At 42.1% G+C, this 144,179-nt stretch overlaps 3 protein-coding genes across 4 annotated transcripts; 2 read left to right on the forward strand and 1 right to left on the reverse strand.

Annotated features, from left to right (window-relative positions):
• Nucleotides 1-18,347: 18,347 nt before the first annotated feature.
• Nucleotides 18,348-111,925, forward strand: LOC126251783 (peritrophin-1-like). Of its 2 annotated transcripts, XM_049952411.1 has the most exons (3): nucleotides 18,348-18,487; nucleotides 22,172-22,367; nucleotides 111,769-111,925. In XM_049952411.1, exons 1-3 carry the CDS (start codon nucleotides 18,481-18,483, stop codon nucleotides 111,794-111,796), a joined length of 231 nt encoding a protein of 76 aa, XP_049808368.1. In that variant the 5' UTR covers nucleotides 18,348-18,480; the 3' UTR covers nucleotides 111,797-111,925. The 2 variants fall into 2 exon arrangements, with proteins under 2 accessions (XP_049808368.1, XP_049808367.1); XM_049952410.1 differs by lacking the exon at nucleotides 111,769-111,925 and having other exon boundaries at nucleotides 22,172-22,525.
• LOC126251784 (peritrophin-1-like) lies at nucleotides 32,221-34,501 on the reverse strand. The gene is made up of 2 exons (XM_049952412.1): nucleotides 34,429-34,501; nucleotides 32,221-32,574 (listed from the first exon to the last, which is right to left on the reverse strand). The coding sequence occupies exons 1-2, from the start codon at nucleotides 34,433-34,435 to the stop codon at nucleotides 32,351-32,353; spliced, it is 231 nt and encodes a 76-aa protein (XP_049808369.1). The 5' UTR covers nucleotides 34,436-34,501; the 3' UTR covers nucleotides 32,221-32,350.
• A 27,979-nt stretch (nucleotides 111,926-139,904) lies between the features above and the next one.
• Nucleotides 139,905-142,056, forward strand: LOC126251786 (peritrophin-1-like). Its single transcript, XM_049952413.1, has 2 exons — nucleotides 139,905-139,970; nucleotides 141,701-142,056. Exons 1-2 carry the CDS (start codon nucleotides 139,964-139,966, stop codon nucleotides 141,922-141,924), a joined length of 231 nt encoding a protein of 76 aa, XP_049808370.1. The 5' UTR covers nucleotides 139,905-139,963; the 3' UTR covers nucleotides 141,925-142,056.
• The last annotated feature ends 2,123 nt before the right edge of the window (nucleotides 142,057-144,179 follow it).

Consider the following 144,179-nt stretch of genomic DNA (forward strand, 5'->3'; position numbering starts at 1 on the left):
AGCCACCCGCACGTCACAGATACACCCTCACCACCTCATACTACGCCGGAGGAAGGCACCAGCGTATCACCTCTACTCGGGCGTTGCCATGAGCGGCGGTGCACGATTCCTGCTGTGTCCCTACACTCATATCCTGGGCACGTACCTGTTTATTAATAAGGCGATGAACGTGACGTGGGACACGGGTAGTAGTCAGATTAATAGTGCAGTATAATCTGATGAAGCCTCTATTTTCATTGTTATTCACAAGGAACTCCGGGGTAACAGAAGAGGACTGCATGAAAACTAGGAGGCATACACAAAAATTACTGATATCAGTGGACAGAATGTGTCGCCAAGTTTAGATTCTCAATATTCTCTGTTGTACAGTTTCACTAGGAGTCAGGCGTGTCAGAAAACATGTACACATACAGGACAAAAATATGGGAACACCGCCTGAAATCCTTGATTGAAAATGAAAGCAGATGCTAGGCTAGCCTGCAGGGCTAACGGTCTGCTGTCAGGCCTTAGCGGGCGATTGGTGTCGGTGACGGAGGTGTATCAATTCTCCTTACCGTGTGCCTACCCCTGTTTCCGCTGCAGCCATTAAAGTAGCTGAGCCTGCTGGGTACTGTAGCACAGGTTTAAAGCAGATCAGCTTGGGTTTCCGCAGGCCTGCCTAGCTTCACGGGGCCCCTTTTAGAGTGATGCACCTGTTAACAGGTTGCGCCATCAATCCAGCGTTGCTAGCCCGGTAAATGTTCGCTTAGGTAGTTTCACTGCAGCTCATTCATCGTAACGGTGGAAGCAGCAAAATGAACTAACCAAACTTAAATGAGATTGAGGAGAAATTAAGAATTGAGGAATATGTGAAACGTCCCCCTTTTGAACAATTATACATGACTGTGCTTATCCTGACACACAATATTTTTTTTAGCGCAACGTAATCTGACTTTCAAAAATCTCTACAAAAGAATGGCCCTGACTAACATTAACCTATACGTTTCACAAATCACTTACCTCACAAAAATCTTGGTTACTCGAACTACTGCAATACAGCAAGCGCCACTACTGCCAGCTAAATAAAAGATTCAAACTACGGAAGGCACTAACTACTGATAGGCATAGTTAGCAAATGAAAGATTTTAATAGAGAACAAACAATGTATTTACCTTAATAGTCATAATATATATAGCAGTTCATGACATCCAGTCTTACAAAATTTCAAAACTCCGCCACCTCTCTCCCCACATCCACCACTGCTGGCGGCTCACCTCCAACTGCGCAACGCTACGCGCTGTCAACATCCAGCTGCCCAACACTACAATGGCAGACAACAATGCAAACTAGCCACAGACTGCACACAGCACAGCCAGTGATTTTCATACAGAAAAACCTAAACAGCCTACTTACATAGCCCCCATGCTCCCCACAAAAAATTTTACAAATTGTTTTGGGCAGTGGCCAATACAAATTTGAAAAAATTTTTCATAATTACAATAACAAAGAAATCATATACACACACTTATTGATACAATGTTGGTCAAAAGCTAAAATTTCCTCACAGTCCATAAAGACAGTCCTGATCATTCATCACAGTAAAATTGCTGTGTTTTTCTCAAAGTCTGAGCAGTAAAAGAAATTGCACACAGAAGTAGTGGATTTCCATGCACTCTTGAAGAAGTAGTGTTGTCCTTCCAACGGAAAGACAGTGCTGACTCTTGACATGCAGACAGGTAATAGGCCACAACAGAGCAAACCCACAGCAGAGTCAGTCGAAGTTTTGAAGAATATTGGTAGGTAGGTCATCACAGAGCAGACCCACTGTAGTCCTGGTAGAGAATATGGTATTGTTGGGCCACCAGAGGTGCAGACCCACTGCAGTCCTTGTAGAAATAATGGTATTGGTGGGCCATCAAAGATGCAGACCCACTGTAGTCCTTGTAGAGACGGCCAGCAGCCATCTGTTGCAACTGTGCAGGTGCACAATCACCATCGAAGAGTCTTGCAGACAATATAGCAAGTCCACAAACCACCACTTGTGCACTCACAAAGGTTTTGGAATTGTCCTTAGAACCAGCAATGCTGTTATCCAGTCCCTTGCTGAATTATTAACACACGTACAAACACTAACAGTCCCTACTTCTCACATATTGTCCATATACTATGACCAACAGAAACGTGTGCAGTGAAATGTAACTTACAAGTTAATAAAATGATGAACTAGTGTCAATTATAATTTTATAACATAAGAATACAATTACAAAGGTACAAAATACATCATTAAAGAACATAATAGTACAGATAACATTTGTAGTAATACGGGCTTTATAAAAGAATCGAAATAACATATACAACAGTGTTACAGGAATTATGACATAAGTAAATACATAAAAGATCAGAATAACTTTTGAAACATCAACTTTACACATGAGCATTAAAACAAAACAAAATAAATAATGTCTAAGAATATTTACAAGGTAAATAACATATTATTAATGCCAATTATATTTGAGGATAACAGTATTCCTCATCATAGTGAATGTATAGCAGTTCATGACATCCAGTCTTACAAATTTCAAAACTCCGCCATCTCTCTCCCCAGATCCACCACTGCTGGCGGCTCACCTCCAACTGCGCAACGCTACGCGCTGTCAACATCCAGCTGCCCAACACTACAATGGCAGACAACAATGCAAACTAGCCACAGACTGCACACAGCACAGCCAGTGATTTTCATACAGAAAAACCTAAACAGCTTACTTACATATGTTACAGTCACGAAACAGAACCCAACACGGGAAATGTTGAAGCAGCTTCAAATAAATCTATGGATGTCTCGCAATGCAAATTGCATAAAATGTTACTAAACACTCATTCAGGAACCGCGAGTTTATTACTTGTTTGTAAATCAGACCACCAGTTTCCGCACTCCATAAATACTTTTAAAGAGGACAAATACTCAGCGACTGACAAGTGCGTCGAAATGTGTTGTCTGGTGGGAAAACAAAGATGGCTGTTGCCATACCGTGAGGCAAAAGAAAACTTTCAAAAAGAGCTACAAAAGACTAGGACGAAAAGCTGGGAAACGCTCGTAACGAATCAGCTGGCCCTTGACCCTTGGGGAGTGCCCTATAAATTAGTAAGGGAGAAGATCCGTTCCCCACAGATGTTATCAACGATCAGGCACGGCTGGGATGACGGAATCCTGGCAGGAAACTGCTGAGGTCCTCCTCCGGTCCCTGCTGCCTGATGATGATAAGAATGATGATACTGAAGGACAGCAACAGCTACGAAACGAAGACCTTGCCAGATACGATAATGATGGAGCGGCCCTCTCCTTCTCTGAGGAGGAGGTTGCCGCTCTCATCAAGTCACTAAAGAGAGGGAAAGCCCCTGGGCCAGGCGGCATTGTGGCGGAGGTGGTGCAGTTCTTAGCCCCACAGCTAGTTGCGCCACTTACACACCTTTTCAATGAATGCCTCAGGAAGGGCAGATTTCCGAAGATCTGGAAAGTTGATAATGTAGTGATTATTAAGAAAAGCCCTGCGAAAGACCCTGCCGAGGCCAAATCCTACAGACCCATCTGTCTGTCGGATGGCTTTGACAAACTTCTGGAGAAACTACTAGCTGACAGCCTGACCGCTCACCACATGCTGCATGGGATGAGCAACAGGCAATTCGATTTCAGGCCTGGGCGATCGGCATCTGATGCAATCGCCTTGGCGGCCGAGGTCTGCGGCTCAGCCCCGTGTAAGTATGTTGTTGGCATCATGGTGGACATCAGTGGCGCCTTCGACAACCTGTGGTGGCCTTCGCTTTTCTCCTGTCTCCGGGAGAAAGAGTGTCCAGGGCTGCTATATGGCTGTCTGAGGAGCTATTGTGAGGATTGGGAGGTATGGCTATTATCCCCTAGCGGGAAAGTCGGAAAAACTTTCACCAAGGGATTTCTCCAGGGTTCCGCGTTGGGTCCCCTTTTCTGGGACATCCACATGGAGCCTCTCCTGGACAGATTACAACATATCGAAGAGGTGCTAGAGGTGATAGCCTACGCTGATGACCTCCTCCTGTTGGTCGGCGGCCAAAGTCGCGAGGATATAGAACCTAAGATAGAGAGAGCAATAGAAAAATTACAACTATGGTGCCGAAATACTAAGATGACCATTTCACCTACTAAATCGACTTACCTCTTACTTAAAGGACAGCTGGTTAGAAACCCAACCGTGAGAAGCGAGGGCACGCCAGTTCTTCGGAGACGGGAGACACGCTACTTGGGAATCATCATCGACGAAAGGTGGAACTTCGCAAAGCACATTGAAACTGTAACTCAGAAAGCATTACAACTATTAAATAACCTCATTTCCATTGGACATAAAAGATTTCATCTTCCGCCTCATCTGATAAAATCATATCACAATAGTATATTAACGTCAATAGTGTGTTACGGCTCGGGAGTCTGGGCTCACAGGACCACTAGTGTGGTGCCCGCCATGACAGTGAGAAGAGTGCAAAGGAGCATGCTGCTAAGATCTGTGGGGGCTTATAGAACATCCCCAGGGGGAGCCCTGTTAGTCATAATGGGGCTCTGTCCTCTGGACAACATTACAAAAGTAGAAGAAATTATGGGAGACCTGTTAGGGATAAGGGTGAGATAAGGAGGAGGGGTGAAGATTTATGGGAGGAGTTATGGGAGACAGATGAAACTGGTAGAAGGACTTTTCAGTTCCTACGAAATGTAAGGGAAAGAATGGGAATGAAATATTTTGAGCCGACTCGGGGATGTTCCACTTCCTCGCTGGCCATGGCCCCTATCCGACATATCTATGTCGGTTTGGGAAAAGGGCGACGCCCGCGTGTGACTGTGGCGCATCAGAGGGTACTCCTGACCATGTGGTTTATGAGTGCCCCCTTTTCGATGATTTAGCCGCCGCTCTACAACTGCCGAGTAGCAATACATACGACCTACTCAGACAAGAAGAGACCTTTCAAACACTGAACACTCTAGCCAACGAGGTATCACGAAAAGTACTAACAATATTCTTGAGAGACTTTCGTGACTAGTTGCTAATCACCAATCGCGTCCAGCATTCTGATCCCGTACCGCCTGTTCGTGGATAGGTCGACTAAACAGTTGGAATCCGCCACGGGCAGGACTTGGGGGACTGGGGCGATCTATTTCACGGACTTGATAAATGCACCGATTATGACGTAGATTAGGTAGAAGTTTTAGTAAAATAGAATAGGATAGTAGACTAGGAACCTGCAGCGACAGTTAACTCCTTGCCTGCCCTGTGCCAGGGGCATGCTCATAGGGTTTAGCTCTATGAGCCAGGCACCCAGGTAGGTTTATATTAAACTGGCACACATGTAACGCTGCAGGCAGTTAACACAAATCACCTGCAGTTATTAGAAAGTATGCTAACACTAGAAGTAGCCTGCCCATTAACCCATGTAGTACTGTCTGTAGTAACGCAAATTAATATGTAGCAGCTGCTTTATAATAATATTATAGAATAAATGGCTCTGAGCACTATGGGACTCAACTGCTGAGGTCATTAGTCCCCTAGAACTTAGAACTAGTTAAACCTAACTAACCTAAGGACATCACAAACATCCATGCCCGAGGCAGGATTCGAACCTGCGACCGTAGCGGTCTTGCGGTTCCAGACTGCAGCGCCTTTAACCGCACGGCCACTTCGGCCGGCTATTATAGAATATTAAGAGCCACTAATCACTAAGGTGGTGGGTTATTCTTGTATAATTATTGTTGTTGTTGTTGTGGTCTTCAGTCCTGAGACTGGTTTGATGCAGCTCTCCATGCTACTCTATCCTGTGCAAGCTTCTTCATCTCCCAGTACCTACTGCAACCTACATCCTTCTGAATCTGCTTAGTGTATTGATCTATTGGTCTCCCTCCACGATTTTTACCCTCCACGCTGCCCTCCAATGCTAAATTTGTGATCCCTTGATGCCTCAAAACATGTCCTACCAAACGATCCCTTCTTCTAGTCAAGTTGTGCCACAAACTTCTCTTCTCCCTAATCCTATTCAATACCTCCTCATTAGTTACGTGATCTACCCACGTTATCTTCAGCATTCTTCTGTAGCACCACATTTCGAAAGCTTCTATTCTCTTCTTGTCCAAACTGGTTATCGTCCATGTTTCACTTCCATACATGGCTACACTCCATACAAATACTTTCAGAAACGACTTCCTGACACTTAAATCTATACTCGATGTTAACAAATTTCTCTTCTTCAGAAACGATTTCCTTGCCATTGCCAGTCTACATTTTATATCCTCTCTACTTCGACCATCATCAGTTATTTTACTCCCTAAATAGCAAAACTACTTTACTACTTTAAGTGTCTCATTTCCTAATCTAATCCCCTCAGCATCACCCGATTTAATTTGACTACATTCCATTATCCTCGTTTTGCTTTTGTTGATGTTCATCTTATATCCTCCTTTCAAGACACTGTTCATTCCGTTCAACTGCTCTTCCAAGTCCTTTGCTGTCTCTGACAGAATTACAATGTCATCAGCGAACCTCAAAGTTTTTACTTCTTCTCCATGAATTTTAATACCTACTCCGATTTTTTCTTTTGTTTCCTTTACTGCTTGCTCAATATACAGATTGAATAACATCGGGGAGAGGCTACAACCCTGTTTCACTCCTTTCCCAACCACTGCTTCCCTTTCATGCCCCTCGACTCTTATAACTGCCATCTGGTTTCTGTACAAATTGTAAATAGCCTTTCGCTCCCTGTATTTTACCCCTGCCACCTTCAGAATTTGAAAGAGAGTATTCCAGTTAACGTTGTCAAAAGCTTTCTCTAAGTCTACAAATGCTAGAAACGTAGGTTTGCCTTTTCTTAATCTTTCTTCTAAGATAAGTCGTAAGGTTAGTATTGCCTCACGTGTTCCAACATTTCTACGGAATCCAAACTGATCTTCCCCGAGGTCCGCTTCTACCAGTTTTTCCATTCGTCTGTAAAGAATTCGCGTTAGTATTTTGCAGCTGTGACTTATTAAACTGATAGTTCGGTAATTTTCACATCTGTCATCACCTGCTTTCTTTGGTATTGGAATTATTATATTCTTCTTGAAGTCTGTGGGTATTTCGCCTGTCTCATACATCTTGCTCACCAGATGGTAGAGTTTTGTAATGACTGGCTCTCCCAAGGCCATCAGTAGTTCTAATGGAATGTTGTCTACTCCAGGGGCCTTGTTTCGACTCAAGTCTTTCAGTGCTCTGTCAAACTCTTCACACAGTATCTTATCTCCCATTTCATCTTCATCTACATCCTCTTCCATTTCCATAATATTGTCCTCAAGTACATCGCCCTTGTATAAACCCTCTATATACTCCTTCCACCTTTCTGCCTTCCCTTCTTTGCTTAGAACTGGGTTGCCATCTGAGCTCTTGATATTCATACAAGTGGTTCTCTTCTCTCCAAAGGTCTCTTTAATTTTCCTGTAGGCAGTATCTATCTTACCCCTGGTGAGACAAGCCTCTACATCCTTCCATTTGTCCTCTAGCCATCCCTGCTTAGCCATTTTGCACTTTCTGTCGATCTCATTTTTGAGACGTTTGTATTCCCTTTTGCCTGCTTCATTTACTGCATTTTTATATTTTCTCCTTTCATCAGTTAAATTCAATATTTCTTCTGTTACCCAAGGATTTCTATTAGCCCTCGTCTTCTTACCTACTTGATCCTCTGCTGCCTTCACTACTTCATCCCTCAGAGCTACCCATTCTTCTTCTAATGTATTTCTTTCCCCCATTCCTGTCAATTGTTCCCTTATGCTCTCCCTGAAACTCTCTACAACCTCTGGTTCTTTCAGTTTATCCAGGTCCCATCTCCTTAAATTCCCACCTTTTTGCAGTTTCTTCAGTTTCAATCTGCAGTTCATAACCAATAGATTGTGGTCAGAATCCACATCTGCCCCTGGAAATATCTTACAATTTAAAACCTGGTTCCTAAATCTCTGTCTTACCATTATATAATCTATCTGATACCTATTAGTATCTCCAGGATTCTTCCAGGTATACAACCTTCTTTTATGATTCTTGAACCAAGTGTTAGCTATGATTAAGTTATGCTCTGTGCAAAATTCTACAAGGCGGCTTCCTCTTTCATTTCTTCCCCCCAATCCATATTCACCTACTATGTTTCCTTCTCTCCCTTTTCCTACTGACGAATTCCAGTCACCCATGACTATTAAATTTTCGTCTCCCTTCACTACCTGAATAATTTCTTTTATCTCGTCATACATTTCATCAATTTCTTCATCATCTGCAGAGCTAGTTGGCATATAAACTTGTACTACTGTAGTAGGCATTGGCTTTGTGTCTCTCTTGGCCACAATAATGCGTTCACTATGCTGTTTGTAGTAGCTAACCCGCACTCCTATTTTTTTTATTCATTATTAAACCTACTCCTGCATTACCCCTATATGATTTTGTATTTATAACCCTGTAATCACCTGACCAAAAGTCTTGTTCCTCCTGCCAATGAACTTCTCTAATTCCCACTATATCTAACTTTAACCTATCCATTTCCCTTTTTAAATTTTCTAACCTACCTGCCCGATTAAGGGATCTGACATTCCACGCTCCGATCCGTAGAATGCCAGTTTTCTTTCTCCTGATAACGACGTCCTCTTGAGTAGTCCCCGCCCGGAGATCCAAATGGGGGACTATTTTACCTCCGGAATATTTTACCCAAGAGGACGCCATCATCATTTAATCATACAGTAAAGCTGCCATGTCCTCGGGAAAAATTACGGCTGTTGTTTCCCCTTGCTTTCAGCCGTTCGCAGTACCAGTACAGCAAGGCCGTTTTGGTTAGTGTTACAAGGCCAGATCAGTCAATCATCCAGACTGTTGCCCCTGCAACTACTGAAAAGGCTGCTGCCCCTCTTCAGGAATCACATGTTTGTCTGGCCTCTCAACAGATACCCCTCCGTTGTGGTTGCACCTACGGTACGGCCATCTGTATCGCTGAGGCACGCAAGCCTCCCCACCAACGGCAAGGTCCATGGTTCATGGGGGAAGGTATAATTATTATAAATGGGAATAAAGAATTAAAAAAAAAAGTGCGTCAAAATGAGTGCTAAGGCCTTGAAGCCGTTCAGCAATGCACAGGTTTTGTCAATATAGGGCAAACATTGATTGAAATGGGGAAATAAGGCGTAGCTGAATGTTAATAAACACATTCTGGCGCTATGCAACGTACTGCGAAGGAAGCATAGTGTGAAAGAAGAGTTTCTTCTTTCAGACAACTACTTTTTAGATTAACTTTATAAGAAAAACGAACTTTGCTAAAATGCATTTGGGGAATTTAGAATGAACTATTTTAGCCATTTAGAATGAATTCAGTGAACCGACAATACACACGCCAGAAATAATAATTAAACTGGTAAAACTGGGGTCATATTTGGCTGGAACACTCTTAACGTTACAGAAACAAGACTTTCAAAACCCTGCTTTAGTTGGCGTTGCAATATAGTATACATCTTGACGTTCTTTTGTACAAAGGACCTCGACTTTCAGAGATTATTCTTCTTACTGTCGAATACATGTATTAGAGGCGACCTGATGATTATATGAGAATAGCCAGTGCTTGTTGAAAGACAGTGAAGTTTCAGATAAGACCGTTCATTTCGAAATTAGGCTGAAATATGTCGAAAAGGGGACAAATAAAAGTCACCATTTTCTGACCTGCAATGAACCATAACGAATATATATTTCACTGAGCCTTGTCTTGTGACACTTGGCTAAAAGAAGACTTTTCAGTAATTACCGAACCGTTTTCATCAAACTACGATGAAAGCGTAGTACAGCGAGAAGACGGGCAGGCAAGCAAGACTCCTTTAGCCTGCTTGGGTTGCGTATAGATTGGCTTGGATGAGAGTAAAGAAGCCTGCCCATTCTGCTGATAATATGTGGCTAACAGGCAAGAGTGGGCAGGTTTAAAGCGCGATGTGTACATCTGGTCAGTGACTGCAATGAAGTGCACTCACGGATTGACGTTTCCCATGTCTGAAACGGTGCTCACATTCAGTAGCTATAACGTGAGTTACAACTCTGCTGATATGTCTTTATTTCCTAAGTGTGTTTGAATTTTTCTTGGAGTCGTATTCTGAAACTCCTGAAGTACTTGTGAACAACCATTTATATTTCATATGTACGTTACATCCAACTCTACATTAAACGCAGAGTTCAAGCCTACTTAAAAGTACAGGATGATGATGATATTTAGGTTGTGGGACGCACAAAGGTCCACTTTCGTCACTTTCCGCGAATTATGATGCAATGTTGAGGACCACAAACATCCAGTTCCCGGGCGAATAAAATCTTCGAGCCGAGTGGGAATCGAACCCAGCACTCCGTGATCCACAGGCTGCAATGCTAGCCACTAGTCCACGAGCCGTGGACAAAATTAAAGTATGAAACATACTCCTACTACATGTGTCACAAATGTCGAAAACATAGCACATTTTTTATTAGTTAGGTACAGGATAGTCAGCGTTGTGCACAGCATTGTACACAATGGTAAGGAGAGGTGGGCTACAGAGTGGTGTAGTACTGTCGTTGTAGCGAAGCTGGACAGGAGCAGATATGATCACCGAACAAGCAAAATATAGCAAACAAAAGATGTACTTACATTTTTTCTCCAAGGGTACAAATACTTATTGCAAATAATGCAGCAAGATATAGAGTCCAGCTCTCAGTGTCAACAAGGATGAAGCTACCTGAACTGAAGCATGAGCGGTGGTGTCGTAGCTGTGACTAGCCGGTGACTGCGTGGCGTCACAAAGCGATTTGGCTCTGAATGAGAGTGGGCCGTCTGGTTGCCGCCAGCTGTCCTATACTGTGGCTGCTGAGAGCTCTTGTAGTCCAAAGCCGCTGGAACTGTGGGTCAGTGGGCGCGTACCATTGGCTCCGTTAGATCCTATACGACCACTATCTGCGTCTGCCAACATTGATGCCTACGTGGTGGTATCGATACGTGGTACCACAGTCAGAAGCAGCCCGAGAACGCCTTTTGAGGGTGCAGAAGGGTAGACTGTGCCGAGAAATAATTGTTAAGAAAAAAATTTAATACGTTGCGCCGTTTGCAAGTCAATTAGCATCGGAGTTAGGCAGTTAGGCCATTGCTTGCGCAAATTCAAGCGGCCTGCCAAATACAATTGTGTCAGTGTTCTCATAGCGTATACGACAGCACAAGAGAGTGCTCAGCCTTTGGCTCGAGTTCGATCCTTACTACCACCCCATGTCCAGTTTCTTTATCTCTTTCTTGTTCGGTTTTAGGAAACCCAGCGAAGAACGTATTTGCCGACACTGTCATGGCGGACCACCTGAATTTGTGACTGACTAACTTCAATGCTACTGAAATAGGAAACGGCGAAATGCGTCGAATTTTATTCTTAGCAATTATTTCTCAGCACAACCCACTCTGCAACACCGTTACAAGCTTCTCAGACTGTTTGTGACCACCCTGTATATGTCTTCCTACAGTGATATAACTGTGTTGATTGTAGACTCGTATCATGATCACACATATGATGGTAGCTAATAACGTCTGGAGACTAGCTGCGAACTGATGACAAGTCTCCGAAAATTACTTTCATTAATTTTCAACTGCTTTTGCAGTTCTATGCTACATGTTACATTGAGCTGTTAACTTTGTATCCATGTCGGCGCTGGTGGAACAAGATAATGAACTGATTCCCAACTGTTTTGCCGTATCAAATGAGCTACGCCGCGCGGGATCAGCCGAGCGGTCTGGGCGCTGCAGTCATGGACTGTGCGGCTGGCCCCGGCGTAGGTTCAAGTCCTCCTTCGGGCATGGGTGTGTGTGTTTGGCCTTAGGGTAATTTAGGTTAACTAGTGTGTAAGCTTAGAGACTGATGACCTTAGCAGTTAAGTCCAATAAGATTTCACACACATTTGAACATTTTTGAAATGAGCTACAATTGCTGGTCACACACGACTATAGCTAAAATTAAGACCAATTACGTAAACAAAATGTTACTTAGAACAGTCAACTAGAAGCAGTAGCTAGAAGTTAAAGTTGTGCTGACGGGAAGCAGTAGCTACAAGTCAAAGTTGTACAGACGAGCGAGACACGTACGACAGTGGCACAAAAATGGAGGGTGGAAATCACCATTGCGTAACAGTTCATCATACTTTAAAGGCACATTTGCAGGATGGGCGTTGATATACTTCAAAACGTAGATATAAGTTGAAAATATAAATAAAGAATTACTTAAGATATTAATAGTATAAGCGGTTGTTTCGATTCTGGCTTGTAACCGCTGAAACATTAGATTAATTACGCAATTCAGTAGTCTTGCCTAGAAGAAGGCATTTTTTTTTTTTGTTCTTGTAGCGGTCCAGATCAGACGCATATCTGCCATCAGATAATTCGTTTGTTTGTGTGGCCATCTTGCGCAGCAGCTGTTAACAACTGTTAGTATAGGTTATCTGTCTTGAGCTGACTGCAATGTAAGTAAAAAGAATTACACTAGATGCGTTTCGCTTTTATTTATAAAGCATATTCTATGGCATTCTGTAAATTGGATACATACGTTTGTACATTTATTTTTTGATTCTTTTAGGTCAAAAACAGCGTTTTCTTTATGTGTCTAACCTAAAAGAATAAAAAAATAAATGTACAAACGTATGTATCCAATTTACTGAATGGCACAAAATGGTTTAAATGGCTCTGAGCACTATGGGACTGAACTTCTGAGGTCATCAGTCCCCTAGAACTTAGAACTACTTAAACCTTACTAACCTAAGGACATCACACACATCCATACCCGAGGCAGGATTCGAACCTGCGACCGTAGCGGACGCTCAGTTCCCGACTGTAGCGCCTAGAACCGTTCGGCCACTCCGGCCGGCTGAATGCCACAGAAGATATATAAATAAAAGCGAAACGCGTCTGGTGTAATTCTTTTAAACTACATTGCAGTCAGCTCAAGACAGATAACCTATAATAACAGTCATCAGATAATTATTTGGCTCACCGCCAATATTACTATTACTATTTTACTGAGACGCAATCTCACTCGGTGTACTCATAGTTACACACAGCAACAAGATTAATGCAAGTGGCTATGTAATTTAATTTAATGTAATATTTTGTTAATACAGTGATATTATTTAATTTTGTGTTTCATTTATGTTGCAAGCTATTGGTCCAGTTAAACGGCGTCTTGGCATGGCTAAAGGTTCCGTGTTACAAATCTTATGAATGACGCAGCACCAGCCAATGCTTTGGAATTATTCAATCTACGAAGTCCGATAAAGAAATATTTTCAGAAGAGTCGTGCCCAAAGTTTGTACCAAGCACCATTAGAATTTATGCTCTGATCACATACTGATATCATTATCTATTATTATTTGTCTGTTGTCTGATATTCTCAGATCAGACCGGAAAAGACGATAAATTAAAATACCAATCTTGGGCGTGTACTGAAGGATTCAAGGGGTTGTGATGTAATAACATATCGCTGTCAAATTTTTCGTTTATAATAATAAGGCAAAAATGAAGACGACAACGGAACGACACCTACAAAAATTTAAAATATGCCACTGGGATATACGAGGCCGCAAACAGAAGCAATTGCTACTTGGGGTTTGACCATTGCATTAATCTTATTGAACATCAGCATCGAATTACTGGTTTCATTAGCTTGAAACATCGAGTAATAAAAGAGCAAAGATTATTTTTACAAAGCTTTCATGTCTTTTCCAAAAAGAAATTGTATCTTTATTTGTTTTTACAGCAGCATTAGTCGTCAGAAAATCGGTTATACGCAGTCTTACTTCACTGAAAGCGCACAGTAAGGCGTCTGTTTCTGCAGGTTCAGAATGGTTCAAATGGCTCTGAGCACTGTGGGACTCAACTGCTGAGGTCATTAGTCCCCTAGAACTTAGAACTAGTTAAACCTAACTAACCTAAGGACATCACAAACATCCATGCCCGAGGCAGGATTCGAACCTGCGACCGTAGCGGTCTTGCGGTTCCAGACTGCAGCGCCTTTAACCGCACGGCCACTTCGGCCGGCGTTTCTGCAGGAACAACGCATAAGGTTCATAGACGAGTTCGCTCTCCTGGTTCAGTGTTTATGTCAAAGAGATTTTACGGTATACAAATGTCCTTAAGACAATGGTTGCCTGTGGTTTACGAAGACGATAAGCGAAATGATCGTCTTGGCAGGAAGAATTAACTAGCTAAGAGGGAAAGCCGAGGTCAAAAGTGTACTGAATAAAAGAAGTCACTTATCTATGTTAGCTGCTGCAGAGAACATTTATCTCCATGTTACTATGCTGTAGTTTTGTGTAGTTAGTGGCATACAGATAAGATGTTACAAGCAAGTAATTGTCAAAGGTTGGCTTCACTTGAGCGCAACGGAATTGAAAGTGCATTATTACACAAGGATCCATTGGGGTTCCACTAATTTCCTTTTTAGCTAGTAGGTAAATATAACAAACAGAAGGAAATATATTTTTGTAATAAAATTTGAACTAAATCTCTGTTTTTATTCCCTATTTCGAAGCTTGTCTGGGACAGACAATCTTCCACTCGCGTGCAGTTATGACGTTACGTTTCAAGAGATTTGGTTATCTATGTACAACTGGAGCTCATTTTCTTTCGTATTCCCTAATAATATAATATTTAAAATCATTTTTGCCTGTTTGCTTCGTCACTTTACTCATGAAAACAAATGAAAATGGTTTCGAGGTGAAAGTGGCTAGCTGGCGATACACAAATTATACTTACTGCGCAAACACTGCGTTAGAAGTCACACACACAAATCACAGAGAGTATGACGTAAGTGGGACTCGGTATCTAACAGTACCACTTTCCTAAGGCACATTTGTGTGGGCATTGTAAGGCAAAAATCATATGGATATCGACCAACTGCACCTGCTATTACGGCCCGTAATTCAGTTCGGAAAACTAATGAAGTAATAGCCCAGGGCAGTGCACTTTTCAAATGTCAGAGGCGGCCAATGCAATTTCCTCTCGTGTAATGGGAGAGTAGAGAGCCGGAAATTTGCAGCATGCAGCAGCTGGGCTAATGACTTTTCCGTATTTCTTGATTTTCAACTTTTTCTCTCTATAGCAAAACTCATCTTTCATCAGTTTCGGTGCTTCCCACAAGAAATACCAGGAGAAGTGTTACTATATAATTCGGGGGTCGTCTCGATTATTGACGTACCACAACTTGGCTTTAAGGTTCGATTTTCTGCTCGAACTGGACAATATCAGCGGGCCTAATGTAGTAAAATTATTATCAGTTTTACCTCCATGTGCGCATCTACACAATGTGGACTATTTAAATGCCAATTCAGTCTTCGGTCAAATTTCTAGTCTTCATTTAGATCGTAGACCGTCGTGGGAAAGACACACAGAGAACTTTACATCTTATAAATTTATTAAACTTTGTTCAGAAGTTTGATTCTTTCGAGTCTCGATTCTGACTACATGGCGTTCACAATCAGTCGTCAATACGTTCTCAGAAGGCCTCACATATTACAATTTAGGGCAATAAGGTGAAACGTGGTACCTGTGCTAACTCTCTCCTAACCAAACAGAAGAAGTAACACTCAGTATTCGAGGAGAATTGCTAACAAACAAGGTCCTAACATAACGAGCCACAGCAACTACACATTAAGTTTTTTGATTAAGACATAACGCTTAGTGCAGCTGTTGTTGTTGTTGTTGTGGTCTTCAGTCCTGAGACTGGTTTGATGCAGCTCCCCATGCTACTCTATCCTGTGCAAGCTTCTTCATCTCCCAGTATCTACTGCAACCTACATCCTTCTGAATCTGCTTAGTGTATTCATCTCTTGGTCTCCCTCTACGATTTTTACCATCCACGCTGCCCTCCAATACTACATTTGTGATCCCTTGATGTCTCAGAATATGCCCTACCAACCGATCCCTTCTTCTAGTCAAGTTGTGCCACAAATTTCTCTTCTCTCCAATTCTGTTCAATACCTCCTCGTTAGTTATGTGATCTACCCATCTAATCTTCAGCATTCTTCTGTAGCATTACATTTCGAAAGCTTCTATTCTCTTCTTGTCTAAACTATTTATCGTCCATGTTTCACTTCCATGGCTAAACTCCATGCAAATACTTTCAGAAACGACTTCCTAACACTTAAATATATACTCGATGTTAACAAATTTCTCTACTTGAGAAACGCTTTCTTTGCCATTGCCAGTCTACGTTTTATATCCTCTCTACTTCGACCATCGTCAGTTATTTTGCTCCCAAAATAGCAAAACTCGTTTACTACTTTAAGCGTCTCATTTCCTAATCTAATTCCCGCAGCATCACCCGATTTAATTCGACTACATTCAATTATCCTCGTTTTTCTTTTGTTGATGTTCATCTTATATCTTCCTTTCAAGACACTGTCCATTCCGTTCAGCTGCTCTTCCAGGTCCTTTGCTGTCTCTGGCAGAATTAAAATGTCATCGGCGAACCTCAAATTTTTTATTTCTTCTCCATGGATTTTAATTCCAACTCCGAATTTTTCTTTTGTTTCCATTACTGCTTGCTCAATATACAGATTGAATAACATCGAGGATAGGCTACAACCCTGTCTTACTTCCTTTCCCAACCACTGCTTCCCTTACATGCTCGTGGACTATTATAACTGCCATCTGATTTCTGTACAATTTGTAAATAGCCTTTCGCTCCCTGTACTTTACCCCCGCCACCTTCAGAATTTGAAAGAGAGTATTGCAGTCAACATTGTCAAAAACTTTCTCTGAGTCTACAAATGGTAGAAACCTAGGTTTGCCTTTCCTTAATCTACTTTCTAAGACAAGTCGTAAGGTCAGTATTGCCTCACGTGTTCCAACATTTCTACGGAATCCAAACTGATCTTCCCCCAGGTCAGCTTCTACCAGTTTTTCTATTCGTCTGTAAAGAATTCGTGTTAGTATTTTGTAGCCGTGGCTTATTAAACTGATAATTCGATAATTTTCATAACTGTCAACACATGCTTTCTTTGGGATTGGAATTATTATATTCTTCTTGAAGTCTGAGGGTATTTCGCCGGTCTCATACAGCCTGCTCACCAGATGGTAGAGTTTTGTTAGGCCTGGCTCTCCCAAGGCTGTCAGTAGTCCTAATGGAATGTTGTCTTCTCACGGGGCCTTGTTTCGACTTTGGTCTTTCAGTGCTCTGTCAAACTCTTCACGCAGTATCGTACGTCCTATTTCATCTTCAGCTACATTCTCTTCCATTTCTGTAATATTATCCTCAAGACCCTTTATATACACCTTCCACCTTTCTCCTTTCCCTTCTTTGCAGATAGCACAGGAAATTTATGGCAAGAGAATACCGCTGCTAGTCAAAGGATGCTTAAAGCATACCGTTCCTCTAATACTACTACAATACGACACCAATGTACAGAAGAGAAGATCTATGACTTTTTATTTCTGTCCTGTTGCTGTGCATTACATTATTGTAATACTGAATATATAAGAAGATTTTGGGTCTTTCTGGTAAACTGCCTAAAAATTACTGCTAGACTTTGAAAGAGGTTTCTCTTTCTTGGATAATTACTCCCAGTTTACTGCATGACTCAGTGACATGCGGCTCAGTATTGTCATTACCAACCAAGAAGCTTATTTTTTTGAATTCCATAGCGATGCGGTTGCTCCCAAAGAAAGCATTTAGTGGCACAGTTACTTTATGAAAGTTAACTGTATCCTATTACTCGGAAAACATTAACACATAAAGAGTATCAAGAATGTTTTGACTCACAGTGAACTGCAATGAAACATGAGCGATAACTGAAATACAGCATGACATGTGGAACTTTAATCAACGGCAAAATAATGTATTTCAGGAAAGAACGGGGTTAATACGTTAGGATTTATTCGGGGGAAAGGAAAGGGGACGGAAATATTTTGAGACACCGCGAACCGGGACGTATATTTAACGACGAATTGTAACAGTATAACTCATTATATTGGTGGTATCATGATTTCAATATCACCATTGTATGACGACTGAGATTCATGAGAGGTCCTGTTTAAGTAGTTTTTCTTTTCAACTTCCGTTTCAGAACTGCTAAGAGAAATCAGTATGTGTTAATTACAACTTAATAAATGAGAATAATTTTTTGAATCATGTACTCAAGTGATTAACAAAATCTACGAATAGTTGCTGTCAAACAACTGTTTCAGAAGCACTTCAGAACAAAAACCGGCATTTGCAAAAATCATGGCGTCATACTAATTGTTACCTTTGTCGGCTCTTAAAAAGCAAAATCTTATAAAAGGGAACGCCCTTAACATACTTTATCGTGGCAGTCTTGTTTGACGTTGACATTGATATGACGCACATTATCCGCGCCAATGTGTATATATAAAGCCTTGGTGGTAGACTGTTTTGCATCTTCTACCTATCTGAATCAAACGGACTGACCTCGTCGGTGTAATCCATTCGTCATGAAGGGTGAGTCAAAAATTCTCTTGTAAAATAAATTGGAAAGGCGTGGTTTTCTTGACGATTAAATCACGTAATTTACGAATTATGCAAATCTGGGATTCTCGATGGCAACAGCTTGCTGTCGTCTTTGGTTTCTTGTTTGACTGGAAGTTACATTAACCCACTCAGTGCTTTGCAGAGATGTTGTTCATGTATGTTTAAAGGAAGAGAAACCACTGTTCAGTTTATAGCTTCACAGTAACAAGCAGTGGCCACATTGCTTTGAACAGAACACTGTCCACACGTATGTGACCACAAGGTAGAACGCACTCTACTACCCACGATGTTTTTTCTACCTACGAAGGACAGAGAAGTTTTATTGATTGGACACCATGTTAATAGAAATGTAATACAAGGGGTTTCACAACGAAGAGTTAATGCTGATAGATGTGAAGCTGTAAGATAACGGAACTAGTTACAGAAAACGTTTGCCACATAATTTCAAACATGCGGTTACAAGTCCCGACGACTACACTATGATATAGCTACGGTGTTATATAGAGTGAAGTGACAAAAGTCGTGGGATAGCGATATGCTCATACAGAATGCGGCAGAATCGCGCACACAGGCTCTAAATGTGGAGTGCATTGGCTGAGCAGTAATTCTACTAAGGTGACTCATGTGAAAAGGTTTTCGACGTGGTTACGGGGGAACGAGGGGAGTTAACAGGCTTTGAATGCGGAATAGTATTTGGAGCTAGACGCAGGAGACATTCTATTTAGGAATCAAATATTCCGAGATCCACAGTGTGAAGAGTGTGCCGACAACACCACATTTCAGGCAATACCTCTCACCACGGGCAACGCAGTGGCCGACGGCTTTCATTTAATGACCGAGGGAAGCGGCGTTTGCGTAGTGTTGTTGTCAGTGCTAACACACAAGAAACACTGCGTCAAATAACCGCATAAATCAATGTGGAATATATGACGAACGTATCCTTCAGGATAAAGCGCCGAAATTTGGTTACTGGTCTATGGAAGCAGACGATCGACGAGAGTGCCTACGCTAGCAGTACGACATCGCCCGCAGCGCCTGTCCAGCGCTCGCGGCCATATCGTTTGGAGCCTACACGCCTGGAAAACTGTGTCCTGGCCAGATAAATCCAGATTTCAGTTGGTATAAGCTGTCGTTACGGTTAGAGTGTGACGCATACCATACGAAGCCGTGGACCCAAGTTGTCAACAAGGCACTGTAAAAGCTGTGGGTGGCTCTGTAACGAGGTGGTCTGTGTTTCCATGGAATGGACTGAGTCCTCTGGTCGAACTGAACCGATGATTAACGGCAATTGGTTGTTTTTGGCTGCTTGGAGACAATTTGTTCCTTACCTTATTTAATTTTTATGGGTGACAATGCGTCATGTCAATTGGCAGCAATTGTTCGCGACTGGTTTCAAGCATATTGTGAACAATTGAAGCGAATGATTTGGTCACCCACATCGCACGATATGAATCCCACCGATTATTTATGGGACTCAACAAGTCGTTGTAAGTCCCCTGCAGACAGTCTGAGCTGTGCTGCTCCTGTAGCTGTCCGTAACTGTGAAAGTGTTGGCAGTGAAGGATTTTGTGCACGAACTAAACTCTCGATTAAGTCCCATAATCGAGAGTTTAGTTCGTGCCCAAAATCCTTCACCGCCAACACTTTCACAGTTACGGACAGCTATAGGAGCAGCATAGCTCTGACTTCCTGCAGCGGACTTACAACGACTTGTTGAGTCCAAAAAATGGCTCTGAGCACTAAGGGACTCAACTTCTGAGGTAATTAGTCCCCTAGAACTTAGAACTACTTAAACCTAACTAACGTAAGGACATCACACAAATCCATGCCCGAGGCAGGATTCGAACCTGCGACCGTAGCAGTCGCGCGGTTCCGGACTGAGCGCCTAGAACCGCTAGACCACCGCGGCCGGCACTTGTTGAGTCCATGTTACTTCCAGATGCTGCACTACGCCGGGCAAAAGGAGGCGCGACAAGATACTAGGAGGTGTTACATTACTTTCGTCACCTCAGCGTCTTGTCTTTCTTATCAACAAAGAGCCGGCCGCGGTGGTCTCGCGGTTCTAGGCGCGCAGTCCGGAACCGTGCGACTGCTACGGTCGCAGGTTCGAATCCTGCCTCGGGCATGGATGTGTGTGATGTCCTTAGGTTAGTTAGGTTTAAGTAGTTCTAAGTTCTAGGGGACTGATGACCACAGCAGTTGAGTCCCATAGTGCTCAGAGCCATTTGAACCATTTTATCAACAAAGAATGTGAAAAGTAAACTTTGCGTTTAAGTGCCCATCTAATTCGACTTACTTTTGACCCGTGACCGTCCTCAACGAGAGAAACAATACTATTTGTTCAAGTTAGACGCTGAAATAAACTGTTACGCACTAGTTAAAACAGGTGTACCCAGTTTTGGATGCTATACTTAACCGTCTCTAGGAGTAAGTTACGATTTCTCTCAAACACCTCCGGAACATCTCGTAAAGCTTCGCAAGACGGTACAAATCGCTGCACCAATTCTTCAACCATATAAAAGGGAGTGCTGTACACTTCTGATGCGACCCCAGACAGAAGAGTCTAGAGGATTCGGGTCGGAAGATCTCGGACACATGAGTTCAGGTGTTGCTCGCCCTACGCATCTAGGCCGCACTAGGGCGTTACACGTCGGCTTACATAGCAGCAAAATGTGCCAGTGCTTCATAATGCACCTAAAACATTCCCCAACGGTGCACACGGGGCATGAGTGACATTTGTGCCCATTTAGATGGGGATTTCATCGAAAAGCCTCCGTTTCAAATACATTTATAGTGTGATGTATCATATGGTAGCCTGTTGCTACTTGCATTCATTTGCAATTATGATACTGATGGCATGTCTGCTGAAACGTCATGTTTACTGGAGCAATTTTGCTTCTATTATACTTCCACCTGTGTCAGTTTTTGGTGTTAACTGTGATACAAACAGTATACACTAGTCGAAATAGCAATACACATGGCACAAGTTTAAACGGTTAGTGAACAGACAGTACATAGAACTTCCCGTATATAGGGTAATCAACGTTGGTTGTGACAGGAAAATCATTGGGGAGCATGTAAAAACAATGATGTTGGCAGCGAGAAAAACCAAACAAAAGGGAAAAGACTGAGTATCCTACTGGAAGTCATGGAAGCTGAAAAGGTATAGTCAGCAGTTCTGATGCAAATGGGAGCGTGTAAGTTTATGTATATGAATGTGGTTTCAAACTTTACATGATCATCGTTGCATTTAATGTTCCTTCATTAAAGGAACGTGCTTCTTCGACAAATTTCACAACGAAAATATTTCACTCGTTTTTTATTTAAAAAAACACAAATCACAAATGACCAATATCAAAGGTAATTTTCGAGAACATATCTCGAGGAGACACAGCGTTCCTTCTAAAAGTGCTTTCTAAAAGGATTAAAAACAAATCTCGACCACAATAATCGGTCTACCGTCTTGGTGTAAGTGGTTGGAAGATGCTCGCATTCTGTGCGAAACTAGTAACCGCTGTAAATTAATGCTCTATTGCAGTCGAGACCGTTTTAATGCGTTTGTAAAATATTCTTAAACGTATTTGCTTTGCGTGTTAATCTTTGCTGACTGACTGTCATTCCGATTACGAGTACCCTTACTCTTTAATGTTCCAGTGCTGGCTTCTCTCCTGGCTGTGTGCGTGCTGGTAGCCGTGGTGTCGGCGGCCCCCAACTGCCCGCAGTACGACGGCTCCACGCCCGTCTTCTTCCCTGACGAGAACGACAGCAGCAGCTTCTACGAGTGCAGCAACGGCAGGTCCGTCCACATGGCCTGCCCCACTGGCACCGTCTGGAACTCCAACATCAACACCTGCGACTGGCCCCAGTCCAGGAAGTAGAAGGCACTTGACGATCGGCTGTCTCTCATTCGACATTACTTGGCATGATGATAAAAATGTGTTCCAATAAGTTTCACAATGTTCTATAATGTAACATTTGATTTTAAATAAACAGCAACGACAAAATTAATCTTTAACAGCATTAAAGAAGGATTTTGCAAAAGCCTATACAACATGATAAAAACTTAATGATATTGTACTGGCGGCAGGCAAAGGGCCGACTGTGTTGCTGTATTCGTAATATTCGTTACTTCGCTATATACATATTACTAAAGCTCTGTCTCGGAACCCGGAGTTCGATACCAGCTGCGGCGTACCGGCAACAAACATATTTCGCATAACTACTGAACGAATTTAAAAATTGAAATGATGCTATAATCTACTCACTGAGAAGCATGATTTTAGGTTAAAGGTTTAATACCATAAGAAAAAAATTGCCATAAGAAACTGTATGTTTCTCTCAAGGCCCGTAACTGACGGCTCGCAAATACCAATGCTTGATTCATCCAGTATTTGAGCGAGTTCCAACAAATTTGCCGCATAATTTCGAATCGTTAACGAACTTTTTTTCTTTGACACTACCCTCTCCCTCCCTCCCAACAAAATGATGAAACGAAAGAAGTTTGGCAGGCCGTGTGGCCGAGCGGTTGTAGGCGCTACAGTCTGGAACTGCGCGACCGCTACGGTCGCAGGTTCGAATCCCGCCTCGGGCATGGATGTGTGTGATGTCCTTAGGTTAGTTAGGTTTAAGTAGTTCTAAGTTCTAGGGGACTGATGACCTCAGTAGTTAAGTCCCATAGTGCTCAGAGCCATTTGAAGCATTGAAACGAAAGAAGTTTATCGCTTACTATATTTCAGCTGTTGATGCAGTCAACCTTCAACATCAGGCATGACGTATAAATTTATTATTTCTTCATTACCAACTCTATATGCGGCACAGTTTTCAGACCATATCCACATATATCACTGCGTCTACCTGCTACCTTAAACCATAGTTTAGGAGATATGACATCAGAAACATTTAGATGCTTGAAAAATTATATTTGCTGAAAATGGCATGTAGATAAACTTCAACATTACACATTACGTTTTAATTTATTGCTTCTTTACTATTTATTCTATTCGCAACACATTTTGCTTACAGTGTCTAGATATACCACTAAATGCACGTGCAAAGTTTTATCATCGTACGACATATAGTTTAGGACAATTGATATCATAAACATTGAGGTGCGTGAAAAAGTAGATATTGCTTAGAATGGAGAGCAAATTCCGAGACTATATTTATTCAGTGTTTCATAACGACATCACTTAGCTACTTCCAACAAACTTCAAACATAATTTTAAATCTTTCCTACACTTTTTTCCGCTCAAACGCTTAAAAGCAAATATTTAAGACATTTGTAAAGTGATCAGACATTTGAAGCTATTTTATACATAGGTGGTCGATTTTTTAAGTATTCGGGTATCTGTAGTGGTCAATCCAAGGATTGGTTTGCAACAGCTACAATGGCAGCTTGTCTCCATTCTGTGCGTCTTTCAGCTTTTCTCTTCATTTCTTTATAGGTGTTACATCCCACATCTTTCACGATTTGATCCATGTACCTCAGCCGTGGTCTCCCTCTTGGTCTTTTTCCTTCGACATATCCCTCTATGATTGTGTTCAGGAGTCCTCTATGTCTTAATAGATGGCCTATAAATTGCACTCTTCTTTTAACAAGGAAACTCCAGAAACTTCTCTTCTCACCTGCTCTTTCCAGAACCACTTCGTTTGTGACCCTGTCGATACATTTTATTTTGAGCATGCGTCTATAGCACCACATTTGAAAAGAATTTAGCTTCTGGACTTCCTCTGTCCCGAGAGTCCATGTTTCACACCCATAGCATGCCACACTCCACACATATGATTTCAAAAATTTTTTCCTGATTTCATGGCTGATGCTCTTAGATGTTAAGATGTTTTTCTTCTTGTTAAAAGCAGCCTTTGGTTGAGCAATTCTACTTCTCACTTCTGCTTTACTCCTTCCATCTCTGGTAATATTACTGCCCATACAAGTAAATTTATCAACTTGTTCAAGCAGTTCATTGCCTACATGAACTTGAACTTTCACTTGATCTTTTTTGTCGCATACCATTACTTTTGTTTTTGCTTTATTAAGTCTCATATTATATTCTTCCCCCATAACTTTATCTATTCTGTCCAGTAGAACTACAAGATCTTCACTTTCAGCTAGGACTGCTATATCATCGGCATATCTTATCATATCTATTCGTTGGCCATGAATTACTACAACTGTCTGTGAATTTTCCCTTACTTGTTTCAGCGCCTCTTCAATGGATAGGTTAAAGATAACAGGAGATAGTGCGCAACCTTGTCAGACACCTTTCCGTATCTGCACCTCTTCTTGTTTTGTCCGTCCACGGATAACTTCTGTCTCGGTTTCGTACAGGTTCCATATCATTTTTCTGTCTTTATAGTCTATTCCTCCTTTTTTGAGTACCTCAAACATCTTATCCCATTTAACATTATCAAAGGCTTTCTCTGCATCTACGAAAGCTATGTATGTTGTCAGGTTCTTATCTAGTCGTTTCTCTATTATTAGTTTTAGAGAAAATATTGCTTCTCTGGTTCCTCTATCTTTCCGGAATCCAAACTGGTCTTCGGAGAGTGTAGCTTCGACTTTTTGTTCTATGCGTTTTAGGATAATTGAGGTTATTATTTTAGAGGCGTGAGTAGGCTGAGCGTCCCATAATTTTCACATCTTGTAGCATTTTCCTTCTTTGGAATAGGGATCATAATGTTTTTCTCAAAGTCTGTAGGAATTTTACCCTGATCGTACATGTTGAGAACAAGATTATACAACTCCTGATTCAGTTTTGCTCCTACAGATTTCAGAAGTCAGCTGGAATATTGTCTATACCAGGCGATTCGTTGTTTTTCAGTTTTTTCAGAGCTAGTTCAAACTCTTCCTTTAATATAGGTTCACCTATGTTGTGTGCATATACTTCTGTTTCTTCTTCCATGATGTTTTCAGACAGTTCTGGTCCGCTGTACAGTTTTCCTATATATTGTTTCCATCTTCTTGCAACTTCTTCATCGTCATCCAACATATTGCCATTTTCATCCATCACAGCCCTAAACTTGTTTCTTCTGTCTCCAAAAAAATGTCTCACAAATTTATAGGCCTTGTCAATATTTCCCTTTATCATGTTGTCCTCAACTGAAATGCAGAGATCATCAAGGTATTTATCGCTTGCTTGTTTTGCCTCTCTGTTGATTCTGTTTTTCAGACTCTTGTATTTCTCTTGGTCTTCCCTCTTTACAGAATTTTTTAATTTCCTTCTTTCTTCCATCATATTTAGTAGGTCATTAGCGATCCATTCCTTCCTTTTCTCTGTCCTTTCTTTTCCTATTACTTCCTCTGCTGCTTCTAAAATACCAGTTTTTACTTTTTCCCAGCTTCTTTTAATGTCATTGCAGCCCTCTGTATTTGTTTTCTTGTCTGTTTCTAGTTGATAGTGCTTCAGTGTATGTTCATTTTTCAGGTTTGTCAAATCCCATTTACATGTACTTCTTGTTTTAATGTTCTTGAATTTTAGTTCAGTCGTCATCATAACGAGTATGTGGTCACTTTCCACATCAAAGCCTGGATATGATCTACTGTCCTTAAATTGGTTTTTAAACCTTTGCTTCACTAATAGGCCGGCCGCGGTGGCCGTGCGGTTCTAGGCGCTCCAGTCCGGAACCGCGCTGCTGCTACGGTCGCAGGTTCGAATCCTGCCTCGGGCATGGGTGTGTGTGATGTCCTTAGGTTAGTTAGGTTTAAGTAGTTCTAAGTTCTAGGGGACTGAGGCCACAGCAGTTGAGTCCCATAGTGCTCAGAGCCATTTGAACCATTTTGAACTTCACTAATATGAAGTCAGTTTGATATCTGTTAATGTCACCAGGCATTTTCCAAATATATCTTCTTCTTGGATAATGATTAAAGAAGGTATTCGTAATGCAAAGTTTATTTCTATGGCAGAAGTCTACAAGTTTATCTCCTCTTTCATTTCTTGGTCCTAATCCAAAATTCCCTGCCACACCCTCTTCTTTACCTTCCCCAACAAAGGCATTCATATCTCCCATGATGACAAGGTTTTCAGTTCCTTTAATTCTGTCAATTACTTCTTCAAGGTGGTCATACATCATGTCGATTTCATCATCCTCGTGCCTCGTAGTTGGCATGTATACTTGGATTATGATTGTGTCTCTTGGTTTAGTTTCCAATCTGACATAAATTATCCTCTCACTATGTTGAACAAATCCTTTTACTCTTAACCCCATCTCTTTATTGAGGATAATTCCCACTCCTGCAATCCAAGGATTGTCTTGTTCTGTTTCAGTATGTATGATTCTGTAATCCCCTGACCAAAAGGAACCAGTGTTTTGCCATCTCATTTCTGAGGCTCCCAGTACATCAATATCCATTCGTTTCATTTCCATTTTCAAGTTTTCCAGTTAACCACATTTAAGAAGTGAGTTAACGTTCCATGTTGCTATCCTTCTTACATTAATGCTGATGGATTTCGGTATCTCTTTAGTTGTCCCCGCCCTGAGACCCGAATGGGGGACTATTTTACCTCCGGGGAATTTAACCAAAGAGGTTTCCATCATAAGCTGTTGATACTTGGGATACCCACCCGGGTCTTTAATGGAGTGGTTTCCTGTTGCCTTCTCCATTCTATGCCGTTGGCCACCTTGTGGCTCCTCCGCCTTTAGGAGCAGTTTCCCACCCTAAGGGCAAGAGAGTTCCCTTCGTTCTAGCCGCTCATCCGCCCTCCTAGAAGGCCGTTGGCACTTGATAGAAAGTAAGCTCCTGATCCCGGGAGATATTCGCTTCAGTGGAAGTATTGGTTGGAAATGAAAAACCCCTAGTCCTCGAAACCTAATAGCGTCAGGGTCGGAAAAGAACAAGAGTTGGCCGCGGGTGGCCAAATAGGAAAGATAAAAGTGAGGAGCCTGGCGTAAGTAAGTGGAAGCAATGCCGGGACTCAGATCGGGACCACGTGGTCGCCAGCCACGTACTCACTAGGTGTGAGTCCCTGGGGACTATTAGGGGATATACCTGTGTAAATGAGGTGTAATGAGTCGAATTTCTCCTCCAATATACTGGTTCTCAGTTACACATAGTATAAATTAAAGTTCCTCGCCGCTCTTTTAATTAACATGTGAAGGTTAATTTCAGGAGCTACTGTAGGTTTTTTGAAACAGTTTTCACTAATAGGCTGACTGATTCTCTGGGAAGGTTTGTGTACATAATTTATTACCTTTGTGCCAGACAAGTCGTCAAACACTAGAAATAGGCGCTGGACAAAACTTTGGGAACTCCGCGAGAAATATATACTTGAACATAAAAGTAGATGGTTGCCAAGCCCACAAGCTGGCTATTGTAATTGACCATGTACAGCGCGTGTCCAACCTCCTCAATACATTGCAAGTGTCAATCGTGGTCAGAATAGTGTTCTATGTAGTTGTGAGTGCATTACGTCGCAGCAAAGTGAATTCGAACGTGGCCAAATAAATTTGTGCTCGTATGGTGGTGCTGCCGCAGCCAGGGGGTCGGAGTGTTTATTGATTCAAGAGGCACCATATCGAAGATCTATACCGCATTGGTCACTGCACAGGATTGTGACAAAAAAATAAGAAGACAACAGCTGCATAGTCACTGCCGAACTGAATGTCGCGTTCGCGAACACTGTCAGAACCAAAACAATACGAAGGGAGCTCCATAAGAAGATAATCTCAGAGCGAGCTGGAGCAATCATCAGCGATGCAAATGTCCGTAACAGGAACATGGTGCCGTAGCCATAAAGCCTGGAATAGAGAGAAATCGAGAAATGTCATTTGGTCGAATGGGTCTCATTACACGCTGTTTCCAAATTCTGGCCAAGTTTACGTCCAAAGTGTGAAACATGGCGGTGCTTAGGTGATGATTTAGGCAGCCATATCGTTGGATTCCATGGACCCCGTTGTTACTAAGCTCGCATTACTTCCAAGGATTATGTGGTCATTTCGATTAATCAGGTCCATGCCATGATACATTGGTTGTTCCCCAGTTGTGATGATGATGGTGTTTGGCTTGTGGGGTGCTCAACTGCGCGGCCATCAGTGCCCATACAAAGTCCCAATTTTTTCACAGTCCAATTTTTTTTCACAGTCCAATCTAGCCACAGTCATGAATGATGAGGATGATGAAGAAATGATGAGGACAACACAAACACCCAGTCCCTGCGCAGAGAAAATTCCGATCCCGGCCGGGAATCGAACTCCGGTCCCAGTGATGCAGAGGTAGCAACGCTAGCCACTAAACTTCTAGTTGCGGACTTCCCCAGTGGTCATGCTGTGTTCCAAGAAGACAGGGCCCCTCTTCACACAGCTCGCATCGTCCACGACTGGTTTCGCGAGCACGAGGAGGAATTGCCGCATCTTCTATGGCCATCATAGACATAAGATCTCAATGTGATTGTGTCTTTGTAGTGAGCTTAGGAGAGAAGGCTGCATGATTGATATCCACCTCCGTCATCGTTACCTGCACCTGTCACTATTTTGCAAGAAGAATGGTTTAACGTTTCCTTGAAACCCTTGCAGTAGTTGTATTTATCCATTCCGAGACGACTGGAAGCCGTTTCATTGCCAACGATTTTCCTGCACCGTATTAGGTACTCTTTTTTGGTGCTCTTTGTTGTTTCCATATTTTTGTCCAACCGCTGTACATCGTGCTATCCACGCGGAACCGCTGGAGGTCGCTTGTGAGTAAGAAATTCAGACTTTTAAAATAAAGAGAAAAAGTAAGTTAAAATCAAAGCAAGAATTACAATTATCTAAGCACGTCCGACGTTACCTGACTGACGGCATTCCAGGACAACGGATTGGAAGAGGAAGAGCAGAAGATGATCTTCATCGCCGGTGGCCTCCCAGGTCTCCAGACCTCACACGTTGTGACTTATATCAGTGGGAACACCGCTTTTTTATTCCCCCTATGCCTGAGACTCTTGAACGTCTGCGACATCGTATTACTGAAGCTGCTTCGTGTGTGGCAGGAAATGAGCCACCGTTTTATGGTTGTCGTGTTACACATAGTAATGCATAAAAATTTGAACTTTTCTCTTTCCAGGCATGCTGGATCTCGTGTTTCTAACTTTTGTTGTTTGGAAGCAATAAATGTCTGAAATGTGTTACTTCGTTTTGAATAGCCCTGTATGTTCGTACCTGCTCCCCGTTCTTAACATTAAGATCTGTTGTTCTTAGGGCTATGGCTGACAGACAACATCTGTGATGCTAACACTGTAGAGAAATATAAATGGCTTTACTATACCTGTTAACACTTTCCGTGGTTCGCAGCCATAATCAAGGTTTAAATAATTACTTGTAAGGTATAAGGGAAGATACTTCTGTTCTGTTTGAATCCGCTGACGTACCTGCGTATACACTGGTGCGTAAAACTTAAGGACCAAAGCACGAGGAAAGTTGGACGTAAACAGAAAGAACTGCTGCAGCACAATACAGAACGTAACTGCTCAGCACTTACTATGTACCTACATGTTTAGTTTGACGTTGATACTACATCAGAATATTTTATGATCTGAAGATGGCAGTAACCGAAACCGGTCACAGTGAAATGGAAGAAAAAAAAAAAATGTGCCCAAGTCAGACCTGTAACATAAAGTGCCAAAAATATGATCACGGACTTATTTTCAGACTTTATGTCTTCAATTGATAAATTTGAGAATTAGTAAGTCCATGCACCGTAATACTTCCCTACACCATACAACTGGAGCACAAAAACGATCATTTCCGATACTGGTGGACGTACCCTTATATGGCGAGAGGTGGGAATACATAATGCAAAATGGCTCTGAGCACTATGGGACTTAACATCTATTGTCATCAGTCCCCTAGAACTACTTAAACTTAACTAACCTAAGAACGTCACACAACACCCAGTCATCACGAGGCGGAGAAAAACCCCTGACCCCGCCGGGAATCGAACACGGGAACCCGGGCGTGGGAAGCGAGAACGCTGCCGCACGACCACGAGCTACATACTGCACGCATGAATGTTGTCTAAAGGGTGAAAGAGAATTATGTGTGTAGAAGTATAAACACACTATTGAAAATATGTTTTCTATGACATCTAAGAGTGTAACAGCGGCATGTACGAGTTTCGTGACGCTAGGAGTATGATAATCGGTAATTAAATGCAATACTGATATTTAGAACCGGGAATGATGAAGCTACTTTAAATGCTACCATTATTTCTTTGGAAATTCCACAAGCGATTTTCTTTGCCACCCTTCCCCAGTCCGAACTTGTGCTGACGGTAACTATGTCATCTAGGAGACGTTAATCCTTACTACTCACTCCTATCGCATCAGGTGTCTACACAGACTCACTTTACTTCCTAGTGATATGAAAAGTGTTTTCAACGGTGAAGAAATCTTTTACATTCAATATTCTGCAAGATGACGAAAAATCAATGTATGCTGCTTAATGTATACATACCCTGAAAGCACCATGTGCAGCCACGACTCAAACTGTGCGCGATAGGCTACATGATGCTCAACTTCCCTGCCGACGTATATGGTGAGGTCCATCTTTGCAACCACGACACCATGCAGCGCGGTACAGATGGGCCCAACAACATGCCGAATGGACCGCTCAGGATTGATATCAAGTTCCCTTCACCGATAAGTGTCGCATATGCCTTCAACCAGACAATTGTCGGAGACGTGTTTGGAGGCAACGCAGTCAGGCTGAACGGCTTAGACACGCTGTCCAACGAGTGTAGCAAGGTGAAGGTTCCCTGCAATTTTGAGGTGGCATTATGTGGGGCCGACGTACGCCGCTGGTGGTCATGGAAGGCGCCGTAACGGCTATACGATACGTGAATGCCATCCTCCGACCGATAATACAACCATATCGACAGCATATTGGCGAGGCATTCGTCTTCATGGACGCCAATTAGCGCCCCCATATTGCACATCTTGTGAATGACTTCCTTCAGGATAACGGACCGAGCGATGTGGCGCAGTTGCTAGCACACTGGACTCGCATTCGGGAGGACGACGGTTCAATTCCGCGTCCGGCCATTCTGATTTAGGTTTTCCGTGATTTCCCTAAATCGCTCCAGGTAAATACCGGGATGGTTCCTTTGAAAAGGTAAGGCCTACTTCCTTCTCCGTCCTTCCCTGATCCGATTAGACCGATGACTTCGCTGTCTGGTCTCCTTTCCCAAGCAACCCAACCCAACCCAGGATAACGACATGAACCCTATCGAACATGTCTCGGATAGATTGAAAATGGCTGTTTATGGACGACGTGACCCACAAACCACTCTGAGGAATCTACGCCGAATCGCCGTTGAGGAGTGGGACAATCTGGACCAACAGTGTCTTGATGAACTTGTGGATAGTATGCCACGATGAATACAGGCATGCATCAATACAAGAGAACGTGGTAATGGGTATTAGGGGTACCGGTGTGTACAGCAATCTGGACCACCACCTCTGAAGGCTATGCTGTATGGTGGTGCATCATGCAATGTGTGGCTTTCATGGGCAATAAAAATGGCCGAAATGATGTTTATGCTGATCTCTATTCCAATTTTTTGTACAGGTTCTGGAACTATCGATACCGAGGTGATGCAAATTTTTTTTTATGTGTGCATATTCTGCCCTTTGCCTGCTGTCACCGCCTTCTTTAATATCATCAAATTTTATCATGTTTTTAGGATACCGTGTTGTATAGGCTCTTGTAATATCCTTCTTTCACGCTGTTAATGATTAATTTTGTAGTTGCTTTTTATTCAAAATGAACTGTTACATTATAGACCATTGTGAAACTTATTGGAACACATTTTCGTCATCATGCCAAGTAATGTCGAATGAGAGACAGCCGATCGTCCGGTGCCTTCTACTTCCTGGACTGGGGCCAGTCGCAGGTGTTGATGTTGGAGTTCCAGACGGTGCCACTGGGGCAGGCCATGTGGACGGACCTGCCGTTGCTGCACTCGTAGAAGCTGCTGCTGTCGTTCTCGTCAGGGAAGAAGACGGGCGTGGAGCCGTCGTACTGCGGGCAGTTGGGGGCCGCCGACACCACGGCTACCAGCACGCACACAGCCAGGAGGGAAGCCAGCACTGGAACATTAAAGAGTAGTCAGGTGTGGACTGTCGCCACCATAGGGAAATGTTCTTGGAGTGATAACCAGTAAGCAAAGGTAATTGCACACGATTCCGTGGCAATACGTTTGTCTTATTTGTGTTAAACTTTGTGATTCTCAAATTTATTGAAAAATACTTCCACATTTTCATTTATCCAAGAGCGACGTTCTTTTAACGAAGGAACATTAAATGCAATGATAGTCGTACAAACATTAGAATCAAATTCGTATGCATAAATCTACGCGCTCCCATTGGCATCAGAAATACTATGGAATTGCTTGGGAATGCTAAGTAACGAATCTTTTCAAGATTTACAGTAAGATATACAATCTTCTTCTTTTTGTTCGGTGTTTTTCCCTGCCCACTACGTTGCCACCATTAGTTCGTCAACGATTTTCCTTTCACGACCAACGTTAATTACCCTACATACGGAAATTTGTGTGTACCATCTGTCAAATGGCTCTGAGCACTATGGGACTTAACTTCTGAGGTCATCAGTGTCCTAGAACTTAGAACTGCTTAAACCTAACTAACCTAAAGACATCACACACATCCATTCCCGAGGCAGGATTCGAACCTGTACCATCTGCCCACGAATCGTCTAAACTTGTGCACATATGTATTCCTGCTTCAATTAATGTATACAGGTTGTATCACAGTAACATCAAAAAGTGACACGGAGGAAAGCATGCGATAGTAGAAGCAAAATCGGTCTAGTAAACTCGACGTGTCACCAGACATGCCCCCTGCAAGATAACTGCGAATGAGTGGTCATGAGTAGCCACTGACTTCACTATGATGTGTCGTACTACAAACGTATTTGAAAAATGAGGCCCTTATCTGAGTGGATACCGAAGTCACCCCCGCACCGTGCGCGGCTTTGGCGATGTCTTGGACGCATGATGAGGCACCAGCACATTCTTTTGCTGATGGAAGTCGATATAAGGCCTTATGTTGCCCAAGGTTGATTGCGCGAGCGGCTTCTGAAACCAGGTCCCCAAGATCTCTCGACTCGAATCCACTCGATATTTCTGTCTGGGGTCACATCAGAAGCAAAGTGTACCGCACTCACATTTTCATGTTGGAGAACTCGTGCAGCGAGTTTTAGAGTCTCGGAAAACTTACGAGGTGATCTGGAGGTATTTGAAAGAAATTGTACCTCGCTGCACGAGATGAGTGCGTATTGCATCCAAAACATGTAACGTCACCAAGTAGAGTTTTTTCTCTTGCTGTCTGCCTCCGTAGCGCAGCGGTAGCGGTACCGCCTACCACGCAAGGCAACCCGGGTTCGATTCCCTGCAGGGTACTGAGTCTTGTGTTTCCTTCATCACCATTATCATCATCATTGACACGCAAGTCGCCGAAGTCGCCGAAGTGACCAACTAAAAAGACCTGCAATACGACGGTCGAACCCCGAAGGGGATATCGCGGCCAATAAATGCCATACGATCATATCATTTCATTTCTATTGCTGGGGATAACCACTGGTCAAATATGACTCGAATTAGATGGGGACATGTTGTCAATCTACAGAGAAATCTTCGTGGGTAGTACCGTGCTATTACATACATCAGAACTGCGGTTCTGTTCAAAGCAGTGTGACCACCGCCTGCCACTGTGAAGCTCTAAACTGAACGGCTGTTTCTCTTCGTTTAAACGCAGATGAACAGCATCTTCCTAAAGCACTGTGTACGATTAAGGTAACCATCGAACAACAAGCCAAAGATGACACCAAATGGTTTTCATCGAGGAAACCTCACGAGTTACAAGTTTCAGTCGTCAAGAGAATTTCGTCTTTCCAATTTATCTTCCAAGATAATTTTGACTTACCCTTCATGACGAATAGTTAACAGCGACTTGTGGAGTCCGTACGTTTCAAATAATTACAAGATGCAAAACAGTATATCATTGAGGGTTTATATAGACACTGGCACGGATAATCTGCTCCGTATCAATGCTGACGTCAAATGGGACCGCCGTGCTAGAGTACGTTAAGGGCGTTTCCTTTTACAAGATTTATCTCTTAAGAGGCGATAAAGATTAAAATTTCTATGACGTGACGACCTTTCTTAACACGGTTAAAAATCCATTGATGAATGGAGACAGATTAAGCTATCATCTGTGGGAATGCTACAGTACTATAATGCTGGAATTTTACTGTGTACCAGGAATATTGACATGTACCTGCAAACTAACAGAAAATTAATTACATAACTTGATTTATCGATGTGGTAAATAAAACCATATGAATGCCCCTCGTACGAAGACTGTCGTCGTATTGTGTCCTTGTCCATAAGAGCAACAAAGTGTTGTGGGGTGTTTCTGTATCTGAAAACTCCAGGTATGCGTTAGTCTGATCAATAGGTAGTATGTAATCAGTTGTAAAATAGAGTTCCTCTTTTTCCAAAGTGTTGTTGTGTATTAGTGTACAGAAATGTTCTACTCTGGGTACGTATTTTGGTATCGTACCTACTTAATTCGATGTGGTAAATAATTCCTTTTAGCAAACGGAAGTCTACTACGGTACACGTGCAATGGGTTAGCAAGTAGAAATATCTGTAAGCTAGTGCCCTCTACACTGAAAAGTATCCACATCGTGGAATACCAACGGATTAGCTGTTATCCCGACATTTGTATATTAGCTAAACAAGTTCTGTAGTACCTCAAATGATAAATGGTGGAAGGCCTCCCTCAGTCTGGACGCTTGAGATGGAGAAGCGTGTGCTGATTTTAGTTGTAGAGGTCGGTGGTGAATGATCTCTACAGAGGATTGTGGTAGTGGGCTGCTAACGGCCAGAAAGGCCTGCAATTCACTACCCTAGCCATGGCTGCAGCAGTGTGGTCGATAGCTACAAGGTGGGTGCCCAACTTCCTACCACGGAAACAGCATTTACGTATGTCGACATGCTTGGATCAGTAAGCGGCCTCTTCTCACGGCCAGCGGGAAGCTTCGCCCTGAGCAGCAGCCAGGCAAGGCCCCATTGTCAGCACTCAAGCTGTGTGGCGCTGTCTCAGGCTGCAAAATATGGCGGTGGGCGGCAGCTGGGTTAGGCAGCTGCGCTGACTAATACGAACGCACATCTCGGTGTGGGACTCTGCGGGCATGCAGAATGAAACAGTGGAACCCAGCGTGGACGGGAGAATGGCGGCGCCCGCAGTGGTAATGGCTATTATGGCTGGGCAGCTAGGTGGCTAGGCATGAACTATGTATTGCTAGGATAGGCAGACAGCAGTGGATGGAAGTTAGCCAGTAGATGATCCGCTGGCAGGAAGACATCAAGTCAGTAGCGTTTAGACTCGGCACGGACAGCAGACGCGCAGCTGGTAGAGACAGCCTTTCTCAGAGACAATTTGTTGACCATTTCTAGCCGTTGGCTGGTGTAGATTTCCTATCGTAACCAGCTGCGAGCAGTAACTGATTCTATGTACAATAGCACGACGGCCATTCAATAAGCGAAGCAATATGTTATTTTTCTGAAAGGAGATTAGTTTTATTCTAGATTCCAATACACCATATTATTACCCATTCTTTTGGCTATACAACTTTATTTTTCAACATAATCGTTGTTCAACTCCACAGCCTTACCTCACCTTCCTGGGTACGTTCGCATGGTACCACTCCAATGGTCGACTTCGGCGCCATCTTGCTGCATCCTAGCTCCAGCAACTCCACACAGATGGCGCTTCGTTGCTTTTTATGGTCTTCTGTTAGGTGACCAGAAGGGACACACCTTTGATTACCCCAACTGGTGGACGAGTGTGTTAGCACTACCAACACAGACGTCCAGCCGAGCAGCGAAATGTGTTTAATTTTGATCAGTCAATCACCTCGAACAAATGTATACGTACATTCCAACATTACAGAAGTTACAGCTGTGTGCGGCCGGCTGGCTCCCGGGTGATCGAACAGGTTTGCGCGACCTAGCTGTGATGATGATGTACGCCTCGCTCAACGACTCATAGTGCTTTTGTTTATTGCCAGGTCTCAGTAGTTACTCTGCAAGCACATATTAATAACTTCGAAACTATGGTTTTCTGCCAAAATGTTCAATGACAGCTATATGCTTGGAACAAAACTGTCATAAATGTCATTTCGAAGGTTACCTATAGCACCGCGAACTATCGGCACCGCATGAAACTGTAGGGGATAAGGTGAGAATAGTTGACGATGTCCCACAACAAATTCCGTGATTTTCCAATCGAAGCTAGCCAAGAAAAAAAGAGGTGTTACCCTACTTACTGAACAACCCTCGTGTTTACAAGAACTTGATACTCCATTGTTTATGGAATGGTAACACCTCTATTTTCTAAGATGTAACAGAGTCGTGGTGCAGTTCATGGCTATTGGGTAACCCTGACGTCACTGACCTAGCCTTTAATCTGCGTCAGTAATATCACAACCATGGCTTACCATGTGTGTGTAGTAATTTCGCTTTTCAGGAGTGATTTCCAATGGTGTCAGTACAATTCGTGTACAGCGTATTACGCAAAAATACCTCACCGGCCCCTGAACTGAGGTTTCCTCGTCATTATGCGATGATGTATACTGATAAGTTGTTTACCTAATTTATCTGCTGGGAAAGTTGAAACCGTAGTGCAATATGCCTCCCTCTTCGGCTAAAATACACACACACACACACACACACACACACACACACACACACACACACACTTTATACACTAAAGAGCCAAAAAAACTGCTACGCCTGCCTAATATCATGTTGGGCACCCTCGAGCACGCAGAACTGACGCAGCACGACGTGGGATGAACTCGACTAATTTCTGAAGTAGTGCTGGAGGGAATTTACAACATGAATGCTGCAGGGCTGTCCGTAAATGACTGGGTGGAGATCTCTTCTGAACAGCTCGTTACAGGGCATCGCAGATATGCTCAATAATGTTCACGTCTGGGGAGTTTGATGGTCAGCGGAAGTATTTAAACTCAGAAGAGTGGCCGGCCAGAGTGGCCGAGCGGTTCTAGGCGCTACAGTCTGGAGCCGTGCGACCGCTACGGTCGCAGGTTCGAATCCTGCCTCGGGCATGGATGTGTGTGATGTCCTTAGGTTTAAATAGTTCTAAGTTCTAGGGGGCTGCTGACCTCAGAAGCTAAGTCCCATAGTGCTCAGTGCCATTTGAACCATTTTATCAGAAGAGTGTTCCGGGGGCCACTCTGTAGCAGTTTTGTACAAGTCGTGTGTAGCATTGTCCTGCTGGAATTCTTCAAGTCCGCCGGGATGCACAATGGAAATGAATGGATGAAAGTGATCAGAAAGGATGCTTACCTAAGTGACACCTGTCAGAGTCGTATCTAGATGTATCAGGGGTCTCATATCGCTCCAACCGCGCACGTTCCACAACATTACAGAGGCCTCAGGATCATGAGGTTGTCTCCATACCGTACACGTCCGTCCGCTCGATACAATTTGAAATGAGACTCGTCCGACGAGGCAACATGTTTCCAGTCATTAACAGTCGAATGTCGGTGTTGACTGGCCCTAGCGAGGCATAAAGCTTTTGTCGTGCAATCATCAAGGGTACACGAACCCATATCGATGATGTTTCGTTGAATGGTTCGCACGCTGACACTTGTTGACGGCCCAGCATTGAAATCTGCAGCAATTTGCGGAAGGATTGCACTTCTGTCACGTTGAACAATTTTCTTCAGTCGTCGTTGGTCCCGTTCTTGCAGGATCTTTTTCCGACCGCAGCGACGTCGGAGATTTGATGTTTCACCGGATTCCTCATATTCACGGTACACTCGTGATATGGTCGTATGGGAAAATCCCCACTTCATCACCACCTCGTATATATGTATTTCAATACGCATTTCTATACCAGTTTCTTTGGCGCTTCAGGGTATTAATCTAGCTATTCTCTAAGACTGACCCAGTCGATGGGCAACTAAAGTACTGAGAACTCAAGTGGATCGTCAGCTTTCAGCCTAAAATAGATATATATGCTGATTCTACGATGTCAATCATTACGGAACTGCTGGATGTGATAGATCATCTACGCGATTAACACCTCCTTCTTTAGTTGCTATTAGCTCGTCTACCGAATGGAGCAAATCGGGTTCCAAGTTGTCATTGGGGGTCTGGGCGAGGAGAACTTCCATTAATTTATGCGGCCAGTACAACAAAGATTGAGTCATATTCACGGTGGTAACCCCAGTTATGATAGCCAGAGAATGAAAAGTTGTTCCTGAAGTGTCACAAGCTCTGTCGTTATTAGCAAACTAATGACTTGCACCTCCAGTGACATTACGCCCTTGCTCATAGCAATTTGCAACCACCATTTCATCTTCGTACATGGAATACATCTAGTGTACGCCTGGCTTGCTCTTTGTAGGTAAAGTTGTGGTGCCTGAATATCCTGTTGTCATCCTTCCACTGCTGTTTTGCCTAGAAATAACTGCATCTCGGATCCCTATGTGGTGTTGTGGGCCACTTGTGTCAGGCATATCATGACCTGCTCTTTCTGGCAACGACAGAGTTTATCTACTAACATGAGCACATAATTTTTCATTTACTTGCCGGCTGCTGTGGCCGAGCGATTCTAGGCGCTTCAGTCCGGAACCGCGCTGCTGCTACGGTCGCAGGTTCGAATTCTGCCTGGGGCATGGATGCGTGTGATGTCCTTAGGTTAGTTAGGTTTAAGTATTTCTAGATGTAGGGGACTGATGACCTCAGATGTTAAGTTCCATAGTGCTTGGAGCCATTTTAACCATTTTTTAATTTCCTTTGGAGAATAACATTACCTCTCTCGCTTTCATTTCTACGTGCTTCCAAAATGTCTCCGTCTGGAACCGCAGGTTCGAATCCTGCCTTGGGCATGGATGTGTGTGATGCCTTTGGGTTAATTAGGTGTAAGTAGTTCTAAGTTCTAGGGGACTGATGACCTCAGTAGATAAGTCCCACAGTGCTCAGAGCCATTTGAACCATAATGTCTCCCATTTTACGGGTAATGGATGGACTGAAAAACACTCATGCAGTATGTTGGTACTCGCTTTCATAACTCAGAGCAGCACGTATAGTCGAGCACGATTGGTGTCGATGCCTGCTGTTTTGATTTGATAAAGTAAAGCGATGTTTGCTTTGTTGCCGTAGCGATCAGCTGTAACTCATCTGGTAGTTCCTTCTGGATGTTATGTGTGCCAGCGAGGAAAAGTTCGGGAGATAACAGTGTAGGGAATGTATGGCTCAACTGTCCATGCGCAGCATGCTGTATGGACTTATGTAACTCCATTGCCTCTACTCGAGTATCCCATAAACTGTCCGTTAGTTATCACAAGTGTCTCGCTAGCTTGGTGTTCAAAAAATGTAACTGGATGTGTACAACATTCAGATAACAGTTCATAATACCAGTTTCCATGTCCACGAAATTCATAAATTATGCTATTATTTTTTGCTGCATTCTATGGTTGTTCAGTAAGCCCCATTCCAAGTTTGTGCAACTCAAAGCTTTCTTACCATATGCTATTTCCTTCCCCTATCCAGAGCACCATTCAACAACCTGCAACCTGTATCCATCAGCTCTGTCTTACGTCGCTGCAACATACATGTTACGAATCCGCCGCTTACTGTATTTGCTCCTACAAACGTTCGTAGTAGCAACGCAATCCCACCCCCTTCTTCCCAGACTCATGGTGGTGTTCTGAGAATGCCTCCTACAGTCTACGAATATTGTTTGTCTCTTCCAACTCATTATATGTTAATTTTAGCGTCCAACAGTTACTCGTTAGGATGACGTATTCCTGTCTGCATAACGGTACGCCTCCTGTGTGTCACAGATCCTCTCCCTCACTGTAGAGGTGCAGCACTGCTAGAACTATGATGCACATCTCTAGTGGCGATGTTACCTGGAGAGAGGAAGCTGCCATCACTCTCCCTCCCCCTTTTTGAAGATCAATTATTTGTGATCCATATCCAAAATCAGAATATAATTATATAAAAAGCTCCTGTGATGTCACCATGTGCCTGCCCTATGAATAAGTTATAGAAATAAATTCACGTCATGTGTACTGCTAAAAAAAAGTTAAAGAAATAGAAACGAACAAATCTCCCACTCCTTATATTAACAGAACAAAAAAAGCTGCATGAACAAATCGTAACAGCATAGAGCTGTGGCCGCATGGAACACATGTGAAAACCGAAAACACGCCACAGCCACAGCCTGCCGGCCTGTCAACGTCTCTGCCTGCATAGCAACTTTAGTAGAAGGTGCTGCTTCCTTACTGTCTATCTCCACACGCCGTCGGCTATGGGATGGTGACCGACTGCTGCGTGGTAACAGCCGGATGCTGATCAGAAATCTCTGTTCCAAATGTATTCAAGCATCACAGAACACAGTTCCATCCACAAAGTCAGCCTTGGGCAGTGGTGCTTTTACCTCAATTATTGTCGACAACCCTGAAGATTTTTAACTTTAGTGACAACGGCCATTAGAGCTTGCAGATGAAGGAGCACTAAAGGGATGCACAAGAGCCGATAGATTTTGGAATTTGGAAATTAGGGAAGAACGAAAAATGGCTCTGAGCACTATGGGACTCAACTGCTGAGGTCATTAGTCCCCTAGAACTTAGAACTAGTTAAACCTAACTAACCTAAGGACATCACAAACACCCATGCCCGAGGCAGGATTCGAACCTGCGACCGTAGCGGTCTTGCGGTTCCAGACTGCAGCGCCTTTAACCGCACGGCCACTTCGGCCGGCCGTAGGGAAGAACGCTAGATATTTAACACCATCAGTAAAATACAAGAAACTGGAATAAACATGTCGAAAGAGAGAGTCGAGAAAAATTACCTCTCTGGATAAGAAGATTTAAGCCAGTTGAGAGAAGAAGTCAAAGAAGACCGAGGAAGCGATGGTTTTAGTAACAAGCAAAACAAAAAAAAACCTATAATGTTTGAAGTGAAGGAGATGGTGATGACGAGATAACAGAATAGAGGATCTTTCGGATTAGACATACCTGTATATTACATGGAATATATGAATACCTGAAACTTAACGTGTTTCGTAATATATTTGATGAAACCAGCGATAGTTTAGCACTGACAAAGTAGAACATGGTCTCAGAGTCGTAAGGGAATCAGATGGTCAGATTTTCTGTACTTACATTATGCGACACAGTCCCAAAGCAGTTGTACTCTAAGGCACCACATAGATGCAAGATGATCGCTATTCGAGACATCAGTTAAACCGCTTCAGGCCTGCCATGATACACTGCACATAGTAGCAGGCAACGATGCGTGTAGGAATTCGTTATGGGAGAACATAAAGGTTAATAGAGAAAATCTTATAAAGTTTTTCGAAGGTATGTTGTAGGCATAGGAGTGCAGCTAAAAGCCGAGTCTGACTCAGGAAATAGGTCTGTGGTATCGGAGACTACTGGCCTACTCGTAGATTACGGAATGAGTGGTAGTCGTGGATTTTAATACGGGGTTTCATTGTGAAATATCTTGAGGAAGTACATGGTGGGGCAAATAAAAGGGCCCAGACGAGTGGATACGATGCATATCTGCGTATGTGAATGTATGCATGTAACCACACCCCGTGACGCGCGTACGCCCGCCATTTGATCCACACTGGTTCAGAGCCAGGTGCGGATTGCGTCATTGTGAGTGGAGCACTGCAAAGGAGACGACGGTACTCACAGTGGATCAGCAGGTGTTCGTTGTGAAAAGTTACGTGACAACAAAGTCGTGGAAACGGCGTGGTCTGTTGTTTGCTAAGAAGTTTAAATGGTGTCAAAGTGCCAGCAAACCAGCAAAGAGTGTCATTAAACGCTTAGGCCGAAAATGGCGTCGGACAGGATCTGTTTTGAACAAGTAAAAAAAAAAAGAAAAAAAGAAAAACAACGCAGACGAATACTCCTGGACCTGCATGTGCATCCCTATCGAGTATCTGTTGCTCGCGCATTAAAACCAGCAGATGCCTCTCAGCGCCTCCAGTTTTGTGAGTGGCTGTTCTCTGAGATCACAAATAACTGCCTGGACATGGATGTGTTCTTTATGTCTGATGAAGCCTGGTTTCACCTGAGTGGTCAACTCACAGAATCGCAGATTTCGGGCAGCGAAGAATTATGCTATTCACTTGTTGTTAATCTAGCTTTCCAGAAGCAGGCTACTACCCAAAATTTGAGTAACTTTTACTTGTTCAGTGTTCTTTTAAATAAGCTAGTGGTTGTAGGAATTAATTGTTTGCAAATGGGCAACCATCCGGTATTTCAATAACAGATGTGTTTGAGTGGGCTACTGCCCGTTAGCTTCTAACTCATTGCTTTCTAATTTCCAAGAGTCGGCAAGTGCCTGCGATTTTGAGTTATTTCTATTTATTATGTGCTTTTTAAATGATTTAGAATTCTTAGGAACTAATTGCTTGTTTTGTCATCGCTGTTTCATAGGTATTTTGATAGATAAATCCAGTTAGTACTTTCAAGTTAGATAATTTGTATAATAAAAGCTACTGTGCATTTTCAGGTGGGTTAATGAGTGTGAGGTATCTGTTCATTAAGACTGTTAAGAGATTACACAGCTCAGTAACAAGTTTTGTGTTACCTTGATTGTTTAATAAATCTTTGAACTAGAAAGTGTCTGTTGGTTTTCCACTCCCAGATCTCTGTGTGCAAGTCTACCAGCTCCAAGATACCATCCCGCCCTCGTGTCTTCCTGGGCTCAGAACAGGGAGGAGTTTAAAAAATGGAACCTAATCCCCCCTTCAGAAATAATGCATTTGAAATAAAACATGAGACCCTAATGCATGTGGCATTTTGAGTTCAGTTTGTGAAAGTATTTCTGGCTCACAATTTTTCCTTTTTCCCCATAGATTCTTCTTAGGATCTGGTGCTGGCACTCGTTTCAGTAATCCAGTACACATTTAAAAGGACGAAGGTGCCCCATTTGCATAACGTAGTAGTATGCCTAGGTATATCTGCCATTCACTGGTGATGTCATTCCAGCAGCTTGGTACAGATCCTATCACTGAGTGATTAACTTCTTTGTCTTACTCTTCAGGATATACATACTTGTCAACAATACACATTAACCTGCTCAATAGTGTTGTACTTTACTGCTATACTGCCCCATTATCCCCTTATATGCAAGTGGCTTTGTGTTCTTATTGCACTTGTTACATGTGGTTCCACACATCCTTCAGCGATGTAGTGAGTTTCTATAACAATACCCCATTGTTCAGGTCGTCTATAATAAAGCATTTTCCTACCATACACAACATAACTTCCTACAACGAAAGACCCATGCTATCATGGGTTACAGGCTGGTACCACATATGGTAACGAAACGTTCCAGTCATTATGATGGCTGTGGATATAATAGCTCAGCATCCTACTGATTGCAGACATCTACATCTACATCTACATACATACTCCGCAATCCACCATACGGTGCGTGGCGGAGGGTACCTCGTACCACAACTAGCATCTTCTCTCCCTGTTCCACTGCCAAACAGAACGAGGGAAAAAGACTGCCTATATGCCTCTGTACGAGCCCTAATCTCTCTTATCTGTGGTCTTCCCCCGAAATGTAAGTTGGCGGCAGTAAAATTGTACTGCAGTCAGCCTCAAATGCTGGTTCTCTGAATTTCCTCAGAGAAAAGAACGCCTCCTTTCCTCTAGACTCCCACCCGAGTTCCTGAAGCATTTCCGTAACACTCGCGTGATGATCAAACCTACCAGTAACAAATCTAGCAGCCCGCCTCTGAATTGCTTCTGTGTCCTCCCTCCCTCAATACGACCTGATAGGGTTCCCAAACGCTCGAGCAGTACTCAACAATAGGTCGTATTAGTGTTCTATAAGCGGTCTCTGTGGTGTCACCGCTAGACACCACACTTGCTAAGTGGTAACTTAAATCGGCCGCGGTCCTGTAGTACATGTCGGACCCGCGTGTCGCCACTGTGTAATCGCAAACCTAGCGCCACCACATGGCAGGTCACAAGACACGGAATAGACCTCGTCCCAGTTGTACGGACTACATAGCTTGCGACCAGACGTACGAAGCTTTCCTCTCATTTGCCGAGAGACAGATTGAATAGCCTTCAGCTTAGTCCATAGCTACTACCTAGCAAGGCGCCATTTGTATCAGTGCTTATAGCGTACTAATATTCAAGAGAGATGTATTCCAACAAGAGAATAAAGTTAAGTATTATAAAACTACGTACTTTTCTTTAGTGCATTAATAAGTCTCCTGTTCCAGTACTTCAAGCCCGTCTGCGTTAGTTTAGCGTGCACCTAGCTACCTCATTGTGTTTATGCTGTATGAACTAGACACAACATTAATTGGCGCCGAGGAGTGGTGCCGCGCCCACGTTGCCTTAATTGATTGTACTTTGCTCTGATTTGCTTGTGTCATGGCTTCGCCACATTCTCCAGATGTACTGTCCGAATTTTTTCGCTTGCAGAATCAGCAGACGCAGGCGTTATTGGAAGCCCTTGGACAGCTCGTCCAGGGTCAACGTGCGCTACAAACCGATGCGGCAGCCGCCGCTTCTTCGCTACCGCTGCCTCCAAACGCTGTTGCACCTCCGTTTCGTAGTTTTGACGCAGCTCAAGAGTCGTGGACTGAATGGTCCCGACAATTTGCCTTCCATCTAGCAGCCTACAGAATTCAAGGTAATGAGCGGCAGCCGTTTTTGCTTTCTTGTGTCGGTGTGTCTACCTACCGTGTGATAGTGAAATTGTTTCCCCGACGCGACGTAGCAACTCTGTCCTACGAAGAAATTTTGTCTGCTTTAGATGCCTATTTCAAAGAAACAGTAAATGTAGTTGCAAAACGGTATACGTTCTTTCGTACAAAACGTACGGCCGGTCAGACTAATAGGGAGTGGGTAGCAACTTTGCAAGGACTTACTAGGGAGTGTGCATTTGAATGTGACTGTGGACTTCCTTATTCAGACACTATGGTGCGTGATGCAATAGCACAGAACGTTTCTGATGTTCCCATAAGGGAACAGATTTTGAAACTCGTCAATCCCTCCCTTCAACAAGTGATAGACATATTGGATAGGCAAGACACACTTGACTTTGCTCAGGCATCTTTTGAAACTTCGCCAGCAGTGTGTCACATTAACCGGCCCGCCGGGCCCGCTGCACGGGACGCTAAGCGGCCCTCGCGCCCATCGCAGCAGCGGCAGCCTACCTTGCAAACACGTGCGCCGCGTACGCAAGCAACTGCAGTGTGCAACTAGACATTCGCGTGAAAATTGCCCGTCACGCCAAGCTATTTGCTTTTACTGCCAAAAGAAAGGACATGTTCAAAGTGTTTGCCAGAAAAAGCTTAGATCAGACAATCACACAAATTCCAGGCCTTTTGCTTCGCGCCGGAATCGAACCCAGGACAATCGGGCTCGTGGACCTTCGCCCATGGACATTCATGTAGTTCATTCCCACCCGTCCAGTGACACTTTAGCTAACAGTGACTGTGTTCGTCCCACCAAAAGTGTGCGTCGACGTCGCCGGAAATCCCGTAAAGTCGCAAGTGCTTCTGTACCTGTATCAGTTCAAATTGCACGTGACAGTCGCTCTTGTCGTCAGCAGGACAATAAACTTTTTGTGGACTTAGACTTTGCAGGCACAGTGATACCATTCCAGCTCGATACCGGAGCTGCAGTTTCATTGATTAATCACGACACGTACAAACAACTGGGCCAACCGCCATTGCGTGCCGCAAATGTTAAGTTACATAGTTATTCAGGACAGCCGATCCCTGTGTTAGGACAGTGCAGCCTTATTGCAACATACAAGGGACAAACAAAACTTGTGTCATTTTACGTTCTTCGTTCTTCTGGTGCAGTGAACTTGTTTGGTTTAGATTTGTTTCAATTGTTTAATTTGTCTATAGTAAATCAGGTCCTATCAGTGAATCAGACTGTGCCTTCCGCCAGTGTTTCTAGTCTTTGTGAAGAATTTGCAGACATTTTTGCACCGGGCCTTGGTTGCGCTAAGAACTATGCTGCACATTTGGAACTGAAAGACAACGCGCAACCGAAATTTTTCAGAGCGCGCAATGTTCCCCACGCATTGCGTGATGAGGTCGCAAGAACATTACACGATTTAGAATCTCAAGGTGTAATTGAACGTGTGCAGGCTTCTCTCTGGGCCTCACCCTTAGTCATTTTGCCAAAACCTTCCGGAAAATTGAGACTTTGTGTGGACTTCAAGGCCACTGTGAATCCACAACTAGTGACTACTTTTCCTTTGCCCCGCCCGGAAGATCTTTTTGACAAACTGTGCCCGGGGCAATATTTTTCAAAATTGGACCTCGCAGATGCGTACTTGCAACTACCTGTGGACGAAGAATCCCAGCGCGTATTAGTGGTAAACACGCATCTTGGCTTGTATCGCTTCAAAAGACTGCCATTCGGGTGTGCATCCGCCCCTGCTTTGTTTCAGCAATATTTACAAACTGTGTGTGCGTCTGTCCCTACTGGTGCGAACTATCTGGATGATATTGTGATCTCAGGAAAGACAGAAGCCGAACATTTGCAAAATCTCCGAACATTATTTCAGGTCTTGCGTCAAAATGGTCTTCGCTTGAGGAAGGACAAATGTGTGTTTTTTGCTCGGGACTTACCCTACCTGGGGCATGTCATAAATGCCCAAGGTATACATCCGAGTCCAGAGCACCTCCGTGCCATACAGGACTTACCTGCTCCGCAAGATTTGAAACAGCTACAGAGTGTGCTGGGTAAAATTCATTATTATGCAAAGTTTGTGCGCAATGCTTCTTCCATTTCAGCTCCGCTTCATCGCTTACGCCGTAAAGGTGTTCCGTTCGTCTGGACGACGGAATGCGAACGCGCCTTTCGCCAGTTGAAATTGGCGTTACTTTCAAATACTTGCCTTACGCCATTCGATCCCCAGAAACCCCTTTTGTTGATGGTAGATGCATCGGATTTCGGGATCGGTGCTGTGCTTGCGCACAAAGATGGCTCGCATGATCGCCCTATTGCCTTTGCGTCCAAATTGCTCTCATCTGCGCAAAGAAATTATTCACAGATAGAGAAAGAAGCTTTAGCTCTCGTGTTTGGTGTTACCAAGTTCCATGACTTCTTGTATGGTCGTCACTTTACAATCATCACGGACCACAAACCTTTGACATCGCTTTTTCATCCGAACAAACCTGTACCTCCACGTACAGCGCAGAAATTCATTCGCTGGTCACTTTTTCTCTCGCAGTACCGCTACGATATCTTGTATCGGTCCACTGCTAAGCACGGCAACGCTGATGCGTTGTCCCGTTTGCCTGTTGCTGAGGATAACGCATTCGATTCTTCCGAACTTGCTTGCATGTTCATTGATTCGGAAGCCGATGACGTGGTCGCATCGTTTCCGATTGATTTTCGTCGTGTAGCTACAGCCACAGCTGCTGATCCTGTCCTTGCTACTGTTTTGCGTTTTGTTGCTACGCAATGGCCCTTGTCAAAGTCACGGATCGAGGATCCTTTGGTTCGCCGTTTTTTTGCTCACAAGGAGAGACTTTTTGTACGACGTGGTGTTTTGTTGTTGCGTTCTGATAATGATCAATCCCGGGTCGTGGTCCCACGATCGTTACAGTCCTCTGTCTTAAAGCTTCTTCACCAAGGACATTGGGGTATAGTGCGTACGAAACAACTTGCTCGTCAGCACTGTACTTGGTTCGGAATCGATGCTGCGATTACGAATATGTGCTCCTCTTGCGTGGCGTGTGCCGAACAACAATCCGCACCGCCGCGGAAATTCTTTGCATGGCCGACCGCCACTTCCCCTTGGCAACGCTTGCACATCGATTTTGCTGGTCCATTCTGGAATGCTCGATGGTTGGTTGTGGTCGATGCTTTCAGTAATTTTCCTTTTGTTGTCCGGATGTCTTCCACGACGTCTTCTGCCACAATCCAAGCCTTGTCTGCTATCTTTTGCATTGAGGGTCTTCCGCAGACTATTGTTTCCGACAATGGCCCACAATTCATGTCCGCAGAATTTCAGTCATTCTGCAAGGCCAATGGTATTCAACATCTGACGTCCGCGCCGTTTTCGCCTCAGTCAAACGGTGCCGCTGAACGATTGGTCCGGACTTTCAAGTCACAGATGTTGAAATTGAAAGAATCGCATTCTCGGGAGGACGCTTTGTTACTCTTTTTGTCTTCGTATCGCTCTCAGCCCCGAGATGGTCGCTCGCCGGCTGAGTTGCTTCATGGTCGTTCTCATCGCACCCTGATGTCTTTGCTGCATCCGCCGCATCAGGTTCCTGTGCAGCGGCAGACTCCTGCTTTTGCTCCTGGCGACGTTGTCTATTATCGCAACTATCGCGGTTCACAGCGTTGGCTCGCAGGGCGCATTCTTCGCTGCCTCGGCCGCGCGATGTATTTGGTATTGGGGGCCTCTGGTGAGGTGCGTCGGGATCTCAATCAGCTGCGCCTCTGTCGTCGCCTGGGTTCTGCCGCTCCCCGTCTGCTTTCAGCGACGGTGCCGTCAGGTCAGCGCCTTGGGGACCCATCTACTGGCTCGCCTCATCCCCAGGTGTTACCGCCGCTGCCTTCCCTTTTGCCTCATGGCGTCGCGCCGCCGCCGCAGCTGCCGCCGGCGCCGCCCGCGGTGGACGCTTCGCTGCAGCCGCCACGCGCCTCCCTGGGTCGCGCGCCGCCGCTCGCTTCCCGTGACCAGCCGTCCTCCGCCATGGACCTCTTGCCCGCTCCGGACCAGATGTCGTCTTCGCCCGTCGGGTGCTCCGACCACATGGAGGTCGACCCTTCGGCCCCTCTTGTCTCATTACGTGCGCAAACACCTCATGTTGACGTGCACCCTGGACTAGGTTTGCAGGCGTTTCCTAGCTCCCCTCGGACCGAATGGCCGGGTGCGGGTGGCACGGCCTCGCCTGTTGTTAGGCTCCCCACCTCATCGCATACGTCAACATGGGGTCCTCCCCACGGCGGGCGGAAGCCTTATCTCACGACCGTTCGCCGATTTGCGGGGGAGGAATGTGGTGTCACCGCTAGACACCACACTTGCTAGGTGGTAACTTAAATCGGCCGCGGTCCTGTAGTACATGTCGGACCCGCGTGTCGCCACTGTGTAATCGCAAACCTAGCGCCATCACATGGCAGGTCACAAGACACGGAATAGACCTCGTCCCAGTTGTACGGACTACATAGCTTGCGACCAGACGTACGAAGCTTTCCTCTCATTTGCCGAGAGACAGATTGAATAGCCTTCAGCTTAGTCCATAGCTACTACCTAGCAAGGCGCCATTTGTATCAGTGCTTATAGCGTACTAATATTCAAGAGAGATGTATTCCAACAAGAGAATAAAGTTAAGTATTATAAAACTACGTACTTTTCTTTAGTGCATTAATAAGTCTCCTGTTCCAGTACTTCAAGCCCGTCTGCGTTAGTTTAGCGTGCACCTAGCTACCTCATTGTGTCTATGCTGTATGAACTAGACACAACAGTCTCCTTTACAGATGAACCACATCTTCCGAAAATTCTACCTATGAACCGAAGATGACTATCCGCCTTTCCCACAACTGCCATAACATGCTTGTCCCACTTCATATCGCTCTGCAATGTTACGCCCAAATATTTAATAGACGTCACTGTGTTAAGCGCTACGCTACTAATGGAGTATTCAAACATTACAGGATTCTTTTTCCTATCCATTTGCATTAATTTACATTTATCTATATTTAGAGTTAGCTGCCATTCTTTACACCAATCACAAATCCTGTCCAAGTCATCTTGTATCCTCCTACAGTCACTCAACGACAACACCTTCCCGTACACCAGAGCATCATCAGCAAAAAGCCGCACATTGCTATCCATATCCACCCTATCCAAAAGATCGTTTATGTAGATAGAAAACAACAGCGGACCTACCACACTTCCCTGGGGCACTCCAGACGATACCCTTACCTCCGATGAACACTCACCATCGAGGACAACGTACTGGGTTCTATTACTTAAGAAGTCTTCGAGTCACTCACATACTTGGGAAACAATCCCTTATGCTCGTACCTTAGTTAGGAGTCTGCAGTGCGACACCGAGTCAAACGCTTTCCGGAAGTCAAGTAATATGGCATCCGTCTGATACCCTTCATCCATGGTTTGCAAGATATCATGTGAAAAAAGGGCGAGTTGCGTTTCGCAGGAGCGATGCTTTCTGAAGCCGTGCTGATGCATGGACAGCAACTTCTCTGTCTCAAGGAAATTCATTATATTCGAACTGAGAATATGTTCGAGAATCCTGCAACAAACCGATGTTAAGGATATTAGTCTGTAATTTTGAGGATCCGTCCTTCTACCCTTCTTATATACAGGCGTCACCTGCGCTTTTTTCCAGTCGCTCGGGAGTTTACGTTGGGCAAGAGATTCGCGATAAATGTGATTTGTCTTTCCATTAGGAATGTAATAGTCTAGTTCCTTTAGTTCTTTTGAGTCATCAATCTTCCGACTGGTTTGATGCAGCCCTTGACGAGTTCTCTTCAGTGCCAAACTCATCTCACAAGGGAACCTCCCCATCGCACCCCCATCAGATTTAGTTATAAGTTGGCACAGTGGATAGGCCTTGAAAAACTGAACACAGATCAATCGAGAAAACAGGAAGAAGTTGTGTGGAACTACGAAAAAAATAAGCAAAATATACGAACTGAGTAGTCCATGCGAAACATAAGCAACATTAAGGATATTGTGAGATCAGGAGCGCCGTGGTCCCGTGGTTAGCGTGGGCAGCTCTGGAGGGAGAGGTCCTTGGTTCAAGTCTTCCATCGGGTGAAAATTTTACTTTCTTTATTCTCGCAAAGTTATGATCCGTCCGTTCGTTCATTGACGTCTCTGTTCACTGTAATAAGTTTAGTGTCTGTGTTTTGCCACCGCACCGCAAAACCGTGCGATTGGTAGACGAAATGACGTGCCTCTCCAGTGGGCACCGAAAACATTTGCTCGCAAGGTCATACGTCAACCGATTCCTCCAAAGAACAACACGTCTGATATATTCTATACGACACTGGTGACGGCATGTGCGTCACCTGACAGGAATATGTTGTCGACCCATCTAACTTGTACACTTGGCGAATGGGTAAAAAGATTCTTCTACCTTGCCGATTTAGGTTTTCTTGTGGATGTGATAATCACTCCCAAAAAAGTGATGAAAACATAAGAGTTTGTCACATGAACTGCAACAAATGACTGCAACAGATTCACAGTCGCACAATTTTCCCTGTGCTCTGTCAAACATATGTTTCTAACGTTTTCAAATTTTTCCGTGTGTAGACCGTCAAATCCTGCATGTGTCCAAGCAAATCTGAACATGTTCTGGAATTTTGGAGAGCGAAGTTGATTATGTTTGAGTGCCTTAACTTCGATAATAGTCTGAAAATAAAAAAAATTTCACATGAGGGAGGCTTGAACCAAACACCTTTCGTTTCGCAGATGCTCACGCTAACCAGGGGACCAGCGCGCTCCTGAGCTCACAATATCCTTAATGTTGCTTATGTTGCGCATGGACTACTCAGTTCGTATATTTTGCTTATTTTTCCACACAACTTCTTCCTGTTTTATCGATTGATCTGTTGATCTTTGTTGTACTATACAGCACACTAGAATGAACAGTGAACTTCGGCTGTAAATATCTTACACGCTTCTTAGTAACTTGTGCCTTGTGACATTCACCGAAGCTACAAACCACTGCCTGTATTAGAACAATCTTTCTGGTGACAAGAACCATTTGTTCACTGTCATCTTTCTGTACACCTCCTACCTATAAACATCTTGGTACATCTAATTCCTCATTATCCTCTAGTGGTTCTACTACACATGACAGGTAGTTCCCACTTTCACGTGAAGTATTTTCCCTTTACCTTGCAGCACTTTATCATGGAAATCCAGTGTGAATGACTTTGCACGCAATGTAACTGGTTCGTCTTTAACGAGGTTGTGTTAGTAGATCATTGGCACATCTTCCTCCAGTTGGAACAACGCCATACATATTTGTAGCGTGTGCTGTCGAAGACCAGTTTTTGCATTCTGTTTGCACAGGAGAACCCACTCTACGATCACACTGTACTCTTCATCAAAATGGGGCACAACTTCCATACTCTCTCAAGACTGTTTTGCCTTAATGTAAGTGCATTTTTAAATCCTTCTCGGTACATGATACTTTTCTTTGCTTTTCATTTCAAGCAAAACTTGATCAACCTCAACAACTGTTCAAGAGTCCAGAAATATTGCCTTTCAACTGTCAATAGGTCATCTATAAATAACAAAATATTGTCTGTATCTTTGCCTGAAAAGGACTGACCAAACCAGTGGCAACTTAATCTGTGTTACCATGGTGTCTTATCCAGATCATGAATCTGCACGAAGTAAACTCACTCTGTTTTAATGTGCTCTGTGTAAATCTTGTCGATGGATACTTCGTACCTGCATGATAAGTCAATATCTTAAGTTTATTACCATTCAAACAGCATTCGAAGTATGTCGCAATGTATATCAAGCTTAGCATTTCCTTCTCAGTGGTAGAGAAATGTTTCTCAATCTGTCATTTGACATAGAGTAAAAGCAATATTGTGCTCGTTACCCTGTACTCTTTAACTCAGAAAACATCTTACCACACTGTTACTAATATCACACAATAATATTTATTTCCATTCATAATTTGAGATGACCAACACAGGATTAGTTGTTAATGCCTATTTCAATTTTTCAAATGTAGTTTGACATTTTGCTGTCTATTGGAGCCTGAAACACTTCTTTAACAATTACTTGAGCAGCCTTACAATATCCACAGCTCCCATCAAAAACTTCTATAACAATTACCTTATCTCAAGAATGACTGTAATTTCTTCCTCAGCTGTTGTGCAACAAAACTGTAATGCTTGGAACAATATGGGCTCTGTTTTCACACTACCCTTAATGCAAAATGAAACTTCTTGTTGCTTAAGGTCAGATATATGGAACATAATCCCTTAAACATTTCGTTTAGCCACTGCACATATTCCCCCATATGTCACGAACATATATGATAATATCGTCAAGCTACATTACGCATTGCCTCAGCTTCAAACCTCTTAACACTCCATCCTGAAACATCTGAAACATTCCTAGTGTGTTTTTTAAACCAAATGGTATTATCTTATACTGGTGATGACACCAAAGGCACTGAAAATACAGTCTATGGTTGGTGCTATGGCACTACGTCCAATTGATAGTATCCATTTTTCAGTTATATTGTGGAAAAGTATTTTCACTGTCCCAAGTTTACCAGTAAGGTTTCGATAATACACGGTATTGGATATATATATATATATATATATATATATATATATATATATATATATATATATATATATATAGTCTTTATACTTTTTCAAGTAACGATAGTCACAAAAGAATCATATTTCTTTGCAATGCCTAATGATTTTTTTTGTACTGTAACAGCTGGTGCTGCCCAGGGGCTATAAATTTCTTCGATTATGCCGTGGTTCCATTGCTGGTCACTAAATCTTTACGTCATTGTACGTGATGAGATAGCCTATATGGTTTCTGATGCAATGGTCATTTATCTTCATTCTGAGTCTGGTGTTACATTATGGGGGCTGCTTTCAATGGACAACCGAGGACAAAAGAGGTACTCGTTTTCCAATAATACCTTTTCCAAGACTATCCCCTCTGCTTCCTTCAAATGCTTCACATTTACATGTAATTCACCATTTACCTATTTCTTGGTGTCCCTCAACAAGAATGTCTAAACTGGCAACTAACAGCCCTTTTGCAATATCTGAAATTATGCTTACTGACAAGAACCATTTGTTCATTGTCCTCTTTCTGTACACCTCCTACCTACTAGCAACTTGGTAGATCTAATTCCTCATTATCCTCTAGTTGTTATACTACACAGGAATCGTCGACAGGTAGTTCCTACTTTGACAGGAAGTATTTTCCCTTTACCTTGCAGCACTTTATCATGGAAATTCAGTGTGAATGACTTTGCACGCAATGTAACTGGTTCGTCTTTAACGAGGTTTTGTTACAAGATCATTGGCACATCTTCCTCTAGTTGGAACAACGCCACACATATTTGTAGCGTGTGCTGTCGAAGATCAGTTTTTGCATTTGGTTTGCACAAGAGAACTCACTCTACGATCACAAAATGCTCTTCACCTAAATGGAGCACAACTTCCTTACTCTCTCAGGACTGTTTTGCTCTAATGTAAGTGCATTTTTTCAATTCTTCTTGGTACATGATATATTTCTTTGCTTTCTACATCAAGCAAAACTTGATCAGCTTCAACAACTGTTCAAGAGTCCAGAAATATTGCCTTTTAACTGTCAATAGGTGATCTATAAATAACAAAACATTGTCCGTTTCCTTGCCTGAAAAGGACTGACCAAACCAGTGGCAACTTAATCTAAGGAGGGAGCGATCAGCTGGACAAGACTCTACCTTCTATTACAACTGATAACTGCTTATGCATTTTCAATTTATCTGCTCTGAGCTGAGTTACCTTCTGCGCCAAAGATTCAGTCACTTCTCGTGTGGTTAATCCTAGTGCCTCATATTTAGATATTATGCAGGCTGTATATAATACTTGGTTTTGAATGACGTTCGCCCGAGTGCCTGTCCGCTCCGGAGTGGAGCCGTACAAAAGCCGGCCGAAGTGGCCGTGCGGTTAAAGGCGCTGCAGTCTGGAACCGCAGGACCGCTACGGTCGCAGGTTCGAATCCTGCCTCGGGCATGGATGTTTGTGATGTCCTTAGGTTAGTTAGGTTTAACTAGTTCTAAGTTCTAGGGGACTAATGACCTCAGCAGTTGAGTCCCATAGTGCTCAGAGCCATTTGAACCATATAATACTTAAAAACATAAGAAAGTAATATTGGGCAAAAACAAGATAGGCGCCTGTAATCCTTAAACCTAATCATGAGCCATTATGACTCCGTACACATCTTAGCGTAATGACCATACCTTCAACACCTGTGACACTGTTGCTGACTCTGTACATGGTGTGCTGTGGCGTAACATGTTATACTGGGTTCAGCTCACCGGGTGAATGCCAGTATAACCTTCCTTAGCATTTCCACTACGCTGTGAGAGGTCGACGAGTTATTCAGGGTCAAAACCTCCACTCTCAAGTGCCCTTGGCAGTCTCGTAAACCAATCACCACATTCACACACTAAACGCGACAGGGGTAGAGGAAAAAGAAAACAGTCCTCTCACCCCATTGTACGAAGGCTATTCTGAAAGTAAGGAACGATAGGTCGCGAAAAGGAAACCACAATGAAAATCAAAACTGTTTTATTTGCAACAGTTAGCTACAACTTCCAGCTACTTATCTCAATAGTAGCCGATCCGACTTAGACGTTTGTCGTTGCGTTGTATCAACTTTCCAATATACTCGTTATAGAAGGCAGCCGCCAGTGATTTCCGCCAATTCTCTGCGCTGGTCTACAGCTCGTTGTCTGTGCCAAAATGTTGTCTTCATAGCCTGCGGTTCATGTGGGCAGAGATGCAACTCAGAGGGAGACAGATACGGGCTGCATTGTGGGTAATCAAACATTTGCAATTGAAAACGATGCAGGAGCATCTCCGTTGCTCTTGCAGAATGCGGCTGAGAATTGTTTTTAAGATGAAAAAACACGACAGTTATGTAATGTTCGCTGCATAGCTTCAGGCAGAATTTCTCACCAGGCCCTCGTATTGGGCGGGAGACACTATTGTTCTAGATATCTTTATGTACTTCCCTGTGTGCTCAGAACTAAAAAGAACGACGTAGCGAGATCGACAGGCATACTATAGACACTGCCCAACACAACTGTGCAAAACTTCATCGTATTTTCACTGTGGTTTCCATTTCGCGACTGATCGTTCCTTACTTTCCGAATAACCCTCGTTTGTTTCATGTTACCCACTGTGGCTGCGTCATTGTTAATGCAGCTATCTGCGGTAGGACCACTTCTGACGCCACTTGTAGAGGTCAGAGGTGAAGGACTTCCACAATTGTAGGAGCTGAGCTGCCAGTGGTCAGGAAGGACTGTAATTCAACAACCTGGGTGTTGTTGCAGTGGTTTGGTGGATAGGTACCGAGTGGATGCCCAATATCCTATAAAAAAAACAGCATTTACATACAATATTTTATTCCATACCGACGTACATCAATGGTAGTGCTAGGTGGCAGTCAGTGTTTCCAATGCGCAGGCCAGATTCAGTATGCTGAAATCAGCCAGCTGCCAGCAGACTTCGGCGTCCTGGGTAGCAAGTTGGGGCTGCACGAGGCGACGTACTCAGCAATTGTATGGCGCTGTCTCAGGTGCCGAATCAGGGCCTAATGTGGCTTCCAGAGTAGGGAGCCGCACTGACTGCTACGAATACACTGCTCAGTTTGGGACGCACGTGAGTGCGCAGAATCAAACTGTAGACCCCGGTGTGGACAACTGCGGTTTATAGTGGTGACGTTTGTCCCTCAGTTGACGGAGTGTAAGTAGGCTGTTTATGTTTTCTTATTGGCAACGTTACGTAGCGCTCTGTATGAAAATCACTGGCTGTGCTGTGTGCAGTCTGTGGCTAGTTTGCATTGTAGTCTGCCATTGTAGTGTTGGGCAGCTGGATGTGAACAGCGCGTAGCGTTGGGCAGTTGGAGGTGAGCCGCCAGCAGTGGTGGATGTGGGGAGAGAAATGGCGGAGTTTTGAAATTTGTAAGACTGGATGTCATGAACTGCTATATATATATTATGACTATTAAGGTAAATACATTGTTTATTCTTTATTAAAAGCTTTCATTTGCTAACTATGCCTATCAGTAGTTAGTGCCTTCCGTAGTTTGAATCTTTTATTTAGCTGGCAGTAGTGGCGCTCGCTGTATTGCAGTAGTTCGAGTAACGAAGATTTTTGTGAGGTAAGTGATTTGTGAAACGTATAGGTTAATGTTAGTCAGGGCCATTCTTTTGTAGGGATTTTTGAAAGTCAGATTGCGTTGCGCTAAAAATATTGTGTGTCAGTTTAAGCACAGTCATGTATAATTGTTCAAAGGGGACGTTTCAGGAGGACAGCAGGAGAGTTGCCCATACCGGACGATGAATGACAACAGAGTTTGCCAGCGCAGGCGACGACACTTGGGCAGCTAGGTGACCAAGTCACACACTGTGGATCCCAGTGAATACAAGGGAGCCAGTAGTTGGTCCACTTATTAGAAGACATCAGAACCGCAGCAAGTGGAGGCAGCATCCGTCAGTGGCAGCCTGCTAATCCATTTCTAGTAGTAGGCTAGTGTAGAGGCTCCCTTCATAGCTGGCTGCTGGAACCGAATGGTGCTGTCTGCCTACAATGATAATATCTACGCAAACTCAGTCCATCTTTGGTTCTTCAACAGTAGCACTGTCCTCTTCTAACTCACAGCAAAATCGAGACGCAAGGCGTGCTCCTAGGTAACCATGACGTGTAGCGATTTCTCTTTTCAAGAGCAGTTTCTGAAGTGTCAGCATAATCCGCTTGCAGTGTCCTATGCAAAAATGCCTAACCAGCCCCGGTACTGTGGTTTCTTGCATCATTGTTCTGTGACGCCTCCTCTTAACTCGTTCATAAGATTCTTCTGTTGGTAGAGCTATGTCGCACCATGTAAGACGAAATTCCAGGAACGTGTGTGCAATTATTGATCACACAGGAATGCATGATTGATGTTCATGTGTCTGGTTGGAATTTCATAGATAGTTGGAGCTCATTATAAGGTCTTTCTCCACAAAACACATTGCCACCTTGCTGGAGGATGCACCATTTCAGCAATGACCATAATGTAGTTCATCCACCTGTCACTTCAGCATTTCTTTGTAGCAGTGTGTTTCAACGTCTAACGCTGACATTTTATGACTACTAGATGAGCGGGGGTGGCCGTAGAACATGGCATCCTAGTTCTCCAGGTTGAAGCACCCAGAAATCTGGTTGTGTAAACACTTGATGGAATAAGTCTAAGATATTTAGATTAACGACATACAGCAGTAGAGTCTGCAATGTAAGTCGGCAAACAACACCTGTGATGCAATTTCATTACAATAATTAAAAAGAATGATCCCTCAGGGGTGAAGGGCAGGGATTGCCATTAATTGCCATCACGTCGTCCTTTGCTAAGGATCAATGTCATGAATGGACCCACGTCAGATGTCAGGAAGTATGTTGCCACTAACTCAGATTTATTTGTTTTGTTCTTCTTGCTTTACTGAATATACTGATTCCCAAAATATTTTACCCCCTCACATGGCAAGCAGTGGGAACACCTAAGAACGTTGTCATATGTGTATGCATAGGTAGTACAGGTGTTATGGTGTGGGGGAACATAACGTCGCATGGGCATATTGACCTCCAAATCTTTGAAAATGGTACACTCACTGGTCAACGTTATTGTGGCACTGTACTCATTTTCCATTTGCGCCTTTTCCAGGGTAAATTCGGCCCTGATTTCATTTGTTTGGATGACAATGAGCGACCACATCGAACTTCGCAAGTGGCGGAGCTCTTGGAATGAAAGGATATTCGGCGAAAGGATTGACCTGTCCACTTTCCTGACTTAACCCCGCTGAGAAATGGTTGGATGCGTTGGGGAGATGAATACACCAAGAACCATCCATCAGTTGTCAACAGAGTTTATGGAGTGAAACGCCCTACTACAAGTACACATTACCAACTTTGGGGTCAGCATTGGAGAGCATTGTAGAGCATGTTCCTACTGTGATGGCCTTACAATCTATTAAAAACCGTGTCTCACCGTTTGTAATGTCCAAAATATCATCATGATTTCAGAAGATTATCATGATTTCAGAATGATTATTCTCTTTGAATAAAAGTGTAATTTCCATTCGTCTCATTGCATATTACATCCAGTTACTATTGCACTATTGCCGCGCGGGGTAGCTGCGCGGTCTTAGGCGTCTTGTCACGGTCTGCGCGGTTCCCCCCGTCGGCGGTTCGAGTCCTCCCTCGGGCATGGGTGTGTGTGTCTTCCTTAGCGTAAGTTAAAGTTACATTAAGTAGTGTGTAAGCTTAGGGACCGACGACCTCAGCAGCTTGGTCTCTTAGGACCTTATCACAAATTTAAAATTTTATTGCACTATTATGTAGGAATTCGTTCTATGAATGTCCAATTTCGGTGAACAACGTTCCTTGTTTGTCACTGACACATAATGGCTTGGTTCAAATGGTTCTGAGCACTATGGGACTTAACATCCGAGGTCATCAGTCCCCTAGAACTTAGAACTACTTAATCCTAACCAACCTAAGGACATCACACACATCCATGTCCTAGGCAGGATTCGAACCTGCGACCGTAGCAGTCCCGCGGTTCCGGACTGAAGTGCCTAGAACCGCTCGGCCACCGCGGCCGGCGGACACTTCATGGGGAAGTTGCTTTTGCCGTTACGTTTTGCGCACCAGTGTATAAACCAATTTGAATAATGATTTCAGAAATTTCGGAGGAATGTGATCTACCCCTTCCACCTTGTTTAACCGAAGTCTTCGAATGTCCTGTTAAACTCTGACTTTAAAACTGGATCACCTATGTCACCCATTTCGGCTCCTATATCTTCTTCTATCATGCCATCAGATAGTTCCTCCCCTTCGGAAGCCTTTAATTTCTCCTTGTACCCTGTATGAGAAGTATAATAATGATTACTTGGTATTAATAGGATCTCATGGTACAATAGAGGAGTCTGAAGACGGTGTAATGTGACACTATGATACAGTTCAAATAAAATAGGACCTATAGATACAACTGAAGGCGTCATGCCTGCTATAGAAATATATAGCAGCACTTGTCTTTTCGTGATCTGTTGGAAGAATTATGTATTGAGATAAATATGTCTGTTTACAGTAATTTGTATTTTGAAATTAAATAAATTTTCGTGTCTCGTTTTTAGAAGCATTTAGTTGCCATTTTCCACTCGTGTTCCTGTTGGTACACCACGAGACCGCGAAATCTGTGAGAGATGTTTTCTTAACCTGTTTCATATTTATTTATTTATTTGTCATGTGATATCTTAAGCATTATATTATGTGCAATACAAACAGTAGCTCATATAATTTGCAAACAGACATTAAAAATTTTGATATAATCAATTGCGTCGTTCGCTGCCATCAGAAAATCGATTCTGTAACAATGTGTCGAATGCATAGCTTGGCCGCTTATAACACTTCCGTCAGCTACTACTGTACCACAACCTTAAAGCTGGAGACAGGTTGTGAAATAAAACTATTTTGTTAAAGCAATTATGGTATAAAGCAACAGAGCAGTGTTACCCTCTGAGAGGAATTTTGTTATGTTGACCGTGTTGTACCTAATGGAGGTGGCTTATCGGAAATGGAAGTCAGAATTACGTAAATATTTGATCAGTAACAAACGAAATTTTGTTATCTGCACTGTTTAATGGATAAATAAAACGGTCGCCAGCCTAACTAGGCAAGAGAATGATTAACATTCTCATTCAAGAAAATAGTTATTAGTAACTTTAATGGATAAACACAACCTATACTTTGTCACACGCGAGTGCTATGAACTCTGACACATACATATGTTTACGGTAAGATTGAAACTAACAGTTAGAGCAGCACCAACTATTTGCAAAATTATAACAGATACCGAGACACACTATTACTTTCAGGGCTTACACAAACTGAGTGGTCTTTATAAAATTACCACTAACATTCCCTCCAGGATCATAAATTGGACATAGGTTAAGTCTCTCTCAGTTAAATACTTTACTATTTAAAATGAAAGTTAGTTGAAATTCACTGACAGGTTACTTATCACTGTCTTTCTAATAAATAGATTCTGGTTTTCGTAAATAGAGATCTTTCCGTTACTTTTTACCTAGCATTAGCACAATAGACAGACTGTGTATCTTGTTATACAATTAATATGCACTTCCAATACACAAGAGAGACAAACACTTAGCAATCATGAACATATAATTTTCTACTATTGCAGTTTCCCACTTTTACTACAGCGAAACACAATGTTGACAAAATTGCAAGAAACTGACTCACCTTTTAGAATTTACTACAGACAACAATGTGATCATTTACTTTATAAGCCTCAGTCTTAAGGACTTTTAATTTTGAAGTTGGCAACAGCACTTTAATATGCAGTTTTAATAGGAATATTTTCAGCAAACAACATTTACTTTAACTCACTCTTTTGCCACATTAACTTTAACTTTCTTTTTACTATGTTGAAGAGGCATTAATGAGAAAACTGGGCTTTAATGAACTTTCAGTAAGGACACTCGGTAATCTCTTTAGTTCAAACGGAGAGGAACCTGAGAGGTGTTATGATGAGGAGAAAAATCAAGGTAGGTACATAAATTCAGATATAAATTACCTTATATTTGAGCACATTAGCACATCCATTAAGCTGATCCTTCACTGTACATCATTATAGTATTACGTTACAGTGATTGCGCAACGTGGTGGCAACTGCATGTTGGTAGGTGGATTCGCAGACAGAATTGCTGGACTCTGTCATTTCTTGGTGGCGACGACAGATACAAATTCCAGAATAGTTCCAGCTATTTATCCATCCATCCGAGGCATTGGAAAGCGGCAGGAAAAGCCTCTCTCGGAACCAGCACGATATGCAACATTTACATGACAGTGTACAGTTTGGTAGCTCGTCCCCGACTCGTAGCTCGTCCCCGACTGACTATCAGTTCCACCTTCTCTACATAGGCCAACCACAATTTGCGCACGCTACACAGTTCCGTTCCCGAGGGGAACCACTACACCATTTACATACAAATTAACTAAGAACCCTAAGTGAGGATCAGCAGTTTACATAACAGTAAACAAATACATTAAATAAAACAGAACATTTGCACATATTGACATTTCTACCAAAAATTATTCACACAAAATTACATTTATGTATAATAAGTTTTGTTCCCTCCAAATGAGACAAAGAATTTAAACGACAGACATACTACTTTGCATTGAAGCAAACCATGACATCAAAGTTTGTAAAAAGAAAGGAGTATACAATTCTATGTTATCTATTCAATCAAACACATTTACAGAAGCTCAATGATGTAACATTAAATGAAGAAAAAGCAAAATAAATCCGTATAGCATAAGAGCTATGGTGGTACACGCTCCACAACTGCCTTTTGGATGTAGCCTTACTTTATGTATAAAGAGCGTCTCCGCTTCTGCCGTGCTTGTTGAGTATTATTGTAACTGCTATCCATAACCTGTGCGATTTTTGGAAGGCAGGGAGCTTCTGTCTTCTGGAGGACAAGTTGAGATAATTTGAGGATAGATTACTGCTCAATCTCATTCCCATAAGTCGTTTTAGTTAAACTGAGACGTGTGCTTTTCCATGGCTGTTTTCATGTATGGTTTGCTTGATAGAAGCTCGTTTCTTCCTAGGGTAACCGCGTTTTGATGGATGGGGAATTGCGTGCTGCCTTGTATGCATTTAAACTCACAGAGAAGAGTTGCTTTCCATTGAAAGCCAGGGCTCTTAACGTGGCTCAATATAGGCAGCCATTCGACAGGGGGCGATCTTAGTGTACCAATGGTAAATCTAACTTTGTTGTTCAGATGTGTGTCAAGCATTGGTGTGTGTGCACTATTGAGCCATGCAGGATACCATTTTCCGCAGCAGAGTAGACAGTCCAAGTGGTGAAGTGCACAGAGTTTCAGCATTGGAGTCCCGGTTGTTCTGCCTAGCTTATATAGGATGTTGTTCCTAGTATGTATCTTTGTGACGGTATTTTGCAGATGCTTTTTGTAAGACAGTATCCAGTCCAATGCATACCCTACATGTTCTGTCACCAAAGTAGCCCAGGAGCTGTCTATTTGCCACTCTATTGCGCAAGTGACAGCAATTCATCTATGTCTTGGTGGAGTTTGATTTCAGTCTCCATCTCTGAAAGTATTTTGCCTTTATCGCCATAAGATGTTAAAATGCCTTCCATTTCTTCAAAATTTCTGTGTCCCAATGCCAGCACCCAGTCACCAGCATATTCAAATTTACCAGACCTAGTTTCAGGAATATAGGAAATGTACAGCTAGATTAAACAGCAATGGGGAGAGGACAGACCACTGTGATAATCCATCGTTTAGTGTCGTTTAAGAGCTTATTCTGTTGAGAAGTATTACCATAAACGACCTGATGGGAAACATGGACTGTTTTTCTACATGGGATTATTTGAACGGGTTTGTAGGGAAGACCATGTTTTCAGACTGTGTCGTAAGCTGCTGTGCGGTCTATAAACGTAGTTGATGTTTTTAAATTTTTATGAAAGCGTACTTTTATGTAGGTCTTGATGACATTAAATGAAATGGTTTGTGTCTAGTGACATTAATCAATGGCTGTTCTTATATATAACAGTGCCATTGCATGTAATGAAAGAGACATTTTCCGTTTAACAATGGGTTCCAGTATACAAGGGAATGACAACAATAGCGTATATGATAAAATTACATCAACAATTTGTTGCCACGTAAGAAAAAAAAACTAGCTACGACTTGAGACGACTAATCTCGGACTCAGGATAGTAATACGTCTGGATATCGTAGCACCCAGACGTTGCTACATTTGACATTAGACGAGCACTTCTAGACTTTCATGACATGCTTGTTCCTCAAGACTTCAGATCCGTCTACCTTTGACGCAGATTTTTTGTTACATCCTATCAACAAGGTCACAAGTGACGCAGATATTTTGTTCTGATCCACAAGTGGAGTATCGCTTTGCGAAATCACAAAAGAGGTCCGAAGTAACTGAGATAAGATCTGGTCGTCATCCGAGAGAAACGTCTGTCGTTTAAATCAAAGTTCACTGCTGAGAGGATTGTGTGATTCATGTTTCATTCTCCCGCTTGATCAACAGCAGTATTATCTGATAACATTTCATTTTCATCCGTTGCGGTTGAAATATCTGAGTATTTCATATATTCTTATTGTGATTTTGATTACTGATGATGCAATAAAAACACCTATAAGATCCACGCGTATATTTTATTCAGAATAATATTCACGACAGCATTGTGTGTGCAGTGTGAACGAACATTAATCGTATTCTCGTGATGTTAATAAAAGGGACTTCACCGTTAATAAAATAATAAGTAATTGTAGTCAATGACATAATTTAATATTTTGTAAAAAATTATATCTCAGACAATCCATGGAAAATGATAATGAAACTCTCAATCTTTTGTTATCTATGGTTCTTCTAGAAAAATCCTTCTTGTTCGAACCGTTGTAGTGATAGGATCTGACTGATGTCTCCTAACACAGAGTTCTGTAAGAACTGTATTATGTTTCTAATTTAACATATGAAGAATAGAGTTTATTTGTCATTGAAATGAATCTTATTTGTTTAAAGTTTTATTTCATTGTAATTCTCGTCCAATATAAGTTTTCTGGACAGCTACAGAAGAGCTCAGCCCTTAGCGCTACTGATCTACAGCGCGATTTGTTGGTAAATGCTGAATAATAAGCGATTAACATTGAGAAAGATTTTCAAATGTTAATGCATATAGTGAAGGTACAAAAAGATTTATTATATATTATTTGTTAGTACTAGTAAAACAGGGCCTGAAGCAGAATCGATAAGTGATTGTCTCATGTTAGCCGCCATCTTAGTGAAATATTGCAGCGGCACTTTTTAATTGATTGTCTATACAGATATAAGTGTTCTTGGTTATAATTGCGATAATAATCGTGTATTGGTGGCCCTGGACCCACTCTGAGGTAATAAATTCCAGTTAGACTGTGAATACAGTGAATGAACGCAAACAGCATCTTACGTGATATAAATTCTTATATGCTGATGTATGAAGCCTGGTTATTTCGTAACAAACCTTATGAAATATTTTGTCATAAAAATATACATTAGTGTTGTGTGCGTGTGGTACTGTGTGACAAAACTGTTTATTTTGCTTAAAGAAAAGTGTTGCCAACTAGAATAACAGTAGCGTTAAATTCGATAAATGATCTGCAACTAGTAAAGAGACTGTTATACAACTTCATTGAAAACTAATAAAAATCGTTACTCTTGTTTAGTTTAGATTACTTACCATACATATAGCTTATTTGCTGGTTATCTATGATTACTTTCGTGCTTTAACTTAGTGCTATTTACACTGCTTGACAGATAACATTGCTACACGTTCCCAGGTGGAGATTTCTTTAACAAAATAACGATCATTCTCCGGGAAAAGCAGTGATTAAATAAAACCTCACGTTACATTAACAACACGTGACTTGTTTTATTGTAATCTTGCTGAAATTGTACAACACGCAATCAAATTACACACGCCACACACTGCTGTGCATGAAGATTTGTATAGTTCATGAGAAAACACTAGATGAGTATGGACCACCTCATTACTTCGATTTTCATTGTTAATCCTACGAGGTTTTGGTTTGTCGCGGCGTCCTATCGCACTCTCTTCCTTACTGAAATTTATAACGTCCTACAAGTACCCTGGTGAAGTCTAGCCATAATACTTCTTCACACTGCAATATATTATATTACACAAGTGTACGTACCATTCCTCTTGCGCCCAAGACATTAGCTCTTACTATAAATGAATGTGTCCGCTGTATCTTTATCACAATAGGAGAATGCTTTTAGCAGAAATAATAAAAATACTTAACTTAACTTACACACAGTAGTTCAGACCTTTTCTGATGCCAGTGATTCATTTAAATGCATTGATAATTAGACGGAATACTTTTTTTAAACAGTAAATATCAAACAGACACTGAAGTTATTGTTGTTATTGTGGTATTCACTAAGAAAACTTGTTTGATGCAATTCTGGTCTGTTCGAGGTTCTTCATCTCTGAACTGCAACAGAAGTCTACACCCATTTAAAACTACTTGCTATATTCAAACTTTAATCACCGCACACTTCCATCCATTAGCTAAATAACTATTCTCTGGGGCCTCACCCTAAGTTTCTTTCTAGTTACTCTTCCTACCTTATCATATTCAGTATTTTTCCAGTAATTGTTCTATGTCCTCGGGTAATCGTCAACATTTTTTTGTAACACAAAACATCAAGAGCTTCTGTTTCCGTATTGTGTACTACGGAAGAATAATAAACATGTACGAGGCTCAATACTTAGTCGAGAGGTTCATTTTATCTGAACTATTATACATCCGCGACCAAATGTTATCTTTCTGTCACATGGAACACAACCCAGATGTCGTGGACGGGAGGGATGTTTAGATGAAGTATTAAATATGAAACTACTCGTAAAATATTAACAAGGTCGTCTATGACTGACCGTAAATTCCAGTTTCTTGCACTATTAAGCCGCCCGTAATGTACACTATCCAATCAAAAGTATCCGGACATCTGTTAGTGGTCATGAATATTGGATACATCCACACTTCAAATATGTCGCGGCTTGAATCCTGTCCTGGACTCTCATTTAATGGAGTAGCGTCGTATTCAGTGATGAGTTCCGCTTCTAATTCAGTAGAGATCACCCTACCTTAACCAGCAGGGTTGTTGGCTCTCTCCCTACTCCCCACCCCCCTAATTGAGAACGTTTGGGACATTATGCGGAGGGCTTGGGATTCTGACGATCTAACGCGCCAATTGGACAGAATTTAGCACCATATACCTCAGGACAACATCCAATAACCCGATCAATGCCAAGCCGAATAACTTCCTGCATAAGGGCCAGCAGAGTACCAACGCACTATTAACTGGCTCAATTTGTGTAGCGCTTTCTCTTGAATAAATCATTCAAATATCTGAACTTGCAATCATTTGTTTGATATACGTGTACATCTACCGATTTTTTTTCTTAGAGTGTATTATGAACCCTGCTGCTACAAATTAGATCTTATATTATCGATAATGTCAATAAAGAGTTAGAGATGATCTTGATTTCGTCGTTGTGACAATGATTACTGTACTCAGTATATACACCAAGAGGCCAGGAGAGTTTTCGTGGGAAAGGGCAGATAAGCAGTTGTTATCATCCCACTTTGACAATGAATGGACATAACTTATTTCCAATATGCCAGTCGAATTGTGGCGAAAGTTTAAACTGATTGCAAATCGGGCTCTGAAGAAGTAAGTGCCGAGCAGATGGATTATGGCCGGTAAAGACTCACCGTGATTCGAGGAAGGAGAGACTGTCGTAAGGATTCAGCGACTGTTGCACTCTCGCTTCAAAAACGAGTGCGCAAATGACAACACACAAAAGTTAATAGAAATTCTTGGGTCTGTAAAAACATCGATGGACGAAGCATACAACAACTGTTACCCTCACTCCTCAGCAAAAGTTCTTCCTGAGAACCAGAGAAAATTCTGGTCTTGCGTAAAATGGCTAAATGGTTACTTGTTGAGAAGCCTTGTGCGACATTAGAAGATGGCAAAAGGAAAGCTGAAGTTTTAAAATTCACGTTTAAGAAATCATTCACGCCGTCGTTTTACCTTCACACAGACTCCTATAAGGAGGACATGGTATAGTTATCTCTGACGTAGAGCAGCAGCTGAAAAAATTGAAACAAATAGGTCGCCAAGTCCAGATGGAATCCCAATTTCTTTTCACATAAAGCACTCTAAGGCACTGCCCCTTTATTTAGCTTGCATTTATCGCAAAGTCCCAAATGACTGGGAAACAAAACAGGTGACTCCTATGTTCAAAAACGGTAAAAGAACGGGCCACAAAGTTACAGAGCAATACCCTTAACATCGATGTGCTGCAGAATTCTTGAATGTATTCTGAGCTCGAATATAACAAATCTCCTTGAGACTGAAAAGCTTCTGTCCACAAATCAGCATGGATCTAGGAAGCAACACTCACACGAACCAAGGATGACGAGCAACAGGCAGATTCCATATCCTTAGATTTCCGGAAAGTGTTTGACTTGGCACCACATTGCAGACTGTTGACGATGGTCGGAGCATAGGGATTAGATTCCTCTGTGCGTGAGTGGCTCTAAGACCTCTTAAGTACAAGAACACAGTACATTGCCCTTGACGGCGGGTGTTCATCAGAGAGAAGGCTATCGTCATGGGTGTCCCAGGAAAGTGTGACTGCCCCACAATTATCCTCTGCAAATATAAATAATCAGACAGATGCGGTGAGCATCAATCTCCCGTTGTCTGTTGATGATGCTGTGGTGTATAGGAAGGTGCAACCGTTGAGTCACTGTAGGAGGATACGATGACTTAGACAAAATTTCTATTTGGCGTGAAGATCGACTTCTTGCTCTAAACGTTGAAAAATGTAAGTTAATGCAGATGAGTAGGAATAACAGTCCCATAATGTTCGCATACAGCATTGGTAGTGTACCGTTTGAGACAGCCATGTCGATTAAATCTCTCCAGACATAACGTTGCAAAGCAATATGAAATGATCGAACACATAAGAATATTAGCAGGGAAGGCGAATGGTCGAGTTCGCTTCAGTGTGAGAATTTTTTATAAGTGTAGCTCATTTATGAAGGAAACTGTGTATAGAAAACCAGTGGGACCAATTCTCGAGGACTGGTCGAGTGTTCGAAATCCCCACTAGGTCAGATTGAACAAAGACTTCGAAGTAATTCAGAGATGTACTGCTGTATGTTACTGTTAGGTTCAGTCAACAAGTGACTGTTGCAGATGCTTCATTAACTCCACTGGGAATCACTGGAGGGAACACACTGTTGTTCACAGGAGACGCTATCAAGAGAATTTAGAGAACCGGAATTTCATGCTGACTACAGAAGGATTCTACTGCCGTCAAAGTACATTTCACCTAAGATCCTTGAAGATAAGAGAAATTAGTGTTCGTATAGAGGCATATCTGCAGTCGTTTATCCATCTCTCTGCTTGCGAGTGAAACAGGAATGAAATGACTAGTAATAGTACAAGGCACACTCTGCCGTATATCGTTAGGTGGTTTGCGGAGTATGTATGTAGATACAGATATAATCCTTCCATAAATAACGAATCTTAGTAACATACAACTGAATAAATGGAAATGTAACTGTTACAGAAAGATTTTAAATATAACATTGACAAAAATAAATTAATAAATTCAAATGTTAGGGACATCAACATGGATACTCTGCAAATCACATAAGTACATGGAAGAGGGTTCATCGAACCACTTTCATACTTCTCTATTATTCCAATCTCGTATAGCGCGCGTAAAGAACGAACATCTACATCTTTCTATACGAGCTCTGCTTTCCCTCATTTTATCGTGGTGATTTTATCTCCCTATGTAGGTCTGTGTCAACAAAATATTTTCGCATTCGGAGGAGAAAGTTGGTGATTGGAATTTCGTGAGAAGATTCCGTCCCAACGAAAAACGCCTTTCTTTTAATGATGTCCAGCCCAACTCCTGTATAATTTCTGTACACTCTCTCCCATATTTCGCGATAATACGAAGCGTGCTGCCCTTCTTTGAACTTTTTCGATGTACTCTGTCAGTCCTATCTGGTAAGGATCCCACACAGCGCACCAGTATTCTAAAGGACGGACAACCGTTGTGTAGGCAGTCTCTTTAGTAGATCTGTTACATTTTCCAAGTGTCCTCCTAACAAAGCACAGTCTTTGGATAGACTTCCCCACAACATTTTCTTGTGTTCCTCTGAATTTAAGTTGTTAGTAATTGTAATACGTAGGTATTTAGTTGAGTTTACAGCTTTTAGATTAGACTGATGTATCGTGTAACCAACGTTTAACGAATTCCTTTTAGCGCTCATGTGGATGACCTCACACTTTTCGTAATTTAGGGTCAACTGCCAATTTTCGCGCCAATCAGATATCTTTTATAAAGCGTTCATCAATTTGTTTTAATCTTCTGATGGCTTTATTAGTCGATAAACGACAGTGTCATCTGCAAACAACCTAAGACGGCTGCTCAGATTGTCTCCCAAATCGTTTATATACATAAGGAACAGCAAAGGGCCTATAATACTACCATACGGAACGCCAGAAATCACTTCTGTTTACTTTCCGTCAATTACTACGAACTGTGACCTCTCTGACAGGGAATCACAAATCCAGACACATAACTGAGACGATATTCCATAAGCACGCAATTTAACTACAAGCCGCTTGTGTGGTACAGTGTCAAGAGCCTTCCGGAAATCCAGAAATACGTAATTGATCAGAAATCCCTTGTGAATAGCACTCAACATTCCGTGTGAATAAAGAGCTAGTTGTGTTTCACGGGAACGATGTTTTCTAAACCCATGTTGAATGTGTGTCAACAGACAGTTTTCTTCAAGGTAATTCATAATGTTTGAACACAATATACGTTCCAAACTCCTGCTGCATATCGACGTTAACGATATGGGCCTGTTATTTAGTGTATTACTCTTACTACCTTTCTTCAATATTGGTGTGACCTGTGCAACTTTCTTGTCTTTGGGTACAGATCTTTCGTCGAGCGAACGGTTGTAAGTATGGAGCTAATGCATCAGCATACTCTGAAAGGAACCTAACTGGTATACAGTCTGGACCAGAAGACTTGCTTTTATTAAGGATATTTACTTCCGAGGATATTTACTTCAACGGTGGCAGCTGTTCTTGATTCGAATTTTGAGTCTGTTTAAATTTGGCTTGTTTATTTTGTTGTTTCTGCAACAGTGTTCTGATCCGTTTTGTGTACCAAGGAGGATCAGCTCCGTCGTTTCTCAATTTATTTGGTATAAATCTCTCAATTGCTGCCGATACTATTTCTTTGAATTCAAGCCACATCCGGTATGCACTTAGGTTGTGGAGATTGTTTCTCATGAATGAGTCAAGTGAATTTTTATCTGCTTTTTGAAATAGGTATATTTTTCGCCTATTTTTGGAGGATTTGGGGATTACAATATTCAATCTCGCTACGACAACCCTGTGTTGACTAGTACCTGTATCGGTTTTGATGTTATTAACTCAGGATTTTTTGTTGCTAAGGGGTCAAGGGGCTCATGAACTAACTGTTCGAAATAATATTCAGAGAATGTGTTTAGCACAATTTCGGATGACATTTTATGCGTACCTCCGGAATTAAACATGTGTTTTCGCTAACATATCAAGGATAAATTAAAGTCACCACCAACCATTATCGTATAAGTCGGGTACGTGTTTGAAATCAAACTCAAGTTTTCTTTGAACCTTTCAGCAACTATATCATCTGAATTGGGAGGTCGGTAAAAGGATCCTATTATTATTTTATTCCGGTTGCCAATAATGATCTATGCCCATACTAACTCACGGGAAATATCTACTTCAATTTCGCGAGAAGTTAAACTACTTCTAACAGCAACAAACACGCCACCGCCAACTGTGTTTAGCCGATCCTTTCGGAACACCGTTAAGTTCTTCGCAAAAGTTTCGACTACATTTATTTCAGGCTTTAGCCAGCTTTCAGTGCCTATAACGATTTGAGCATCAGTGCTTTCTATTAGCGCTTGGAGCTCTGGTACTTTCCCAACACAGCTACGACACTTTACAAGTTATACCAATGGTTCCTGTATCTGCGTTCTTCCTGTGTTCGGCCTGCACCCTTTGTGACTGAGGCTGTTTCTGTGTTTTCCCGAGACTATGTAACCTAAAAAACCTCCCAGTCCACGCCACACAGCCTCTGTTACCCGTGTAGCCGCCGGCGCAACTCGAGGAATCTGCAGCCTACACGGTCGCAGAACCGTCTGAGCCTCTGATCCAGACCCTCTACTCGGCTCTGTAGCACAGGTCCGCAATCAGACATGTCGACTATGCTGCGAATGGTCAGTTCTGCTTTCATCTTGCAAGCAAGACTGGCAGCCTTTACCACATCTGTTAGCCGCTCGAATCCAGAGAGAATCTCTTCGGATTCAAAGCGACACACATCATTGGTACTGAGGTGAGCAAACACCTGAAGTTGGCTGCAACCTATGCTCTTCATGGCATCTGGGAGGACCCTTTCCCCATCTGGAATGACACCAGCCGGTATGCACACGGAGTGCACAATGGTTTTCTTTCCCTTCTTGTCAGCCAAGTCCTCAAGGGGCCCCATAAAACGCCTAACGCTGGAGCTCCCAACTACCAATAATCCCACCCTCTGTGATTGTCCGGGTCTTGCAGGCTGAGTGGTTTCCTCTGAAACAGTACAGGCGACAGCATCTGGCTCAGCGACAGTATCAGCACCTGGAACCTGTCAGACAAACTGGGAAGGCCTTACGTGCGGCCGCCTGGGATGTCTTTCGCCGCCTGCTTCGCCCTGGGGTGACCTCCCACTCGACCATAGGTGAGGGGTCAACCCCAGTGCGAGCAGTAACTGGATTGGCCACCAGTGAAGACCGATCGGAGGGCTCGGACGTGCTGGATGTCCGTTGGACCCCACGGCCGGCCCACAACAGTGGTGCCCATCCACTGCAGCCTCAAGCTGTGTAACTGAAGCCATCACAGCCTGAAGCTGAGAGCGAAGTGTCACCAACTCAGCTCGCATCCGCACTCAACAATCGCATTTCCTATCCACTAAGGACCGTGGAAAACTAAACTATGCAGGTAAACGGACTATCGGCACGTTCTGCGCAACTCTACTGTAGTCCCTGACGAAAACGCAGGAACTGTGTCTAATAATACGCAGATATTCAGGAACCTAACTACCGAAGCACTCATGTAAAACTAAATAATTAGCTCCTGATTAGGAACTTGTAATATGTAACAAAATCGTTTTACTTTCCGACGCAAATGAAAAAGCGAGAACTGTTGCTATTAGATATTAAATTTACACGCAGAAACTCAAGAAACTAAAGTATTAAAACACACAGATGATAAAATAAAATTTTCTGCTGGTCAGGAACTCGTAAATTTGACAATAGCGGTTACTTCCCTGTTGCTGCGTCTGTCTCGGTCGGATACTACTGCCTGACATCACAATAGAAACAGAACATACTGTAGAATAAGAAGGAAGATTAAAAGCAAAACAATGATAAAATACTGGGATAATCAGGCAATTGACAGTAAAACTAGTAAATGGCTTTATCAAAAACAAGAAAACTTCTGTAAAAAACCTGGAATATAACAAAGAAGCATGAAATTAAAAACTGCAGAACAAGGGGTAATAGCTACAAAGGTAGGTAAAGGTAATACTGTAGTGCTCATGAATACACAGAGACATTTGAATAAAACAAAGACAAAATTACAAAAGCTATCGAAGAACTAAAATCTTAATGCATCTATTAGATTCCAAATGAATCTGAAAAATACATTAAAAATGTTAAAAAGTTATTCATGAAAACACAGAATCAAATGATACAGAAAAAATTTCAGTAGCACCAATACTCAGAAGCCAGCCCAAGATGCATAAAGACCACAAATGGGCCCATTAGACCAGTCATCAATCTCAAGAATACTCCCGTATCATATTGCAACATCCGCACACTAAAACTCAGTTAAACGATAAAAAGCACAGAAAAATGGAACTATATAAAAATTCTTAGTATTACTCTAAAGAAATAAGAGATACAAACATCCTGCCACATACAAAACTGGTTTACGTCGATATCAAAGGCATGTACACTTTATCCCCACTTGGTGGTATTTGCTAGGAAGTATGACTCAGAGTTTCCAGCGGGAGGTAAAAATTAAATATACGATTTCTTAAACTGAATATAGGTTTACTCGGTGATTACTTTTATCACTTATATCAGCAGTTCTGTAGTGGTATTCCATAATAACAAAAGAGAGGGGCATACAGAAACGTAGGATATATGGGCTCAAAGGAAAAAAAAAGAAAAAATACCCCCTTGGAGATAGTGCACTATACGCAAAAGAGACTCATGTAGTAATGGTGGTATATCCAGATATGAACATTGCTCGGGTTTAACAAGATTGACCCGATCATGGGGAAACATTTTATGATGCAAGAGCAGCCTCAAAGATCCTTTGTCTTCTGAAATCGTAATTGATGATGTCATTGCGTCAAATGGAAACACGTAGGGCTAATCTGCTATGAGACACTATATTCAACACAGTGCCATGAATGGTGTGCTCTTAATGATTTGTGCCTGCACCACCTTTGTCATTATATCTACCACATGTCATTACCTATTCTGCTTCAGAGAGCGAGCTCACAGCCCTCTTATGTCCATGTCTTGTAATGAGACAAGGACTTCCAACCACTTGTCACCTGTTTGTGGTTTTCTCATCCTTTAATGTCTTTCCAGAGATGCTCATGACAGTAGTACGTGAACAGCCCAACACGTTCGCCGTTTCTGAGACGCTGGTTTCCCTGACAGTGGGCCATAACGTGTCCAATAGAACAGACACCGCTCATAGTTTTATTCTACTGGTCTCAGAAATATGCTAGAAGGTGGTTAATTGCCAGGGCTTGTTGCGGTGCGGCGAGGGAGAAGTTGGGAGTTTGGGTTTGATGGAAAGTACGTCCAGATGGCCAGGCAGTTAAGGCAACCGTTCTAGAGAATAGGAGCATACCGATTGGAGCTCGTGTCCGGTACAAATTTTCAGATTTTTCCAGTCTTACCAATGCATTGCCGCAACACACTGTGCGGCTGGAGGTTATTTCCTCGCTATCTCTTTCCCATTCTGTTTCCTTTCGATTCCTTTCAGACCAAAATGTTACTGCAGTAATTATAGTTTTCCTAACAACTGATGGTCATGCAGTATGATTTCGGTAAGTATAGGGGTAGACATAAATATGGAAACACCAAAAACACAACACATTATCATGTCTAATATGGTGTACGAAAACAGCGTTTAGTCGTCTCGAAATGGATAATTACAGGTCTTTATGGTTTTCAACGAATTGAAAAATGCCGGCCGATGTGGCCGTGCGGTTCTAGGCGCTTCAGCCTGGAACCACGTGACCGCTACGGTCGCAGGTTCGAATCCTGCCCCTGGCATGGATGTGTGTGATGTCCTTAGGTTAGTTAGGTTTAAGTAGTTCTAAGTTCTAGGGGACTGATGACCACAGATGTTAAGTCCCATAGTGCACAGAGCCATTTTGAATTGAAAAATAGTGGTAAGTACAGGTTACGATGATGGAGTAGGATAACGATCATGCACCTTTAAGTAAGTCTCAAAGGATCAGTGATATTGAGATCTTTAGAGACTGGTGGCCATGGGAGATACGACAATTAATCCTTGTGCTCACAAAACCAGCCCTGAACCATGCGAACTGTGTGAGCAAGATGCCTGTCGTCTTGGAACACAGTATCACCATTGAGGAACAAACACTAGACCACAGGATCGATCCGAGCAGCCAGACATGTCGCATAATCTTGGCAGTAGTGCGACGTTCCACGATAACCATTGGGCCCACGCAATACCATGAAAAGGGTGCCGCAGTCATCACTGAACCGACGCCATGTTTCGCTTTCGCGATGTTAACACGACCAGAAGTTGGAAACTTATCAGAAAAAATGAGTTTAACCCATTGCTCTGTAGACCTGGTTTTATGGTTTCGGCACCACGTCTTCCTGTTACGGGAATTTGCATCACTGACGGTTTTGGAATTCCAGCTCGTCCTGCAGTTTCCAACTTATGGAGCTCCCTTCGTGTTGTTTTGGTGCAGACACTGTTCGCGAATGCGATATTCAGTTCTTCAACGACTCTTGCAGTTGTTGTCCTCTTATTTTTCGTCACAAACCTTTTCAATAACCGTCCGTCACGGTAACCCGTATAACTGTTCAATACTGGGGCTTTACAAAGAAACACTTCGGCTATCTTGCTTATGGAAGCACCCACCATAGGAGTGCCATCAGTTTACACACGTTCGTGTTCGCTTAATTCCGACATTAGGCATTCACATCTTCACAGAACATTGTTCTGACCATTACTGATACTTGAAACGTACTGTAGTTGGAAGAAGTAGAAGGCACCGTATTATGACTCGTCCGAGCTTTTCAAGTGATTTATTGTTTCATACTACAGAGCCCCCATTCCTCTCGATCTGTGTCACTGGGTTGCGCAATGCTGAGGACACCACATCGCTGTCTGCGAAACCGCTTGGCGTGGAATGGCTGCCACAGTGACCCATGCACGTGCTGCTGTGTGTCAGCCTTGTACGGCAGCGGAGATGCGTCGTCGACAGGATTCTGGCAGATGACTCAGCGGTCTGCATCTCTGCCAACTCAGTGCTGCTCGTTGTGAGCCACAGGCGGTCAGCTGCATGCTTCTCGTCGGCGTGGCTAAGACTGCGGCAATAGCAAGCTCCTGCGATCCGGAGTCTGAATCTGCGGCCCTCGCCTTGGGTACCTCCCACGTGTTTCGGAAGCCAGGACGACTGCCCGCGGTAGCGAGCCGTGGATTGGCTCACAGCTGGCTGACTGTGGACACCGCGTAGGCCTCAGAGGGTCGAACCAGCGACGCGCCGTGGACTGGAATGCTGGCGCCCCATCTACTGCTGCATGTAACGTGCGCTGTGACAGGCTCCGCTGTCCAGGAGAGCTGCCACACTTGAATGAATCTCGTTAGAAACCCACACCTATTTATATGCTGCTGTGCGCCTCTGTTTTGCCATACGCGCCGCTTTGCGTCACGTACACATAACGTGCTAGGTTGGCCAATGGGCCCCTTCTGCGTGTGATTTGCGACATGTGAAACTGCTACATATAGTCTTTCAGCAATTTGACAGCCCTGTGGCCTCTATTATATTTCACAACTGTTGCTATGCGTAACTCACTGAAATCTGGCCTGCGCCTGGCTGTAACTTGTGTTAAGAATATTGCACGAAACTAACTTTTCCTATCCTAAACGATGGTGCCGCTGGAGTACTAAGCAAGTTGCACAGGTTCCGTTTGTGGCCAAAGATAACAGCATAGTATGAAGGATTGGCTAGCATCTGCATTTATGTTGAAGCACGCATTTTAAAGTAGGAATGTGGTCGCTATTTAGGAGACTGATATCGTTAACAACATCTCCACAAGCTTCAGTTCTAACGTACGATCTACGGCGTAAAACAAGAAAGATATTTTCATGCTATTGACGGTTTTGCAATGTATGTAGAGATAACTGTTTAGGATATCGAAAACTCTGTTTGTCTGCAATTGGATTGAAAGTTTCAACAGTTCAAGAGAGATTATGGGGTGATGCTTGTACACTCACAGTTGTAGAACTAAATTACGCATTGGTTCAACATTCAAGATTGTAGTGAAATTTAATTTTTCGTCTATCAATCATGTGGTTTACAGTATCATCTGATACAGAAATTGTTGTAATACGGGGATCCCTGTGGACGTTTCTGCAGCAAAATTGTCTTCGCGAAGCAGCACAAATTGTTGTATTACATTGAAATGAGGAGGTTCAGTATTCGCTGCTTCTATTTATTTATAAGTGTGTTGGAAATACAAGCGGAATATAGTCAGTGAGTCATGCGAAGTGATGCCAAATGATAGAGCGCTAATCTTCTGGTGCTTTCTACTTCCTGAAGTCCGGCCAGTAGCAGGTGTTGATGTTGGAATTCCAGACGGTGCCAATGGGGCAGGCCGTGTGAACGGATCCGCCGTTGATGCTCTCGTAGAATCTGTCAGTGTCCTTATCGTCAGTGAAGAAGACGGGCGTGGAGCCATCGCATTGTGGACAGATGATAGCTTCCGTCACCATGGCTCCCGGCACGCACACGGTCGGAAGAGATGCCAAAACAGAAACATATAAGACGCTTTATGCAATTGAGGGTGGGTGGGGAGAAAGGAAAGGAAAGGAAAGGAAAGGAAAGGGAACTACTAATGATACCAATGCATCGTAACTTAATGCTAAATCAACGGTGACTGGTGAAAATATGTGCTGGATTGGGACTCGAACCCGGGATCCCCTACTTACTAAGCAGTTCCGCTTAATCGCTGCGCCATCCGGGCAGAGTGTTTAGTGCAAATGCGCGGAGTATCTCGGCACGCTCTCCGGCAGACTCACATTCCCACCCAGCGCCTCCTGTCCTCATTCCCCGTCCATGTCCTCCATGCTCGCTAATTTTGGATTACTGCTAGAGGCCGAACAAAATGCCCATCGAGGCGAATCAATTTTATGAATGAATGGTGTCTGTTCTTAAGGAGATGTCCGAAAGAACGGACACCTGGTTTCATTTAGTTTCGACGTGGTTTAAGCAATTTGTTTTATAATTCTTGTTCAGCTATGACATCGTTATTGAATATTACAGTATTATGAATGGTATGTTGCTCCCTATGTCCATCTACCTATTAAGAATCTTATCTCTGCATAACACATACTCTCATAATACTCACAGTTTCTTTTATATATTTCCAACTATATCTGATCTGCTGTTTTAACCTTCTGCTACTATTTCCAGCGATCTACTATTAGGTGGAGGTATGTGAGAGATTACACTGTGTCCCGGTGGAGTTTTGAACCCGGAAACCTGCCATTTTCGGACGGTGCACTACCGATTGCACCCAATGAGTACATCTCAAGGATCCAACGACCACATCTATGCGTCTGCCTTATCTTTCCATATAGTTCAAACACCCCTAGGGGCTGCCCATTTGCAGTGTGAGCCTAGCGTCTCTCGTAAAATAGATAGAACAGAGAACTTGACATAACTGCAAAAATGGTTCAAATGGCTCTAAGCACGTGGGACTTAACATCTGAGGTCATCAGTCCGCCAGACTTAGAACTACTTAAACCTAACTAACCTAAGGACATCACACACAGCCATGCCCGAAGCAGGATTCGAAACTGCGACCGTAGCGGTCGCGCGGTACCAGACTGAAGCGCCTAGAACCGCTCGGCCACACCGGCCGGCTATTTTTTGTTTTTCAGATTATGCAGTTAGGAAGATAATCATTCAGATTCGAATACTCGTCTGGCACCCTACTTTGACTTGCCGCTTCTCCACACATATTTCCAATCAGACACGCTCTTAATACAATGGTTAAGTCAAATTTTGCGCCTTTAGCATTCTTCGGAAGTGCTAGTACCACAGCGTCATCGGAGGGTATGAAGATTAGAATGTCTGAAGAGGATATAGAGGAAAGTTGATCACTGAATAGAAGGAAGACGCATGTTTGGTAAGCACACTGTTCGGCACATAGGTTTAAACTGTAAAGAATATTCATCGCAGCGTGTACTGCACAGTAAAGTACTCGGAAAATCAAGTCACCTCATCCTGTTCCTATGAGACATGGCGTAAGACACACTTACCTGTACGTTTTCCTTCAGACCCCTTTGTATTATCTCCTTCAATCCATAATATTTCACTGAGAAAGCTTTAATAGATTTAAATCAAATTACATTTAAACTTCTTCTAGGTACTTTTCTCTACTATGTGTAGGTTCACTTTGTACGAACACAGCTGTCTCCTCAAAGTATAGTGCTTTGAGAACATGCTTCCGCTATTCTATCTCAGAGTTTTGATCTAATGAACCTTTATCGTCTGCTCAGGTATGCTTCCAATGTTGCAATCGCTCCTGCCGTATTTGCTACACAACTGTATTGTTTCACTCATTGTATAATGTTTTCAAAATTTCAGTATTTAGAAGGTCGTATATCTCAGCACTACTGGCCAGCTCTTGTCACTATGCAGGATGCATAAAAAATACGATTTTGTGGAATGAAAACATGTTAAGTGTGAAATGTAATATAGATTACTGAGAAGTTCATTTGGTATAACAACAATCAATTCAATCAGTCTTTATGCTGGCATGTTTTATCATTTCTCTTCGCAACAGTAGTAATCTGAAGTATAACATTAACATCATTATAAAAAGTTTCCTGGTAATTACATCAGATAGTAAAACTTAATATTACGCTGGTTCGTAAAGTCGTAGCTTTTATCCATAAGTTTAATAAACACAACACGTATACATAACGGAGACTTTAGTCAGCAATAATACATTCTCCTTCACTACTTACAACAGTCTGCCGACGCTGAGGTAACTTTCCAATTCCGTGACTGTAGAATTCACGTGGTTTTGAGACAAAGAACTCGTAGAGCCATGTTCGGAACACATTTTCATCCGGAAAGGAAGTTCCTTTGGCTCAACCATTCCTTTCTTTTCCTTAAAGACACCATTTCTCGTCACCAGTAACAATACAGGATAGGAATGGTCAGTGCTGTTCACGAGACAGTTGATGGCGAACAAGCTGAGATACGCAAATGGGCACCTGCAATTTTTGTGATTTTACCTTAGAGCACGCGGTGCTGATACACTCGATTTTTGAAGTTCCCCACTGCATGCAAATGTCGCACGATTGTGGAATGATCACAGTTCATCTCATCTGTCAGTTCTCGGAGGACGTGGTACTCATACACCCGATTCTTTAACCTTCCCCATAGTATGCGAACGTCGCATGATGGTGGAATGGGCAGTACATCACATTTGCCAGTTCTCGAGTACACTGACTTGGAGCATTGTGGGTTAATGCGCTTACACGATCTTCATCAAACCCTAAAGGTCTTCTTGAACGTGGAGAGTCACTAATGACGAAACGATCCTTCTTAAAGCGACAAAACCATTTTCTTGCCGTGCTCTGTAAAATGGCATTTCCGCTTAGACGGCGCAAATGTTTCTGGCTGCTTCCGCGGCCGTCACCCCTCTACTGAAATGTTCCGATTTCGCCATTTGGCACTCCCTTATCCTGGATCAACTGCTCCAGTTATCTCCAGATGACAAAATGACGATATACAGACAAGCAGCAACAGTGAATTACAAATAAAGATGAAAATGTACAAATAAACTCGTTCTAACCGGAATGACAACATTCAAAACAAAAACGGTACGAAATTATGTACTAACCTAATAAATAATGAATATGTGGGCTGTTCTGTAAACGAATTGTTGTTATATGCACTCATCTACTAGGTTCAACCAAACTGAGTAGCAATCTCGTTTAACAATTGGACTTCCAGTCGTTTCATTAGTTAAAGATGTACGACTAGATGATAATTTCTCTTATGTAGTAAATTGTACATCATGATTTCACTTACTGTTTGATTCCGATGGCTGACCTAATGTTTATCAGGATAAGGTTTACTATACGAGATGTAGAGAGACCAAAGAAACCATTTTCTCACATAACCAGCTACTTTCCTTTGTGTCTTATGACGAAAAATGTGTTAGAATGTTTCGCGAACTGACGTCGAGTATCAGAAAACTGTCTGTTGAGTAAAGCAGAATATTGCAACAAGGACCTGACTACCAGTATTCGGGTTCACTTTCTTCTGAACACGTAGGGAGTCAACTGCGGTGTCTCGCGAAGAAGCACATTAGATTACCGCGTCAGGGGTGGAGCAGTTGCAGGGGCATTGCTATTGCAAAAAATGTCACACGGAAGTGTAATGAAACTTCGCACAACGAACACCTCCTGTAAAATTTAGAACATACTGGAAAAAAATGACTCGCTTAACGATCAACTTTTAGGACAGTCTCAATGTTTCAGCGGAAACTGCCAGTTCATTGCCTGGCGGTAACTGCTCGTGATTTCCAATTCTAATCTTTCTTCGTGACGACCAACGATACTGCAGCTCTGGTTTGCCGTTTTCGTGACAAGCAAATGCAGAGGCCATACCTTAATCAAGGTGAAGGGTGCGCGCTACCTTCCCAATCGTACTTTTTTCTCATCCTTGCGTCGCCGAAAGCCTTCAAGTCTGAGTACCACGTAAAACCTTTAGCAAAATAAAAGACAAAAATTTAAAAAATGAAGACCTAAAATAACAACAACTCGTCCACATTACTTGTAGTTATTTGAATTACAGTTCTTTTCCTCGTGATTTCTGCAAGAATTTCTTCATCATATCTTCGTAGAATTTGGATTCAACATCATCTCGCAATTTCGAAAGAAACTGTTACTCAATCGATATGAGGCTTACAATGTTGGCAGAATTTCTGAATCCCGTTCAATGACGAAAATGACCTGTCGACAGATGATGTGGATGGATTTGTTTCAATGAGCACAGCCAGCTTGTAAATTTCTATAAAAGCATTATGCTGATTAATTTCTAGTAAATAATTAACAAGGTCACCGTAAATTTTCTTAATTCTTAAAGTGGCTCATTTTTGAGGTACTGCAAGTTTTGAAAAGGTTAGAATGTAATTTCTGTTTGATTAGTGGTATTGTCTATGATTTCAAAATAGGGTCTTCGAAAACAGCTCTCACGTGGTTTATAATTCAACCTTCCACTTTATCTAAAATAGATAACCGTAACGATTAAAAGTTCTCTCTTCAGAAAATGATCTTTCCCATTACAAGAAATGACATACAAATACTGAATTGAGGGAACCTGGAAAAGTGTAAGGTTGAATACTTCCAGTTCCTATGCATTTTTGCCATCAAAAATTTCTCCAGCTTCTCTGCTCAAAACAATAATCTCAGATTTGTTCATTCCAACAACCCTAGCGATAATAATCACGGTGCGCAAGATGTTCACATTCGTTGATTTCTGATCACTTCCTCAGCTCAAATCGAAACTCGAAAAAGAAGAGTGCAAAATAACCTGGGACGTTGAAGGGAGATTAAAGCATGACTGTTTCTCAGTAGTTTGCCAAAATACAGCAGTCAAAGTAAAGAGACTGTATCTCTTCTTAATAAAAGCTCCGAGATCATTGTCAAAGAAAATGGTCTATTGTTTTGTATGAAATTTCCATATTTTATGGAATAAAATCGAGAAAATGCACTATTATGCAAAATAGTGTAATGTTATGCGCTAAAGGCAGGGAAAGATGATTAATCTGAAGTATTAAAGTATAAAATATGTCACATTAAGTATAAAAAATCAAAATATGCAATATACATGAATTTATATCCCGTAAAGTCAAATTATGAAAACATGCACGAGAAAACCCTGAGCCTGTAGTGACATGGCAGGAATGGTACTGATGTTTTTAAAATGATTTACATTTTATCCAACCCGTATGGATGGCCGCTCCCGTTAGCACATCACCTCCGGAATTCGGGGAGGTGGCAGTGAACTTTGTATTAGAAGACTTAGCTGTATTCTGGTAGCCAAGAGGTGGTAAGTTATATCAGAATTACAATTCGTTTGGCAACAGAGTAAAGTTATCACACTGCCAAATAAATAAATATTTCATTGTGAATTTGGGTATTTTTACATAGTGTTGAGAGTATGTGTTATACATTTGTAAGAAAAGCTTTTTTTGCTTAAGTTCATAGAAAAAATACTATTTGTATGAAGATCTCCCAACAGCAAATTACGTACATAAAATTTAAAAAGATAAACAAATATATTTTCTTAATAACTCAAAAACATGAACCCTTTTAAGGTCCTCTTTAACGAATCGGACTCCTCCTCCCTCCTCTTTGACAAAATCCTGGCTACGTCCTTTTTACTGTCAGTCCCTTTATTCTTTTCAGTATAATGTCTTACTATGCTTTCACTGCCCATATTAAATATTTGAACTTCCGACTTAATTGGATAAGCAATAACACACTCGCGCGTAACTCGAAAAGAACAATCATTGTTATAATGTTTACGGTTATAGTCAAGGCTGTCCCTAGGCCTTCGCTCTAATGTTCCTAGTGGCTAGCTAACTGTTCCTAGACGTTGTACGACATGTTTTACTGCTATGTGCTAGTTATGTCTACAGTGGTAATTTCTCGCGTGTGCTTGGATGTAAACTGATGGAGCTCATAATACTGAAAAAACTCGAAATTCAGGAACGAGGACATTCAAAGTGGCATACATTGCAATTGAAATCCATTGTTTTCTTTGTCTCATTTATGAAACGAGAGACTCAGACGCTCACTTGAATCACAACAGCATTCGGATAAATTTTTGTGGAATCAGTAGTCCTTAGGTACACCGTAACATAACAGAATAAATCGTGTCGTTGCGTTGGAATACTTGTAATTTAGAAAGAGGCTTTTCAGGCAGCTATAACTACATTCATGACGTAGCTGTTGACCAGCTTGAGAATAAAGTGATGCCAAAAACTAAACTTAGCAACTAACATGGAAATTAAAGCAGATGAACGTATGTGGAGACATGTATCTTAACAGAAACCATGAAGACGGACAACGGGCTGAAACGGTATGTAAGAGAAAGTAAATAGTCTGATGACTGAGCTACCGTCCTCTAAAGTTTTTATTCTCTGCAGTTTCCTCTGGTACAATCGAAGTTGTTCCCTGTGCTTAACACATGTCCTGTGGTCCTGTCCCTTCTTCTTGTTTTATTTGTTACTTAATTTTCAACATTATTCTGAAGCAGAATATCTAAAAACCTTTTATTCTCTTTTGTTTCGAGACTCTTATCTACGTTGGACTTTAAATGTCACACGTCATTTGGGCGCGGATGGCGGGCGCAGTTGTCTTGATAAAAGCCGCTGACAGCGTTCACTGTCAGGTCTGACATCTAGCAACGCAATAAGATGAAATCAGAATGACGTCTAACATTACACAAAGGCCGTAGCCGAGACATATTTCTCAGTTTCCAGAAGTAATTATTAGTACTTGAGTGCGAGTAACGCAAGAACAGTTCACGCAGGAATGCACTTACTTAAGGTGAAAGCTCTGACCCATAGGCGGCAAACGGAAATGAGATTAATTGTTGCACTGGTAATCAAAGCTTTTGTGACGAGTGACTCAATGTATTTACTAATCCGTATAGCAATACAAGTAACTTAGTTGCTCTTGAGTGTCAGATACCGAACGAGGAAGGGAAGTTACCGTGTAACGTTTCGTCAAAGTTGGGGGCTACGGCTCCATGAAGGAACTATCCCGGTAGTGACTTAACTACACGTGTAAACGGTAGAAGATAAAAAAAAAGCTAATGAGTGAACACATATTTGAACTCCTTTCCTATCAAATGTTGACGCAGTATATTAATTACTGCACTACGTCGCTCAGTATTAAATGGAAATTCGTTACTTCTACGAAACGCCAAGTCCTCTAAACATTGAAGTATTCATGCGCTTTAAATTTATTACATTAGGTTTCATGGTCTGCAGCAACATTATGAAGGGCAACATTTGTTTCTCTGCAATTACTGCTAATAATAATAATTATTTATACTCATTTATTGATAAATGTGTCCTATAGAGACAATGCACAACCGTAAAATAATGTACTACAAAACACACTGTTGTTAATCTGAGTATATCTAGCCATGCAGTATGTCCGGTTCACAGGGCCAGAAACGTGTGGTGACACTGATTGTATTCTTTAGCCAGGGTGCTACTGGTGCACTCAGTTGATGAGGATTGTTAGATGTAAGATTCAAGACGCACACCCCTCTCTCGTCATCATCCAGAATCGACGACAATTGACCTCTGAAAGGAGACAAGAACATTACTGTGGTTATAGACCCACTCTGGCAAAATTTGCGGTTGATGTATAGTACGAGGCTTTCTATGATGCACAAGAAAAAAGGACTAGGATAGAAAGAAAGGAATGTCTTGGTTTGCTGAAAGAGTCACCTCGGACTTCAACTCAAATGCACTCGATGAAGAACAAAAGTGTAAAGCACATTAATTAAAACCGCATTGTGATAATGTCACCAGGCTAATTGGTTATATGTGAAAAAATGACCCCGGGAAGAATCGCCGCAGCTGATGAGTGGAAGAATTTCTGCGAGCAACACTTCCACCTTTGCTAATACGGAGGTGCCGCCACGCCATTGTATTACGGCCTTATTGCATCGATCGAATTCTTTTAGGGTGCTGGTTATTAAATTTTAAAATTTTGCGTTACTAAAAAAAACTTGTGTCGACCGTAGTTCATTTTCAAGTGTGTCGACAACAGGTTCTACATCTACATCTACATTTATACTCTGCAAGCCACCCAACGGTGTGTGGCGGAGGGCACTTTACGTGCCACCGTCATTACCTCCCTTTTCTGTTCCAGTCGCGTATGGTTCGCGGGAAGAACGACTGTCTGAAAGCCTCCGTGCGCGTTCGAATCTCTCTAATTTTACATTCGTGATCTCCTCGGGAGGAATAAGTAGGGGGAAGCAATATATTCGATACCTCATCGAGAAACGCACCCTCTCGAAACCTGAACAGCAAGCTACACCGCGATGCAGAGCGCCTCTCTTGCAGAGTCTGCCACTTGAGTTTGCTAAACATCTCCGTAACGCTATCACGGTTACCAAATAACCCTGTGACGAAACGTGCCGCTCTTCTTTGGATCTTCTCTATCTCCTCGGTCAACCCGATCTGGTACGGATCCCACACTGATGAGCAATACTCAAGTATAGGTCGAACGAGTGTTTTGTAAGCCACCTCATTTGTTGATGGACTACATTTTCTAAGGACTCTCCCAATGAATCTCAACCTGGTACCCACCTTACCAACAACTAATTTTATATGATCATTCCACTTCAAATCGTTCCGCACACATACTCCCAGATATTTTACAGAAGTAACTGCTACCAGTGTTTGTTCCGCTATCATATAATCATACAATAAAGGATCCTTCTTTCTATGTATTCGCAATACATTACATTTGTCTATGTTAAGGGTCAGTTGCCACTCCCTGCACCAAGTGCCTATCCGCTGCAGATCTTCCTGGTTCAAATGGTTCAAATGGCTCTGAGCACTATGGGACTCAACTGCTGAGGTCATTAGTCCCCTAGAACTTAGAACTAGTTAAACCTAACTAACCTAAGGACATCACAAACATCCATGCCCGAGGCAGGATTCGAACCTGCGGTCTTGCGGTTCCAGACTGCAGCGCCTTTAACCGCACGGCCACTTCGGCCGGCAGATCTTCCTGCATGTCGCTACAATTTTCTAATGCTGCAACTTCTCTGTATACTACAGCATCATCCGCGAAAAGCCGCATGGCACATCCGACACTATCTACTAGGTCGTTTATATATATTGTGAAAAGCAATGGTCCCATAACACTCCCCTGTGGCACGCCAGAGGTTACTTTAACGTCTATAGACGTCTCTCCATTGATAACAACATGCTGTGTTCTGTTTGCTAGAAACTCTTCAATCCAGCCACACAGCTGGTCTGATATACCGTAGTTTCTATCAGGCGACAGTGCGGAGCTGTATCGAACGCCTTCCGGAAGTCAAGGACAATAGCATCTGCCTGGGAGCCTGTATCTAATATTTTCTGGGTCTCATGAACAAATAAAGCGAGTTGGGTCTCACACGATCGCTGTTTCCGGATCCATGTTGATTCCTACAGGGTAGATTCTGGGTTTCCAAAAACGACATGATACTCGAGCAAAAAACATGTTCTAAAATTCTACAACAGATCGACGTCAGAGATATAGGTCTATAGTTTTGCGCATCTGCTCGACGACCCTTCTTGAAGACTGGGACTACCTGTGCTCTTTTCCAATCATTTGGAACCTTCCGTTCCTGTAGAGACTTGCGGTACACGGCTGTTAGAAGGGCAAGTTCTTTCGCGTACTCTGTGTAGAATCGAATTGGTATCCCGTCAGGTCCAGTGGACTTTCCTCTGTTGAGTGATTCCAGTTGCTTTTCTACTCCTTGGACACTTATTTCGATGTCAGTCATTTTTTCGTTTGTGCGAGGATTTAGAGAAGGAGCTGCAGTGCGGTCTTCCTCTGTGAAACAGCTTTGGAAAAAGGTGTTTAGTATTTCAGCTTTACGCTTTTCATCCTCTGTTTCAATGCCATCATCAACCCGCTGTGTCTGGATATGCTGTTTCGAGCCACTTACTGATTTAACGTAAGACCAGAACTTCCTAGGATTTTCTGTCAAGTCGGTACATAGAATTTTACTTTCGAATTCACTGAACGCTTCACGCATAGCCCTGCTTACGCTAACTTTGACATCGTTTAGGTTCTGTTTGTCTGAGAGGTTTTGGCTGCGTTTAAACTTGGAGTGAAGCTGTCTTTGCTTTCGCAGTAGTTTCCAAATTTTGTTGTTGAACCACGGTGGGTTTTTCCCGTCCCTCACAGTTTTGCTCGGCACGTACCTGTCTGAAACGCATTTTACGATTGCCTTGAACTTTTTCCATAAACACTCAACATTGTCAGTGTCGGAACAGAAATTTTCATTTTGATCTGTTAGGTAGTCTGAAATCTGCCTTCTATTACTCTTGCTAAACAGATAAACCTTCCCCCCTATTTTTTATATTCCTAATTAACTTCCATATTCAGGGATGCTGCAACGGCCTTATGATCACTGATTCCCTGTTCTGCACATACAGAGTCGAAAAGTTCGGGTCTGTTTGTTATCTGTAGGTCCAAGATGTTATCGCCACGAGTCGGTTCTCTGTTTAATTGCTCGAGGTAATTTTCGGATAGTGCACTCAGTATAATGTCACTCGATGCTCTGTCCCTACAACCCGTCCTAAACATCTGAGTGTCCCAGTCTATATCTGGTAAATTGAAATCTCCACCTAAGACTATAACATGCTGAGAAAATTTATGTGAAATGTATTCCAAATTTTCTCTCAGTTGTTCTGCCACTAATGCTGCTGAGTCGGGAGGTCGGTAAAAAGAGCCAATTATTAACCTAGCTCGGTTGTTGAGTGTAACCTCCACCCATAATAATTCACAGGAACTATCCACTTCTACTTCACTACAGGATAAGCTACTACTAACAGCGACAAACACGCCACCACCAGTTGCATGCAATCTATCCTTTCTAAACACCGTCTGTGCCTTTGTAAAAATTTCGGCAGAATTTATCTCTGGCTTCAGCCAGCTTTCTGTACCTATAACGATTTCAGCTTCGGTGCTTTCTATCAGCGCTTGAAGTTCCGGTACTTTACCAATGCAGCTTCGACAGTTTACAATTACAATACCGGTTGCTGCTTGGTCCCCGCATGTCCTAACTTTGCCCCGCACCCTTTGAGGCTGTTGCCCTTTCTGTACTTGCCCGAGGCCATCTAACCTAAAAACCGCCCAGTCCACGCCACACAACCCCTGCTACCCGTGTGGCCGCTTGCTGCGTGTAGTGGACTCCTGACCTATCCAGCGGAACCCGAAACCCCACCACCCTATGGCGCAAGTCGAGGAACCTGCAGCCCACACGGTCGCAGAACCGCCTCAGCCGCTGATTCAGACTCTCCACTCGGCTCTGTACCAAAGGTCCGCAGTCAGTCCTGTCGACGATGCTGCAGATGGTGAGCTCTGCTTTCATCCCGCTAGCGAGACTGGCAGTCTTCACCAAATCAGATAGCCGCTGGAAGCCAGAGAGGATTTCCTCCGATCCATAGCGACACACATCATTGGTGGCGACATGAGCGACCACCTGCAGATGGGTGCAGACGAATGTTGAAAATCAGGTAGGCTGAGAAGATAAAGAAGAGGAAGTTCTGCGCGGAATCGAAGAGGAAAGGAATATGTGGAAAACACTGACACGGGGAAGGGACAGGACGATAGCAAATCGGTTAAGACATCAGGCAATGACTTCCATGGTACTAGAGGGAGCTGCAGAGGGCAAAAACTGTAGAGGAAGGACGAGATGGGAGTACATCCAGGAAATAACTGAGCACGTAGGTTGCAAGTGCTACTCTGAGATGAACAGGTTGGCACAGGAGAGGAAATCGCGGTGCCTAAACTCCTTTAAAAGACTTAATATCTCCTCTGTGGACAATGAATATTTTGTTGGCGTTTGCGACATGGCAGTGGCAGATGATGACATCTATATGCCCTGATATGGTCCTTTATATCAGGCCAGAAATATCTTTGTTCTCCCATAGATGCATAGTGATTTTTTAGCAAAACTTCATTGCCTCACTTACCAATACACCATCCTGTCAGTTCCTGACCCTCAAGTGATGTAGTATTTTATTTTTTCGTATTTTGCCTCACAACCTGTAATACTTTTATAAACTTCTTCACTGTGCCCTTGTCTTCTCCGAGTCTCGGCTTAACTACCTCAGAATGTGTGGACATCTTCGTACTGTATATTACATTTTATGGCAGACCGCAACCGCACTAAGTTCTTTAGAGTTATATGCCGATATGACGTCACCTCAGTGTACAAAAGTCATGGGGTGTCCGCTTCTGCCCAGCGTTATGCTGCGTATCGACGTGGCGTGGATGCAACAAGTAGCTGGAAACACCTACAGAAATATTGAGCCCTCCTGCTTCTACAGCCGTCCATAATTGCTAAAGTGTTGCCGATGCAGGATTTTCTCCACGAACTGCCCTCTCGATTCTTTCCCACAAATATTCGATGTGATTCATGTCGGGCGATCTGGGTGGCCAGATCATTCGCTCTAATTGCCGAGAAGGTTCCTCAAACCAATCGTGACCAATTATGACCTAGTAACATGGTGCATTGGCATCCACAAAAATGCCTTCGTTGTTTGGGAACAAGAAGTCCATAAATGGCTACAAATTGTCTCCAATTAGCCTAAAATAACCAGGACCTAGTCCGTTCCATGTAAACATAGCCCACACCATTATGGAGCCACCACCAGCTTGCACCGTGTCTTGTTGAGAACTTGGGTCCATGGTGTCGTGGGATCTGCGCCACATTGGTATCCTACCACCAGTTATTACCAACTGAAATCGGGATTCATCTGACCAGGGCACTGTTTTCCAGGCTTCTAGGGTCGAACCGATAAGCCAGGAGAGGCACTGCAGGTGACCTCGTGCAATTAGCTAAGGCGCTCGCATCGACCATCTGCTGCCATAGCAAATTAAGGCCAAATTTCGCCGCACTGTCCTGACGAATACGATCGTCGTATGCCCCCTCATTGATTTCTGCGGTTATTTAATGCAGTATTGCTTATCTGTTAGCACTGACAACTCTACGCAAGCGCCACTGCTCTCGTTCGTTAGGCGAAGGCCGTCGGCCACTGCGTTGTCCTCGATGAGAGATAATGCCTGAATTGGGTATTCTCGGTACACTCTTGACAATGTGGATCTTAGAATTTTGAATTCCCTAACGATTTCAGAAATGGAATGTCCCACGCGTCTAACTCCAACTACCATTCCGCATTTAGAGTCTTTTAATTCACGTCGTGCGTCCATCAACACGTCGGAAATCTTTACACATGAATCACCAGAATACATATGACCCTGTATACAGGGTGGCGCAGAAGTTACTGGACACGGGGCACTGATTTAAACAAAAGGCTGAATTTGTGTTTCATTACAAATACAAACAATATTTACAATTATTTTTTACGTTCAAACTGTTTTCTGTCTGTGTGATATTGCTGGCTGTGGCCACCAGTACTTTACTTTGCTAGAAGCTCGCCTTGATGCAGTTTGATACAAGCGAATTAGCATATGGTACAAAAGTGGAGTGAGATACAAGCGACAGATGGTACAGTATGTACCAGTCCCGTGGGAGAGTCCGCCAATTGTACTGAACTTACTTCTGATTGGTTGGCACATTCGGATGCTAGGCACCAAAACGCCTAACTTCTCTTATTAATTATTTATATACGTTTCATTGTATTTAACCCAGCTTTTAGTATGACAATCTCTAATGATTACCATACGAGTCTATCGTTTTTGTTTATTAAATTTCACTAGTTTTGAGAAACATAAGCAACCATATTGCGACCGAACTGCTTCAGACATCTTCATGTCGTACTCTATATCGGAAGTTGGATAGAAAAGTTACCGTACAATTAAGAAAGCTATGACGAGTGGTGTAAAAGAAAGTGTAAAATGTATGAATATTTAAATAATAACCAAATAGGATACATTAATGGGAAGTACCGCCTACCACCATTGTCGGTACTGCAGATCGTGCCCTCCGTAGATACATAGACTAACCTAAGCAAGTGGCATACCATAAAAAGCACAATCACAGGTTCTAGATGACAGCATAGCAGCCTCCGCCGAAGAAGATCCCACGACCGACGAGCTGTCTTCTGCGCTGGGGACACAACTTTAGAAGACGACAAGTTGGTGGAAAGAACGGTTAGAGACTCTTGTTCAGTCTCTCCTGATCTCTCCAGCTCCCAGATCTGACTTCCAAATGACGCATAATTTATATCTTCATTAATACATCTTTCAAATCTTTTTGGAATACTGTTTCATAATTTATGGCATAGAGTGGTATCACTGTCCAAATCATGAAATGCGTCGTATATGTAGTACTGTAGTTCATCAATGGTTTGAGGCTTTTGAGAATAAACAGAGTCTTTGACGACACCCCATAGGAAAAAATTCATAGGGGTGATATCCCGTGAACGTGAAAGCAATCACTTTTCCTTGGAATGTTTCCTTTACATAATCTCGAGCAGCAGTGGAATAATGTGATGGAGCACCACCTTGTTGAAAGTAAATTTCTTGAATGTTTCCAGCACACGTCGTTAGCCCTGGCACCACGTCATTATGAAGCATGTCCAAATAGTTAGACCTGTCTCATGTCACCATTCCTTCAAAAAATGTGGTTCAGGTAACCCATATGAAGATACTGCCTCCCAAACACTCACACCAGGTTGATTTAGTGGTTTTTCGAAGAAAATATTTTGATTTTCAGTATGCCAGTAAGTCCAGTAATGTCTGTTAACTTGCCCTCTTCTCCCCAGACCACACAATTTTATTGAATAGGTTAGGATCATGTTTCTATTAGTCAAGCATCAGTTCACAAATCTGAAGACGTCGATCTGGATCATCTTCAAGTAACCCATGTGGTAAACGTGGAATGTAAACTCCAAACATCACATGTGTAACATTCTTTGCACTGACCTTCGTGACCAGCTCAGTTGCTATCCATCTGGTTGATTTTCGCTGACTTTGGGTCACAGCTAAACATACCCACAATTCATTTTCCTCAGTTGTGACTGTTGTTGGGTGGCATCTACAACAAATCCACAGTCTTCAAATCCATCTCGTATGCTGTGCACTTTTTGATCTAAAACATCTTTCTCATTCATTAACAACTGCAGTAGCACTACTTCAATAAAGCGTTTTTAACGCGAAAGTCTTTGCTTCTTTCGTTATCGTCGTGAGAATTCGGAAAACTAGAGCTGTAAACACGTCTCACAGATCACTATTTCAAAAATTCGCTAGTTTGATTACTGTGTTTGTTTTGGTTGTCATTGTATTGATACCAGTTTGACATGGCGCAATTTTCACCATTTCGTAATGACAACTTAATGGGTTAAGACTTCCCACTGTATTACATCTTGCTGTTACTTTTGTTTTCTTTTACCCAATTGTCCAGTGACTCTTGCGCCGCCTTGTATGTGCATATCGCTATCCTATGATTTGTTTCAACTCAGTATAGGGAAGGCGATGGTTGTTTACACAATAACATAACACAGTCTGTTCTCCATTGGGTTGAGGTCTGATCCTGTGCTTCCAAATGCCTAGCAATTGGTGTAACTGTTTCATCAGAGCGGGCATAAAATTGGTGCCATGAGCCCATGTGGAAAATGTTACACTTCAGAAGCCAACTTTTCACTGTAGCCTGCATTTGCCTATTGAATCAGGATTACAACCGTTGGGACAAAACGTGAAAAATGACCTCTCATAGTGAACATGTAGCACCTACCCATTCGTGTTCCGTTCAACAGCTTTAGTATGTTCTTTCTCACCATTTCAAAATATGTAGAAGGTTCTGGCAACTTTTTCAACCACCCTCTTTCATGACTGAGGTCGGCACATTGTGCAAAGGTACACAATTTTTGACATTTCGTAAAACGTCCTGTCTCCTTATTTTTCATCAAATTTTTTCCACTACTCGTCGATGAAGAGTTCCCTGACCTACAAGACCTGGTAAAAATTGTCAAGTGCTTTCTCCAGTAATTCATCTTTGAATGCGGTAAGTGTCACCATGCATGATGCACACTTTGTCATTCTACACAACAAGCGCACACGTGTTGTAAACTATTTCTGTGCCATAAATTACTGACAGTGTGCATAACCAGACAGTGCCTCTTGCCATTCAAGACTGTTGCTACCCAACGCTCACAAGAGTCCAATCTTCCTACCCAAACCAATGGCGTTACTGTGCTTTCTGGCGGATTTATGTGCTACCTCGTAATCAACGATCATTAACAAATTACTTACTTTAATAACAGACTGTCAGGAATGTTGCTGCTGTGTTGTCCGAGATGGCAACAAATCGTGCACTGCAGAAATAAAACGTGGGTCTGTTCCCACAACCTCTTGACTAATTACATGAACCAGATATTTCACCTCTGTTGCCGCGAAACGACGTTTATCAACACTCCGTGTTAAACATGCTACACATAACCTCTTGAACACCTGTTCCAATCGTTATGAGAGGTTACTACCGTTATCTTTCCCGGTCGCAACTTTCCCACCTGTTGTATCAAGCAGTCAGGCCTACTAGGTGTGTGGCCTGCCAAGGAGTTGGCTCTGAGCACTATGGCACTTAACATCTGAGGTCATCAGTCCCCTAGAACTTAGAAGTACTTAAACCTAACTTAGGGACATCACACACATCCATGCCCGAGGCAGGATTCCAACCTGCGACCGTAGCGGTCGCGCGGCTCCAGACTGAAGCGCCTAGAACCGCTCGGCCACTTCGGCCGGCTGCCAAGGAGTGCTTTTAATGTTTGTGCATGGGTAATGCTGATACGACTTATCGTAGCCACTGCTACTGTACATTGTTAGCAAAGACCTATCACCCAAATGTTTCGCCATTCAACTAAATACCTAGGAATTACAATTACGAACAATTTAAATTGGAAGGAACACATAGAAAATGTTGTGGGGAAAGTTAACCAAAGACTGCTTTTTATTGGCAGGACGCTTAGAAAATGTAACAGATCTTCTAAGGAAACTGCCTACACTTCGTTTGTCCATCCTCTTTTAGAATACTGCTGCGCGGTGAGGGATCCTTATCACATAGGACTTACGGAGTACATCGAATAAGTTCAAAGAAGGGCAGCACATTTGTATTATCACGAAATATGGCAGAGAGTGTCACTGAAATGATACAAGATTTGGGCTGGACATCATTAAAAGAAAGGCGTTTTTCGTTGCGACGGAATCTTCTCATGAAATTTCAATCACCAACTTTCTCCTCAGAATGCGAAAATATTTTGTTGACACCGACCTACATAGGGAAAAAATCACCTCGATAAAATAACGAAAATCAGAGCCCGTACGAAAGATACAGGAGTTCGTTCTTTCCGCGCGCTATACGAGATTGGAATAATAGAGAATTGTGAAGGAGGTTCGATGAACCCTCTACCAGGCACTTAAATGTGATTTGCAGAGTATCCATGTAGATGTATATATTTTTTAAATTATCTCAACGCAACAGAATTAAATGCATTTCACTAATAAATTTTAAATATGGCACTGTCTGTAAACGTTTCCGATGGACTCACTAGAGCTTAACAAGACCACATTTCCATTCTATTGCATTCATTTTAATCAGAGATTGGGTATTCTAGTAATAGGGAGGTTATGGCAAAAAATTGTCTGAACAAAATGGCTACCCTCTACTGGAAGATCATGACCAATATTTTGTTTCATATTTCATCTTTTATATTCTGAGATTCTACCACCGCAATCATACAGAATATCCTTCAATACATTTAAACATAAGAGGAAACGAGGAATTCTCTGTCCAGTGGGCATGATATTAGGTACACATTTCAATATCCTATGGTCTCTTAACGATTTTCCTTATTACTATAGGGCACTTTCTGGATTGATACACATATCCACTGCCTCTCTCTATCTCTCTCTCGCTCCCATAAGCTCATTCATTAAAAACCTAGAGAATTTACTAGCGGTCAGGCCATTCAAAGAAAATTCTTGCTTATTGGTACAGTACTTGTAACTAAGTCACCACATTCAAATTACACAGATTAAACATGTAAATAAAACAGAACAACCGACTTTAGCCAGTACGTATGAAATCTTCCCCACAACAAAATTTCGGATTAAATTTCACACGTAACCTTTCCTATGGACCTACCACGTACTCTGGAGGACTTATGCTCATCTCCCACTGCTTTGTAACATTTATTGTGTTGCTAGGCAGATGGTTAACTCTTCTTTTTCTCTCTCACTGTATCCAAATTTCTACCTTGCTTCACACGAGGTGTAAGTAGTAACAGTAATTTCGCTATCATCATTACTTAATTACCTCAAACACGGATTGTCAACTGAAAAGCTGCTACTGCCACAGCTCTCGCAGTGGAGTTGAGACACGATGCGCGATGACGTAGGTCCCCGTTGCTGAACGGGAGACGGAAATGCGAACTCGTACGATGTATGCTTTTTCTGATTTAAGATTGAATGATTCATTGCCCGGATATGCATTAGTTGTTAAATCTTATCTCATCCGCATCGTACACACGACAAATTGCGAGGAAACATTGTAATTATCACTCTTCTTGTACGTTGTTGGCTCGTTGCTATGGAGTTGTTGAACCTGTATGAAGCGAGATCCACAGATACTCTTTGATCACGTCGGAGTGAACCTACGCCGTAATGTTAAAAAAAAATGTTCAAAAGTTCTCTTTTCAATTAATGAAGTAGGTATTTTGATATTCAGATTAAATTGTCGCTGCTGAACAGTCGTTGGTTAAGTATCATTGATTAAATCACGTAATTATGTAGTCCACGCTTGATATTTCTCTTGGAGCGAACAGTTTATTGTTCCTTGGCCACTAAATACTTTATAACTTTCGCACCATACCCACACGCAGTTGGTTGGTAAAGTCAGTTCTATTAAAATTAAGTTTCTTGACACTTACGACAACTTGACTCTTCAGCGTAATTGTATTATCTTCGTGAAGTCGTGTAATTGTGTCCTACTCGAGACTAATTGAGTGTAGTCCTTTGATATACTATCCACTCTTCTTTTAGTTCCAACTATTTGAAAGTCAAGTCCAATATTCACTAGTTTCGTCAATAAAGTTCAGTTAACCCGTTGTGCACGCTTAAACGCGTCTATCAGTTCCTGTCTCTGCTTAGAAAATCAGTTTCCGAAGTTCGTGAATCACGTCACGCAAGAAACACATCCGAACGCAAAACAATCTCGTCGCGTTCCGTACTCTCAATAACTAAGGCAAGAATTGTTCTCTCACGTCTTTACAGGACGAGAGCCAGCAAGCGACTTCTTCTGTGAAAGATTATTGTAGGCGCATTGAATTTCTTCGTTGCGCTTACAACTCTTTTTCCACATAAAAGTTATCTCTGACTAACAGCACCTTGGACTTAGCTTTCAGGATAATAATTGCAATTATCGCTTGGATATTTGTCCATTAATTAAATCTGAGGTTTCTTCCTCCTCTTTTCATAACAAAAACTCTCAGTGATGTATGATGTTGTTGTTATCAAAACTTCTTGGTGTTAGCTTATCGGCAATGATGTATTTGCCAAGATAACTCTTCCCTACTTCATATTATGATATTCTGTCTTAATTGACTTTAAGGGGGTCGTTGGGGTGTTATAACTGTCTCTTAGATTGAGACAAAGTCAGTAGTAACCATGTGAAAGTGCTTGTTCCTAATTCAGATTCTGCACTCGCAATTTTTAATTATTCTCAGCTTAAATTTACACACGCAAGTATCTCAGCTTAAAATTACCACACGTGGTTTGATTGTGACCGTTGGTCACTACCAAACAATCCTAAGTTCCCTACGTGTTTCACCTACCTACCTTTACATGAATCTCAAACCAAACAGTTTAGTTCACGACGAAATACTGAAAAGGTAAATCATTATTTCTAGCTACTCTTAAATGTTTCACATGCATTACATTCCCATATTCTTTAGTTTTACGGAGCACACTGAAAATCGGTGTTTCTACTTCAGAAACCACCGACAGAGTGCCGCAACATGACTGTTCACCATGCCATCCCATGCTTCCTCAGAAGTGGGGGAACATCCTGTTACCGTATTGGTCAGCCACTCTCCATGCCCTCCAGTGCTCTCGAATACTTCCTTTCTTTGGCTGTGCCAAAGGTGACTAAAGAACTGTCTCAAAGATAATTACAGTTTCTATATCCACTATCTGTGGTCAGCAGACAACAAACCATTCCCTCATTTCTCTAACATCACAAAACTGGATGTCTGTTTTTGAAGGAAGTGCACTTATGGATATCCGGATTCAGATTATTGTATAAAATAGTGTTACCATAAAACCGTTGTTCTGACAAGATCAAAGAAGTATGTTGTTTTACAACGGGTATTACTGTACCCAATGATGCAAATCTTTTCTATGTTGGGTAGTACTGTACCCTTTCAGTTGCTCATGCTCTTGGCTCAAATGGCTGTGAGCACTATTGGACTTTACATCTGAGGTCATCAGTCCCCTAGAACTTAGAACTACTTAAACCTAACTAACCTATCATACACATCCATGCCCGAGGCAGGATTCGAACCCGCGACCGTAGCGGTCGCACGGTTCCAGACTGAAGCGCCTAGAACCGCTCGGCCACTGCTCATGCTCTTCCACGTGTTTATAAAACATAATTTTTTTTCATCATCAAGATAACCCATACACTGTTTCTGTTTCAGTCATCTGAGTATTCCATCTAGCAGCCATTGGACAATAGCTGGCGCATTCTTGAGATTAAACGGCATCCAACGATATTACAATGACCCATGAAAACAGTAAATGTAGTCTTTTAAATCCATTGCAGAAAATTATTTGCAGTGACCCATTAAATAGGGTAAAGGATAAGCACTGGTAACATTTCATTAGTTTAATTATCTGTAGTTACAAAAAAATAGATAAAAATACTTTCTCTTACTATCCAGTGGCTTTTTGGGAAGAATTACTACGGCTGTCTGCCCCGGGCTTTCACTTTCTTTAATAATGTCATCAGCCAACTGTTGATAGATAAATTCTTCCCTTATTGGTTGAAGGTGTTTAGGAGTTTTATACGGTTTCTTGTACACTGGAGCACTGTTACTCAACGGTCATCTATGCTGCATTGTTGATATTGCTGGTAATGGCCCACCGTGATTAAGCAGATGTATTAATCGTAGAGCAAAACTTCCAATGAAATCTTCCCTCTTCCCTCTAAATGCTTCACCTTTTCACGTAGTGAAGATGCATTGGCAGTTTGTGTGTGGGAGTATCCATCTGACCAGTGTATATCATCTTAATCCCTATTATCCAGTCTGCAGCTCGTGGTCGTGCGGCAGCGTTCTCGCTTCCCGCGCCCGGGTTCCCCGGTTCGATTCCCGGCGGGGTCAGGGATTTTCTCTGCCTCGTGATGACTGGGTGTTGTGTGATGTCCTTAGGTAAGTTAGGTTTAAGTAGTTCTAAGTTATAGGGGACTGATGACCATAGCTGTTAAGTCCCATAGTGCTCAGAGCCATTTGAACGATTTTTGAGCCTATTATCCAAGCTGGCAAACCGTAGACCCTTTGGCAGATTCACCTGGGGTGTGCCAATGTTGCCCACAATATTGATACCATATAATTTCCATCCATGTCTTTCAGCATAATTGGCTCCTCTACCCAAGAAATATGATTGCAAATGGTTCCACAATACAAAACATCTCACTCGGTACGTCAGTACCCACTCTCACTTGTACTGTCTTTCCTTTTACTCTCTTTACTTTATCATGTGAATTTCTGAGAAATTTCTGAGAAATTTCTGAGGGTATATGTTTGGGGCACAACACTGTATGTTTGTGAATCATGGACAGTGGGAGAACGGCAACAGAAGAGAATAGAAGAGTTTGAGATCTGCTGCTACAGGAGAATGTTGAAAATTGTGTGGACTGATAATATAAGAATGAGGAGAGCCTCTACAGAATCAGAGAAGAAAAGAACTTGGTGCTAAAGAGTATCTCTAGAGGGTAGAAACTGTAGGGGAAGACAGAGAATGGAAGAAGACAGACATTCTCGAGCATGATGTCCTCTTCCGAACATCTATAACACTACAGGTGACGACATTGATACTTACCGTTGCCCAGATACCGACATCTATAGCTTTTCACCGCGGAGCAAAACACACTTCGTTCATTGTATACTCGAGTCGTAATATCGAACTATTCAAGTTGCAGTAGCAACCATGATAGAGGCCGCTAAGTTCCTTGGGTTTTCCATTCTTACCCTATCCTTTAAAAATACATCAAGCTTCCTGTTCTCTGACTCCTGAAGAGTAATTCTGTCTGCTTCCTTTTTGCGTTAAATCATAAGTCTGCGAACTAACTTCCCTAATTCTGTCTGAAAAAATTCAAATGACTCACTCCGTTATTACGTCAAACCATTAAGCAGTTCCCCAAAAACCACTTGCTTTTCTGCTTGTTGTTATGTTGATAAAGTCCCTTTGTAAGCTGTTCAGATGCCTGTGTCTTATTTAATTGCCAATTGCCAATTAATCATAACTCTGCAGTACACAAATACATCTCAACCAAGTGACAGCTTTCAGGTCACTAATAAATACTGATAAAACTCCTCGGTGGACTTACACAATAAAGGATTTAACAGAGTAGTTGAATCAGAGTCTATATTACGGATGGGTACATTAACCAAAGCGTGTGCCTCCATCAATTCGGCTTGTGGCCACTCATTAATGGTTTGTAGACTACCTGCCCGTCACTCCAACGTGGAACAGCTTTTCTGCGGTTCGGCTGCTTGTCCCTGAAAAAATCTGTGTCAGGATTTCAGTATTTGTGCAACCAATAAATGGCAAGACAAAAAATATGGACAACCATAGTACACATACAGTCGGGAAAGCTGTTAGAGTAAACCGAGCCATGTCACGGCCCAACGAGATCCAAAGCACAGATACGCTTCATGGCGAAGGCATCGGTGTCGCATCAAGGCAGGAATGACCATGATGCAGACTACACAGAGGAAAGGCAACCACCACCAGCAGTGGGCAGCCCACCGCAGCAGAAGATGCCAGCCTAGTCTGCGCGCCCCCGCGAAGACGGGAGAGCGGCTGCATGTCCCTGGATCGGAATGAGGGACCCTCAGGGCGTAAGTTGTAGCAGAGCCCACTGATCCAAGGTGCCTATGTTCTTCTCATCGCGCTCCACATGGATATCAGCGCTGTGGATATCAGTGTTGAAAAAGCCAGGGGGGAGTTTGATGTCCTATAGATGATTGGTCTAGGGGTCTTCGACTAGTAATCAAAACGTCATGGATCTAGGGTCCTAATCCAGTCACGGCTTAAATTTCGAATAAAAATAATCACAAATGTTGGACGAAGACTTCCATCTCAAGAAGGTCACCCTCGTATTCTGCCAAAAGTCTTGTCAAAGAGGGTGCAGTTGGAGAGGGGGGAGGGGGGGGATTGGACGGAGGTTCAGGGCACTCTCTTGCTCTTGAGTTAAGAATAATCAGCTCTGATGAAAGGCACGAGGATGCAGAAGGCAATGGAAAGGCAATGGAAACTGCTACGTTAAAAACACGTAACGGGTACCTACACGATACGGGAAATGTAGCTAAAATATTGGCGTGATGTTCCTACCTTTGAAAAAAGATTCCACAATAATCCCCAGTTCGAATATGCGAGTGTGGAATGCGAAGAATAGGATGAAAACGAGTAAAAGACTGAATCACTAACCAAAGTGAAACATTCGTTGGGTCGGAGTATGGATTGTATGAATTGTAAACACAATGGAAAAGCTAGAGAATCTAAAAGCAAAATGCAAAGGCTCACTCTAGACATAGTGAGAGTCACTGAAGTGAATCTGAAAGAAAAAAAGGATTTCTGGTCAGACGAATGTAACCTAATATCAACAGCAACAAAAAAAAGAGTACGACACGAAATACTAAAGTAGGGCAGCGAGTGAATTACTGTGAAAAGTTCAGTGACAGATTGCTCTCGCCAGATACGACAGCAAAAAAACAACGCTGTTTCAGATACACATGCCGAAATCTCAAGGAGTACATGAAAAGAGAGAAAGTAAAGAGGACGTTGAACGGTAAAACCATTAAGTAAATGAGGATGAATAGAAGACAGGATTACGTACCAATATGGTCTATGCAGTAAGAATGAGACAAGAAGAAGACTAGTTGAATTCTGCAAGAAATTTCAGATGGTGAAAACAGATACTCTGTTTAAGACTCACCAGATGAGGAGGTATACTGGGAAACACCTGGAGACATGGCAACGTTCCAGCTGGATTATATGATGGTAATCAGACACTCCGAAATCGGATACTAGGAGTGTAAGGCGTACGTAGAGCAGATATAGACTCAGATCATAATTAGTAAGATGAAAAATAGACTGAAATGTAAGAGAATAGTACAAAAGGGTGGGTGTGAGAGGGAGACTGAAGAGATGAGGAATGATGAGACGCTTGCGAGTTTCACGAAGAACGTAGATACTTCGATTAGACTATCACAGTAGGCAATTATGTTGACTAAGGGTGGACATCTCCAGAAAGGCAGTTACATATGTTGGACAATGAGACACAGATTCAAGGAATGTTGATCCGAAAAAAGCTTTGATAACCAAAGAAATACTTCAGGTGATCGATGAAAGGAGGATATACAAAAATGTTCAGGGAAAGACGGAAGACAGCAACACAAATCACATAGGAATGAAATAAATAGTAAGTGGAGTGCAGCAAACGCGAATTGGACGCAGGAAATATTTGAAGAAGTCGAAAAAGACATGAGTATCGGTAAGACTGACACAGAATGCAGAAACGTCAACGAAAGGATGTTAACATTAAGAGCCCAATAGGAATACCACTATTAAACGAAGAGGAAATACCGAATATATTGAAAGAGTACGTTGAAGGCATGTTTGAAGCGGAGGACTTGGCCGGTTACGTGATATAAGAAGAAATAAGAGTCGATATGGAGTACATAGAGAATCCAGTATTAGAGTAAGAATTTAAAGGAGTTCTGTAACACTTGAGAGCAAGAATGGCAATTCTATCGGAACGTCTAAAACTATTGGGCAGGGCTGGGGTGGGGGGATGGCATCCAAACGGCTATGCAAGTTCGTATTTAGAATCTATAAGGCTGGCGAGATACCGTCAAAGCTTCACATAAACGTCGCACACAGTTTCAAAGATAACAAGGGCAAATACGTGCGAAAATTGTAGCACAATCAGCTTAATACACTCCTGGAAATGGAAAAAAGAACACATTGACAACGGTGTGTCAGACCCACCATACTTGCTCCGGACACTGCGAGAGGGCTGTACAAGCAATGATCACACGCACGGCACAGCGGACACACCAGGAACCGCGGTGTTGGCCGTCGAATGGCGCTAGCTGCGCAGCATTTGTGCACCGCCGCCGTCAGTGTCAGCCAGTTTGCCGTGGCGTACGGAACTCCATCGCAGTCTTTAACACTGGTAGCATGCCGCGACAGCGTGGACGTGAACCGTATGTGCAGTTGACGGACTTTGAGCGAGGGCGTATAGTGGGCATGCGGGAGGCCGGGTGGACGTACCGCCGAATTGCTCAACACGTGGGGCGTGAGGTCTCCACAGTACATCGATGTTGTCGCCAGTGGTCGGCGGAAGGTGCACGTGCCCGTCGACCTGGGACCGGACCGCAGCGACGCACGGATGCACGCCAAGACCGTAGGATCCTACGCAGTGCCGTAGGGGACCGCACCGCCACTTCCCAGCAAATTAGGGACACTGTTGCTCCTGGGGTATCGGCGAGGACCATTCGCAACCGTCTCCATGAAGCTGGGCTACGGTCCCGCACACCGTTAGGCCGTCTTCCGCTCACGCCCCAACATCGTGCAGCCCGCCTCCAGTGGTGTCGCGACAGGCGTGAATGGAGGGACGAATGGAGACGTGTCGTCTTCAGCGATGAGAGTCGCTTCTGCCCTGGTGCCAATGATGGTCGTATGCGTGTTTGGCGCCGTGCAGGTGAGCGCCACAATCAGGACTGCATACGACCGAGGCACACAGGGCCAACACCCGGCATCATGGTGTGGGGAGCGATCTCCTACACTGGCCGTACACCACTGGTGATCGTCGAGGGGACACTGAATAGTGCACGGTACATCCAAACCGTCATCGAACCCATCGTTCTACCATTCCTAGACCGGCAAGGGAACTTGCTGTTCCAACAGGACAATGCACGTCCGCATGTATCCCGTGCCACCCAACGTGCTCTAGAAGGTGTAAGTCAACTACCCTGGCCAGCAAGATATCCGGATCTGTCCCCCATTGAGCATGTTTGGGACTGGATGAAGCGTCGTCTCACGCGGTCTGCACGTCCAGCACGAACGCTGGTCCAACTGAGGCGCCAGGTGGAAATGGCATGGCAAGCCGTTCCACAGGACTACATCCAGCATCTCTACGATCGTCTCCATGGGAGAATAGCAGCCTGCATTGCTGCGAAAGGTGGATATACACTGTACTAGTGCCGACATTGTGCATGCTCTGTTGCCTGTGTCTATGTGCCTGTGGTTCTGTCGGTGTGATCATGTGATGTATCTGACCCCAGGAATGTGTCAATAAAGTTTCCCCTTCCTGGGACAATGAATTCACGGTGTTCTTATTTCAATTTCCAGGAGTGTATATCAAGCATTGAAGCTGCTGACGAGAATAATACATAAGAATAGAAAAGAAAATTAAGAACCTGTTAGATGATGGTCAGTTTGGCTTTAGGAAAGGAAAGACAGAAGAGGGGAAGTTTGGACTTTGCCATTGATAATGGACCAAAACTGAAGAAAAATCAAGATACGCTCATAGGATTTGTGGATTTAGAAAAAGCGTCCGATGCCTTGAAATGATGCATGAAATTCGAAATTCTGATATAAATAGGACTAACCTAAAGGCGCTTAATATAAAATACGTACAAAAACCGAGAGAGAACAAGATTGGAAGAAGAAGAACGAAGTGCTTGGATTAATAATGGTATAATACCGGATGCAGCCTTTCCGCATACTGTTCAGTCTTAACACAGAATAAGCAATGACGAAAATAAAAGAAAGATTCAAGAGCGGGAAAGGATATCAATGACAAATTCGGTGATGTCATTGCTGCCCTCAGCGAAACAGAAGAAAAATTACAGGATCTGCTGAATGGAGTGAACAGTCTAACGATTAAGGAACATGGACTGAGAGTAAACCTGAAAAAGACAAAGTAATGAGAGGTGGCAGAGATGTGAAGAGAGAGGAACTTATCGAAACTTGTGCTCACGAAGGAGATGAAGTCAAGGAATTCTGCTACCTTGGAAGTAAAATAGGCCATGATGGATGCAGCAAGTGTGACATAAGAAGTGGACTAGTACTGGCAAACAGGACATTCCAGGCCAAGAGAATTCTACTGGTGGAAACGTAAGCCTTGAGGACGAAATTGCTGAGAATGTACATTTGGAGCATAGCGTTGTATACAAATAAAACACGGAAATCGGGAAAATCGGAAAGGAAGAGTATAGAAGCGTTCGAGATGTGGTGCTACGGAAGAATGTTGAAAGTTTGGTGGATTGATAAGGTAAGAAATGAGGAGCTTCTCCGCAGAATCGGTGAGCAAAGCACTATATGAGAAACGCTGATAAGAATAAGGGACATGACGATAGAGCGTTAAGTCATGGGGGAATAACATCCATGGTCCTAAAAGGAACTTAGTGGGCAAAAACTGTAGGGGAAGACAGAGATTGGAATACCCCCAGTAGGGGAATGAGGTGCTAGTGTGCAAGAGCTACTCTGAAATGAAGAGGAGATGAATTCATGACGGGCCGCATCAAATCAGTAAGAAGACTGATGACCCATAAAATAAAGAGAGAAAGAGAGAGACAGAGAGAGAAGAATATGAATGAGCACACCTAGATGAGCAGATGATAGAGCGACATAGGCCTTCTTGCAGGCTGCTAGTACGGTACGTTTACTGGAAATGAGCAATATTTATGCGAGACTGGCCACCATTCGAGTCATTGCTGATATCATTTGGGCTACTTATCCCGTTTTGGTCAGCTTTCCTGAACGCCCCATGATGTCCTGAAGTGTAACACTTCAGGTGCTCTGATTGGCCGGCCGCTGTGGACGAGCGGTTCTAGGCACTTCACTGCGGAACGGCGCTGCTGCTACGGTCGCAGTTTCGAATCCTGACTTGGGCATGGATGTGTGTGATGTTCTAAGGTTAGTTAGATTTAAGTAGTTCTAAGTCTAGGGGACTGATGAGATCAGATGTTAAGTCCCATAGTGCTTAGAGCCATTTGAACCATTTTTTGTTCTGATTGATGTATTTTGCAGCGTTAGTGTACTGAATAGCTGTTCGTGCATCCGAGTTACCTTTTCCTACTTAACTATGCATTGACACCGTAATTATGGCACGCCTCTCCGGACGATGTTCTGTTGCTGCGTCGCTGACTCAGTCCACCCCGTCCATATAGTGTCTAGCAAAGGGGACGTTCATGCGGGTGTCGTATCTACAGTGTAAGAGGCATCTCCGTGTAGAAATTTTGTTCCGCTGTTAGGGTTTGACATATATTCCTTTGCTTCTTGCGTTTTCAGGGAAGGTGCTCCGATAAAGGAATCCGCAGCGAAACATCATGTTTCCCATTAACTTTTACATCAAGTACGTGTTGCAAGTAATTACAACGATTTATGTAGAATTTTTTGTGTCGTTTGCAGGTCTGAAGATGACTGATCAATCGATGCAGGTCGTCCCGCATAAATTTGGGATCAAGATAATGTATAAAATTTTTATCCAATTTTCGTTTCAAGAATTTGGAGAACAAACATTATGTTAAAATCTTCTGGGTTATTAGGCTGCAGCATGTTTCTTCTAAAATGATCGACGTTTACACCCCTCTGCTGGGATCTTCCTCAGGATCTTCTGGTTCAAAAATGGTTCAAATGGCTCTGAGCACTATGGGACTTAACTTCAGAGGTCATCAGTCCTCTAGAACTTAGAACTACTTAAACCTAACTAACCTAAGGACATCACACACATCCATGCCCGAGGCAGGATTCGAACCTGCAACCGCAGCGGTCGCGCGGTTCCAGACTGTAGCGCCTAGAACCGCTCGGCCACTTAGGCCGGCGATCTTCTGGTGTCCACTACTGCTAGAATACTGTCAGAGACAAGTGTCGCGTCCTCTTATAAACGGGGAGTTTTCACGCGTTCGTGCTGGAGAAGTGACAGTATTGGTTAAAATTCATATGGCTACCATTGGTGGGCCATAGTCATAGACTAACACTCAAGCTCTGATGCAGAAGTAGAGGCGTTGCTAGATAATCTCCTGTTGATACCATTGGCGGCCCATCGTCATAGGATAGAAAGGCACTCTTCCACACTTATGCTGGAGAAGGGTTATTGGTTGAAATTCCTGCTACCGCTATTGGTTGCTCGTCATCATTGACTAGATTCGAAACGGACAGAGCAAGAGGGAGGGAATGTTCACCCAAAATATTATTGTCCGTCGAGGTGACTTGCAGCGCGTTGTTTATGCCGCTCACACCCCGCGGCCGCGTATTTACTTCCTTCATGGCGGAGAGCCACGATGCCGGAAGCCTATAGCCGTCCTCTCTATTGAAATTAGATGCATTGTTAGACATTTCAACCGCTTCTCGGACCTTTTTTGTATAAATTATTGTTTCCTTAGCCAGTACAAATACGTTATTATAAGCGAAGGCCCGCATCTCGTGGTCGTGCGGTAGCGTTCTCGCTTCCCACGCCCGGGTTCCCGGGTTCGATTCCCGGCGGGGTCAGGGATTTTCTCTGCCTCGTGATGGCTGGGTGTTGTGTGCTGTCCTTAGGTTAGTTAGGTTTAAGTAGTTCTAAGTTCTAGGGGACTTATGACCACAGCAGTTGAGTCCCATAGTGCTCAGAGCCATTTTTTTTATAAGCGAAGTCAGAGCCACAGTTCTCATGATGTTCCGCTACTGCCGATCTTGCACTTTGTTTTAGCCGCATGTGCCGTTCGTGTTCCTTATGCGTTCAACAGTTCTTCCCGTTTCGCCTATGTACACTTTGCCACAGCCACATGCCACTTGATAGACGCCTGCATTGTGGAGTCAGAAAAAATGTTTTATTCTGTTTTGACTAAGGAGAGATGTCTGATACCATTTTTCTTTCAAATTATGCTTAATCGGTCAGTGACCCTAGAAGCGAACGGTAACCTGACGGAGTGAGAAGTCGGTTCCACGTCATTCTTATTAGCGGTATAAATATTCCGCCTAAAACCCCTGTCGACTGAATATCTATCAAACCCAATTGCCTTCAATGTCCTCTTTAAAAAATTCCAAGTTGTCGTCATCGCTGGTACGGAACACACGTGAGGACAAAGTGTTGAGTACTGCTTGCTTCTGGGCTGGGTGGTGGTGCGAAGTGGCATCTAAATACCTGTTTGTGTTAGTCGGCTTTCTGTACTCTCTGTGTCCTAGAGTGTTATCAGATCTTCTGTATACCAACGACCTCACTCTCAACCTCCTAGATAATTTCGATTTTGGGGTGAGTTCCATTTAAGAAACTGTGGAACACATGAAATTCTTCTTCGCCATGTGGTGATATAACAAATGTATCGTCCACATAGCGCAGCCAGCAAGAGGGTTTCAAAGGAGCACTACTTAACGCCTGTTGCTCAAAATGTTCCATAAAAAACGTCAGCTGCAATTGGCGAAATGGGTGAGCCCATAGCAATGCCGTCAGCCTGTTCATACAATTCACCATTGTATTTAAAACAGCTAGAACGAAGACATTATTCAGTTAAGTCACAAACATCTGGAGCAACATTTGATCTCCATTGTATCTGATACTGGGACGTTAGTAACTAGTTATGTCACATCGAAGCTAACAAGAATGTCACCTGCAGATATCTTTTATAAAACTATTTGTTTTACCAACCAGATGTCTCAGTTTGCCAGATAAATGAAGTGCTAAAAAATAAGTCGGAGAGTTAATCCCACTGACTATAGGCCTCAAAGGAACCGATTCTTTATGTATTTTCTGTAGTCCATACATTCTGAGTGGGACAGGTATTCGAGGTGTTAGATTATTTGTAATAGAGCTGTCGAGTCTGGAGTCTGATATGTTTTCCACTTTCCGAACGATTCTGTTCGTCGGATAGCTTTTTAACTTGCGATGCACAGGATCAGCTAATAGTTGTTCCATCTTCCTGTGATAATCTGCACCGTCCAAAACAACAGTAGCATTCCCCTTATCTGATTTTGTTTCCCATGAGATGAATAAGAGCGGCATAAACAACGCGCTGCAAGTCACCTCGGCGGACAATAATATTTTGGGTAAACATTCCCTCTCTCTTGCTCTAACCGTTTCAAATCTAGACATTGATGACGACCAACCAATAGCGGTATTAGGAATTTCAACCAATAACCCTTCTCCAGCGTAAGTGTGGAATAGTGCCTTTCTATCCAATGACGATGGGCCGCCAATGGTATCAATAGGAGACTAGCTAATAACGCTCCTTCTACTGCATGAGAGGGAGAATATTAGCCTATGACTATGGCCCACTAATGGTAAGCCACATGAATTTTAACCAATACTATCACTTCTTCAGCATGAACGCGTGAAAACTCCCCCTTTATAGGAGGACGCGACACTCGTCTCTGACAGTGTTCTAGCAGTAGTGACACCAGAAGATCTTGAGGAACATCCCAGCAGAGGGGTTGAAATGTCGATCATTTTAGAAGAAACGTGACGCGGTCTAATAACCCAGAAGATTTTAACTTCAGTGACAACGGCCACGAAAGCCTGCAGACTTACAAAAAACATTATGTCTTAAGACGAACAAAACGGGAAAACTGGAAAGTGCTTTGTGGTCCTGTACTGACGCGATTGACGAAATGTGCTGTAAGTAGCTGCCGGGAATTTTTTTATAAGGCACACGTAACCACAATTATGATTTCGGACGTGGTGACAGCTTTATCTCTGACAGTTTCTGAAAGCTAAATCGTGTAGTTGGAAACGCCCTTAATGTCCTGTAACACGACGGCCTTTTTTGTCATCAATATTGATATGAGGCAGATTATCTGTTACAATTTGTATATAAAGCCTCAGCAGTACACTATTGGGTATCTTCTGACTGTTGAAACGTCGAGTGTGTCCACATCGTAGCATCTCATCCATCATGAAAGGTAAGTGGAAATTCTGTTATATTGTGTGTGGGAAAGAGTTATCCTTCAGACGATAGTTTTTTTTAACGTATTTGTCACTTGAGTGTGTGCATGACTTCTATTTTTACTAGTAGAAGGAGCACATCCAAAATGAACTGTGTAGGAAATATTTATGAGACAATTGGCTATGGACAACTTATACTTACTTGGATAGAATGATCGAATAAAACTATAGGTAGCAATTAATAAATTACAAGTGAGTGCTTTGTGGCCTTTGAGTGTGTCTTGGACGTATATTTGTCTCGTAAAATTACACACAAAAAAGAGTACGTCGATTGCAACTATTCTGCGACTCATTAGACTTCTTGTGTGGTTATATGTGATACTAATCCAATTTATTACATTATAATGACGATAGGTTACGATGGAATACCAAGCCAAAGGCGCTGATCACAATACTGTTAAATGAATGTTTTTCACAAATGCTAACAAACAGTAGAGACCTGCTATTCAGGAAGATTGCTCTCTCGACGTAGCACAATGAAATTTAGATAGGTATGTCGTGCTGTAGATATGTATTATTTTACAATATGCCTCACATGTTTTACGTTATTGACTAATAATTATAGTAGAATCCGTGACGTAGTTGAGCTCACGTTCGATTATCGTTGCACCACATCATAGAAACAACACAAATAAGCTGAAACACGAATAAGTAAGAAACAATATTATTGATTCAACGGGATGATACACACGATTTTTAACATTTAGTGTAACAAATTAATAAAGAGATAAGAAAGTCATCATGCCACAAATTAAAAAAAAAAAGATTAAATTGTTAATAGGGACAACCATGGCAGAAAAAATATTGGAAATAGAGCTGGAAGTCTCATTAAAGGAAAATTTCTCTTTAAGTAATATTCCCAAGCTGTCTCTCATCTTCTGACTGTAATTATGGAGTTCAGACAGTATTACGACATATTACCACGTGCTAGGTAGTCAGTATTTCTGAAAGCGATGTAGTCATGTAATTCGATGGATACTCGGATGAATAGCAAACTGCATGACTATCGCCTCAGTTAATATTGCCTTGTTGATAGGATCGTGATACGTTTAAGTTCACCGCTGTGAAATCCCTGTATCACAATTTTGAGCACAGCTACTTGTTTACGTGCTCAGAGGCATGTAGTTGCTTACCTTTACTTTGACTGACTGATTTCTCTTTGCAAATTTGTGCATCCTACGGTGACGACAGTCCACACCTGACTACTCTTACTGTTCCAGTGCTGGCTTCCCTCCTGGCTGTGTGCGTGCTGGTAGCCGTGGTGACGGCGGCCCCCAACTGCCCGCAGTACGACGGCTCCACGCCCGTCTTCTTCCCTGACGAGAACGACAGCAGCAGCTTCTACGAGTGCAGCAACGGCAGGTCCGTCCACATGGCCTGCCCCAGTGGCACCGTCTGGAACTCCAACATCAACACCTGCGACTGGCCCCAGTCCAGGAAGTAGAAGGCACCGGACGATCCGCTGTCTTTCATTCTACATTACTTGGTATGATAATGAAAATGTGTTCGAATAAGTTTCACAATGTACTCTAACGTAACAGTTGATTTTGAATAAACGAAAATAAACCAAAAATTCTTCGTTGTTATTATGAAATCAGGATACTGCAAAATCCTACTACAGTGCTATGTATTCAAAAATCCTATGAGCAGTTGAGGGGGATTGAAACAGGGTAGTGATGGGAGTTAAAAAGCCTATTACGACCTTCACCGAAGAAAGTGATGAAATACTTTGCTCTCATTCAGAACGATGACGGTTGAAGTAGCTCTCCCCTTATACGTGTTCTGTGTGGTTTGTCCAAATCGCTGTTTTCAAGAAAATAGTTCTAATGGCTCTGAGCGCTATGGGACTTAACTTCTGAGTTCATCAGTCCCCTAGAACTTAGAACTACTTAAACCTAACTCACCTAAGGACATCACACACATTCATGCCCGAGGCAGTCGCGCGGTTCCAGACTGTAGCGCCTACAACCGCTCGGCCACCCTGGCCGGCCGCCGTTTTCATTCCTTAAGTAAGGATACAGCCAGATATGTTTCTCTTTTTTGCCCAGTTCAAAGTCGTGCTCTCACAATATTATAGTTGATAGGATTTTAAACACCGGTCCTCCATGCTTCCTTCTGTGTTTCTTGCTGTATCACAGATATTAAATTTCTGTGTGTGTGTGTGTGTGTGTGTGTGTGTGTGTGTGTGTGTGTGTGTTTGTGTTCCAGATCTCCTCCTGAACTGCGGACACATTTCGAGAAAACTTGGTACATGTATCACAGTGTGGAAATAAATCACCGTGATAGTTGTAACCACCTATTACACCCCTTATGGTTGGTGCGAGAAAGAAGTGTAGGCCACGACCCGTGAAAACCAGACTTTATTCATCCAGTATTTCACAATGAGATCTTTTAATGACTTGTAATAATATTTACACGTAGTTTCGGACATTTAGGGCACTTTTATGGCTGACAACTACTACAAAATGATTGAAGGAAAAAAATTTACCGCTTACTACATTTGCTGCACATGCATCGAGCGTCATGTTTTAATGTTCTACTTTTTCACTGCTAACTGTATTCACTACACATTTTTCAGACAGAATTCACTGTATATAACTTCAAAACTGTGTCATTGAACTCCACTTAGTTCAGGAAAGAGGACTTCATAAACACTGCGATGCGTCAAAACCGACACATCATGCATGACGTTCAAATGTATTACTGTTTTCGTATTAAATCTATTCGCTACACGTTTCTCAGACAGTATACACGTATGCTACGGAATGTACCTACAGAATTATATCATTGTATGATACATAGCTCTGGATACATGACGTCATACACAAGTAGCTGCATGGAACGAAAATGCAGGTTGAAATTCGCTGGAGGTACAACGGAACTAAGTGTGCAAATACGTGTGAAATGTTTTAAATGTATGTGAACTACATGTCACAAGTGTATATGTGCTCACAGTCACAGATAATACTTTCCTCCTAAATCCCTGGATCGATTTCAACCAAATATGGTGCACATACTACTTACTATCTGTGCGGTTTAAACAGTAACCTGCTAGTGGAATAAGGATGGTGGAGATCGAAGAGGGTAGGAGGAAATTGACAGACAGAGAGCAGGAAGGACAGAATGGGCACAGATATGAGTAGGAGAAGATAGATGGAGAGAAGGGGTGGGGTAAATGGACAGAAAGGGAAGAATAGGAGATGGACAGAGAAATGAGAAGGAGGAAAGGGACACATATATGGAGGAGGAGGATATTGCAGAGACAGGCGCTGGGAGGAAATAGAGAGAGAAAGGAAAGAATTGGACGGAGGAAGGCGGATGAGAAGGTGGAGAGAGAGAGGGGGAGGAGTAGATAGGTAGAGAAAGGACGAGGAAGAGATGGAGGAGGGAATGGGGAGGAGGCGATGGACAGAGGTTGGGCGTTAGGAGGATGTAGGGAAGAGGAGGAGATTGACTTAGAGGGTGAGGTCGAGATGGACAGTGGAGAAACAAGCAGAAACTCAACCCCTAGGGGGTTCACATAGTGGATGAATTTTTAATGAATATAATTCATTATGAAAGCATTTTTGAAGCTAAATTTATGACATTATGACTTTTGCTTCTCGGTTAGAAATTTAAAAGAATACTTGTTTACAGTTTTTGGAAATTCAGCCACTAAGGGGATGAATTGTTTCATAAAAGGTAGTTCACTGCGAAAGCATTTTTAAAGTAAAGTTAGTATTCGACTTCTGAGCTGGAAATAAAAGAGAGGTGCTCATGTGTTCTGTGGAGCTCAATCGCTTCAGAAAGTGAAATAGAGGATGAGAAGATTAATGAAGTTATTTTATTATGAAAACATTTTCAAATCTAAATCCATGAAAATTTTTGTTTGGATTCTCACTTAGAAATTAAAAGATACGTGTTTCATAGTTTTTGGAAATTCAACCCATACGGGAATAAAATCGGGAGCGAAAATTTTTATGAAAGCATTTCGTTATATTAAAAAATGTTTAAAGCTAAATCTATGAAAATTTGTACTTCACTTCACGGTTAAATAAAAGAAATATATGTTAGAGGATGACAGTTTCTACTGAAATGTTACCACAAGAACCCAAAAAATATGGTTAACAAAACCCATGGACTCCAACTACCAGAATCGCTGTCTCGTCAGAAGCACATTCGGTAAGACCATGCCTTATTTAGCACGAAAAGTTTAGAATGCGATTTGATTTGTGAACAACATAAAAATTCGATTAAAAAAGTCTGTGCAGACCACGTAGTCTACCAGAGCATATCAGTGGGTGCCAAGCTAGTGTTGTATACAATCTGTCCGTCCCTATAGCTTATTCCTATTTTTCTTAGAATCTGGAACATGTTGCACCATTTTACTTTGTCGAACGCTTTTTGCAAGTCAACAATAACTACTAACGAATCCTCCTTTTCCAAGTCTTGCATTGACTATCAGTTACATCCTCAGATCTAATTTCTGGTGTCCTCACATTTCCGAAAGCCAAACTGATCGTCATATAACAGATCGTCAGTTTTCTTTCCGTTATTCTTGTCAGTGCCTTGAATGTATGAGCCTTTAAGCGGCCTGTAAAAACGTCTCCTTGCTGTTTGCGACTGCGTGGAAGATTTTTTCCGTAAGTGTGATAATATGCCTCCAGACTCATAGATCTTACACACCAAACTCAATGGTCGCCTGGTTGACACTTCGCCCAACGACCTTAAAAGATTCCGATGAATGTTATTGGTTCCTTCTGTCTCACTTGATTACAAGAATTCGAGAGATCTGTTAAATTCTGGCACAGACCTGTCTTCCATATCGATGCCCATTTCTTCCATGGTTAAGTCATCAGCCTATTCCTCCCTCTCATAGAGGCCTTCAGTGTGGTCTTTCTAAGTTTCCGTTCCCTCCTCTGTGCTTAGCAGTGGTATTTCCATCCCACTTTCAATCTTGACGTCCTCGTTTTTATAACTATTTCTTTATCGATTTCTGCACATATTTCTGCTGTTATTTCGCATTACTTACCCTACACTGTATGTCATTCCTAAGTGAGAATGCAGGCCTTCTGGGCGAATCTCGATGATAAAACCTTCTCGAGTTGACAACAGAGTCAATGTGTTGTTTACCAGCAACGTTTCAGCAAGTTTCTTACTTGCCATGTTCAACCTGTCAGCCCTAGAAAATTTTATCGTCATTCCTAAGTTTCTTATATTTCTGTACCCCTTCACTTTCTTGATATGTTCGTACTTCCTTCTTTCGTAGATCAGTTGAAGTACTTCATCTGTCACCCAAAGTTTTTTCACAGTTACCTTTCTTGTACTTATGTTTGTCTGCCCCACTTCTGTAATTATCGTTTTTTGAGGTGCCCACCCCACATCGGGTGAACTGCCTACTGTGGTACATAACCGCAGAACTATAGACTCAAATAACTTCAAACGAATCTCTTCATTCCTTCGTATTTCAGTATCCCACTACTCTAGACACTGATTCTTCCGGGTGGGTAAGCCTACTCTTCATCGTTACGAAATTATGACCCAAGTCTATATCTGATGCCGGGTAAACCTTACAGTAGAACATCTGATCTAGCAATCTCTTTCTGACCATAGTGTAATCACTCAGGTATCTACCTATATCTCTAAGCCTTCTCCAAGGACACTTCTTCCACGTGTAATTTGTGAACACTGTTTTAGCCAGTTGTCATTTTTATAACAACCAAGCTCATATTGTGCCATGACTCTTTCTTCTATTCCATCACTTACTACTGCATTCCAGTCGCCCTTGATGATAACATCATCATCTCCTTTTACACTGAAGTGCCAAAGAAATTGGTATAGGCATGTGTATTCAAATACAGAGATATGTAAACAGGCAGAATACGGCGCTGCGGTCAAAAATGGTTCAAATGGCTCTGAGCACTATGAGACTTAACTTCTGTGGTCATCAGTCCCCTAGGACTTAGAACTACTTAAACCTAACTAACCTAAGGACATCACGCACATCCATGCCCGAGGCAGGATTCGAACCTGCGACCGTAGCGGTCGCGCGGTTCCAGACTTTAGCGCCTAGAACCGCTCGGCCACTCCGGCCGGCGCGCTGCGGTCGGCAAAGCGTATATATATGTACGTCGAGTTGTTGTTAGATCGGTTACTGCTGCTACAATGGTTGGTTATCAAGATTTAAGTGAGTTTGAACGTGGTGTTATAGTCGCCGCACAAGCGATGGGGCACAGCATCTCTGAGGTAGCGATGAAGTGGCGATTTTCCCGTACGACATTTCACGAGTGTACCGTGAATATGACGAATCCGGTAAAACATCCATCACCGACATCGCTGCTGTCGGAAGAAGATCCTGCAAGAACGGATCGAATGACAACTGAAGAGAATCATTCCACGTGACAGAAGCGTAATCCTTCCGCAAATTGCTGCAGATTTCAATGCTGGGCCGTCAACAAATGTCACCTTGCGAACCATTCAACGAAACATCATTGATAAGGGCTTTCGGAGCCGAAATCCCACTCGTGTACCCTTGAAGACTGTACAATACAAAGCTTTACTCCTACATTGGGCCCGTGAACACCGACATTGGGCTGTTGATAAGTGGAAACATGTCGCCAGGCCAGACGAGTCTCATTTCAAATTGTACCGAGTGGTAGGAGGTGTACGGGTGTGGAGACAATCTCATGAATCCATGAGCCCTACATGTCAGCGGGGGATTGTTCATGCTCTTGGAGGCTCTGTAATGGTGTGGGGCGCGTGAAGTTGGTGTGATAAGGGACCCCTCATACGTGTAGATATGACTCTGACATTTGACACATACGTAAGCATCCTGTCTGATCACTTGCATCCATTCACGTCAATTGTGCATTCCGACAGAGTTGGGCTACCCACAAGTCCAGAATTGCTACAGAGTGGTTTCAGGAATACTCTTCTGAGTTGAAACATTTCCGCTGGTCACCAAACTCCCCAAACATGAAGATTATTGGGCATATCTGGGATGCATTATTACATATTGTTCAAAAGAGATCTCCACTCCCTCGTACTCTTAGGAATCTATGGACAGCCCTGCAGGATACGTGGTGCCACTTCCCTCCAGCACTACTTCTGACATTAGTCAAGTACATCGCACGTCATGTTGCAAGGAGGCCTACTCGATATCAAGCAGGTGTTCTAGTTTCTTTGGTTCTTCAGTATACAGGGTGTTACAAAAAGGTACGGCCAAACTTTCAGGAAACATTCCTCACACACAAATAAAGAAAAGATGTTATGTGGACATGTGTCCGGAAACGCTTAATTTCCATGTTAGAGCTCATTTTAGTTTCGTCAGTATGTACTGTACTTCTTCGATTCACCGCCAGTTGGCCCAATTGAAGGAAGGTAATGTTGACTTCGGTGCTTGTGTTGACATGCGACTCATTGCTCTACAGTACTAGCATCAAACACATCAGTACGTAGCATCAACAGGTTAGTGTTCATCACGAACGTGGTATTGCAGTCAGTGCAATGTTTACAAATGCGGAGTTGGCAGATGCCCATTTGATGTATGGATTAGCACGGGGCAATAGCCGTGGCGCGGTACGTTTGTATCGAGACAGATTTCCAGAACGAAGGTGTCCCGACAGGAAGACGTTCGAAGCAATTGATCGGCGTCTTAGGGAGCACGGAACATTCCAGCCTATGACTCGCGACTGGGGAAGACCTAGAACGACGAGGACACCAGCAATGGACGAGGCAATTCTTCGTGCAGTTGACGGTAGCCCTAATGTCAGCGTCAGAGAAGTTGCTGCTGTACAAGGTAACGTTGACCACGTCACTGTATGGACAGTGCTACGGGAGAACCAGTTGTTTCCGTACCATGTACAGCGTGTGCAGACACTATCAGCAGCTGATTGGCCTCCACGGGTACACTTCATGAATGGTTCCTCCAACAATGTGTCAATCCTCATTTCAGTGCAAATGTTCTCTTTACGGATGAGGCTTCATTCCAACGTGATCAAATTGTAAATTTTCACAATCAACATGTGTGGGCTGACGAGAATCCGCACGCAATTGTGCAATCACGTCATCAACACAGATTTTCTGTGAACGTTTGGGCAGGCATTGTTGGTGATGTTTTGATTGGGCCCCATGTTCTTCCACCTACGCTCAATGGAGCACGTTATCATGATTTCATACGGGATACTCTACCTGTGCTGCTAGAACATGTGCCTTTACAAGTGGTTCATGCACGATGGAGCTCCTGCACATTTCAGTCGAAGTGTTCGTACGCTTCTCAACAACAGATTCGGTGACCGATGGATTGGTAGAGGTGGACCAATTCCATGGCCTCCACGCTCTCCTGACCTCAACCCTCTTGACTTTCATTTATGGGGGCATTTGAAAACCCTCGTCTACGCAACCCCGGTACCAAATGTAGAGACTCTTAGTGCTCGTATTGTGGACGGCTGTGATACAATACGCCATTCTCCAGGGCCGCATCAGCGCATCAGGGATTCCATGCGACGGAGGGTGGATGCATGTATCCTCGCTAACGGAGGACATTTTGAACATTTCCTGTAACAAAGTGTTTGAAGTCACGCTGGTACGTTCTGTTTCTGTGTGTTTCCATTCCATGATTAATGTGATTTGAAGAGATGTAATAAAATGAGCTCTAACATGGAAAGTGAGCGTTTCCGGACACATGTCCACATAACATATTTTCTTTCTTTGTGTGTGAGGAATGTTTCCTGAAAGTTTGGCCGTACCTTTTTGTAACACCCTGTATAAGAGCTAATCAAATGAAAACGAAACAGATAGAAAAATAAATTAATTGTTTACTACTTGAAAATTGATCACCATAACTGTGAGGAAAATATGGTCAGTGCCCTAATGGAAAAATGTTAACAACTGCCTACAGAACCACAACTGAACCCAAAGTGCACCTCTTAGTCTGAAGCAAATTGACTGCCTCACATGTCTTTTTTCACCCACTGTAAAAATATGGAAATCTCAAAGGCAGAGATTGAGATTGGGTGGAGAATGTGTAAGGGCTTCCCAGTAAAACCTCTACAGCGTACTCAAAACAATCTTGGCAACATATGGGCATATGACAACTACAAAAGAATACAGCTATCAATACGCTCTATCTCCTAATTATACAGTAAAGATTACATGTGAAGAAAACTCTTGTCTTTTAAGAAACAAGTAAACAAGTGCATTCCATAATAGCACCACAAATGATTCCTTCTTATATTTACACATGGAAAACACCTTATTTGCTAACACAAAGACAAAAAATAAATCTACTCTAGAAAATGAGTTTTACTAGATCACTTCACTGACAGATATTTATTTACAATGCAAGACACCACTCATGTCATTTACAATATGGTTTCACATCCTCATGTAGCCCTTTTATTTTTCTTCAGTTAGGAAAACTATGTCATTAGAAACATGTTCGATAATTTCATATCAGCCAGTCTATATCAATTCCTAATCTTTATTTTCTTGATTATAAGAGAAAATTTGAGATTATTATGAACCACTACTAAGTCACAGACTATATATATATATATATATATATATATATATATATATATATATATATATATATATATATATATATTCACCATTCATCGCTTTCAAAACGATCAAACAACAACTCACTTCAAGTGAAAATTGTTGTTGTATTTGCCAAATCACTATTCGCATTTCAGATATTCTATGCATCTTGTTTCGTACACAGCCGCACAATGGATCCCAATGATACATGGTACTTACTGGAATTAAGGAAAATGTGGAAGGGAGGACCCACCAATATAACTTCTTTTTCACACAACCTGTTCATCTAACAATATATAAACTGTGTTTTACAGATAATCGAAGCATTTAACTATAAAATATCCTTTAACAAAAAAGGAACAAATTTGCAAAATTCTTTTGACCATAAACCTTAAGTTAAATAAACTTTTAACCTTTGCAAAAGAACTCTGAACAGCAAACAATATGACAGTCCAGAATGAGATTTTTACTCTGCAGCAGAGTTTGCGCTGATATGAAACTTCCTGGCAGATTAAAACTGTGTGCCGGACCGAGACTCGAACTCGGGACCTTTGCCTTTCGCGGGCAACTGCTCTACCAACTGAGCTACCCAAGCACGACTCACGCCCCGTCCTCACAGCTTTACTTCTGCCAGTATCTCGTCTCCTACCTTCCAAACATTACAGAAGCTCTCCTGCGAGCCTTGCAGAACTAGCACTCCTGAAAGAAAGGATATTGCGGAGACATGGCTTAGCCACATCCTGGGGGATGTTTCCAGGACATGCAAAGGCAAAGGTCCCGAGTTCGAGTCTCGGTCCGGCACACTGTTTTAATCTGCCAGGAAGTTTCACTATGACAATGATTACAAGACGGTCGGACCAGCAGCCCGCCCGTTATCGGGTGAAATAGCGGTGTTTACTATCGCGCTGGACACAGTTTGTCTTATTAAACGCCCTTCTTTATTAGCAAGCAGTTCCATGGATCCACAGTGCGTCGCAACGGTTACTGAGTGGTGCCGATGAACGCCAGGTAGAAGAGGGCAGCCAGGACACGACCGGTCGTCCGACGAGAATGTTGCCAACCAAACGACGGGATGACGGCCTGCTGCTTGTAGTCGGCGCTGACACCGGTGAAGTACTCCTGTATCCTCTCTCTGCACAGGCCTCCTTGCGCAGCTCGTGGCTGCGGCCGCTCGGACCCCGTGATCACCTGTTGTCGGGATGCTACCGCCAATCCCCAAACTTCGTGCCTCCTCTAGGGCCAGCGAACCCTGTATATAAATCGCCAAGGTAAGACCTTCTAAGGACACAACCCACAGATACCAGCTTTTCCTCATAGAAATTGGCAAAGGGGCCTCAAGAGGGATAGTCGATACTACATTTGAGCCAGTGGCACCAGACAGAACAGTCTAGTAATTCAATGGCGCCACGGCTCATTCTCATTCCAGATATTCTATTCATCTTGTTTCGTACAGTCTTTGATACGTACTTGCACACAAATCGAGACAGACTGCAGAAAAAGTACCTAACTGGCTTCGCTTCTGGATGACTCTTAGAAAGCAATAACTGGATTCTCCAATCATGACTCGTTGGAAATATTTACCGAATGCATCACATAATTCTACCACGTAGCTGACTCCAGTCTTTGTTTGTGGTAGATATCCATAATTGACGGCGGAAAGTTGTAGTAGTTTTGTTGGAACAATAATGCTTTCAGATGGTTCAACGACTTCACAGAGCGAGGTCTGATTTATCTCTTTTGCAATGGCCAGTCATTTTGCCCACGAGATGGTGATGGAATGAGCAGTTGGTGAGGAACAACTTCTAACAAAAATGGTTCAAATGGCTCTGAGCGCTATGGGACTTAACATCTGAGGTCATCAGTCCCCTAGAACTTAGAAATACTTAAACCTAACTAACCTAAGGACATCACACACATCCATGCCCGAGGCAGGATTCGAACCTGCGACCATAGCGGTCGCGCGGTTCCAGAATGTAGTGCCTAGAACCGCTCGGCCACTCAGGCCGGCCGCAACTTCTATTTTGTACTCATAACAGTTAATTGTTCCTGGGCTTTCCTCAAAAATCTCTCTGAAATGTGGCAGGACATTCTGCAAATCGACTATTTGTTGGTCATTAATAAGACTTGGTTCATATAGTTTACCTTCAATGACTGTTATTTAGTTCAATAACACTGTAAGCATCTAAGGTTTTAAGATACATGGGCCCAGATTTTGTCACCACCAGCTGCACTCATGGTTGCAGATATAACTGTCTACGGCTGTCAGCTAAAGCTAATAAATTTACCTCCACAGTATAACCACTAAACTGTAAAACAAATGTTTCTCCAGAAAATACCATAGAGATTTTCTCTGCTAGAAAATTAACACCTGTTATACCGGCAGCCACCAAGCTGTCGACAATGATGACGGCGTGACACACTGCCTCCTCCTTCAGGTTTTCTTTTAGTTAGGTCTGTAGCTTTATAGCCCAACCTCACGTAGCCACTACGCCTAATATTCTGTGGCGGCCGACAGGTGATGTTGATATCTTTCTTCAGGAATACATCTAAATAGGATGGTCGAGATCAGCGTCACCTTAGCCCCTGAATCAATGGCCGCCAATGTAGCAATTCCTTCAATTTTCATTGTGAGCCGACGGCTCGTCATTGAGCCGAACCACAGACAGCTTTTGTGAATAATTTGTAAGTTGTCCGTCATGTCTGTCCGATTCTGTGGCTGTGTGTTCAGCGTGGCTGACTGAGATGTGGTGGCCCAGAATTCATCACTGGCACTTCCAAGGCTTTTTGGTTGGTGGAGACTAGTACGGGATGCATTCATCTTCGTGAGGCCAACTGAGGAGCTACTCGAACTGTTCCAAAATCAAGAAACCTTGACAAAGACGGGGAGAGAGGTGTGCTGATTGTGTGCCTCTCCAGACCACGTCCAATGACGCCATTAGCAGAAGATGATATGGTAGTCGGTCGGAACCATCTGGTCTATCTAGAGCCAGAGCTCGGAACTTTACTGCCCCTCATGTCCAGGACATCATTGTAGCGTAACATGTGGATTTCTAAATCTGCGCCACTCAATTCTCTTTGATCAGTACATTTGGGTTAACTTGTTTGGTCGGTATCAGCTTTCTTACACTTCGTGATCAGTGGATCCGTCCAAACTACGATTTTGACTGATGTCTCTGGTTTTGTATCTGGCGTGGTAGCGCACGTTTCATTTATTTTTCTCTATCCATTCTTTGACCATCGTGAGTTCCGTTCGATATTATCTGCATTATATTGCTACTCATGAAGTGTCTGAGGCACCTGTCAATCTCTCAACCTCCCGTGTCAACTTTGATTGTTTACTTATGTAGCCAAGAGTGTTGTCATGTGATGCATGAACATTATTACCGACTATACGTCTACACTCTTCAATAAATCGACTACATTAATGTTGGAATACTTTGTTTTACTTCAGTTCTTTTCAAAGTAAAGACGCAAAGTAAAGACGCAGCGTTCCTTGTTTACTGTTGTACGTAGCGTGATTCAATGTCCCTTTCTGTAGTCTTAGATGGTGGTCATTTGTCCAATATTTGGTCAAAAGAGCTCATTCGAAACCATCGGTAATTGGATACTCCTCTGATGCTTCGCTGGCTCATAATGTGGATTATCAGTATATGTGTGCTGCTGCAAACATAGCATGTTGTACACTCCTGGAAATGGAAGAAAGAACACATTGACACCGGTGTGTCAGACACACCATACTTGCTCCGGACACTGCGAGAGGGCTGTACAAGCAATGATCACACGCACGGCACAGCGGACACACCAGGAACCGCGGTGTTGGCCGTCGAATGGCGCTAGCTGTGCAGCATTTGTGCACCGCCGCCGTCAGTGTCAGCCAGTTTGCCGTGGCCAACGGAGCTCCATCGCAGTCTTTAACACTGGTAGCATGCCGCGACAGCGTGGACGTGAACCGTATGTGCAGTTGACGGACTTTGAGCGAGGGCGTATAGTGGGCATGCGGGAGGCCGGGTGGACGTACCGCCGAATTGCTCAACACGTGGGGCGTGAGGTCTCCACAGTACATCGATGTTGCCGCCAGTGGTCGGCGGAAGGTGCAAGTGCCCGTCGACCTGGGACCGGACCGCAGCGACGCACGGATGCACGCCAAGACCGTAGGATCCTACGCAGTGCCGTAGGGGACCGCACCGCCACTTCCCAGCAAATTAGGGACACTGTTGCTCCTGGGGTATCGGCGAGGACCATTCGCAACCGTCTCCATGAAGCTGGGCTACGGTCCCGCACACCGTTAGGCCGTCTTCTGCTCACGCCCCAACATCGTGCAGCCCGCCTCCAGTGGTGTCGCGACAGGCGTGAATGGAGGGACGAATGGAGACGTGTCGTCTTCAGCGATGAGAGTCGCTTCTGCCTTGGTGCCAATGATGGTCGTATGCGTGTTTGGCGCCGTGCAGGTGAGCGCCACAATCAGGACTGCATACGACCGAGGCACACAGGGCCAACACCCGGCATCATGGTGTGGGGAGCGATCTCCTACACTGACCGTACACCACTGGTGATCGTCGAGGGGACACTGAATAGTGCACGGTACATCCAAACCGTCATCGAATCCATCGTTCTACCATTCCTAGACCGGCAAGGGAACTTGCTGTTCCAACAGGACAATGCACGTCCGCATGTATCCCGTGCCACCCAACGTGCTCTAGAAGGTGTAAGTCAACTACCCTGGCCAGCAAGATCTCCGGATCTGTCCCCCATTGAGCATGTTTGGGACTGGATGAAGCGTCGTCTCACGCGGACTGCACGTCCAGCACAAACGCTGGTCCAACTGAAGCGCCAGGTGGAAATGGCATGGCAAGCCGTTCCACAGGACTACATCCAGCATCTCTACGATCGTCTCCATGGGAGAATAGCAGCCTGCATTGCTGCGAAAGGTGGATATACACTGTACTAGTGCCGACATTGTGCATGCTCTGTTGCCTGTGTCTATGTGCCTGTGGTTCTGTCAGTGTGATCATGTGATGTATCTGACCCCAGGAATGTGTCAATAAAGTTTCCCCTTCCTGGGACAATGAATTCACGGTGTTCTTATTTCAATTTCCAGGAGTGTATGTCATTCCAGCTTTTTCGAATGACCCGTCAAAATGTTTTAATAGAAGCATGGTGTGGATTTCATGTGGATATCATCCCAACAACATAGCGTGAGTTGATATAGCCGGAGGGTGTTTCTCTCTAGGATACTAATAGCAAAATATGGTATAGCTCCCACAACATATTATTCGTGGGCTGTCCCAACATAATTTTGGTCATTGGTGGGAATAGTTTATATATGGTTATTTCTGTTAAACTTGCCACGTATGCAATACGTGCCATTTACATTGAAAATAGACGAGTAAGCGTGCTACAATTTGTATAATTTTTTAATACTGTTGCCTCATAGTGCACTGATTTCATTGCTTTGCTGATGCTTTCACCTTTGTCGTCTTGTCCAGTACCAGTTTCATTTAATTGTTCTGCCAGGACTTCTGTAACACATACTTCCGTAACTCTCACATGATTTTAGCGCGCTGTTCCCACTTAGCTATTAATTTGCATAGTCTGATCCTGGTACAATTTTGAAGTATGTTCGTTTTGCGTTTGCTCTAGAGTAGATATTGTCAACAGTTGTTTCGATTATTTCTTTATTTTTTCACATGGTCCAAGTGGATGTCTTCTTTATCAACCCAGAAACTTGTTTATCACGTTCCCCATTAATGTGGTTTTTCTGTCTCGTCTGTAATGTTATTCATTATTTGAGATATGTTTTGCAAAGATTTAAATGTTTTACTCTTGCTCGTTAGGTAAGCTGCTTTGCTCAGCTATAATTTTCTCCATCAATCTGTTTTTGGCTCCATGCTATTTATTCTGCAATTCGGTTTTTATTAATTACTCACATGGTTTTCTTCTTTAGTCACATACATAACAACATATAAAATCGATTCAAAGTTAGACAGCGTATCTGACACTTTGTCTTTACTGATGTGCACAGCTATGCTTTCATGCATGTTTTCAGGTTTTGTAATCTATCTTCCTTTATCATCCGAACTACATCCAGTTCGAATATATAAATCTATTTCGCTTTCAGAACGCGTCTCAGACTGTAAAAATTGATGATAACCACTCGAATTAAAATTACCCACCTATGTCACTTGAATTCATTTGAATTTTAATTAAATGCAAAATGCGTAAAACAGATACTGACTAAATTACAGAAATAATCTTGTAGAGTTATGTTCAGCAGTGGAACGTATACGTCACTTTCACAATTGAAACTGCAAAACATAATTTAAGCAACAAAATACAATGAACCAGTCGACTACAGCTAACTAAATTGTGCACAATGTTACTGCTGCTAATTTAGAGCTTATACACCGAGGTCTCAGTGCAGAATTTGCTGCTGCAAAGAACAGGATAAGAATAAAAAATTTTACAACCTGCATTCAGTGTCCGATGGATATTGTTTTCGATTTTTAATCCTTCCATTGTCATTTCTCTACATCTCGTCCGGATCAATTTGATTCGTGTAACTAAATGTACAAGAATCAATTAGTTATATGAGAAATACCTGAACTTGGTTAATTCAAATAACTAAATCCATCCTATTACCTCTTACAAATTTCACTAATAGTTTTAGGTTCTTTCACTGAGATCGTCAGTTATTGTATTCCTTTAGTTTCTATTGTTATTTTTTATCATTTTTAACCTTCTGATATTTTATCTGCCTTATTTATCCCATATAAATTATACAGTTATTAACCATGTAGCCTCTGACTAAGTACTAGGAAAATTATATGAATAAAATATTTGGTGGGTTCTCTACAGATATGGTTCTCCAAAAATACAATTGTTTTGTATTAACACGTGGGCGTACTGAAAAGTAATGCCTCAGGATTTTTTATGTGATAACCCTTAATTTTTCTTAAATAAAACAAACTTTATTAACATCCAACATCCTATTCTTCTAATCTACATATTTATTTTTCAACTTAGTCACAGTGATGACGAATATGTTTCTCTCAACGACAGGCCAGTTTCTTGATACCGTCGCTGTAGAAAGTTTGACTTGGTGGACAGAGATAGAGCCTCAGTGTCACCTCTGCTTGTACCTCTTTATCAGTATCAAAGTGAAGTCCTCGAAGTTTATTTTAAGTTTTGGAAACAGATGAAAATCGGAAGCGGCCAAGTGGGGACTATATGGAGGATAACCGATGACAGTCAACCCAATGTGCAGGATTGTTGTAGATGTCGCAGTGCTCGTGTGTGGTCCGATATTGTCATACTGAAGCAGAGGGTGCCCATCTGTGGATCAATTCTTAAAATTCGAAACTCGATTGCAGCATGTTGTTTCTCACTCACTAACGTAATTACGTTACACATTGCTACGTTTCACTCTATAATTCGGAACCGTCTGGCGGCACAGGGCTGCAAATATGTAGACATGAAGAATAAAGACGTAAAATACGTAAGATGTTAATAACGTTCGTGTTATTTAAAGAGCTGTAAGGGTTCTGTCATAAAAAATTAGGAGGCATTGCTTTCCAGCACGCCTCGTAATATAGAGAAGACACAGGATAACTTTTCAAATTATGTGTTTTTATTTTCCTTGGTTGATAAAACTATTCCGTGTATGCACTTGGATTTACATACATTTCTTCTCTTATCGTAATGTTTGATACGCCGTTTTATTCATATGTATTATTGTTAATCGCGGATATCTGATAATGACAGACTAGTTAACAAAAAAAGTCAGACTGTTTTCAATTATGAACTTGATCTAGATTTGCTCGCATCGTCTGTTTCTTTGAAGAGAGAGGCATAGAGAGTGGTGTGAGTTCTTTTCCAGTGATATTACATGTATTACCTGTTGGTGAAACTCATATTCTCTACACGTAACCACGTATTCATTGCAAAAATAACGTTCTCATCTTTTGCTATATGTGTTCCTCATAGAGCACCGATAAGAGACCCAAGCAGGTGAAAGTCCGAGGACAGAGGGTCTAAGTGATAGGGTGGATGGGGCACTGACGTCCAACCTAGTTTTGTAATGTTTTCCTGGATTACGTGTGTGTGGTCATGCGTTGTCGTGTTGGAGCAGTGTTACTTTTTAATCTATTACAAATGAAAGTAACTGGGTAGGCAGCACGTTTGACTACCACGTAAGTGTTTATAGAAATCACCAATTTATGAGTGAATGTCCCAGCGAAAGCAACTATTCCAATCATAAAATAAAATTTATTAACATATTAAAAGATGAGCAGTGCACAAACATTTTAACTCTTAGCACATTAACAATGTTTTTATGTTTCAATTATTTTACTTTTAAGGCAAATATTTTTCAGCAGAAGAAGGGCCGCGCGACATCTGACAGTCTACGTGGCACAATGGCAGAAATGTTAATAAGTGAGTTAGAGAACAGTTCTTGAGAAACGTAATAACTTAAAACAGAAAACGGTTTATGTACATGAAGCTATTCTCCTCTTAAAAACAATGAGGAATGTATCACTTTGCATAAACTCTGCGAAACTATGCTCTTGAAGCAAAATGTGACAAGTGGACTTCATTATAATGAGAAAGTAAAGTATACATGTCATCGAGAGTTACCGAAACCAACATGCACCAACATGATCACAAATGCCTATTCATGCCATTTTCAAAGCTGCACCAGACTACTTTTCAAATTCTCTGCCTTATCGTTAGTACTCCTTCCTTTACAACAAAGTAAAATAAAGAAAGAACTAGATATATTGAAATTAATCGATCTAACGAAGGGTTGTAAAACACCTAAGAAAAATTTAAAAGAATCCCAAAGAACGGTGAATGACACTTCGCGAGTTGTATTGGAGATACAGAAACAAAAGATAATGCTACCACATATAATGGCAAAATTTCCCAAAAAATTGACAAATGCTCCAAAAAAATCAAAGATTATATTACATTTTAAAATGAATAAAATTTCGGGATTTCTTCTTAGACAATAAACTGGACCTAAAAGTGGTACACTATCAAGTATATACAGAAATAACTGCAGTGGTTGTGATCGGCATTGCGTAAATCATATTGGTTAGTTATTTAAGACAGTTTTTAAAAAGCGTATGCAGGGTGAATCAAAAAGAACTTTACAACTTTTGTATGGTACTGGAATTTATTGAGATAACTTACAGAATCGGTAGATGTGCCATTTCGTAGGAAACAACCTCTAGTTTGATTCATATAGTGCATCAGTACACCATTCCGCCAGCAGGAGTGCAAGCATAATGCACAGTTAAAATGGCTGAAACTCCCTCGCAGATTAAAACTGTGTCGGACCGAGACTCGAACTCGGGACCTTTGCTTTTCGCGGGAGAAATTCTGTGGAGTTTGGAAGATAGGAAACAAGGTACTGGTGGAAGTGAGGCTGTGAAGAGGAGTCGCGAGTTGTGCTTGAGTAGCTCGGATGGTAGAGCACTTATCCACGGAAGGCAAAGGTCCCGAGTTCGAGTCTCGGTCCGGCACAGTTTTAATCTGCCGGAAAATTTCATATTAGGGCACACTACGTTGTAGAGTGAAAACTTCATTCCAGTTAAAATGCATACTTTCACTGGGGCGGAGTGTGCTCAGTGTATGCTCTGGTTTGGTGAAACAAATTCTGCAACAACTACTCGGCGTAAATTTCTCACCAAATGCGCTAAAGAACCTCAAAGCAAGCCTTCGACTTACTCTTGGTACAAGAAGTTTGTTGAGACGTGTTGATCACTGCGACAAGATAAATCACCAGTTACTTGTGCTGCATCAATCACATGGCCACATCGCTCCCCAGACTTGACACCACTGGATTTATTTCTCCGGGGTTTCGTTAGAAACAGTGTGTAATTTCGTCTCCTACCAAACAATTTAGCCGATCTGAAATATCGATTTGCCGCGACGAGTGTGGGAAGAAACGGATTGCAGATGGGATGTTTATCGCATCACAAATGATAGCCACATCGAACCAAAATGACACTTGACCCTTTCATGTGAAACTTGAGGTTGTTAGGTACAAAAGACATATCTACCGATTCTGTAAGTTATCTCAATAAATTTGTGCATGAATCCAAAGTTTTAATGTCCTTTTTGACTCACACTGTAAATTCATAGATTCCTAAAGGTAAATATTCCACGAGAGACATAAAACAGAACTTGTATGTGTTATGTACAGCAACCAATGGAAGAAAACACATTGTTCTAAAGGGAATGGAAATTTAAAGCCACAAAAATTACTCGCCCAGCGAGACAAGTTAGAATTATAATTTTAACGAAGGGTTATATCTACATAACAAATATTTTGACGACACACGTCGAATTGTGGTGAACTGGAATCCGGAAACAAGAGGGTTATGTGGCTTCCTGGATCTTACAACAGCAAAACGACAGCGAGATCTTTTTCTCACGGCCGGTCTACACACCTTAGCGGCAAATCAGCGACGGAGAAATACTACAGGAGGACAGAACACGCCAGCAGGAAGTGACCGGTGTTGGCTGCAATGATCTGGTCGCCCCTTTTCTACTTAACACCCTATAATTTTTAAAATTAATTACACAGTTTGTAAGGTGTATGCTTCGCCGGCGATGGGCGAAGCATGACAGAATCTTTGACCAGAGAGTAGTTTATCGTTAGTTGTTGCTTGTCGCGAGTCTGCGCTAGTCTGCGCGAGTCGACAGTCGTAGTCTGTCTGCAGTAGTAGTCAGTCGGATACGGTAGTAGGGAGTCGGCATGCGTCGGCTGTGTGCTCTGGTCGCGACTCTGGTTAGGACTCTGGAGGATGAGTATTGTTGTAGAAGGTAAAGAAGCAGCCTTGCGCATATTTAATAATGTATGTTAATTGTAATTTAATTTGTTCAGAAAAAATGCCCCAAAACAATTTTTTTATAAAGTAACTCTTTTAAAGAAAAGCATTCATTTCAATTTAAAGAATATTTCCTATGCATTCCTTACAAGAATATATATATATATATATATATATATATATATATATATATATATATATATATATATATATATATACGCCAGCATTGCACGAAGCTGTGTCGATAAATAAGAGCAGATATATAATTGCAGTTTTACTGAGTTAAGAATTTTTGCTTGTTTTATTCAGAATACAGGGCCGAAGGTCAGTGCTGCTGTCCTTATAAAATTTACCAGATATTATTATTTCTGTTGAGAGATTCCATTTGGTTCATGGTTCATTATTTAATTAATATTATTGTGTGGTTTTTGGTCAATTTTTATTTATCAGTATTCTGTGGGGAGTTTACGGATGGTTCCATTTCCATTTTTTTTTTATTTAACAAAATTTCGTGTGGAGATGTTACACTTGGCACCATTTCAAATTATCATTTATTAAATTTTGCGGGGAGGTTACACTTGGCGACATCCGGCCAAGATCGTATTTCTTTGGGAATCTTCTGATAAGTAGGCATAAATCTGCTCTTAATTACTTAAATTTAATTAGTATTTGGCGCAGCGCATTTACTAATTTGTCACTCTTTCTTCCACAGATCATCGGCAATTTGTTGCTCTTTGTTGTAATAGTGTTTGTTGCATTTTGCGTTGTGTTTGTTTCATTTGTGAATAATTTTGATTTTTTGATTTGTGAAAAATGCCGCGAAAAACTGTTAACAGTACATCGCGATGTACAATGAGTGAAATAGCAATTCGAATAATTTGAGCGATGGTACTTGCGACACGCAGTGTAATAATGACAGTCCTCAATTTACAGACAATCAGAGTGTGCGGATTATCAATGTTGATTTTGATCCTAGTGATGAACAGACGAATTCAATTGTGTCCTCTGTTAATTTAACGACAATTGATGACGCGGGGGGTTCTGTTGCAATGAGCGTTGCCCAGCTTCACACACCCGGTTTGCAGGATTTACGTAACGAACAGACAATTTTTTCTAACGAAAATGAACAGTATACTCGAAATACGAAAGATTTATTTAATTCCGATTTAGTGACCAACAGTGCACATTCGATTGGAAAACCTTTTCGAGAATCACGGAATGACCAAATGGTTACAGAAAACGTGACAACTGCAGGTATGCCATCAAACAGCACAGAGAATAGAGTAGGTAGTATTGGCATGGATCAAGTTATGGCATTATTGGTACAATTTAGTGAAAATTTCAAACAACTTAATGAAAAAATAGGCAGCAATTGCAAACAGTCGGATGAAAGACAAGACTACAATCACAAACAACTTAATGAAAAACTAGACAACAATTCCCGACAGCTTAGTGAACAGATTGCTGCTGTTGCCGCGCAGTGTCATGATACTAAGGAACAATTACGTGTGGAAATTGAGGCTTGCGCTAGGAAAAGTAGTGAAGAAATTAGATCTGTTGCTCAAGATTTAAGAGATATGCAAAGAGCTACAACAGAATCACTTAGAGATGAAATTAGTGCAGTCGGTAAACAATGCTCTGAAAAAGCAACACAGTTACGCGACGAGTTTAAATTAATGACAGCAGAACTTTCGCGCACGCTGGATGGAAAAGTAGACGCGAAATTCGACCAACAGAACAGTCAAATTGACGAACGTTTTAATCACCACCTACAAAACAGTGAAACGCGTTTCCATAAATTTATACAGGAACAAAATAAAGTAAAACGACAAGTCATGGAAACAATTAGTGCACAGAGACAGGAAGATAAACGTAAATTGTTTGCGAAAGCAAAAACATACGTAGACAACAATATTGCTACAGTATCGGACGAAATTAATACCATCAAACAGTTGAACACCGAATTCCGTGATGAAATTTCTGATCTTAAATCAAAAACAGATACACACACAGTAGATATTCAGACGGTGACAGTCAGACTCTAACAATTAGAACTAACACAGGATTCCGATGACATCAAAGCTGACGTTAAAAAACTGAACGAAACCACACGAAAATACAAAAACAAATTAATGCTTTTGACACTAAAAACGATGATCAGGTAAAAATACTGACTGAAAAATATGATGAATTGGCCAGTCGTATTGACGTTATTGAAAGTAATAATGATAACAAATCAGACGATACTTCACCGATTTCGTTTAACCAAACACCTGAATTCCAATATTTACAGCAGACTATCAGTGAGATAGATTCGTCTAATAATACATTACGTAGAAAATTGTCAACTTTACAGCAAGAGGTTACAGAGATGAAAAATGTTTCAGTCACTAACACGGCACATTCCGATCATTTTTCACATTCGTACAGCCAGTATAACTTAAGTAATTTACAGAAAGTACGTGACTTAAAATCCGAAAAGACACAGACAAACAGATTCTTATGTAATAGTTAACCTGTTCACACATTCAGTGACGAGAACGTTGATTATAAGCAATTTGTATCTGTAAAAAAATCTAAGGTATTTGAAAATGACAGAACACAGGTACACGCTTTGAACTGGATACGACAATTTGCTCTTGAATTTTTACCAACATTTCGTGTAATGCAGAAACTACAATTAGCATGGATACAGCAATTTATTTTTGAATTTTCACCGGCATTGCCTGTAACGCAAAAGCAAAAATGTATTTGCAGCGCGTAATTGACCTCAGGGGATTCATTACACTTTAATGAATATGTGCCGTAGCGTGCACAGGGCCCCGAGCCGTAGTAGTGCTGTTTCATCTTTAGTTTTCTGCACTGCTGCCTTCTCTTCTACTGTCCTTTATATCTATCAAAACAGCTCTTTAACTATTGCTCTACCTAGTATTAAGAAAAGTGTAAAGAAAACCCGATATGACAAATTTTACCGAAAGTGACAATTTATCATTAGACGCTCCAGAAATGACAAACACGAGAACATTAATAACGAAAAAATTTTAATCATCAGTATGTGTAAAATTATCAGCAACAGCGAACGCATTTTTTGTAACAATACAGGTTTTTCACCGCAATAGCAACAAAACCAGCCGGTTAGCATACCTAACCAACAATGTAATGTACAAGGTCAACCAAGCTTTAATGTTTCGCAGCGTGCACGTATAGCGTCGGCCCCAACAAAAAGTTACGCACAGCAACAAGGAAATCAGTACGTACAGAAAACACACTATTTCAATTCCTATCGCAATGCACCATATAGCAATGACTATCATGACAGACGTAAAAGTAATGAGCACAATTTTCAGCGTACATTTAGTAACAGTCGGTCTTATCAGCAGCAAGAACATCCGCCACAACATATAATCATGAATGAACCAGACAGTAGGTATCATTCAGAGCGTAATACGTCTGGAAGAAATAATAGAACAGTACAAATAGTGGAAATGCCACAGCATCCTCCTGAAAATAATAACACGTCAGATCGAATTTGTCTAGATACAGTACAGGTTGCATATCCCAGTAACGCAAGCAATACTTTTGACACGCAGAATCTTGTTCACGAGAATGTTATTTGAAACATGCTTTGTTGAATGCACCACTTTTATCGCACCCAGATCTTATCAGAAATTTTTCCATTGCCACCGACAGTTCTAACACCGCTTTAGGCGTACACATTTTTCAGGAAATTGAAGAAGATGGTTGTACAGTAATTAAAAACATCGCTTTTGCAAGTCGCATTCTGTCACCTGCTTAACGCAATTATTCTGTTGCTGAACTTGAAACATTGTGTGTTGTATGGGGTTTTACGAGATTTCGGCATTTCCTTTATGGAAGACATACCACCGTTTACACAGATCATAGAGCTATACAGTTTTTACTTTCCGCTAAATTTACACACGACAGGTTAAGCAGATGAAACTTTATTTACAGGAATTTAATTTTACAATTGTTCACATTCCCGGCACGCAAAATATTGTAGCAGACGCACTATCCCGTTCTCTTAACAACAATCAGCAAGACATCGCAACCAACTTCTGCAAAGCAAATTTCAGCGTCATGTACATTCAACAAGTTGCATTTGAAAATTTCATTTCGTCGTCATTACAAGACATAGCACAAGAGCAGAATAAAGACAACGTATGGACAGAGATTAAACACCTTTGGCAAGATAGGAATAATGTTACCATTAGAAACCATTACACTGTACGCAATGACATTCTGTTTCGCCGCTCTCATCCTGACAGCAACAATTGGTTATTATGCATTCCTGACGAACTTGTTAACAAATTAATCTGGTATACTCATTTAAGTTACGCACATTACGGAGCCAGAAAATGTTTTCTTATACTGAGACAGAACTGTTATTTTACCAACATGGAGAAACGTATACGACGAGTTTTAGCGTCATGTAAAATCTGCCAGAAAGCTAAATCAGATACGACTTCACATATTCCTCCATTACATCCCATTGTACCTGTTAAATTAAGACACATGGCTGCTGTAGACATTTTTGGTCCAATTCCCAGAACTAATAGAGGTTTTTGCTACATCTTTGTCGCTGTTGAACTCACTTCAAAATTTGTTACCTTCACTCCGTTACGCAAAGCTACTGCTAAAACTGTTTCTAAAGCATTTGTAAAACATTTTCTATTTCATGTAGGGCATGTGTTGAAAGTAATTTCCGAATTCTATCTAGTGATATATTAATTTTATCAAATTTTCTCTCTATTAAAGTCTTCAATTCTCGCCTCTATTAACTACACAACATACAAGCTGTACACAAAGAAGATCACATTTCTTGTCGTTATACACCCTAGACCGTGCATATTTTTCATTTTTTATGTATGTATGATTGTTTTCCTGTTTTGTTTGTATGCACTATGAAATATTTAAGATATAACAAACACCAGTTGACTTTAACATTTTGCCTTTTGATAGCTAAACATCGAGGCTACTTTACTTTTTTTGCTGCTACATTGTGATACACTGTGTACATTTTTGCTTCTGAACACTGTCAATGTTTTTGACATATTACGTTTTCTGTCATGCTATGCTGTATGCTCAATTATGTTACTATAATCCAGTTTTTATCTAATGGGTATATGAATTAAATGCAAGACATTAATCTTTGTTCATCATTTTCAGAAGGAAATAACGTGCAAACGAAATAAATTAAACAGAAATGGGAATTTCACCTTCGGAATGAACGAAAGAGGATGCAATATCTCGTGATGAAGAGTAAATGGATCAGAATTAACAAGCATTAACAAGAATATACTATACATATCGTAGAATAGCAGTCTTAACTAATTTTTTCTTTCAGAATACGAGGCGATTAATCCAGGCTGTCAGACAGAACTACACATCTTAGTTTTAGTGATGAAATATGCTAGAAATAAGGAATAGTTGTATAATGAATAATGAAGTGACTTTTTTGCAGATGATAATGAATGGTGATGAATAATGACGAAGAATATGCTACTATGGATAATGAAGATTTTCTTTGCAGGTGATGATAATAATGGAGTTATGGTGATATGGATAATGAAGTTTTTCTTTGCAGATGAAAATAATGATGAAGCTTATATATTTGCTGTTAGTTAAGAGATGCTATGTAGTTATTTAAGTATTTGTATGGTACGATGACTGAAGGTTTTGGAAAGGACAGCTAGAGAAAATATATTTTTTATACACATTTCACTACCTGTTAATTCGAAGTTCATTACTTTTCAGCATAATATGCGTTTCTTCTTTCAGCTCAATAATCCATTTTGTATTGTTTCCAGGAGAAACTTTTCATGATACTTACTAAACCTGTTACTTATTAAACCTGTACTAGTACTTGCATTTTTTTTACCCAGTTGTGTCTACCATTTATAAATGTGATCACATATACTGCCTTTGTTTCATAACCTTGCTATAGCTGACTCATGACGAATGGCGTTACACATCTTCATTTGCAGCAATAACTCAAAAGCATACAAAGTAATTACCAGTCCCAAATAATGCTACTAGTTTAAGAGAGTTCTGAATAATACTGATCAGCTCTGGATAGTATGTCACTTCAATAATGACTTCTTAATAATACAAAAAAAAAATGCTTTGTAGCTGGCCAATGAATGCCACTGTTTATTGTAATAAGATTACCAATGAGTGCCAATAATTACTATATTCAGATAATTTTATGAACATTATTCTGTAATACTACATACATGGTACAGAAATGTTCAATAACTGGGCGATGAGTGCCACCAATTACTCAAATCAGTTGTTAGACTAGTGTAATTCTCAATGAAGACTACTATGTGACTTAATGTCTTTCACCTTCTGACCTAATTACCAGAAATTACTGCAATATCCATTTGTCCTGTCTATCCTCATGATCATGGAGCACTATATTTGGTTTTTGCACTAATTCTACGTTGGTCTACTTTACAAGAACATGGTGTTGACACGACATGCTGTCCACCACCTTGAGCGATGGAGATGTTATTATGGTCCCACTGTTTGGTGTACCTAGTGTACTACCAAAATGATAGCATGGAATATTATTACGACATTTCTATGTCCTGGCTACACTGATTAATACTTCAAGGAAAAGAGCTTCAGATTGTCTCACCTGGTGTTGTGCTTCTGTAGAAAGATATGGACTTTCAGTGCAGCTGCGTGCAACCTAAAGTGCTACAACCATGACGCAATCCTTCCTATTCCTTTCCTAATTCTTGTAAAATGAAAAAGTCATATACTGTGCGTGTGCACTTCCTTTCATTTGTTAATGAGATCAGTTGTCCTGAAAATACTAAAGACTTCTATAGTGCATGTGCACTTTATTTCACTCCTTGATATGTTTATTTGTTGTAGAAAAATATTAGAGAGTTTTACAGTGCGTGTGCACTTTATGTTTTGTACTCATAGTGTATACATTTTGTGATTCCGAGATATGTTCTGAACTTCAGTGCGTGTGCACTTTTGTCATTTGTCAATATGATTTGTACTCATTAGGTTTATTTGTTGTAAAAATATTAGAGAGTTTTACAGTGCGTGTGCACTTTATGCCATTTGTACTCATTACGTATACATTTTGTGGTTTTCTGATATGTTCTGTACTACAGTGCGTGTGCACTTTTGTCATTTATCAATATGATTTGTATTCATTGTATATACATTTTGTGATTTGATGATATATTCTGTAATACAGTGCGTGTGCATTTTTTTTCATTTATCAATATGATTTGTACTCATTGCATATACATTTTGTGATTTGCTGATATGTTCTGTACTACAGTGTGTGTGCACTTTTGCCATTTGTTAATATGTTTTGTACTCATTATGTATACATTTTGTCATTGCCTGATATGTTCTGTACTCAGTGCATGTGCAATATATTTTATTTCAATGTTCTGCACCTATATATATGTACATATTCTGTGATTGTAAAGTTAATTAATTATGAAAAATTTGTTGCTCATGGCAAGTCCAATTGACTCACCATCGCTGCCAAATTTTTCCCCCCCAGTGGAGGGTTATGTAAGGTGTATGCTTCGCCGGCGATGGGCGAAGCATGACAGAATCTTTGACCAGAGAGTAGTTTATCGTTAGTTGTTGCTTGTCGCGAGTCTGCGCTAGTCTGCGCGAGTCGACAGTCGTAGTCTGTCTGTAGTAGTAGTCAGTCGGATACGGTAGTAGGGAGTCGGCATGCGTCGGCTGTGTGCTCTGGTCGCGACTCTGGTTAGGACGCTGGAGGATGAGTATTGTTGTAGAAGGTAAAGAAGCAGCCTTGCGCATATTTAATAATGTATGTTAATTGTAATTTAATTTGTTCAGAAAAAAATGTCCCAATAACAATTTTTTTATAAAGTAACTCTTTTAAAGAAAAGCATTCATTTCAATTTAAAGAATATTTCCTATGCATTCCTTACAAGAATATATATATATATATATATATATATATATATATATATATATATATATATATATATATATATATATACGCCAGCATTGCACGAAGCTGTGTCGATAAATAAGAGCAGATATATAATTGCAGTTTTACTGAGGTAAGAACTTTTGCTTGTTTTATTCAGAATACAGGGCCGAAGGTCAGCGCTGCTGTCCTTATAAAATTTACCAGATATTATTATTTCTGTTGAGAGGTTCCATTTGGTTCATGGTTCATTATTTAATTAATATTATTGTGTGGTTTTTGGTCAATTTTCATTTATCAATATTCTGTGGGGAGTTTTCGGATGGTTCCATTTCCATTTTTTTTTATTTAACAAAATTTCGTGTGGAGATGTTACACTTGGCTCCATTTCAAATTATCATTTATTAAATTTTGCGGGGAGGTTACAAGTTCACTGATGTAGACCTCTAATTACGTCTCTGTTATCAGTTGACAGCATGCTCTTGTAGAAGACTATTATACTTTTCAGTACTTTTCCTACTTTTGGATTGTCTAGTATTTGATTCTTCTACCACCTTTAGATAGCTTTCTGAGATTAATTTTTTTATTTGTGAAATTTTGTTTCATGCAGTAAAATTAATAAAGGAACTGTGACATCTAGCGTGTCGGTGTCAAGTTCTTAAAAGTATCAGCACAGAATACATAACAGTTTTAATGAACATCATGGCGGGTTTGGCTACGTTTTACGAGTTACTCCCCTTAACCAAGTTTTCATAGTATGTGCAGCACATGAAGTATAGGTGACGTTCAGTGCAGTTTTCTGTCTAATGTAAATCTAAAGATAGCCGCTTGATCAGTCAACAAAGGTCATACTGCATAAATTTGCCATCAACCTAATCTTAATTTTATATTAAAAATGTTTTTCGACTTCCGTTTGAAGATTTCCGCGAACAAACGTCATGTCTTAAGACATGGACAACGAAATAGTTCAGAATAATTTTGCTGTCGTGTGCTGAAGTGATAAACAAAATGTACTGAAAATAGCTGTCAAGCGTATATTTGGAAAGCATATAGAATCACAATTATGATTTCGGAACCGTCATGACGTGACATATTTATCTTTGAAAGTTCCTGAAAGTTAATCGAGTTTTAGGAAACGCCCTTAATGTATCGTGGCACGGCGGTCTTTTTTGTCATCCACATTGATATGAGGTGGTTTATCTGTGCAGCGTGTATATAAAGCCTCAGCAAAGCACTGTTGGGTATCTTCTTACTGTTAGAGACGCCCAGAGTGACTTGTGTCCCAACTATCATGAAGGGTAAGTGAAAGTTCTGTTGTATTTTAAATGAAAAAGATATAATTCTTGTAGCGATAGTCACCTGTAAAGTATTTGTCATCCGGATGTGCGCAAGACATTTATTGTTACTGGCAAAATGCACATTGCTAGCCAGTTGTGTAGTAAACATTTGTCAGGCAATGGCCTATAAAATACTGCTAGTTACCTGGTTAGAATGATCGAATCTGGGGTAACAGTTAAGAAATTACAAGTGAGTCTGAGTTGCTGTGCCACGAGATGAGCATACACTCGGCCGGTAGGGATACATGGGAGTCCTTTGTGGTCTCTGTGTCTCATATATCTAACACGTGAAATTATATACAAAAATTAGTACATCAATGACTGCTTGTTTACGAGTCATTAGAATTCGTGCGTGATCGTAAGTTATATTAATAAAATATATTGTATTAGGAAGGGGGTATGTTACTTCCGATTTCCATGACATAAACGCAGATCACATTATTTGGAACAGAATTCCATTTTTAAGAACGACGTCTCTTCGGTCATAGGGTGATGAAATTTCAACTTCCTGGTGAATCCTTCAGGCCATGAGCCTTGCCAACCCAGCTTCACCAGAAACATCTCGGAAGATGTATAGTGCTGCTTTCGCGAAACGTCAGGAACAGAAGAGTTGTTTTCGACAACGACCATATAGGCTGGAAGATTCATCAGCAACGATGACGTTCAGTCACGAAAGGCTTCATTGTTCGAAGGCACTGACTATGTGAATATTTATTATTTATCAATATGCCTTTGTTACTTTACTGAATAATAGTGGAAGTAGAAGCCATTAGGTTGTTGGGGCACAGAGTGCCATCGTTGCACCACATCATAGAAAATATAATCTAGTTGAAATGGGGATACGTAAGGAATGAAGATAAGATACTCAGAGAGATGGCACATGTGATGTTCAACATTTAGTGTAAGTAGGGTCTTCTGTGACAAAGAAGTCATAGTGCCACAAATTTAAAGAAAAGAAAATTAAGTTAAAGGCAACTAGGACAATTATTCCTGAAAAGGTTTGGAAATCCTGCTGAAGGTCTCATTAAAAGGAAATTCCCCTTCAGGTAACACTCTCAAGCCAGTATCTTCGGCTATGGAGTTCCAACTGAATGTTACGACATTTAACGACAAACTAGGTAGTCAGTATTCTTGAAAGCAATGGAAACATGTAACACGATGCATAATACAATCAACGCAAAAATTGTATGACCATCTCCCCAGTTAATATTGCTTTGGTGTTAGGATCATGATACTTACTTAAATGTAGCCACTGAGGAAAACGTTGTTGTTGTTGTCTTCAGTCAAAGGACTGGTTTGACGCAGCTCTCCATGCTAATCTATTCCGTGCAAGCCCCTTCACCTCCAAATACTGCAACGTACATCCTTCTGAATCTGTTTACTGTACTCATCTCTTGGTCTGCCTCTACTTGTCTTCCAAGCTCTGTTCAGTTCGTCCTCCATAGTTATGTGATCTACCTATCTCATTTTCAGCATTTTCTGTAGCGCAACATGTTGAGTGCTTCTATTCTCTTCTCGTCTATCTTCTGTGCATCATCAGTCCTTGTAGCGCAACATGAGCACCACAATTTGTTTACGTTCCCCGCGTCATTGAGTGATTTGTTTTTACTTTTGCTAACTGATTTTTCTGTGTAAACATGTTGCGTCCTGTGACCACGACAGTCCACACCTGACTACTCTTACTGTTCCAGTGCTGGCTTCTCTCCTGGCTGTGTGCGTGCTGGTAGCCGTGGTGTCGGCGGCCCCCAACTGCCCGCAGTACGACGGCTCCACGCCCGTCTTCTTCCCTGACGAGAACGACAGCAGCAGCTTCTACGAGTGCAGCAACGGCAGGTCCGTCCACATGGCCTGCCCCAGTGGCACCGTCTGGAACTCCAACATCAACACCTGCGACTGGCCCCAGTCCAGGAAGTAGAAAGCGCCGTATGAGTAGATCTCTGACATTTGACATAATATGGAATGACGCTAAAAATGTACTCAAGTAGATTTCACAATGTACTCTAATGTAATAGTCAACTTTAAATAAACAGCAATAAGTAAAACAAAATGATTCGTTGTTATTGTGAAAGAAGAATGTCGAATAATCCTACAATGGAAGAAATTAAAAAAATGTGATGAATAATTGATGATACTGAAAGAAGTTAGTGATGGGGGGCAAAGCGCCGATTATGTTCTTCGCCGTACATGGTGATGGGGTACTAGTCTAACTTTCAGGTGGATGAAGATAGAATTCCTTCTCTAGTTATCCAGATTTTAATTTTGTGGGCATCCCAAAATCCCCGCGTTAATTCCTTACGTAAGGATGCAACCAGCTTTATTCCCCGTTCTTGACCATTTCTAAATCGAAATCTGATTTTGAACCATAATCCCCCTAACATCCTTCCTCCAATGTGTTTTGTTGTGTCAATAATATTCTTTACTTTGTGATTTGACGGGTAATGATGCAAGTACGATCTCTTCTTATTTTTTTTGGGGTGGGGGGTGAGTCAAGGTGTGGTCGGGTGGAGGATACTCCTTCTATTCTGTCAAGGAGTGCGTTTAAAAACGAAGCTGATTTCTATGTCATACTGTTGATTGAGTGTACATAAACTTATGTCTTGTCTTTTTTTGGCTTCATAAACATTTTATTTTATGCGATATTACTTTTATGTTGTCATTTCATGTGCTGACACGTTCCGTGACTTTGGAGATTTGCTTCTCAATTCGGTACTACGGAATTAGACGTGTAACATAAAATAAACAGAGAGGCGGTCAAGGTGCACGCCAAAGACATGTCCGAACATCAGACTTTGAGCAGATGGTGCTGGATCGTGTGGCCGACTACCCAGAAACGAGCACACGTCAACTTGCTGTGAAACGCACACTTTGAGGGATATATCGAGGAGAATACTGATGGAACGATTATTACACCCTCTCATACAGAACCTTTGCTACCACTGGATTTTAAGCCCCGCATTCACTAACGTCAGTGGATTACCCGTTGTAGTGCTGTAGTTCCGAACTTCATACGGCTTTTATTGTTCATGGATGAGGCCTCATTCATCCCTGATGGTGTTTCCAACAATTGCAACATCCATGTGTGGAGCGAGGACAGTCCTCACGCCATCCACATAGATGACCACTAGCAGCGATTCTCCGTCAACGTTGGGCGGGCATTGTCCAAGGTCACCTAATAGGACTTTATTTGCTGCCTCCCCGGCTGGTCCTCGTTAGCTGGTTTTCCTGTAAGATGTGCTGCCACAATTCTTGGAGAATGTCCTCCTTGTTGTCCGTAAAAGGAAGTTGTTTCAACACGACGGTACACGAGCTCATATCGACGTTAATGTCCACAAACACAAAAAAAAAGCCAAAAGAAATCATACCATCGGAAGGGGACGTCCTCTCCCACGTCCTGCGCGATCGCCATGTCTCATGCCTCTGTTCATTTTCTCTGGTGTTACGTCAAGACACTGGTGTATGAAATCCCCCTACGAACCGTTGAAAACCTGATTTTTACGGCTGAATCTGCTTTTCTCCTGTTACAACAGACACTAGGAATCATCGAGAAAGTGCGGCAGTACTTCATTGCCATACATGTACTGCGACTGGTGCTCGACACTTAGAGCAATTACTATGAGCTGCTTTCTTGTTGTGCAGTGTACGCTGTTTGTGTCTATAGCACAGTAAATATAATCGACTGTTGAACCACTATCACCTGTTTCAAATTGACCCAAAGATTTGAGGCTGATGCCAAGACATTCGCATTCAGCGAATTCACTATGAATTAATTTTGAACCGTTGTCGATTGTCGTTAATGGCTGTTCATCGAGAGAAGCAGGTAATGATTTTGAAGATTTAAGACCTAGTGTCAACATTATTCAACATTCCTTTTGCATGTACTATTTTTCTACACAGTCTCCGTTTATAACAGTAATCCATCGACGTGTTTTCCCCTTTTATTATTTTGGAATACTTTAATGGTTTTTTCTATCTTCTGTGTCTCAGATAAATCATGTAGTTATGTACCGTGTAGACTGTGTAAGAACAAAATATTTCTATAATCATCTGTGGATATGGTTAATGATAGACACAGTTTAACTTCCCAAATCAACTTTTCCTTTGTTTAGTCAGTTCATAACATAATCTTGAGTATGCACTGTGTTTACATACATTTCTTCTCTCAGTAATGTC

Source organism: Schistocerca nitens, chromosome 4 (assembly GCF_023898315.1).
Source record: "Schistocerca nitens isolate TAMUIC-IGC-003100 chromosome 4, iqSchNite1.1, whole genome shotgun sequence".
Lineage (NCBI taxonomy): Eukaryota > Metazoa > Arthropoda > Insecta > Orthoptera > Acrididae > Schistocerca > Schistocerca nitens.

Bases quoted from the DNA above. Each gene is read 5' to 3' on its own strand.
- LOC126251783 (XM_049952411.1), top strand. The intron at 22,368-111,768 runs CTGCGACTGGCC...CAACATCAACAC, and splicing joins TGGAACTCCAACATCAACAC to CTGCGACTGGCCCCAGTCCA.